Below are 144,179 nucleotides of genomic sequence, written 5' to 3'. Positions count from 1 at the left end.
TAATATATTGTTAAATAAGTAATTGATTATAATTTTTTATAAAACATGGAATGTGTAAAGTAATAACCTCCATCATCTTTAAATATGATATGAAAGTAAATATGTAAATACTTATGATCGAACAGAATTTGCCAATGACAAAAGGAAACTACATTTACCTAAAAATCCATTACTTTGTAATGTTTTAAAATACCAACTGACATTTTTGCTCTCGAAAAATATTAAAATTATTGTTTTGATTTGTGAAAGTGAGAATACACAGGTTTATCTAGTAAGGGATATAGTGGAAAGCAACTAATACTTTTGGACAATAGTAGTTTTAATAAATAAAGGCAATGGAGAAAAGTCTTCTTGTCTTAACAGACAGACTGGATTCTGCAAACAAACTGCACATTACATTTAGAATTGGGAGCAAGATATTTATTATACAGCCAATCTAGTGAAATACTAGTATAGAGCTTTGTGAGCTGAGACCTAAGGAGAAATCAAACTTTGTTTCCTTAACGAAGGTTTTAGGCTTAACATCCTCTGCCCCTTGCCTCTTTGAACATTCGAAATCTGCAGATGTCTCTTAACCAACAGTATAAGCCGTCAAAGAATTATATACAGTATTGTATACTGTAAAATACATTGTTCAACTGTGGTCAACACGTTTCGCATGAGTGCGGAAAAATATTACTCAAGTTTTTAAATTGTACATAAATTATTACAATTAAATTCAAGTGATAACACTTTGGTGTGCATTTCAGACAGGCTTACATAAACGTATTAACACATTCCATACCATGTGGGGCGTATATAACCCCTGCTGTACTTTCTGTTCAGGCCATTTGCAGTTCTCATTAAAAAACAAAGGATTCTTAAAAATGAATTGTAGGGTCGAATATAACTTCACATCACGCTTAAGCGTATATAATGCCTTTTTAAAATTTATAACTTTTTCCTGCTAGTTATAGCTTTGTAGTATTGAAAAAGTGTGAAGCATAAGTCTTAAAAGACTTTTTTTTTCAATTTTTAAAGTGTAGGTCGTATACTCTCCACGCGGCCTGAATGGAAAATCTTCGAAAATTGCCGTGGCACGGAACGTGTTAATTTCTTTGATAATTAGTATGTAATAGCTGTTCAATTCTTGTACCTTTGCCACTTATACCAAAGATATTGAGTCAAACTTAATACATATCCATTGTTCCTTTCTTGGGAACTTGGGCTAAGAAACTTTCAAATTATATAATATACCCTATTAGTCTTTAATAAAACATAATAATAGCTAATAACCTCTAGCTTGGTTAAAATAATAGTTATTAAATTTCACATTAAGTTCACAACTGCAGCAGCTCATTCTAGCTGTCAATGTAATTTTTGTTTTGTAATTATTAAAGAAGTGTTAATATAAATAATAAATCTCAAAAAAAATTAATTCAAGGCTAATGTTTCTTGTGATAGTAAATTTGTGCACTATAGAAAATATAAGCAATTTAATGCATATTTTTTTGGAACAATGAATTTGTACAAATGTAAATGCGTGCCAATAATTGGAGGTTTAATGTATTGTCTGCATATAATTTAGCATCATTTTGTTAATTGTTGTCCGCAGCAACAACAACAACAGGGTCTACAGCAACTTCTTGTAAGTTAAGAATATTAATAGAGCTTGTTGTTTTTAAATGTTGTGATTAACTCTTTGTTAATTTGTTTTTGTTTTAATATTTGGATTTTATTGATTCGTTAGTAATAGAGGCCTGTGCATTTTCTATTTTGCTTAGTTGACATTTATTGTGGACATTAGTCTACTATTCTATATTATTCTACAAAGTGGTGACATATGGTTAGCATAGATAATTATAAAAATAGTTTTCACATAATTCGGATAGAATTCTATCTTCATATGTACATATTTTTTGTCTTCTTTTTTTAATTTATATTTCATAAAGCAGTTAATAACCATTATACATTATCGTCGTTTCAATTGAAGGACGTCCATTGCGAGGTATAAGTCCTTTCACAAATTTTCATGGAACTTGTAGAAAGTGCTTGCATCCTGTAATTTTTAAAAATTTTAACATGAACCTCTGTCATGTGTTGTATGTGGACGTTATATGCTGCGTTAGGTTCTAGAATGGAGACCTATCTTTTCGGAAGTCTATGGGGGAGGCCAACAGTGGATATATTACAGCTGAATTGATGAACATGATATATCTCAGAATTATTTTTTTTACCCTTCCATCTGTGGGAAAATGAGATTTTGTTACTAGTATCTTCTTACCTACATGATTCTATAGTAATTATAAAAACTCGGCTAAGTACGCTCTTCCACAGTAAATACGGTCAATCCATAAATGGCAATGGCGAAAGGGATTTCTAAATAAACAAAAGAGGATTATAACTATATGATGATTTAAAAAATTCTAAGTTAGATGCTCGTTATCGAATGAAGATTCAAGTTAATGTTATGATACAAGAAATTGACGAAACGTGCGTTCATCTGATATTAAACAGTGGACATGACACAACTGAAATAATGTAACCTTTTAATATTTTTTGCAATACGTTTCTATCCCAGAAAACTGAGCTTTTATATGTTGGCAGTATTTTAATTCTTCCATAATATCGTAGTCCTAATAAATAAAAAAAATACGTATTGTTAAAGTTTATAATGTAACACTCTCGCAAACTGTATAAACGAGCTACATATTTGTCTTTCATTGTTAATAATTTAATAGCCGTAATGATGTTCGAAATGCTGCACACCTGCGCTATGTCACAATCGTCACACAGTAATCAATATTACACTTTTATAGGAATTACGTTTTGTTGTAACTCAGTCAAGTGTAATCATGGATAGGTTTTAAATTCATTCATTTAAAAAAAATGATTTGTGCTGGAGTTTTATCAGCTCTTCGTCATTTCAGTCGTAGTATGTCCACTGGTTAGGCATGGGGCTCCCTCATAGACTTAACAGGACCGAATAGAAGTGGTATTTGGCCTCTTCCGACTACTTTAACTAGTAGCCTGTCCATCTCGCAGATCCGTGGTCTCTACTCTAGAAGACCCCCTCTGCGGATTCACAAAGAGCCCTTATTAAATATAGATTTTATTGCAATAAAATGTCATCAAACGGTGCTCAGAGTTTATTTTTAAACTTATAATTTAACACGTTTGTCCCTCTGTATTTTTTAAAAAACTATATTGATTTACAAGTACTGCATTCTTGGAATTTCTATAAGGCCACAGATAGGTTTATGGATGTATATGTTATATATTGTTATCCTGGTATTGTTCAAAATTTGAGTTTTTCACACACTACGTATTTCGAATTACGTATTTATCAAACCATTTTACTCACAATGCTTTCTCTGTATAGTTCACAAAATGTACCCTTTCCAGTTGGGATTGAAACCGTAAATATAAATTGCAAGTCTTAACCTCTAAGCTACTGGAAGACTTTTGAGGTTTCACGAAAATTTAAAGTAAATTGTGAGCATCGGTACCTCAGCGGTAGAAGACTAAGACTTGCGATCGTAGTTCCCGGGTTTGAATTCCGGGATAAAATGTTGTATAATTTACAATTTTTGCATTAATTATATGGGATTGTCGCTGCTGAAACATAAAGTTTTCAGAGGATGGGGAGAAGCATTATTTGTGCGTATCAATACTGCGAAAGCAAAACCGCCTGTCAAGCGTGGCTATTATACAATAGTACATTCCATATAGATATCTTTGGGTAAGGCCTATGCCAGAGGTGTCTAACCTGCGGCTCTATTTACTTCTATTTCTTTCTGACTCTCGGTAGCAACCCCGAGTCTTTAGACGTGGCCTAGTTACATAGTCTAATAACCGTTGTGTGCGGGCGCAAGAACAGTTATCGTGGCGATCTTTGTGGGACCTATGCCTTGCAGTGGATGTCGACAGGCTGTCATGATGTCGTTGATTTAAAAAAAAAATATTATCTTTCCATATAATTTTCAAAATGTCTTAAATTTCTGGTAACAAATATGAAAGACTGAGTGCAAATTCTATATAGTATTTTATACTATTATTGATATGTTATCTAAAAATATAATTTCTTTAATAATAGTCAAAACATCGAACTTTTTAAATACCTATTTAATTGCGGTTTGCAAAAAAGTTAAAATTTATGAAAATGGCTCTGAATATCAAAGAGCTTGACTTCCCCTGGCTAGGCCCTGCAGTGGGGGTCTAGTGATTAAAGAGCTTTTCATAGTCAAGAAGTAAAATCTTGACTTGATTTCACCTGTCACTGTTGACAGATAATATTTTTAAAAAATAAGCAGCTTTTATTTGTAAGAACTTGTATATTCCATATGCAGTTGAAAAGAATATGGTAGAAATCAAGCGGTGTGCTGAAACAAGCAAAATTTTTAATAATGTCTATGTGAAAAAAAATGTCTAGGAACGAGTGAGAGTAAATGAGTTTATTTTCTATCTATCTAAAATATGCATTAGACAGACAGTTTACCTTACGATAGTGGTAGGAAATTGTAAATGGAAGGAGAGTTCGATATTCTTTATTGTTTTTTTTTCCTTTTATTTCTGTACTCTTCCATCATTCTTTTTGGGACAGGGACTTTGGTTTCTTTTTAATAATTTTTTCAAATAGTATTTCATTTTCGTGCTCTTCTGTCATTCCTCTTATGATCTTCCGTTAATTTTTCTTGCTTTCTACATTTCTTCTACCTTTCCCTGTTATTTCCATTTTCCTTTTCGTTCGGTAGCATTCTTTTGTCTTTCATTTTTGGTTTATTCTAGATTTTTACTTTTTAACAATTTTGTTTTATTTACTTATTTATTTATTATATCCAATATCCTATTTAGATGTTTGTAAAAATATGAAATAGGTTGAACAAAAATTTACTTTGATAAACATAACGTCGTAATTATACTTGCAAATAGGGAAAAACCTTATTAATTGTTTGTATTAAAAATGCACAGGTCGTATTTATAAATAGCATTGTAATGTTGCCATAAAAGTGACTAATAATAAATAATGGCCAGGAAACTATTAAGCATCTGTACACACTTGCAAATATTTGTTCTATCCGCACATGCATGCTCCACTTTATTTACTATTTCATACGAGTGATACACAAATCAATAGTTTTCTTGAATACATTTAAAAAAATTGTTTTTGAAATTACACGATAGTAATTTAAATCATTACCTAGTTTATAATTAATTTTAAAATGTGATTTTTTCGATTAAATTTCTTTCGTTGTAAAACAATTAGTACAAAATTATTTTATTATAAATTAATATATAATAGTTGTTAACAGAAAAAAAAAGAAAAATCAAAAGCATATTTTTCTAAAGTTATTTATTTTGGAAATTACGCAGTCGACTAAAGAGTTACTTTTTTGATTGGGGAAAAAGTTCCTTCATGTTCTATGTGGAAATTCGACACATGCTTTTTTCAAAATTTATTTACATTAAAGGCGTCATTGTGTTTGATTACTTTTTGCCATCTTGTAGGTAGAGCCAAGATGCCATTGCTGTAGAAATATTACTACTTCTGAAAAAAAAAAAACTCAATAATTAGTTTTGGTAGACTTCTGGTCGTGTTAATCTGACAGTGCTTATAAATCCTTAAAACACCGAAACAGGTTGAACCCTAAAGGTACTATGTCAAGGGCGGATGCATTATATCTAACCAAATTATTTAATTTGATTGGCTGGATATATGTGTTCTAGCGATATCATCATTAAAGACAACAACCATTTTATTAATTTAAACTTGCTTTAACCTTTTTTTTCTATTCTTTTAAATATAATCATTTTAAAACTATTAAAACTATCCAGTAATCTTACAAGAAAATATTTCAAGTTTATATATATGATCCAAGAAACTTCTTTCCCAGTGTAATTTGAATTTACTATGCCACTATATAAGGATTCTTCCTGCGCAATACGTTTGCATTCCGTTAGCAAAGATTTATACCTTTAGATAAATATCCTTTTGAATATCCGATTTCTGGTTAATTTATTATCTAAGTATTTTAGAAGTAATATAAAATATAAAGTAACAATCCGTTAATATGCTCAAACTTATTTTTATGCGGTATATAAAAATTTTGATCAAGTTAGAATATATTTGACGAAGTTATCAATAAACAAAAGTAGGTTCAATTGGCTGAGTTATTTCGATATTTGATATAATTTATTTCTTCGCCTTTATACCCGTGGTCTGTTAGTCCGAATTCTTTTTTGCTACTAAAATAGATGCCGATTAGATTCATCTTAGTTTTGTTTAACCTGTAGATAGAAGTTTACTTAAAGGGAAGCAAAGAGTGATTTTTTTTATCGGCTTCAGTCAAAGCATTAGACCTCTGTCTCGCTTGATGTTAAGTGGTGACGATGAACATGTTTGTCTTGAATAAACTAATTCATTCTTGACTTGGAGACCAAGTTATAGTTTACATTGCAGTATTTTAGGAACGGATGAGAAGGAAGGAAGGTGGTGTGTATAAGACAAGTAAGCCAAGAAATGTATATTTTGTGACGGAAAATAGACGACGATTGAAAGAAATTATGAAGAATATAAGGAGAGAAAGAAAAATAAAAATAGGAATGTGAAAAAATTATGTATCGCAATAAAAATACCCTGTAACTCCCTAGATAGAGGCGAAAAAGTATAAAAAAAGTTTCAGTTTACTAAAGACAGCGACTCCGGTACGTAGTTCCATGCCTTGGATGTTTAATATAATGAAAGTAGTGTTAAAACGCTTAGCGTGCGTGAATCCGACCTTATTATTCGTGTCTGATATGGGTAGGTGATAAATCGGTAAGGTTTTGAGTAATTTCGTTAAATAAAACTTTTTTTGCGCCGTTCTTATTTACCGCATAGAAACAGGTTTGAGTGCATTATGTACTTGTGTAATTTTCTTTAATAAATATATAATTAGCGATCGTTTTGAGGAATACATAGGTATTAGAATATTTGTAAATAAATTGATATCAGTTGATGTGGTGTATAACAAATGAAGGGAATTGCGTTGTGGTTAGCAACAGATCCACGCGTCAGCTGGGTTGCCACATGGCGTGGGCGGCGCAGGCGCACTGCTGGGCGCCGGAGGGCTGCTGTTCGCGCCCGGGGCTGGGCCACCGCCTCCTCCACACCTTCCTCCACCCGCACATAAGGTTACCACTATTTTATACACAGGATCATTGTTTATAGATGTAAAAGCTTTAAAGGCAGTAATATATGGTTCATTTGCTGCAAATTATCGTATGTATCCTTTCCAAAAACAATGGTTTCAGTGATAATAAATGAGGAAATCAAAATCAGAAAATTATTTCTTGACATAGGCTGTTACATGCAATTTTGAATCTTCAATCAGCATGAAATATCGGCACTGTTAGTCCTTCAGGAAGCCTGGTACGTAAGGCAATTCTGCTGAGAAAAGGTGGCGAGAAACTTAACAATTACTTTTTATAAATATAGTTTTACAATGAGTCCACGACATAAATGTAATTCCAAACATTAACATCAGTATTCTTGATTATAATAATAACCTTTTTTTAATATGTTTTTAATATTAGTTTTATGTCTCTCTAGTCGCAGATCTGAAATTGTTTGCTGAAATTAATATAATTATGTTCGTGTAACGATAATATAACAAAAAAGGTTTTCAAAATTCGAATTACAATTTTTTTTAAATCTTAAAACATAAATAATAGATCATATATATATATCATATATATCTATTATACTATGATATGATTATATATATATCATATATATATATATATGATTTATTATTTATATTTTAAGATATTCAAAAAAATTGTAATTCGAATTTTGAAAACCTTTTTTGTTATATTATCCGAGATATATAAATTCTATAACTCCTAGGATGAAATGAGATAGATTAAGGTTTCCCAAAAATGGTATAGTAGTATCCCCAGGGATCCACGAGACTCGACAGGGTCTAAGTTATTGGCATGATAAAAGGCACAATTCCTTATTGGGGATCTGCGAAACTACCTGCTTTCGACGGTAAAAACTTAATAGGTAGGTAACATTTCAGAAGTATAGCCAATGTTACGAGTTAAAAACTTGTATATTCCATACAAGGTACAGCATTTCGAGACTTCGCAACGGATGTAGAGATATGTAAAAGGACGAAAGACCACAATCAATTATCAATTCTTTTTCGGATACTATTAATTTATGGTTGTAACTCAAGTCAAATTTCAAAATTCGTACAAATCTTGACATTTTTATTGACTTAGAAGTATGGTAGAAATGCTGCTGCAGGGATTCACGAAAAGCAGCAAAATTTAGAAAGTGATCTATGAGTAAAAAAGTCAGGGAACTTCTGGGATAGATGAATCAAAATAGTGTATGACTATGATTTGTATTAAATAGTATAAATTCTTGGTTTCCAGGTAGAACTTCCTCCTCCCAGTGACATAAAGCCGCCTATCCTGCCGGGAGGGCCGGCTCCGCCCCCTCTTTTACCTGGGCAACCACCTCCCCGGGAAGATGACAGACTGGTAGCTTCTAGGGTAATGCAACAAGTATGTTTTTTTTTACTTTTTATCTTTCACTATAATTTTAATATATGTTTCTAGTATCTCAGGTCTTATCTGACTTTGAAAGACCAATTGAGGAGTGATTAAACAAAAAATAATAAATCCATGACTTTTCACAGAACCAAAAGAAGAAACTGCTTTAGTGCAGTTAAAAAAATATGAATTCTTATGATAACTGTAAAAACTTATTCAGCTGGTTTTATATTATTTTATTACGAAAATATTATGGTTTGTACCAAACTGTTTGGAAATATCATGTTTTGAAAAGGTAATGCATACTAGAAATTTATGAAATGTTTTTTTTGTCAACTGTGTTTTAATTATAAAATCGATGTAAATTAGTTTCTTGTTGTTAAAAAAGATCTTGGAAAACAAAATGTATCTTACCGAAGTGGTTGAAGGCTTACAGTTTTTTTTTTCATACCCCCTGTTTGATGTGGGACAAGGCAAGACAAGTTGATCAAGGCTTGTAGTTTTAACATTAATAAAATAATGAAGACGTGTTAACATTTCTAGCGGCGTTCAGTTTCACCCGTGGAACGGGAGCAGAAGTACCGGCCGAGGTCGCCTGAGCCGGAGCCACTCGACGCCAAGCGCCGCAAGGAAGAGAAGGTACTCGCTCATGTGAGTCTGTGCAGTGTATGTGTCGCTTAGTTACCCGTACACGTTACCACACCGCGCTCGGCTGTCGCTTCCATTTTCAAATTACATTTACACAGATAATATAAATTGTCAAATCATTTATTATCTATGAAAATAGTGCACATTTAAAATTAAAAAAAAATCTTTATTTGTATGACATTAACAGAGATTGGATATTAGTTTACATATTTATATACAGTTGACGTTTCTAGTTTTTTTTTTAAGAAAAAGACTTATGGTCAATAAATCTGGAGATATGTATTTTTACATGTCACAAAAATATGTAACTCTATACATACTTGCGTTACTTAGACTAAAAATGGTTCTTTTAATAATTAATATAACCTCGTAAATTTCGTAGTTGGTAAAAATATGTACCATAAATGTTTAACTCTCAGTCGCCCAACTTCATTGTAAGTAATGTAATGTATCAGTATCTTATATAATTCATACAATGCATTAATTAATTGCCACTGCTCACATACAAGTTTCCAGAGGATGGCCATCAGCATCCTCTGCGTACCATAATACAACAATGAGAAAGCCAACCCGTCTGCCAAGCGTGGCGAGTATGCTTTATCCCCCATAAATATTCTTGTAGAGGCCTATGCCTTGAAGTGATCTATGGGCTGAAGCGACGGCAATACTTAAATTATTTACACAAATTTAAGATATTCCTATGTATTTATTGATTACTTTTATTCTAAAAATACAATTTAACTATCTTAAAAATATTTGTGAGAGACCACATAAAAATAATACAAAATAATAATTTATCACGTAAGTGGTAGTGAAAAGCCTAGAATACAATTATACACGGAGGATTTCCATATTGTATTTACAAGGCACCGTGATTTGACGTGACCGCTATATCAAAATATATTTTAGAAAAAATCTCCAATTCTGCAACACATTATTTAATTACCATTTTATACATATTAAATATTAATTCAAAAGGCATATTAAAAATAAAATGATAAAAAAGGCATTGTATTCAATAAATAAATATTTAAATGAGAGAAATCCTTGAGAATTATGTAGTTTGATTAGTTTGTTTTCATTTAGGCTATATCTGACAGAAAGTGTATATAAATTAATATTGTTAAATTTTTGTTCAAAAAGTGTGTTATTATAGAGTTTCTTCATACTTCTTCTCCAAATAAAATAGATTTAAAAGTAATAGTTATTGATCCTGTCCAAGGTTGAATAAATTTATTTCATCTCTTTATCGTTTGTCTGTTAATACAATGAAGCGACAGCCACCCGCGTGAAGCTTTGCAAATGCTTTTCGAAAAAAAAAAATAGCTTGTAGCATCGCTGCATACAGTAACATTGCTAACATTAGTCCGTCTGTACACATATATTGTAACTGACACACACATTATACTTCTAGGATAGTGACGCCGAAAAGAGCGATCAGGACTTAGTTGTCGATGTTGCTAACGAGGTAAGTGACCTGGGAGAGCGGACACACGTAGCCAACGTGTCGAGTTATGTACATGATATCGTCCAAGGGGGGATATGAAATTTTGAAGTCTATTTATATTGTATATAAACAATATAAAGTAATTCTAAATAGATGAATAAAAATAAATTGTATATCTATTTAAAATAAAAAATAGTGAATAGGCTGTTACAATAATTTATTCGACGTATATATAAGTAGATAAGGAATGAAGGCAAGTGATTTGATGACAAATTAGTGACAATAAAGATGCGTTTACGTATTTACTTTTTGGTTACTTTTAATTGTATCTGAGTTAAACCAAATTTTATGATCAATTGATTGGACAGCCTTCCAAAATTTATTGTCATGACGCGTACACTAAACTTTTTGAAAAGAAAAAAAAACTTAATTAGTATAACTGACACACGTATCTACTGTATAGTTATTAGTGTGCTTATTAATGTCATAGAAACACACACTGAATTGAATAAATAGGAAGAAATTACAAGTTAAATAAAAAGCAGCATTAAAAACACAGCAAATAGATCAAACGTAAACAATCATCATAATGGCAGACGAAAAAAATCGTATGTAAACGCATTTTTACCTCCGTTTAACTTATGAGTAATGACTAAATTGTACATTTCCAGGTATTTACTTTGACGGTTGAATACACTTTAATGTTTTATTTACGTATTGTAGTAATATTTTTTTCTTTACTTAAGGATGGATAAAGCAACCTATGTAATGAACACTGAAACATGATAATTCGTCATTTATATCTATTAAACCTAATTATAATTCATACGTTAGCTCTATAGTAGTTAAAAGAAGAGTTTTATATGCGCGAATGAAAGAAGACGCACATAAGATATTTAAGAACAGACGTTTCGACGTTTGTCTCCATCCCGCTGCTCACATTCCATAGGTCACTAGCATTTTCATGAATGCAGCAGCTCAACTATTGTTTTTAAGGAATAAGATCAACGGCGTATCAGTTTAAAAATGAAGGTTTTAACAAATATTGGCTAACGTTTTCAGGAAGAGAGAGGGTCGCCGAGTGTACGTACAGAAGGCGGTGAAAGGACAGAGAATGGTCCTCGGCCTCCTTCAAGGTCAGGTTCCTCTTCGAGTCGTTCAACACCCAAGAGTTCTAAAGATGTAAGTTACTATTTAAATTGTTTATATGTAATGCGTATTAAATGTATCTTAACGTGTACAATACAGAATATTAAATAAATAAAATTAAAATCAGTAATGTATGAAAAAGATTACCTCTCGGAAAGTGTGGTTTACTGGGTAATTGGTTATAGGTACAAATTTTTTCAAGCGATATCCTAAAATAAAATTGTTTCAGAAATAATACATAACATAGTGCATAAAAAGCTAACAAAATATGGATTACTACATAGAAAAATTAATTATTGTTTACTATATCTCCCTGCAGACTTTATAGTGCTCAAAGTAGTAGTAGTGCCTAATGTATTATTGGGATACTTTTTCATTTTTTTTGTCGAATCTAAATACGTTAATCCCTTGGGGATTTATTTTTTTATTCATATGTAGTAGTGTATGTGTAGTAAATATAATTCATGTCTCAAGGAAATTTCTCAACTCATGTTAAAAATAACACACAATATCTGTTGAGTACAAACTCCCTTAATAGAGAGCGTATGAACCTCTATGGCTCACCATAAGCAGTGATAGCCCAGTGGTAGAGGACACTTTGTATTGTAGGTCACGGGTTCGATTCTCGGGACACAATTATACAATTCACACTTTATGTATTAATTATATAGGATTTCCACTGCTCAAAAACTAGTTTTCATTTTTAGATGATAAGCAGCAGCGTCTCCTGCTTACTATAATACCACACTGTAATCGCCAACCAGATATCTTTGGGGGAGGCCAATGCCTTGCTGGGGGATCAGAAATGAAGAGATTCAAGAACCAAGGTCACTAACGTAACTCGAAGAATTGTTTGTCTGAAGTGGCAGTGGCCGATGGCCGTTGAGGCCGAAGTTCTCAACAGTCGACATAGTTAACGGTTCTCATTTGCTGGGACGCGGATGCGGGTAGACTAATCATCGTAGCGATCTTCGGCTGAAAAGAAGAGCTCAGTACAAAATACATATTTTTTACCGTTATGTAAGCTGGAATTATGTCTGTATTGGAAGTGAGTACTTTATCAGTATGTTCAACAAGAAAATTTGTGTGGCCATTTCAGGAGAAGCCTGGAACTCCGGGAGCAAAAGGTCGAGCGCCTACGCCGACGGGCCGGTACGCATTCCCAGCGTACGCGGCTTATAGAGCACCTCACCCTTACGACAATTCACATACAAGAACTAACGGAATGCCGCCCGCTAAGCCGTGAGTATATTTTTAATAAAACTATAAATTGCTAGCATAGACATCATCATCAGGCTTCAAAGATTGCCATAATCACCGGTCTTGCGCTGCCCGCATCCAGCGACTCCGCGACGTTCACTACTTCATTGGTCCACCTAGTGGGGGGACTACCCATAGATATAGCAGTAACACAAACTAATTACTTTCCAAACAATGCAATAATAAGTCCCGTTATCAGTAATCATCATCATTTCAGCAGTGGGTTGTCCATTGATATAGACCTGAATGACATGGTCCGGTCAAGGAAAATATCCAGGTCAAGCAGTATGTGCCAAATTAAATGAAAGACACACTGTCATGACATGTATACAAAGAAATATCCAGAATGTGTTACAGAATCTAGTATGCATAGACTTGACTCTACTTGACACATGGCTCCTCCATAAATTTACAATAAGATCAGTTGTAAACGACCTGCATTCAGAGTCCACTTTGTGTGAGGACATCCAAGGTCCAAGGTCGCAGAAAAAGAAAAGGAATATATGATTAGGACTAAAATTGTATTTACCTTTTACAGAGCCTATTCTTACCATACGTGCGGCGGTCCACCACAACCAGTTCCATTTCCAGCCGATGCATTAGCGTCTCCGGGAGTTCCCCGGGGAGCTAGAGCGGCGGCCGCTTTGCCCCATGGAGAAGTTGTGTGCGCTGTGGCCTTATCACTCACGTCTGGTTCAAGAAGAGCCTATACAGGGGGAAAGGGCTGCGTCAAACTGTGGGACATCACTGAACCTTCGGCAGCATCAGAACCATTAGCACAGCTAGATTGTTTGGTTAATACAATAATTATCTTCTACTCCCATGCTACACATAAGCTTATTAATGTAACATTTATTTTGTTTGCTTATTGTTTTATGTTGGAATGTTTTTAGTGAACCTGGTTCAGTCTGGTTACACCATTGAATTAAAAAATAATGAATGTGATCATTATCTTGTCTTGTTTTAAAGTCAACTTCATTCTGAATTAAAAATAGTTCCATTCTAAATATTTATATGACTCTACACCAAAGAGGTAAATAATCTCTGAGGAGCTTGTTACAATATCTCATCAATCAATAACAATTTATTTTGTACATGTAGAGGTCTTTATGCAACATAAAAACATGTTTTAGTATTATTAACCACATTGAATCATTCAGCGACCATTTGTGTATACATGCACAAAAAGCCCAAATTTACATAGTTATGTATTATACCTAAATTTATATGATTTTAATGACTGTACACTCAAATCTCTTAATGACTATATAGTGCTCGAACTTTGTTTTACGTCTTCCATTTGTTAAGTTTTAATTTTCTTACTTATGACACAAATATTTATTCTTTCGGATAGGTCATTATACATAGTCTTATTTCAATCAATTTTCTTAATATAGTAATGGCTTCGAAATGTCGATTCTTTTGGTTATACTTGTAAGTGGTTGTTAATTTATATTTTATATTTATTATTACATATTAAAGACACTAATAAAGTTGACATTATTAGAAATATAACTGTTTTGTAAAAAAAAAACCGTTACGTATTTCATATAAGATTGGTAAACTCTGTGTCAGTATTAAGAACTGATAGTAATATAGTAATTGAATTATAATTATTCTTACTAATAGAATTGTATTAGATTTCGATTGATGAAGAAAAATCGTTGAATGATATCTTGATAAAGTATGTTGAGTTAATGTGCATACCATTAAATTGCCAACTAAAATCTTTCTTTCTTGGGTTTTATATTACAGCAAAGAGACAACTATATACGATCAGTGAAACTACTTCCGGATGGTAGGACGCTGATCGTAGGCGGTGAGGCTTCCAACCTGTCTATCTGGGATCTGGCGTCACCGTCTCCCCGCATGAGGGCGGAGCTTACCTCCTCAGCACCGGCGTGCTACGCTTTAGCTATTAGCCCCGATTCTAAGGTAACATAACGAGCTTAATTTATATGTAACTCATTTATCATAGATAATATTATCCTAATTATTAGTCAACAAACACGAAACCCTACATGTTGTAGGGTTAGGATGAAATACTTTTGGGTGATATTGATGAACTTGGCCATAAGTAAATATGTTTTCAATTATTAATACTAAAAAAGATCATTAGAGATATTTTCTTATTATGACGCTGTGACAGTTAGGAACAAGTCAATAGATAGCGCTATTTATTATTAAGATCAATAAAGTAATTTGAACCCTCTGGAAACTTGTTTGTGAGCAGTAGCAATCATATGTAATTAATCCACAAAGTTTGATTAATATATATGTATACCGGAAACCGAATCCTATCACCTACTATCACAATACAATATCAGTCCTCTACTGCTGGGCTACCACTGCTTAATCTATCTTTGCTTAATCTATCACTGCTTAATATATCATCATTACTGAAATTTTTTTTCTTACAGTTATGTTTTAGTTGCTGTTCAGATGGCAACATTGCTGTTTGGGATCTTCATAATCAAACATTAGTTAGACAATTTCAAGGTAAAGTACTTTATTTATTACATTATTATGTAACCTTATATGTTTCTTTGTTCACTATTGGTATCATAGCTCTTTACTACTAATTTAATTTTATAATTAATTGACTGGCGTTATAATATTGGTTAATGAATAAAAATTAACCCTTAAGATGGTGAGTGTAAACAAAATGTTTGGTTCAGTTTTTATTTTAAAAATTTCTTCTAGTACAATAATGTAATTGGGCGAGGTGTATGCTATATCACCTGTTAAACGCCTCGTGACTTTACAGTGCACTGGTAATTTTAGTGGAAATATGAATTGATATGAAGATCAAACATAACCGATGACTTTTGATCCAGTCCATAATTACAACAAGTGTACACATACACTTGTTGTCAAGTAAATATGAATAGTTCATATTGGTTTTTATTCCTATATTTAATTTGTATTTTTAAATGTTTTGTGATTTTTAGGAATATATTTAGTCTTCAACTTACTCGATTTTTAAGCTTTTCTAAGGAACGTATCTACCGTATAAAAAGTTTTGGATGTATATTTAACATTATAGATAATAGTTATCATAAATATGATAAATATTAAATATTTTTTGTATATATTGAGAAATTGTGTTTGACAGGGCACACGGACGGCGCGTCGTGTATAGACATAAGCGGAGACGGCACACGGCTGTGGACGGGTGGGCTGGATAGCACTGTGCGCTCGTGGGACGTGCGTGAAAGCCGCCAGCTGCATCAGCATGACTTCTCCAGCCAGATATTCTCACTTGGTTACTGCCCCACGGGTATGTCTGTTCATATTTTATTAGCATGATCGCTAATCATAACACCAACTAATATGGTTCAGGAGTATAGATGGCCATGGCGTGGTCTCACATCAGGCATCAATGGCAAGCTCACAGTTGCTCAACGAGCTCGGTTTCTTAACTAACGTTGAAGTAGTAGTGGCCAGGCTATATCATAGTATGCAGTAACAGATGGCCACTGGATTTTTAAAGTTCTGGAGGGGATATCATCGACCGGCAGCCTTCCACCTTGAAAGTGAATAGACCTTGTAAACATCAAAAGCTGCTTAATGTAGTCTGTTTCAAACCAGTCCTATTAAATATCTCTGGAATGCTCTTTGTCCAGCAGTGGACGTTTTACGATTGTAATGATTTTGAGGGATAAAAAATCAAATTATTTCTTTAATTATTTTCCAAAAAGACAATATACTGTCAAACATTATTTATCCGAGGCAGTTCAATAGAAAAAATTATGATGATGAAATACTGTATTCACACCTAGGGCTCGAAGATTTTTTTACTTAGTACAGCCTCGTGTGACACTCTTTAGCCGATACCAGCCAAAATAGTCTCTTTTACAACTTATTTCTTGGTGATGAGTAGGCAGTTAACCTTTTTCTTATCAGCTGATTGCCACTTGAGACCTTATGATATGTACCCTATTCAACATAATTTTCTGAGACAGATTTCCTTACCACTTTGTTTCAGTATTACGTTAGATGTTTTATTCTTGGCAATATTTCAATTTTTAATTTTAATTCTTGAGTAACCAAAAAAAAAGTGCCGAATTTGTTTAGACTTTCTCGAAATTTGTGCTTTGCACCAATTGTATTTAAGGAAATTAGGCGTTATTTTGCGAAGTCCATCCTAACTAAGAAAATGACCAATATTTTGCCACTTCCGCACATTTCCACACACATGTGTTACTTAATATTAGTCCTTTTCTTACTTTGTACCAATTGGTTACACATTTTTATTTACATAACGATATAAATGTACCCTGATCAGATAAGTTGTGTAATATTTGTCATTGTAATAGGATCGTGGCTGGCGGTGGGCATGGAGAATTCTCAAGTGGAAGTCCTGCACTGCGGGAAACCTGACCGCTACCAGCTGCTATTGCACGAGTCGTGTGTGCTTTCGTTGCGGTTCGCGGCGGCCGGCAAGTGGTTCGTGTCCACCGGGAAGGATAACCTACTCAACGCCTGGCGCACGCCTTATGGTGCCAGCATATTCCAGGTCAGTGACGTCACAGAACTATACTCAAACCAGGTATATGTAAGAGGCCTTGAGTTATTGATAACGAAACCAGCGAGCGGGGCGCAAAGAGCATCGGACAAACTGAACCAGAGGCAGACCCATTGAGATGGAGTTGCAATGTACGACATGGTTCTAGTCAAGATATCTGTAGTCGAGTAACAATCTCTACATGTAAGAGATTTCCACTTACATACTGTCTCAATGCAATTACTCGAGTCTTATTTAAAGATTTTAAATTTGTTAGGAATTTTCTTATTTCATTATTTCTACGAAATTCCACCCCCGAAGGAAATTCTGACTGATGTGTCACTGTGTTGTCAGTGATGACATACGGATCTGAGGCGTGGTCGTTTACGATGGGCCTCGTAAGAAGGCTCTTAGTCACCCATAGAACAATAGGCTATGTTCAGAGTTTAGTTGTAGAAGTACCAAGGTTGTAGCTAAAGAATTGCTGGTATGAAGTGACAATAGGAGACCTACGTTCGAGCAACCAATGGTTGTTGGCGACCACGAGCTGGTAGACGCGGCGTAGGAAGGCCCTCTACTAAGTTGTCCAACGACATAATTAAGGTCGCAGGAAGTCTCTGGATGCGGGCAGCGCAAGGCAGTGTATCGTATACATGCTTAGCGACAAGAATGCTATGGCTATGTTAACGGGAGAGTAAGAGGTTCCTGCACTATACTAGACATTCCTCTTAATATTGATTTTTTTTTTTGTTTTAGTCAAAAGAATCGTCATCGGTGCTTAGTTGTGATATATCGTCGGACGATAAGTTCATAGTGACGGGTTCGGGGGACAAGAAGGCAACAGTGTATGAGGTTATGTATTGAACTGAGGTGATAGTATCGTTAGGCAAAGACTATATCGACCCGCGGTCCAGTGCAAAGTGTGATTTGCTTCAGGTGTGACAGATTAAACTGTTATTCCCTAGAAAATGCAATTTAATATGTTTTCTTTATTGTAAATAATTGTTATATGTAGTGGAACTAAGCCCATCAGATGTTGGACTTTCTAATGTATATTAGTTATAAATAAAACATATCAATTGAAATGACTTTGTTTATTCAAATAATGTAATTTGTAAAACCTATTTTTTACAATTGGGATTTGATTTTTTGTTTGTAATTTTTCTATTAATTGTTAGTGCGTATGTCGAAAATATATCTATTTTCCTATTCAATTAATATACATTTAATCTGTCATACCTTAAATATGTCCAAGATAAAGTTGACTGTCAAATTAGATATTTTAAGTACAATTGTAATGTTGTTTGTATCGAATATTTTGGTTACTGTTTTGATTTTAAATTAACGCCACCTTGTAAAATTGTAATTTGCGCAGTCAGCTTGTTTCTCGGATAGATTATATGAATTTTATTGTAACAAATAGATCAATGTTGCACCGTTAAACATGAATAATTTTAGTGTTATTGTATATTTTTATATATCAAATGGAGGAAATTAATTTTATTTACTAAGTTGAATTTAGTTACATGACGGTCCATTTCTAAATGATATTTATTACGACTGCAGATCTATATCTAGGTCAGACTGAATTTTTACTCTTGAATAGTGTAATTTTCATATTGTTTACATTTATCATTTTGGAAGTGTTGCAACAAAACGACTATTTATACTGCCTGTATTGAACTTTGGATTTTATTTCGACTTGTATAATCTCAGTATAATAGAAAATAATTTAAATGATTTAATAATGCAATGCAAATTTATTTTATTACAATTAACACTGAGTATCCAACAGATCAACTATATCAGTGCTGGCCAAGCACTTTGATAACCCATACCATTATTTAAAATTTGTAATTTTTTGCCAGCCGCAAGTAAATGCGTATTCAAAAGGAACGCAAAAAAAACTGCAAAATGTATATTGAAATCTAATAGTACAAAAAATTTTTAAAACACGTATAGTTCGATGGATGTCTCACACTTACAAAAAATTCTTCAAACAGCCGCATGTGGTTCCCAAGCCGCAGGTTGGTTCTTCCCTGAACCATATCAAAAGGTCCGATCTCTTAACCTTTTATGTTCTTAAAACGTTGATCGACATTCAAAAAAAAAGTTTTTTTTACTAACTAAACTGAGTTTTCTTTTGCCTAAAAATAGATCCACGAAAACCTAACGAGACGCTTTCTTAGGAGCTTTTGTAAATTATTTATTGGTTATTTAGGGATTCGTCTAGTTTGTTCTATTCTTCTGTGCATTGACAGTGTATAAAATAAATTTGGTCTCGGATGGTTAGGGAATGGATTTCATCACTGAAGCTCTCTCTCTCTCTCAAGACTCCCCTGTCAAGGGCCATTACTCCCAAACAACCTAAAGACCATCTAACTAAGCGTATAGTAAAATATCAAAAGCAAAAGTAAGGCATAACTCATAGCTTTTGAGAAAGTCCTGGAGTATAATTAAAACAAGTAATTTTTGTGAAGCGCCTTCACCTTTCTTCCATCACCAATTCGGCGTAACTTTCTAGAAACTAACCTGCTGATTTCCGTCCACTTTTACTTTTAAATACGCATAATTTTTATCTGATTTCAAATATTATTAACTGATAATAAATTTATTTCATACTTATTCTTTCATCATCATTTCAGTCGTAGGACCTCTACTGCTGGACATAGGCCTGCCCATAGATTTCCAATTGGACCGGTTGAAAATGGTTTGCATTCAGCATAACACATAATATTCAATGCAAGAGACTTACATACACAACACTTATAAACTGATTGAAGTTTAAAGAATCGATATTGGTAGAAATATTACTTTAATTGAATGTAGGTCAGCTAACAATACCACCCGCAAGAATGATAAATATTCTCAAAGTGGCAGAAAGACAGCTAGTATTCAATAAAACCTTGTAAATATTTTCATTCCATCCCAAGATTGTCATCACAATTTGATCACTACAGTCTGTTCACGTTGAGAACACAGTAAATCATCAATGTTTGCAGACCTGGATATATTGCAAACCTATACTAAAAACATTCCTAACTCGCTGTGTTCAAAAATATGCCTTCAACTGGTCATTGTGAACTTGTCTTTCTAGTAAGGAACGCCGGACGATGATGATGAACTGTGTTCTTAATAGGAACAGATTGTAAGGCATAGGGGTCTATTCAAGAATATTTACGTCAATAAATTATTAATCAAGTGTTGTCAAAACTAATAGTAACTAAAAAAGCTGATTAAGGAGAAGGGATTCTACTGTGAAGGCACATATGCCCCTATGTGCCTCTACAGTTATTCAGTGCCTCAATGGAGATTTTTGGAAAAAATAAAAAGTTGCCTCAATAAAACAAATAATTTAAGGCGTGATAACTATAATGTAGGGATATCACAGCATACTTGTCATAAAGTGTTCAATAAGTTAACAAATGATATATTTGGGGGCCTTACCTAAGCAAATGTATTGTCGTTTCACTCACATAAGCAGGTACTTTGTTTATTTATTTCACCATCCTTTGCAGCTGATAATTCATACATAAAAGAATATAAATGTTAATGGATACACTACGCCAGTACCATTTACAATTCAATTTAAATTATGATAGTAAAGTTAAAAGAAGAAATAGTGAAGCTCATATGTGAACAAGTGTGTTGGTGTATGGAATGTGTTTCACTTACACATTTTTAATATGTATTTCAACTTAAAGCAACAATGCATCTGTGTACTTCATCACTTTTTATAATGAGTAAATGAACCTGATACATCTAATGATTCAAAATATGTGTTTTCTATTTTGAATGAAAACACTATATTTTTTAAAAAATTAGTTTGGAAAAAAAAATAGTTTTTATAAAATTACCTCTAGTAAATTTGGAAAATTAAATAATTCTAACAATAATAGATTCTGATCACTTCAGGCTGGCATTTATTTAGTCTTTTGGTGCTACACTGGTTTGTATAATTTAATTAAAATTAATTTTAGTTTGTCTGTAACACATTTTGTTGTAAAATTTGTGCCTGTACTTAATAGGTACAATTTAAAGCCCAAATGATCTGCAAATTGTGATATTTTTGTCTCCGATTTATGCAATTTACAATTTAATATTAATATGCTGTACCAGAATTGAATATGTGCAAACAAACAGTTGTTATTTTTCTGCAGAACAATTGTATTACTACCTTAAGTATATTTATTATTTCGGTGGGTATGTTTTTTATTATTTTATTATCCAAATCCTTTACAAAATGATACTACACTCTTAAACCTAATGCGGTAACTTTGCGTAACGACTCGAGCTGAGATTCCATAGGGAGCCTTTGAATTTAGTTACTTTAAATGTTCGGGTTAAGCGCCTACTGAAGTAGCAGTGGGAGGGGCACTTCGTTCGTGTAACCGATGGTTGTTGGGGCCGAAAGGTTCAGAGTGGCAATCAACGATCCGTCAGGCGCGGCGTCGGTAGACCCTCACTAGGTGGATTGAAGACAGTTAAACCGCGGGAAGCCGCTGAATGCTGGCTACGCAAGTGAATTGTAGTGGGCGTGTATTGCTGAAAAGAAGAAATGGCCTCTGTACCATAAACACCCATAAAAAAGCTCTTTTAGCGGTTACTTTTATCAATGTAAATGAAAAAGTCATTAAACCATTATTAAAATATGCACAATCCATACCAACATTTTGCTACTGAATATTATTTATAATGCCTACTATAAATTCGATTTTTGGGGTTGTGTAACTAACCATTATATATTTAAAAAAAAAAAGAAAAAATAATACATATTTAACAATTTAAATAGATTTTGAGTGATATTTCCTAGTTTATACAACAACACCTGAAGAGTTAAGTCAAATGCATATCAATAAAAATTCATGCCGGCAAGTACATGGGAAATCCAAAAACAAAAAAAAATTACGGAAACCGTCGTTACAAATAAACATATCTTTACAATTATTGTAATGATTAATACACACTAATCTGATAAGAAATGATATATAAAAATATTAGCGCTAAAATAATAAATAATATATATTCTTCGTGAGCGTTAAGTAGTTGTTATTGCATGAATATATGCATACACCAACAATAAAGTATTTGACCAGCTTATCTAGTGTCAACGGGCTGGTTTTCGCAACTCAAATACTCTTGTTAAATTAAGGCCCTAATAATAGCACAGATAGTATATTTGAATAACATATTCGACCATAAGCATTACTTTTTCTTGCTTCCTTGCAGTAAACGCGCCAAGTTAAGAAATACATAAAAGAGTTATTTTTATATGTTGTAATTGGAAGTTGGCTTAGCATCTTTTGGGGCTAATACTCTATAACGGTAACATTGATTACGGTATTGGTTAAAAAAAAAACTTTAAAGGATGCCAAAAATGTTTGTGTCGAAAAAATTGTATTAACGAAGTCATTTTTTACACACGTATTAAAAAAGGATGTAGGTGTTAGCACAGATATGTTATCTTCCGTTTTACAAGCAATAGAAAGTAAATGTATTCTTAAATACTTTCAATACCTACGTTTTTCTACCATTTTTCCTTATTTTTTATTGCAATTTAAGTTTTTATGTTTTAAAACCAGATCTTTGTGCAATACCTTTATAATGAAATCTAGCATTAAATAATTTAAACTTTTTTGTTCTAAGATATTTTAAGTCTTCGATAACTGGTTCAAGGCATAAAACAATTAAGAATTCTATTGTTTGGAGTATGCATGCTTGGGGACGAATGCTTACGTCAATTTGACACTAACGTTTGACATACTTTAGTTTACGTGACAGTTCTTGTAAGATTTGTTTATAACACTTTTAATATTGTTATAAAATAAGAATTAATGTTGTGAACATTTCAAAAATGTCTCAACCAAATCTGCTGGACATTGTGCCGGATGAGTTGTTTCAAACACATTCAATCACTGAAATTGATCAAGTACAGAAGAAGTTACAGTATGAAATTGAACGAAAACGCGAAGAACTACGAGCAATGGTGGGGTATGTTATCACAACGATTCAATACATGGAGTAACTCTTTAACTTTTAGTAATCGTCAAGCTTTACCTGTCTATACTAGACTGCACATTATCATTACAATAAACAGTTTTCCCGAGTGTCTATACATTTATTTTTAGTTAATACAAAATGTTTTCCGAGCTCCTACCATATGAATATGTCGTCTTCAAGTCTTCATATATTGATCATATTGTAATGGAATATGAAATGTGTAAATTAACAAGTTAATTTATGTCAACAAAAAATTAAAATAATCATCTTAATGTTACCTCAAAATGTTAGTTTGTGTATTTTTAATAAATAAATAAAAAATGCTGTATGTTGGCCTCGAAATATGAATATTTTTCATTAATTTTTCAGTGAAAGGTACAGGGATTTAATCCAAGCTGCAGACACAATAGAGGAAATGAAAGGGACAACATCAAGTACTTTAAATCATATTAATGAGATGATGGTAGCATGCAAAAGCCTTCACAAAACACATTTGACTGGCTTCAAAGTTCAAGAACCTCCAAGAATACAAAGGTATTTTTATGATTATTGAGTTGGTTTATAGTTAACAATTTAGTTATAATAGTAAATTCTTAAAAAACAAAACTTTAAAATTTTCTTTACCAAATGTTATCAAACACTTAAAAATATAACATTTTGTGATGTTCTGTGCTATATAGATTCCACAGCTTTCCTAAGTGTCACATTTCTCAACTTCAATGGAGTCTGAACATTGAGTCTCTTGAAGTCAAGCTTAGTGCAGTAGCTTGCTTAGGCTGCAAGGAAGATAAAATATTACTGTGATATTGTTACTTGTTTCTCTTGAGTATTTATTAATGATACGATACTGCCAGGATTGTGTTTTAGTTATTTATACAACATTGTTCTATTGATTGATGTTTTGGAGTAGAGGTGCAGATATTGAGTACATATTTATTTTGCAAAAAGGAGCTATCTGAGTTACTGGTTTGTTTTGGGTTTGGATTTACGGGTTTTGATATTGGACTTTGGATCTCCCGGACAAACCATTTTAAAGAAATCAATATTCTTACCATGGCCTCACAATGTATTTATGATAATATTTTATAATTCACAATAAACACAATAAATTAAAAAAATGGGAAATTCATAGTGTATTTACAAGGCACTGTGAAGAACTGACTATCAAAATTTAAACTCCAAAAATCTCTTAATTCATTTTTAATAAATGGAATCCAATCTTTTAATAAAATTTTACAGATCATTAATAAACCGTTTATTAAATTCAAAACAGATTTTAAAAATATTTTGTTTTCATTTAAGCTTTATCTGTCAGAAAGTATACATGTGTAAATCAGTTTTGTTGGAGACATGTTGTGGTAGAGTTTCTTCCTGCTTCTTCTCCACAACCATCAACACCTTGCAAGGCACAGTGGAGTCCTGTTTTAACTTTGAAGATTGATTAATTGAATTTTGTCTTTACCTTTCTGGTTTAAATCACTGGCTGTTTCAATAAAAATTTACTCATGAAATTGATTGAATTGTCAAACACCTGTAAATATATTTCACTGACAAAGTAAACTTATAAAACGAAGTTTTCCATTATGTACATTGCAAAACTTTACTAAAAATATGATAATATTTTAACTGTACACAAAATTTTTTGTTTGATTATATCTTGATTGATGTCTAGTAATAAGCGATAGGTATTTTAATTTCTCTTATGATGTGTATAAGTAAATAAAGATGTTTAGTATTTTTTATTATTCCTCATATTTTATTAAAATTTAAATCTTATTGAATTATTTACATTATTATTATAACTTACTTTTAAATACTTTAATAATGAATGTAAACTTTTAAACCACATGTATGATGCTTCATTCAGTATCTTGAAAGAAAACTCTGAAGCTGAAATAAATTAATGTTGATTTTTATAAATGTACATTAAAAAAAGGTAGTGTTTACTTTTGAATATATTTATATTTGCTGTAATTTGTTGCTGCAGTTTACAATTAAATACAAACCCAGTGCATGCTATTGCAGTACAAGTGAAACTGCTTATGGAAATACCTGAGAAAATATGGAAGTGTATTGAAGCAGATGATTTTGTGAAGGCATCACAATTGTTTATAATGGCGCGGCATGTCAATACGGGTAAATTTTTTTACTGCTCTACTACATGTTGTCAGGTGATAGATGCCTACTGCAAGGCATAGGCCTCTCCTAAAGATAGCTACAGTGGTCTTGCACTGCCCATATTCAGCAACTTCTCGCGATCTTACCTATGTACTCAGTTCACCTAGTAGGAGGGCAACCCACACTGCTAAAATTCCAAACTCACTTTCAACTTCAACTTTACATGTAATAATATAATAATAAAATACATTATATTTTATATTAGACATTATGTACACTACAGAAAAAAAAATGAAATAAAAAATAAAGTAAACTGAAAATTACAAATTTAATAATTGGAAGCAAATCAAATCAAAACCACACACTTTTTATTATTTTATTATAGAGCTTTCTTTCGAATGGTATATGATACCATAGTAGGATATGATATATTCTTGTTAGTTGAGCAGGCTTTAGGTATATTTGTGGCTATCTATTATTATCTTCATTATCATGTCAGTGTAGATGTCCAAAGATTGCTGTGATGAATAGGCTTCCCTTGATCAGGATTATATCATCAGTCTATCAGCGGCATCATCGGCTTACGCCGCGTCTACTGGCTCGTGGTCGCTATTAGTAAACCCTTTAGCCTTGGTTTATATCTATAATCATTTTTATAATAAAATTTCATAATAATGTTTTAAAATGTTATATTTAAATTTTTATAGGCTTACAATTACAGATAGGTGGAAAAAATCTTAAGCCTGGAATGCAATCACTGCAGAAAATAGTTCAACAGCAGTGGATTTCTATTGCAAACTTTAGTCAGACCATCATCAATGAGTGTAAACAGAAACTACAAGATGTTGATATTACTGTTCCGGTTAGTATTATCTAAAATAATGTAGTGCAGTACTCCTGTTATTATTTTTGTCTTAATGTGCATACTTACTTAATAAGCTAAATGGCATGAAAAACACTTTTGTATAAAATAAATCTCTGCATAGGTATGACAAGTGGGACAAAACTGTACCTGCTTCTCATAGATGGACTCCGAAATGAAGAGCCTTTCTTAATTTATTATTATATACGTTTTATGGTGAAATTAAAATTAAGTAAATAAAAAATTAAATCAATTAAAAAAAATATTGTTAATAAATTGTCAGTCATTTCAAACATAACAAATTAATTAATCAATATTAATATGTAAAAATTTATCTTATAAATATAGTGGATACCTAATACCTTACTCTATTGCAGGTGGCCTCTTCCTGTCTTGTAAGCCTTTATCTGCTGGACTCTCAGACTATGATAGAGCTCCTCAACACATTTATAGCCTTACACAGTGATAGCAGCCTAAAGTCTACATTACAGTTTGACCTGCCACAGATGCTAGAAGGCGATGTGAAAGCACAGATAAAAAAGAAGATTGTAAATGCTGTCAAAATTGTGTTGAAAACTGTTATTTTAGTTTACGCATGCTTTGTTGGTAAGTAGTTTGCAATTATTTTTTCTAGTTTTGGATATCAGCCAATATTAAATAAATATTAATCATTTCATGTTACAATTTAGTTTTATAACAATTTTAAATTCTGATGTACCTGCGTATTAAGGTTTGTACAACTTTGATAGTATTTATGAAATAGAACACCAAATATATATAATAATTAGAATAAGCAATGGCTGTTATCTGGGATTCCGCTACTATCATCATAAATGAGTAGCACCAAGAAAAAAGTAATGGACATAGTTCCAAGTTTTCCAAGTTGAATTGGTCGAGGGTAGGTCACATAGCAGGCAGAACTGATGGGTGCATAATTATAATTATTTGCGTCGTCATAAATTAACGACAAATCGAAATCGGAGAACAGTGTAGATAGTTGCTAATTCTAGAAAATATTTAGTGACATATTTGTTAATAGTTGTTAGTGGTAATATTTTTGCTTACAGGCTTTAACAAAAAATTCAATTTTTTTTTCAAAATCAGTCTATTGCAGTGAATTTTATCTGTTGCTCACAGAAATATCACAAAAGGAATGTAGGAAGTAATTAAAAAATCGAAGATTGTAGCAAAACCAATAGAAAAAACCTAATGCGAGGGCTTGAGTTTGTTATATATGGTATGCATATATAATAAAGTTTCACTACGTCTTGGACCTTCCTTTTTTCTTTTAAATCTAAAATTTAAAGTAGATAATCGAATAAATTTTCAGCAGATCAGCGTTCCGAGCCGGTGTTAGCTTATTATTTATAATGCTAAAGTAATTCACGATTTAAAAGTGCCTCTAAATGTCTGGTTGAATACAGATTATTTAAATTTATATAATTAAAAATTTGTGGCATGGATTTTTTAAATTAAAAGTCTGGGGTTGGCCAGTATCTACTTTAATATCTAGTGTCTGTTTGATGTTGATTTATGAGATACTCCGTGTAGTAAAACATAAATTAATCTTTGTGTTATAGATAATGAAGGAGGTGCCGTATTAGAAATGCTACAAGATTTATATAGGGTGGACTCTAAGCCGTTATTAGATTTAGTTAATTTCAGTGATCCGGCGTCTGTGAAACTGTTACCTCCTGTCATTTCTAACTATAAGTAAGTGTATATTTATTTATATTCGTACACAGACAGAGCATATACAAATAAATTAAACTAAACAATGACAGTCTCTTCCATACAGCCATTGGATGGACTTGGTTATTAAGGAAAAATAGAATAGGTGTTCACAAAGTATCATCACTATATTACAGATTATTTATATGTATTTCTTTTTTTATTTATAAAAGTGACTACATACTATCGCAATACATAAAGTACACCGTTTAAATGCATATATATATATATATGCATATATATGTATATGTATAGATGTATATATATACTTATATGTATATATAAGTTAAAGTTAGGTTAGCAATCACATTTCGATAGAAAACCATTAAATTACCTCAACCTTTAGGCTGGTGTAGTTCAAATGGTGCATATTGCTGTAGTAAGCAGCCTCTGAAGTTGAAAGTTTGACGCAAACCATGATATTTACATTTTACTTACATAAGAATACAGCTACTACTACTATAGGCGTCTGAATATAAGAAGAGGCAAAGAAACTTATATCACATGCGTGTAGCCTAAATAATAAATGATTAAGGAAATTGATTTTATGCTTAATCATCATATTACGAGTACGGCGTTCACTTCTGGATACATTTATAAGCGGCGTCTTGCGTTGCATGCTTGGTAATTTCTAAGTCCGTAAGCGATATTTTTTAGGTTATCTACAAATAAAGAATTACATGCGTTGGCTAAAACGGATATATCGCAGTCAGTTCAAAAATGGAGTGAATGGGTGAAATCATACATCGAGAGTAACGTACGGGTGTTGCTGCAGAATGTAACTAGGGTTAAAGTTCTGCATGAGATAAGAGAAGAGGCGTTTAAAATCGGTAAGTTTACTTTCCACTATTTCTACAGCGTGATCTCTGGGTTCCTTTGGCAAGCTCACAGTTGATGACCTAAATAACCCATGGCTATGCTCGGGATTTTTCTAGAACATCCGATCAGAAAAGAGAAGATCCGGAGAGGGATGAAATTCACGGACATCATTATCATGTCATTTGATGGACGCCCAATGTCCAATTTCTCGCGTTGCCCGCATCTAGCGACTTCCCGGAACCTTGACTATATCGTCAGTCAACCTAGTGAAGATCTGACCACGCCATGTCTACCGTCTTGTCGCCGGTTAAGAAAATTTTGGTCTTATCGGCCTTCGGATGCACGAACGATGTACCCCGCTCACTATCATTTCAGACGAGCAATTCTTCCTGCTACGTCGGTGGCCTTAGTTCTACCACAGATTACCTCATTAACCAGTAATCTCAGTAACGGACACAGCCCAGAAAATTGGCATTTTAAAGGGGCAGTGGGCAGGTCTCATAACGCGTAGAAAGGACGATAGCTGGATATTTAAGATTCCAGAGTGGAGATTATAGGCGGGCATGCGCAGTGAGTTTGCATGAAGATCACCTTAAATCTCGGGTAGGCAGTCACGAACATCGTAACTTGTCGCTTACACCACAACATGGACATTGTCAAAAGAATTGTAAGGTCAGGGTATAGGATTCATTCAGAAAATCTTATTATTTCCACTATTATCATCATCATTTCAGCCATAGGTAGTCCACTGATGGCCATAGGCCCATAGATATCTATTAATACCGGTTGGAAGCGATTTTAGCCGTTGTCTGTCCACCGTGTGAATGGAATTCTTCCGCGCGCTTGTCGGTCCGTAGCCTCAACCCCAGAACTTTAAGGCCCCAGTGGTTTCAATGCAGGAATGTAAAACAATTAAATAAGAAAAATATTTTCGCAGAGACTCCACCAAACTGGAGTGCGGTTTGCACATCTCTGGATATACCAGATGTCCACGTCTGGTGTCATTACTTCCAGCCGCTTCTAACTTCTAGAGTGAAAATGATCGTTGATAATCGCTGGCAAAAAGTGTATGACACGTTTAAGACGCAGATATTGGTTGACCTGAGTAAAGTGTCTTCGGAAAGCGAGTTGGAAAAGGAAGCGGACATCAATTGGTTCGTCTGGCGGGACCTTATTGGTGAAACAATTATTGAATCAAGAAATGAAGTTATTACAGTCATGAACTCGCTTATGAAAGGTAGGTTTTTCTTTGTTTTTATACATCGAAGGAGTTACGGGCGGGTTTGATTGAGTGAAGAATTCTTCAAACAAATCTAATATTTAAACAACGTGGTATACATTAGATTAGGATAATAATAGATATAAAATTAAAAAAAAATCCTTATTCGAACTTTTAACAAGATCGTCAATTTTTTTTTGACTATATTCTGCTTCACAGGCTATTAACAATACAGATTTTCTTATGTAGACTTTCTGTCTGAGATGTAGCTTAAAAGAAAACAAATGTATATAATCATCTGGTATCCTAGCAAGATCAGCAGAAGCAGTACAGTCTTTATAACGGTGATCGTTTTGCATAAAATAATTGACCTGGAAGAGATATTTAGTCCACGAACAATACGACATTGTTAAGTTACGATTTACTTTTTCTATTTATTGATTCAAGTTGTTTAGTAGATTATACGTTAAATCTACGTAGATATAGTACATAGTACAACGAATCATATAATATTCATCGCATATTCTAAAGCATCATCTTAAAAAAGACACAAAATCGTAATACTGGTGAGAATTACATTAAATCTTAATACTATAAATATGGTTTCTAAAACCAACCTAACCCATATACATGTTTTCGGTAAAAAAGCTGTTTGACCCGATTCAAAAATGTGACTTCGTTTATTTGTCTGGCTACAAAATTTCTGGCGGTCGATGGATTTATTTATTTATGGACTTCATTATTTTGACGCCCGCATGGCTTTAAAAGAATATCATACAGCGTATAGGAATTTTATCTTTTCCAGGTATGTCTAGACAGGATCGTGGTTTCACACCGAACATAGAGAAACTCTGCCAAGCTCTTGACGATGAACTACAGAAGCTTCTAGAAGATTTAAAGGTATACTTGTACAGGGAGAAAGCAAGCAGTGGTAGCAACAAACTTATCTTCACGAATGATGACGAAGAAGACAACCGACAGGTATACAGTGATAAGGAAGATATTGAACTGTATTTGAGAAATGTTTCCGACAGAAATATACAAAGGTGACGTAATGTTTATTGTTTAAAATAGATTAGAAATCAGATCGACTTTATTACTATGCTTTATAATATAGTGATAATTAAACTACTCGTAAACAATTGAAAGGGGCAAAAATTATTTTAAGATTTTTAGATTTATTTTAGACTTCCAAGAAGTGAGGGTATCTCTAACAGTTTGAATGCATACCATAGATTTCTATTTAAAACATTTTATCGCGTACACTTAATGATTGTTAAAACTATTGGAATTTGTTATCTCTGCTTAATAGCCCAATTTATAAAGTTAAGTAAGGTGATTTGTTATTGGTGTATAAAGGATGTTTAAAAGAACGAATATACAGCACGTTTGTCAGCAAAAAACTTTAGAGTTTATATACCTACTTCCAATCACCCTGTACAGAACTCTGAAGACAATGGATAACGTCAGGCTAATAACAAATTCAACATGTAGTTACCCGAGTTTCTAATGTTTTTTCTTACTATGTTATCAATTTTTTTTCTTATTTTTGAATATGTATGATTTCTGGATAGGGTGTATCATGCATTAATAGACCACAAATGATCATATCATTCCCTTTATAGCTTCACCTATAACCAATCATACTGTATATTCATAGTTGATTAATTTTAGTATGCTACAATACATAAAAGCATGCTTCGAAGAGCAAACCCTCCAATCGACAGAACTTCAAAGAAAGACCACAGCGGTGTACACAGCTCGATTCACTCAGGCGATAACCTACCTTATGACTAACTTACGCAAGTGTTATATTCCTGAAGATCATTATATCGATGAGGTGATTGTTGAGGAAAGCGCTATAAAGTCCTGGAACGATATCTGTGTTGTTTTGAAAGAGAGCTGTCACTTTTGTTGGAGCAAGTGGTTGGACATTGTTATGGAAAAAGTGCAGGGTTTGCTGAAATGCCTACCACAAGAGTTCACCTTAGAAGCCAACGTTGATTATTTGATGATGGTAAGTGGGTCCATACGGCCTCTTCTTGTTACATGATACTTTCATATCCCTCGTCGAAACTTATTGAAAGGATTTGCATTTCTTTAAAGAGATTAAAATTTTCTGAAAACTTCTTGGTAGTGTGTATCATAGACCTATGCGCTAAAATCTTTAAAAGATTTTTGTTCTCATTGCGACGACCGTTCAAATATCCGGCACGGAACGCCGGGAATAAAGGGATAAATTTTGCGAACGATCCAGTCGGGGCTGACGGCGCGATTTAGTTATTTACTATTTGAGCTTATTAGCTATTAATTGCTTATGATCAATATGTTTATAATCAAATTTTGATGCACCTTGTTATCTAAGGCATGTAAAACATTCACGATATAGATAAATTAGCAAATAAATAAATTAAGAAATTAATGGATTATGTATGGCTTGATTAATAAAACGTGTCCTAAAAAAAGGTGTGCTTTTCTGTCTATTGATTGCTGTTGTCTGACTATATTTGAAATATTATTTTTAATTGTGATATAATTTTTCCAATAGTTTTAAGAGATATAATACTATGTATAATATGATTTAAAGCACAGTTTTAAGTTATTGCAAAAGTCAAGTCAATTAAGCGGACTGAACTTTCTCATAGTCATTGTTTTTTTTCAGCAATGGGATGTAATACAAATACAAGAAAAGGATGACGAAGGTAACGCTATAGAGTCGACCATAAAAGTTCCAGCTTGTCCATCTCTCAAACTTCAAGAGTATCTGTACGCCGTCAGTAGAATCCTTGACGAAGTGGTCCCTCATACATTACCACATGAGATCCACAAGGAATTCATAGAAAAAGTTACATCTATCACTCTTGAACATTACAACACGGTTATTAGAGAGAAAGAGAGCGATATAAATCAGAGATGTGCGCTCCAATTATTAATGGATGTCAGACATTTGACAATGCTGATGGTGCCACGCGAGAATAAAAAATCCATGGAGTACTCGCAAGAAATTTGCGAGTTTTTGAGGCAGAAGATAGATCCATTTGACTATGACGTCTTCTATCCTTACATTCAGACAAATTTGAAGCGATCAGTACAGCGTGTACAGGTAAAACGATGAGAAATTTATGACTTAATATGATGTGTATATTCCTGTGGACTATTGATAATCCAGTCATCCATTCCTAGATCATTTGAAATTTTAAAAATTTCATCATCGTTATTATTTCAGCCGTTGGACGTCGTCTACTGAATTAAAAGCCTCCCAATTTCCAATAATATTAAAAATGGTCTTCATTCATCGTCGACCAATCTTAACAAGATCTATCTACCTTGTGAAACGTCCGCTTACAAAGTCGACTTGGGGCATATAGACGCTTCGCTTGCTGGTCATATGCCACTATGTGGCCTGACCTCTGCCACTTAATTAGCAAATGTGCTAAAGATAATTTTGTTTTACTTAGTAACATATTAACATCTTATTTTCCTGAATTAGTATAAAAAAGATAAAGTATCCACTCTTAATGTTCAGTGGATTAACCTAGACAAAAACATCTTCATAATCATTTCAGACGTAGGATTTCCACTGTTCGACATAGGCCACCCATGTCCGTAAAGGTTGAAAGTGGCCTGCATCCAGTTTACCTGCGTCGACATAAAAATGATCGTCTACCTTTTGATTGAACCTCACTCTGTATGTTATAAATTTTAAATTAATTCTTTTTTCAGACTCTTTTAGGCAGCTTGATCCAGCACCACGGTCAATTGACCGGAATAATCGGTACAAAACCGGTTTTATCGGGCGGTACCGGGGACAAGGCCGCATCACTACTCGCTTGCTCCGATGCGCATTGGTTCTCTCTTCTCCCAGTTGCCACTCCCGCGAACATTCATAAGAAACAAGAGAAATCGGTATGAATTATAACTTGTCTCTATAATCCTCTACCATGTAATGTTTCTGAATTATCATGTAATAAATCGAAGAAGTTTATTTTGAAAAATCTTGCAGGAATTGTATTATTAGTATGTAAAGGATATAGTTAAATTGGTCACAAAAAAAACTGTGTAAGGTGACCCAAAAAGCAGATTTCTCTCATATATGTATATTTTTATATATATGTATATTCATATACAGGTATATATTCATATATATAAATGTATATGTGTATATATAAATGAATATGTATATGTATGAATGATAATTAATATGGGAGTTTTCTGTTATCGTAACTACAATACTTAAGTTTTAATAGGACTATATACCTTCGTATGTTATTATAAAATAAATATTTATTACCTAAGTGTACGTCCTATGTTTAGTAGGACGAAAACTTATTTAGTGACTGTACATCTTATATATGATTGTTTTAACAGACCAAAGATTTCTACTTTACATCAACAAGGGGTATGAGAGATTTTAAATTATTCGACTGTTCAATATATTAACACACTGCCTGTATTGTGTTTGACTTTATTTAGATAGAATTGCTTGTAACGTCATTACTAATATTCATTTTAATTGTGGATATTAAGACAGATGAACTGTAAAAATGTTACCTATTTGTGATCGCATTTTCATAGATATAGACTTGAAAATGTGGTTTTATTTTGTTTGATATTACTTGCACAGATCTTTCATTAATATGTACTAAGGCCGCAACTAAATGATGCCCCGTTCCCTATTTACATAAATAATTTTTGTTTTTTTTTCATTAATCATTAATCGTATTATTTACGTAAATCATTACTCGTATTATTTACTTAGATCATTACTCGTATTATTTACTTAGATCATTACTTGTATTATTTACATAAATCATTACTAAGGTATATCATTGACGTTTATCATTACTTGTATTATAAATGGAATTCATTACTTCAAATATTGTCACAATCATAACTTTTATTATTTACGAAAATTATAAATTGTATTATTTACGAAAATCATAAATTGTATTATTTACTTAAATTATAACTTGTATCATTTCATGTAAATCATTACTTGTATTGTTTACAGAAACCATAATGAATTTAACTTAGCTTTTGATTAGCGCCATGTTATTACATCGTAATGATCTACTATGGAAACCTCTGTCTGATAGTAAAAATTTAAACCCTCTCTGGGTTAAAATTTTTATCCGTTACTTGTGACTGTACTTAGCGGCTTCGCTTTACGTTGTACAATCGCATTTTTAATGTGAATTCCAGCGAAGAAAATATCGTGGAATAAAAACCGACTTACATGTAGACATCGATTTTTAGTAAAAAATATTTGGAATAATATAAATGTAGTATGAATAATACATTAATAATAATATTATAAAAATAATATTAATGAAATTGTGTAAAAAAGTTTAAATTTTTTCTTTTCTAAATATATGGGAATTCTTACCTTTAATTTTTTATAGCCGTATTTGTATAATAAAATATAAACAAAAAAATAAATTCTTGGTACGGTTTTACTACAAGATTTTTGGTATCTTTTAATACCGTTATTATTGCCTGTATATACTTAACTATTATACTCTGAATGAACGTCTACAGACATTGAAAAAAAAAAGTACTTGGAAATAACGATTCCTTAATCACTTGCAGGTGAAAAAGAAACAAGTGGCAGCTAGTCCGAGCAAGAGTAAGTCGGACATATCAGAGCTGATGACCACGTCTCTGCCCATAAACTTCGCGAACGCAAGATCCGGTGCTGCTTCCTTCTTCACCTCCATGACATCGGACTGGTTCAGCGGTTCTTAAACCTCATAAAATTGTATATTAATATAATATATATACAATAATCTATTTATTAAGTAATATATGTGTCAATAAAGATTGTATTATTAACATACTTCATGTTTTGTTTCCAGAAATTTCCCGACCGTATTGACTTTGATTCCTGATAAATGCGTCCTTTGTGTATATTATTAAAATTGTCCACTTTCATCATTAACATATATATTATGAGCTCGGAGAGCCAGAAGGGATTACAATCTTTTACATTGTCACTTGTTGAAGGTGATCACAGCATCTGCCACTTATGATACTCGTGGGCATTATGTTATAAGAAACTGATGCAGAACAAAAATTAAAATCTAAGAGAACAAGTAGGAAAAGAAACTAAACCCGTAGTTATATTAAATGACTTTCAGGAGAGATACGATGTAATTATATAATACAATAACTGTTTTATTTTACCTATGGTATATTTATATACTTATAAAGAATAAAAATATGAGATTTTAATAGGGTGTCCGCTGCTTGGCATAGACCGCCTCCCTATAGATTTTTATTAAGATTGTTTTTTATTGTTGAAGTCTGTTAGTTCACCCCTATCTAAAATATCAGGAACTATTATTTCGTAATAATTTTTTAACATATACTTTATGGACTCTCTTCTCTCATGCTTCACAATTTCTTTTTTTCTATCTCCTTTCGCCCTTCACATAATCTTACATTCTCTTTCCGTTTAATCACAATCTTTTAATACGTCGCCTCTCTTCCTTCGCTATAATCTCTAAAATCGCAGTTTACTATTTTTTTCCTATTTTCATCTCTATTTTTATTTTTATAACATTCATAGCATTTTGTAGTATAACCGTCTACGTAATCTTGTGACAATATTTATAAAATACATGGGTCATTCTTTGTATTACATTACGTAGGCTATGGCGACACTCTTCACCCTTCTCTCCAAATTGGGGATATTAAGACTAGTTAGATCGGCTTGCTTTCATCGTCTTCCACCACTTACAGACGGTGAATGGAGGTAGATATTAACTTCGCTTGGTGCTTGCTTGCTTGGTGATGATGATGAAACTATCTCGTACAATGTTTTTGTTTCCTAGAGTGATAATACCGTTCATTGTGATATTTCATATTGTAACTCTGTGTTTCGTTCTGTTATAATTAAGTTAATAAAAAGATCTAAATTATGTTAACACTGAGTATAATTAAAATAATTGATGATAATTACTTCACCAGGTCTTTAGTATTCTTTGTGGACCTTTACACAGTTCGAAAAGATGTTTTATCTGAAACGTTCCAATAAGTGTAGAAATAAAAGAAATAGGTTAGTAAAATATTTTAATATTTACATACGCAACATAACTTTAAAATTAAACTTAAATGACTAAAAGACATAATTTACTTTTAACTATACTGTTGTTTCCTCTTTTTTAATTTCGGAAACTTTTCTGCCGAAAATTCCGAAGTCACTACCATCTCGTACTCCTCCGTAATATCCGTTGTAACCCTGGAAAGGACGATCATATCCGGGTCTGTACTGGTTGTATCCGGGCCGGTAACCGGGATACCCGGATGGGTAATTATAACCTGGTCTACCGTCGTAACCTGGCCTGTAGTAAGGGCGGTTACCTGAAAATTAATGCAAGATTTTTTTTTAAAACAAGTATGTAAGAATTTAGATCACTTTGTTAAAAACATTACCTAAACTTTTCAATTTATGAAGTCAACGGTTTCCGACCATAAAACAATAATATTTAGGTATATCTCATGTTTTATGATGTTTGGTTACCCTTAGGCAGAGCGACACATAAAGTGTTTAATCTAAAGTACTACAAAGGTCTAAGATTATTAATAAACACAAATGCGATAACGAAAAATCTAAATCCTTGGGTCAGCATGTCGTTGTGTACTTATTAATTAAGATACATCATTTACAGTTATATGCGTCTATATATGTAAACTAATCTCTCTATTATCATCGATAATTATACAAACATATACAGTACCCCTTACAACATGGTACTTTTATAAAGCCTCTTAATCTTACGCAATTTCATGGCCCACCTACTATATGTATTTCATCCCCTAATAGCGCAGACATTTACAACGTTATATTTCTGTGATTTGAAATGTTTAGTTATTTGTAAATAAAGCGAAATTTTAGTTAATACGAACTATAAGAAGTTATACCAAGCCCTAAAGTTATGACAATGACATAAAATTCAAATTTTTGAACATTATGTTAAAAAGAGATTTTTTGCACAGACAGCGGATAATTCAAAATATAATACTTTTAAAAAACTATGGAGGAGGCCTAAATATACGTCTGAAATGATGATAGGGAGACTTAATAATTAAATTCATACTTAAAGGAGAATGAACGCCTCTAGATCACCTTGCTTTGCTATGGAAGCATTAAGACTGAGTTTTTACCTGCGTAGTGCCTCAAAAACAAGCAAGCAATGGTGTGTAATAAAGTAAAGCAGTGAGCAGAGTGGATCAGCAATCCCCAGAAGAACGTGATAACAAAAAGTAAAAACTTTTAGCTTTTTTTTTGGCTTGTAACAGATGTCGAATTATGACATTTAGACGAACACTGCACTCCTTTTCGAGTCCTCGGCTCCGCATACAATGAAAATTACCTAATTTTCAATTGCCACGCATCGCTGTCAAGTTTGCATCTGTAGCTTCTACATTTGAAGCTACATAAGTAATTGCTCAATTGCTAAACTTGCTACTCATGCTCCGCGTGACTGTAAGAAACTCTTATAATATTATTCCCGCAGGTGTATCAATAGTTATATAATTCTTTCAACAGTTAGAACAGTCATCCGTTGATATGCAATTCAATTAGGTTGACCACCTAATGACCTTTTCACCTAATGAGGTGTAGAGAGGTTCTCTATCCTATATAGAAATTGTACTATCGGTTTTACAATAGATATTTAGGTATTTTAGGTATATTAGGTTATGACATATTTCTGAATTTTTATTTACATTATTATTTAACATAATTTTTTTTGTCAATTCTCATATTTCCTTTACACTATTATCCTGGTGTTCTATTTAATAAATTCAACCGCGAAATACTTCAGTATTTAAATATCTAACGTATAAGAATATTATTATTAATTAATTATTTTTATTAGTATTATTTAGTAAAGGAAGTGCAAACATTTGCGCATTCTTTGCTGACGACGAAGTTAAATTTGTGCCATTACAAAAAAATTACGAAGTATTTATGTTATTTTTCTTCTTCCTCAGTTACCAATCGATTATTTGTGATTATTTAAGTTGTTAAATACCAAATTACTTTTAAAAAAACTGAATTAAAGCATGTGCAGTTTAATTTGTGACTCTTCCATGTTAGAGAGCTGCAAGCTGAATTATTCACATAGTTTTACACTTACTGTCACTGAACAGTTTTTTTAGAAGAAGTAGTAATTGGTACACACCTCCATATGACTCGCTCACGTACGCCGGATATCCGCCATAACCGCCTAATAATGAACATAACACACAATGGTTTTCTTTATATTTTCAAAATGACCAGATCATTTGTGTTAGTACTTACATATTAATTTATTTTATTTAATTTATTTATTTTTGTACATTTTATAAACAACGCAGTGGTCGTATTGTTTCTGCGAATTATATACTACCTTTGTATGGATTGTAAAAGTTTTGTGTTTGTATTTCAACAGAGGTATGTCAATAGATACGAAAAAAGTTCCATAATGTATAAAGATAAAGAATTAACAAAAATAAAAAAATTAACTGAGAACATATTAAATAACTAATAATAAAATACTCGAAAATCCTATACATATACACTGTACTCGGCTATATATCGGATTTAAATAATTATACTTATTATCGTTTTAACTGATTTAACAAACTAGGAGTCATTGGATCAACTTCCCTTATTAAACGAAAAAAGTAAAATTGTTGTATTTGAAGATGTAATCAATAATTTAACCGAATAAAAGTAATGAATTGCAATCTTTGTTATGATGTCCTACAAATCAATGTCAAGCCGAAAATTTAGCGATAGGTAAAACGATAACTAATATCAGAAATTTCTAAAAAAAATCTATCGCGTACTTTGAAAATATCATTTAATAAAGTAACTGATAATTATGTGTCTAGTATTCTGTAAATGACACAAAAATTACACTGATTTTGAAAAAAAAAAATACTTGCAATACACTTTTGTAAAACCATATATACGAAATTATTAGTATAATACAACTTTCTGACCATACCGAAAGAAATAACGTGACATAGTATTTTTAGTTAATTTTTTGGAGTTAGTTATTTCGTACCACTATTTATTCTTGGTTGAAGTTGTAGCTGTTATCCCGGAGGTTTTTACAGCATCATCGGAGCTGAGTTTACCGAGCGGAAGGGTCCGTGAACTTTATAAAGTTTTAACTTTAAAACAACCAAAGCTAGACGGACGCGTATCAGTTGCATGAAGTGATTCGCACCTAGGAAATAGTTCTACTCGAGTAGAGCCGTGTAGTGTTGCTGTTGTGTGTATGCGGCTTGGGACGGCTGCGTGGACCACAAGCCAGTCAAGGAGGAATCCGGATCCAACCTCGACCCGTCAACGCTGTTCGCGTTTCGGGAGCGGCCGGCCGCTCCCTAAAAACTGATAACGTATCACTAGTAACCCTGCCTGTATCATCTGATTTCTGCGTGATGTTGATTTTATGGGAAACTGTGTATGACCTCACCTGAATTGCCTGGGTATCCTCCTGGATACCCTAATCCTGGGTTGCCGTAACCAGGATTATATCCACCGCCGTATCCTCCTCCTCCATATCCTCCTCCGTACCCTCCGCCGTAGCCAGGATTGTAACCTGAGTAGTTCGGGTATCCAGGTTTTAGTAGTCCATACCCGCCCGTACTACGTCTCTGGCCATCAGCGAAGTCACTGCTTGTGTCTGCCGATCCTTGAGCAGCGTTTACGATCAGCATGCATAATAATGAAAATACGCACTGAAAAGAAATAAAAGTTAGTTATTTAAAGAGAAATAATTTTTAGATCGTAGACAATGTTCGGTAGCATTTACAGGTGGAATAGCGTTAAAGGTGCTTAGTCTGAACCTTGTAACGGGCCGTTACATCATTTCATGATGAGGGCAGCGTTAGAGATTATAAAACCGGAGTAGTCAAGGTTAATTTTTTTAACAATTTTTGGGATTCGAAACCTAGGAGTTTGCGAAGTCTTAATCTGATATTCATTTGCCAAAGGAAAATAGATAAGATATAATACTACATTAAAACATAATGTTAGTGATGCTAGTCCTTTTAAAATGTTACTAATAAAATAATTTCTGAATTGAAATTTAATATCATAATAATAAACTTCAATTTGAAAATTATTTCATATGGTAACATAATAGAACTTTTATCATAATAGAATCTTACCCAGCTTAAATTAAGAATAAATCATCATTTTAACCATCGGACATTCATTGTTAGACATTGGCCTCTTTTATGGATTTCCACTAAGGCCAGTTGAAAGCTTATGAGCCAGCTTGTATCCAGGGTACTCTAACGGCCTTAGATAAGGTACTCCTTGTGGGTGGTCAATTTAAGTTACTGTTGCCGATCTGTCTTTACCCCAAAACCATAACCGCATTTTTGTGACGGTAGCAGAATGTATAAAATGGTTTGATTAGATGGAGGAAAGTGCTACGAAAAGTAAAATTTTTAGTGACGTATTTTGAAAAGTCATTGTGCCATTATTAAAGAATAAAACCGCAAACTCATAAGAGGTATCTGAAGGTCTTATCACAACTGTAGGGGCCGGAAAGCGAAATCCAAAAGCTGGGTTTTTTATTACATCATAATGTCCCAATAATTGCGGGTCATGGCAAGTGAGTTTAAGGCGGCGATGGTAAAGTCGGAATGAAGCTTAAAACATATTATTAGCAATTAAGGCGAAAAAGAATAAACGCCATGGCCTCTCATGGTGACATCTTTATTTTAAGGCAAGAGATGATGCATATAGTACATAAAGATATTGTTAAGTGACACGCTAAGAATATATTATGGTTTGTCTTTGTATTTTATACTATATATACTACAAATTAGTAAATTAGCTACGGTTTCCTCCAATTTAAAATCGCTGTATGTTAGCCGAAGTCACTGAGGCTCCGAGTCGCTACATGGAGTGGTCACCTTAACAATCTAGGAGTATAGAATAATAGTCACAATCAGAGCACTCAACTTTAGTTACTAATGGTCTAGGCGAACACTCGAAACGTCCTGAGAAGAATAGCAGAAGTAGCTGATTTGATATTAACGCGAATCAGATTGAAAACCCCCTATAAAGGCATTCTTCAATTTAAAGCTACAAGGTTTCTAACGCGGTCTGATCTGAGAGACGACAACAAACTAAGACAGGTTTCTTTGTTGACCCAATAGTTTGAATACCCTAAATAATACAATAGCACAACAATATTTATCTAACCTTTATAATCATTTGAAAAACTTTCAAGTTATCGTAAGGTTTTTTAAAAGTTTTTTTTTAATGAACTTTTTAAATTTGATACGATAGTTGAGAGACATTATATGGGAGCATATTGTAGTACCGTACTCAATAACCTAAATAGAGTTACTCCAGAATCTTAAGAACCCAGCGTTCATTTCGGCTTGCAAATGCTCTGAATTTTTATTGAAAAAAATATATAACACACGTCATCGTAAAGTTCGTATATACCATCTATTTTAAAACATTTAGATTCAATATGTTAAATACTTACGATTATGTATAATTGATTGGTCATAAAATATTGGATGATATTTAGATATCACGTTCATCTATTTCTCATTTTATTTTATGCCTACTCTCTGACGATCCTATTATAAAGTGTGTAATTTCAAAATATTTTCTATAATTCAAATATATTTGTCTTTTTCTACATAAGCTGGACGATATTTTATACGTTAAGTACTTAAACAAACGACGATGAGCGGATAGCGATGCTATAAGTTTTCTTCCTTTTTTACTTACATTAAGTTTTAATAGTCTGTACCTATTCTTATCTAATCACCTTTGGGTTTTGTCTAACACAACCTAGCTCATTTAACGCGATGCTATGCTTAATGTAAGCGGTCATTAAAAATTAATTATTTCTGTTGTTAATATAAATTGTTATTATTTTCATTCAAAATTATTTTTATTAGTTGTCGTTCCAACTCATAGACGCTTACTGCAAGGAATATGCCGCCTCCCCCAAACATATCTATGGGAAGATTGTACCATAATCGCTACGCTTAACAGACGGTTTGGCGATCGCAGTGTGGTGTGGCTGCCCATGCTCTGGAAACTTGTTTGTGAGCAGTGGCAATCATTTATATTTAATGCACAAAGTGAATTGTATAAGATTGTTTCGCATGAATCGATCCCGCGACCTACGATCTAAAGTCTCAGTCCTATACCTTTGGGCTACTACTGCTTAATTTAATAACGTAGTAATTAAATTTGTCTCTGTAAATATCAAATTGGTAATTATTTTTAATTAATAGCAGAGGAAATAACTTTATGAAAAAAAATCACACTCACCAAAGTTTTCATTGTATGTGTTTATCCACTAGTGTTCACAACGCGGTCTTGCTAGTGAGTCGATCTCTGGGGGCAATATGCATCGCCTTTATACTCAGGCAGTGCGGCAGGCTCCACGCGGTTTGTACGCGAATGCTGTGACGCATAATTACGCGACCAACGTAATTTTATTCTATCAGTCCGTTATTAGTATGACTATGTCTTTATTACTATTTTTGGGACACCTTAAAATATTTTTAAATTGTAATTGTAAAATATTATTTGTACAGTATCATTTGTACAAGCATTCTTGTCACTACTTTTTGTGGTTAATTCCCGAGATTTCAAAATATATAATTATTTTTTAAGTATTGTTTCAAGCAGTAGAGGTGGCAGTAGTGTTTTTTGATATAAAATTTGATATTAAATAATTTCAGCCTATTACAAAATTAATCATGCAATTTTATTTAACTTGTACCTGATAGCAGACAAATATCTAGATAATAAAGCTTACACTTAGATCTTTTAAAACACATGAAAAGGAAGTTTAATAATTGACATTGTCGTGTTAAGTGTCGATGGATTTGCATATAAACAAATATACGAACTTTTACTATCTTTATAATTAGAATTCAGATACAAAAAAAAAAGAAAAAATAAACCTTACAGTGGACGTCAAGGGGCTCACATGAGGATGAAGACATAGGACTGTCTCATGAAATGAACATTGGTGGGGTTCCTAAGAAAAACTATTTTTGTTTGACATTTCACATAATGTAACGCAGTTGTCCCTTTAGTTGGCAGCTGTATGAAGATGTTAATACCTTGCAGGGTGCAGTAAATTGGCTTAATTTGAACAAAATTGTATATTAACATTTTTACCTTTTTATTCTAATTATCTTTTAATAGAATAAGGATAATACTGGGTTTGTCTTGTTTAATGATTCTTTAACATCATTTCAACCGTAGGACAATCTATTGCTGAACGTAAGTTTTGCACTGATTTCTGTAAGGTCCGGTTAGATGCGGCCTGCGTTCAGCGCCTTCTGACGACCTTAACAAGGTCATCTGCCTGCTATGTGGGTGGATGTCCTTCTGTTAAATATATGCGGGTGTATATTTTTGAAAGCACTGTACAAAATATTTCTCATATTACGAAAAGATATTAGGGGAACAGGAAGATCGAGAGTATAACATAAAAATGGAAAAAGAAATGCATTTATATTTGAAAGTAAAACATGCAGAAGCTTCAAGTATTTCACCAAGTGCGATTATCTCCAGATCTATTGCTCGACTCTTAAGCCTATTAAATGAATACCCACAAACACGGCATATATATTTTCTTTAAAACATTACGAAAATATATTTATGTAGCAAGTTGTAATACTTTTGCTGAATTTATTTTCGACGATCACCCAAATTAACATAACGTAAAAAGTAGTTATAGTAATACCGAAACCTCTGTACCACGCCTTAGGTATGCGTGCGGAAAGACGGGGGGTGTATCGGCCGCTAGGGCCCATCAGTCCAACATCAATGCTTGTGACGACACTCGTGCTCTTTTTTACTTCACCGCCTCTCCCTGAGGCGTGGTGGTTTCGGTAACACTGTGATATCGTAATTATTTCAATTTGGACGACTCATTATCTTCGCCATATCCGCGAAGCAGAAGGTTAATGTTCCACTAACGCACTAACAATGGTCCCTAAGTAACATGTAATTGCTTTTTGATTTTGACAGAATAATAACATTAATTATGTGTACTTCTGCCACAGTTACAGTTCGAGGTATATCCCATACAGTCACAATTCAATAATTGATAACAATTATAATTCATAATAAGCAGTAGTAGCCCAGCGATCGCAAGCCTCAGTCCAGACTTGCGATCGTGGGCCGCGGGTTCGATTCCCGGAACACAGTCTTATGTAATTCACATTTTTCTCTCATTTTCATCTCAAGTAAGTTTCCAGAGGATGGGCAGCGGCATTTTACTGCGTACCATATAATATCACACTACTTTGAGTGAGGCTTGTGCCTTGCACTTGAAGTCTATCGGCTGAAAAGAAGAAAAAGAAACGATCATGTAATTGTAAAATTATTATTATTGGCATTGCTTCTTTTGCGTGTCGTCACTCATGGCTCGTCCATTGCTATCTGGTCCTCCTCCTAGTGGGATGAAGGACTCAGGGGAGCAGTCATATTCCTTTAATGTTGTATTCTAGACAATCGTCAAAGCTAACATAGGGAAATGATTACATAATACTGCTTGATATTAAAAAGCGTATCAATTGCTGTACATATTAAATCATTCACCACCAAGAGTAGTTAACTTGTATTATCAATTTTACTTGAAGTGATTCAGACTATTTGGCGTCTAAAACGGTTATACGTTATTTGTTGCGCCAAATAAACCTTGGAGGTCCGAGTTTGGGTTTTTCCCTTCGTTGCCATTAAATTGTCTACGTTAATGCCCACTGACTTACATATGTGGATTTTGAGGACGACTTTGCGTCATAACTGTTTACCTATGTTTAATTTGTTTTACGTTAACTTTGTTTTTTAGTTATGAAACACTAAAAGGAATTACTTGTAAACAATAATTAGCTTTTCTTAATCTTTCAACAGTTTTATTGCCGTGACATTCGTCTTTTATTTATATATTTTTTTATTTTTGGTAGTTTATAGAAAATTTAGTTCATTTATTTATCTATTGTTTAAGAAAGGCATACAGACTAATTACAATTTGGCAGTTTAGATTAGATAAAAATAAAACGAATTAAGTCCGCGAAAAACAAGCTTCAACAGATAAATAAGTTAAATAATTTAAAAAACTTTACACACTTATAATTTCAATTAGTTAGGTATACATAAACGTATTGTCTAAATTACAGTTCAGTAAAGGTTGTGGTCAGGGCACATCGCTGGTGCAATTGAAGGCCTTTGAAGACGAATGGTTCTCGAGGGGTGATCACAAGCCAGTAGAGGGGGGTGGACAAATGACCTTGTTCCGTGATAAGAAGTCGCTGGATGCGCTTCCTATCGGTTCTATTGGAAAGTTATGGTGAATTATATGTCCAGCAGTTTAAGTCCGAGTGGTATGTCTGAAGTGCTGATGATGACTAATTAAGCTAATTAAATAAAATCAGTTAAATAACTGTACGCAAATTAAAACTTCTTTATTTAATTTTAATAAGTTCACTCTTATTCAGTTTCAACAAGGGACTTAGCTCATTCAAGTCGTAGATATAGTTTATTTGCAGATGGTTGCACACGTGGAAAACTGTTTAAGATAATTTAACTTCGGCGCCTATTATTGCTGCAATACGGTTTTTGCTAATAAAGGAGCGTATAGCTCATTTGACACCAAAAAACTTTAGAGCTATCTCCAATCAACCTGTATAAAGTGATCATACTTAAACAGGTTTCATTATTTTTTTTTTATAAGGCTGCGACAAGCCAGCAAATTTTGGCAGTACAGAGTATGCAGACACTTATATTTAGTAATCAATTAAACCATAATTAATTTTAAAATATAGTAATAGACATGTGTAAACAGTTTTTCTTAATATCTTATTTATAATTTCTGAGAGTATTGATTTTTGAATAAAGTGTCATATACATTAATTGACAGCGATGAGCTATAGCTATACATTGTTCCCTATCAAGCATTTTTATTTCTAAAAAGCCTTAGATTCGTCTATTTTTCGCTCTTATAGTTCTACGCTACATCAGTAGCTTTTGTGATAATTTAAAGGCTGACACATCATGTCATATTGAACATAAATATATGTCAACAGTAGATAAAAATAATAATGTGGATAACAATAAGATTTTGTACACCATAACGAGCGGCGCCATACACGACGAGGCCAATAGAAGCAAGTATGGAATACTTAACTGTGTATTATGTATTGTCTGCGTACGATTTCAATCGACGGAACTGTATAAGCGTTATGTTTCTATTCCTTAGTACTTATAAATATCATCTTAAGTGATGAGTGATTTGTCGTTATATATTCTATAGTAGCTGTTGACTGTCTGACTAATCTAGGATGACAAAATACCTTCTTGGTGACTTTTGAATTTTGTTCCTAGCTGCATAAAGGTGTATTCTTACTATTCAGTACATCTAGGAGAGTCTTGATAAATCAACTTTATTATCCTGTGAGATGGAAAACACTGAAAAAAATTCATAAAACTATATAGTTTCTTTTTATTTTAAAGAAAAAGTATTCGTGAAATTTAATTTAAAAACCGTTCCTCTTAACATTTATAACGAGTCCCAATAATGTACATTTGGTAACTTATTGTAACGGCTGTCTCGTGTAAAATAGAGAGCTATTATCAGATAGTGTTTTGCAGATGTTTTGTTGTTAATACTAATATCATAAGACAAACTAACAAATTGAACATCCTTTACAAAAATTCTGGAGGTCTTCTTTTGTTCACGTGTGAAGAATAGTGTCAATAAAATAAACAATCCGATGTTTTGGAAAATGGAACTTTATTTTGGCCTTGATAGTTGATACTATTCGCAAGTTATTACAAAGAAGAATACTTCTTAAACTAAAAACTCTAGAATTTTCCACCACTCACAACACATTACGCTTCAAGACACTACGATTTCTAAGAGGATAATACAGAATCATGTTGTTATTGTGATTGGCCTGTTAACCGTGACATAACATCCATTAGTGTAGCACTATGTCTGAAGATAATAGACTTTATTCATAGGAATACTATAGCCTTCTTAATTCAAATTGTTCATTTTAAAATAGGTCAAGAATTTATTAGATTATCAAAACTTAACGAGCTATGGAGAAGACTTTGCCTAAGATTCTTATATAAGATTAAACCAGGAATGATGAACACAATCGATGTTTTATTACTTCTCAAAAATAAATCATTACAAGGTTCAAATGATAAAAATATCTATTGTTATTTCTTAAAGGGACAGTGCAGTACTTTGATTATCGGAACACCTTTTGAAGTGCGTTTAATTGTTATTGAAAGAACTTCTAAAAATACATAAAATGACAAAAATTCCTTCGTATTAGGTTAATTCACATGTGAAATTTTATTTATATTTAATCAACTATAGCATAGAGGTGCCATTTTGTTCGAAAACTTTTTTTCATCTTGTCCAAATTTTGAGACTACTGCTTAAAAAAACGCTGTATATGTTATCCCCACATTGCCTAAAGAATTTGGAAGAAGGTTAATCAGGTGGAAGGTGGATTCAGATATTTCAAGGTCAGAGCTATATGGTGGATGTATAATCACCTACTAGATAAACTTTATTTTTCTACAAGGTTTATTATCCTTTAAGTACCTCGTGTGCTCATGTGGTACAAACATATCCAGCTTTTTTGCATACCATGAATTTTCAAATGGGTCAAACTGTTGTGGTGTCAATTTTACATTTTTTACTTAAGTCATAATTATCGATGTGTCAAAGTATATATTTGTAACTGGGCGATCAGAGCGAGGTGCAGCTTTGACATCGAAATAGTTGAAAACGTTTAAATCAAACTTTACTGAGACTATTATGCAGTCTATAAACGTCACAATCTTTTTTTCGCTTTTTTCGCGGATCATTTTGACGTAAAGAAAAACAAATGAAAAACACTTCGAAACAATATATATAAAAATATATAACATATTTCCCTTTTTTTTAAATGCAATTTTTTAATGTTTTTTTTTTAAATTAGCCAGATACAAACGTCTTAGACATGTGTGAGAACAATGGAGATAGTTCTCTCTGCTTGGATAGCTCTTTCAACCGGTGGCTGTAGCGGCCGAAATGGTAGGTGACTGCAGTGGTACATACGTGAGTAGGCAGATAGGTCTACTAGATGGACCGACAAGCGCCAGACCGGTCATCTCGGAGATCTTTGGGGTACGACTATACCATGCAGCGTGCGTCTATCGGCTGAAAAGAAGAATAAGATGCAAATAGTTCAGCCAATGTCATTTTATTATCAATACATACTATCTGCGGAACTTTTTTGCACTATTTTACCCGATCTAATAATAAAAATAAATAATTCTTATCGAGTCTGTGACCTTATTTCAAAACATACAGATTAAATACTATACAACCGTTACTATTAATGTAAATAACTTCTAGAACTGCTACAAAATTTAAATATTTTCTGCGTCACATATCCATATTAGTTCCGATGTCCTTTGCTTCGGTTCCAACTTCTATCGTGGGCTGATTTTAAGTATATAAATTAGCGATAAGGAAAAGTAGGTTTAATTTTCGAATGTTTGCACAATATAGTTAAATTTTCGCTATGGTCGGTTCATTGTTAGTAAGTTATGTTTAATTCGTGATAAAATATTTCTAGGGAAAAGGTACTGTTTTTGAATATACAGGATGATTGGTTACAGGTGTAATAACTTTATGTATATCAAAATGCATTTTAATATTTTTTCTATTCGGATGCGTTAAGCTTCTAACAGCACAAAGTCTGCAGCGACGAAGTGTAAACAGTAATTATTAATTATTTTTTACATGTAGTTATCACAATTTTAAATGCACTTTTTCTTAATATATTATAATTATGTTATTTATTAATACTGGAACCACCGATTTTTAGGTAGGGAGTACCATACATTAAAGACAGCAAATGAGCAATAAGCAATTAATTCACTCTTTTAAAGATTTTGCATCTATGACTAATCATTCAAAATCTTTGTTGCCTTATTAATTGTTAGTTACTAGGTATCTAATATTAATTAATTAAATTTTTTATTTATAATTTTCATATGGATATATCTATGCGCTAAAAGTAAGATGCATGTAAACGCATTCTAACGTAGTTATGAAGATATGAGCTATGCGTTTTCTGTTACAAACTCTCGTCGGTTTTTAAAATAAAACAGGTCATAGGAAATGTCTGTTATCACTCGTATTAATAATCATAGAATGTTTATTGTCTCCAAATTTGTGAATGAATACAGTATTACTTCTGTAGCAATACTGACAAAATGCAGATTCTGTACGTCGTTTTCGTTGCAATGTTCTAAAATGTCTACCCGGCTGAACTCTCTCTACTATTCTCTCTCTACTACTATATATATAAATATATATATATATATATATATATATATATATATATATATATATATATTTTTTATTAAATTACAGTGTTATCCTTCTGTCACGCATTCGCATTGCCCATCTCTTACCTTGGTTTTAATATGTGTTTGTGTTGTTTGTTTTTGAGTTTGTTTATTATTGGTTATTCTACTAATTCTAAACTAGTGTGTACCTTTTATATTGTAGTAATTTTTAACAGCAGTAAGTGGTTTGTAATAAGTGGTTGGTAATTTAACAAAATAAAATAAATAGCAGATAAAGAAGACGTTTTGGTGACGACTGCGGTTTTCCGAGAGTTTGCTGATTTATCAAGGTGAATTATCAATGTCAAAATGACACGAAGGTTAGCTGGAATACCCCAAGGAGAGTGTGAGGTTGACCCAGTTAAAGCGGCAGTAGACTAAGTAATAAACTATGTGTATATTAAGATTGGACTGAAACTTGTTTTTAACATGTAATTTATATAAGTAAAATCACGATCGGCCATGGAGAGAGTTATGTTTAGGATTTCGCGACGAGATCGACAGATCGATCCGTTGACTAAATGAAGTAACCGAGATAGCTTAGCTGATTGGCAAATAGAAGAAGCAGTGGGAAGGCAGCTAAATGCGCAGATCGGCCGACACGCAGCGTAGGACTTCTGCCCACAAGGCAGATAGGTGATCTAGTGAACGTCGTCGGTAACACTAGATGCAGACTGCTTCTTATCAGTCTTATTGAAAACCTTTGGGGATAGCCTATGTCTAAAGAACTTAGAAGTTAAAAGTGGCGATGTTATATATTTTAATACAAAGTGTTTAGTAGGTAGGAATCGACGCTCAATCCGCGTTGTACGGTCGTCAGTCGGAATCATTTACTAGTGCTTAATACTACTTTCTATTGGAATAAAAAAGACCACTACCAGACCAGCAACACCAAGCGTTATTTTCGCAATGTCGTCTCGAATCCCTTGAAATCTTCTAGGAGCCAAAATTTTGGTAGTTAATTCTCTCGAAACCCTCTACGGATTCTGAGAGAATTAGGCGATCTACCAGTAGGGTTAATTTTGGTAGCTAGAGATCGAAGGAGTTCCTACTCAACCTCACGCCTTATCACTTCATACGTTATTAACGGATTGGAACATCTTTTAAAAAAATCAAAACATCGCATGAGTTTTACGAACTATTGTGACGTCGTGGTCACAGTTCGCTGAGCATGGACATTTTTATGTCTGCAATGACCTCCCCGTCAGTTACTCGTGTAGACGTAAAAGGAACAACGTTAATTAATTACCTATTCATATATTCACTACCGGAAACCGTTCAAAAATTCGGGTAATTTATTTATTTATTTATAGTTTCTTATACATCAAAATAATAATAAAAAGCTTCTTATGATATATATGATGTAGTACAAAAAGAAAGATGTATAAGAAATAAGTGTTAAATAATTTATGCAGTGGAGGTTCATATAGATTATTTGATTTATATCATCTCAACTTTATGATTACAAGAGTAATAGATACGTCGGCAAAATACTCACAAAAAACATGGTATATAAATTCAGTAGTCATGGTATATAAGTTCATTATTTCAGAGGCTATGTGATTTGTGATACCTTCCTAAACCACTTGAAAATCTTTCGATGAAAAGTTTGTTTTAAAATGTAATAAATGTACAGACTAATAGTTAGCGGCTAATGTAAGCATCGAACTAATACTTGAATAGAAGGACTCTAGTAAAAGATACTAAAAAACACTAATTAAAAAGCGTACATGACTTTGTTTTACTCGAAGCACACAAGGTATATGTACCCACTTTGTTTTAAGTTCTATTCATTTGTTATAATATTACCGAAACTGCTGTACCGCGCCTTAGGTATACGCGCGATGAGACAAGGGGGAGTATCGGCCGTTCCATTCGCGCGCTCATGTACTTTTTTCCACAGCTTTCACCTTGCCACGCACTCTTTCTAATATCTTTTTAGCAATATGAAACATGATTCTCAGATTTCAAAAATGAACATATAAATACAGTAGCGTGGTCACCATAGTTTAAATTAGCTTACGACAATAGAGTTGTTTTCAGATCAAAAGTTATATTAAACTAACGAAACTCGGACGAACTCGACTTTAATGGAACAATTCGAAGTTGTAAATTAATGTTTTTATAGTGAAAATGAAATATTATTACATTTGAGCGCGTATTTGGTAGATAAAATTTTGAATATAGTATTTTTTAACATCGAGTTGTTTGTTAGTTTATGTACGGTTAAATATTATTTTTTCTTAACATAGATTGCATTTAGATTATTAAAAGACGAGCTGACCGAACCTCGACTTGGGTGGTTGCTATTACCTGACTATAATTATAGAATAACATTAACGTTTTTCTATGATCTTCACACGGTCATTTGACACCTTGTAGTTGGGCGTTTCCTTAAGGCGTTAATTAACATGAATATATCTGAATTATTACTAATTGACATTGCTTTAATTTAATGTGTTTAAATTTATATATATCTCCATTTTCCGTTGCTGTATTCATAGTGCTTATGCACTAAACAACAGCTCATATTACGTTACCTAAGTTAAGAAGCATAAGCGTATCTAAGTGTAATATGAGGAGATTAGCATGTTATTAAACGCTTGGTAACGATGCAAGCTGACAAACAGAGTCTGCTAAAAATCACACAAGAATTCCTTTGTTCCTGAGAATATATTATGTGATTTCAACACTATGTTTATTATCAACAAAATTTATTTTTACGGACTTAGCAGTTATAATAGAAACAAAAAAGAATCTCTGATATCACTACTTATCGATTGAAACTAAACTATTTTGAAGAAAATCGTGTCTTTTTAGATTTTATTGTTGTCAAAGATCAGTTAGAGATTTAGAATTCAGATATATAATTTACTCCAGCGTTATATGGGAAAAAAATATTGTGTAATATTTCCCACACATAAATGATTTAGATATATTTAACCTTCTATGTAGCCTAACGAAATTATGTAAGAAATGTTTAATTGTCCTAGCCGTGCTCAAGAATTGCATGTACATGCATGTACTGAGATATATTTTTAATAAATTTAAGACAAATTATCACGAAATGTAACTGTACCGACCTCCTTGACGGTATCTTTCTAACCTCTTCGGTGTCATCATCTAAATATAATGATAGATAAAACAAGGTGTAAGCTTTCTTAGAGCCAGGTCCGTCCAAGTCGTCACTTTATAATACTAATACATCATTTATTGATTAGGAGGCTGTATATAATTATGTGTGATAGCAACAAGTCACTATTTTAAATAATAATAATAAGCGAAAATTCTTAATGTAACGTTAGCAGGATTACATCACTTATTAACATTAAAATAAATCTACCACTTATTTGGATGATAAATGTCTCAGACCTAAGAATAACAGGTGAAGGAAACTCAGCGGGTAAAAAATAAAAAAAATACGTCAAGTTATACATTTAAGATACGTTGATGGGGTCTGATGGCGAATACTTTATCCCCAAGAGATAATATATATATTTATAATAAAGTCACAATGTAGGTAACTCAGCATATTTTAAATTTTAGCAATAGAAGATTTGAAAACATTATCTGGGATACTTTGGTAAAACGTATACTTGGTGTGATAAGCCCAGCGTAGGACGTTCACTCACGGGCAGTAAGACGACATTGTCAAGGTCGTCGGAAGACGCTGAATGCAAGCCACTTCCAACTTCTCCTTTTATAAACAAATAAAAAAATTAAGAAGAATGACGGAAAATAATAGACGTAAAAATTGTAGAATTTTGGATAAAAGACGAAGGAAGCAAGGCCATGTATGTAAGGAAAGTATGAAAGGAATGAAAGAATTTTTGAAGGTTGAAAGGTGAGTATAAAAATTATTTAAAACCATTTGAAAAGTTATAATGTAAATAAAAGCTCTCTCCACTCATGACAGACGTTGAACGAAAGGCTCCAAACACGATGCTAAAAAAAACAGTCTTGATGGAAATATTTGTTAGAATTCTTTGTCCAACTGTGGTTGACATATGGCTGAAAACATGATAATAATAATGATCGAAAGCAACGGTCAATATTTTAATTACTTTACATTTTAAACCAATCGTCCAAAGACGTAGTGTTTACGTGGCGGACTTTATTAGTTTCATACAAAACGTAGGCGCCCTACGCAACATCAAATCATTTAATGAGGGATAGGGGGCAATTACTGAAAGCCTTTAATGTAGCCGTTAAAGAATGCTCTCGTAGAAAATGGATAAATTAGTATCATTTGAAATTATTAAAATTTATTTCGTGTGGTCCGAAATTTGCTCGTCATTATCTTTATTATTACCTAGACTAAACGATTTAGTTTTATCTGTGTGTACAGGCCAAAAATTTGTTAAATAACAAATAACATTAGATTTTAATGATGTAACCTTATAAATAGTGGCATTTAAAATATTCTCTATTTTTCCCTGATGACGGTTTTTAAAAGGAACGTATTCTAGATTCGTTGTCGCTTAAACCCATAGACGCCCACTGCAAGGCATGGTCTTCCTCCAAAGATATCTATGAGGGGATATATCATGATCGCCACACTTGGCAGGCGGGTTGACGTTGTACGCAGAGGACGTTGCTGGTTATTCTCTGGAAACTTATTTGTGGGCAGTGGCAATTCTATATAACTACTGCTAACAGGATACAAACTCAAAGTGTGTATCACGGGAATGGAAGCTGCGACCTTCGCCGCCCATCGCAAGTCTCAGTCCTCTTCTTCTTGGCTATCACTGTCCTTGCTTCACCACATATTTATTATTGAAAAAAACTTATAGATATTGCTGTACTTTGGCTGTGTCCTGTTTAGGAATATAAATAAAAATATTATAAATGTCGTATGCGTATTGAATAAATAATAAAATAAATTATCTATTTATTTTTTTTATTATTTTTCTTCTTTCGGTTGGTGATAGTTTCATCAGGTTTGAGATGCCATAGGTTTAAAAGGGCCTAACCTGAATCTTTTAAAAGTAACTGCAATAATATAATCCACCAGGAATCTTGATTTAAACTGTTAAAATATTTACATTATCAGATTAGGATGCCGGTGTTAATTAATGGCTTATTACATTTATTGCATTTATTTGGATGTGGTTGATTATCTCCGAATAATTAATTTGAGTAAACAGATTATGTTGCGTTTGTTATCAGGAATTTTTTTCAATCAATTGCATGCGTATTTAATGTAAAATCATAAGTGGAAATTTTGTTTGATGGCTTCAAAGGGATTTCACTGAACCGCTCCTATACGCAAATTAAGTTTGAGCAAAGTATATAACTTGAAAGGTTGTAGTCTACTCTCCGAAATTGCCATTCTCATATCTGTCTAATGCTACTGCTGGATATAGGCCATATCCTCAATAGATTTTTAATAAGACCAGATGGTAGCGGCTTAAATCCAGCGTCTTCCGACGACCATAATAAGTTCTGTTCACCATCTGGGTAGACGTCTTAAGTTCCGCTTGCCGGTTTCTAGTTTTCACTTCAGAACCTGTATACCTTAGCGGCATTCAGTTCTGCGCGCGCGGCCTAGCAATTGCCACTTCAATTTGTCAATCCGCTGGGAAATATCGATTATATCACCTGTCACAATCCGAAAGAACAGAATCAAAATAGACCAATTAAATCCAACGAATTGCAGTGAATTAGAATTATCAATTCGCAAATGTCGCGATTAAAGTGGCACGAAGTCGTTGCGTGCAATTTAAAAGCGACTACAGTTTAAGCAAATATTTGTCCATTACGCAATACTTTTGTAAAACAATAAAAGGGAACGATCGGCGTTACGCTTCGACTTCCCGGCGGCAAATTAAGTCTCCAACTTTTAAGTGGCATTAGCTATTCCTACGGGACATTAAATTAATGTATTCAAATATTAACGTATAATTCGTTGAATGGAAATGGTCTGTAATGCTGCCCAAAGTTGGAGCCTTTAAGTGTCCTTAGACATTGTTGGACAGGCAGTGCGATGGTGAGTGCCGTCGTAAAAGAGTCAGTGAATTTTTTTTATCGGTGTTATGTCTTTTCTATAGTCTTTCCTATGTTTATTATCTAAGCATTTCTTTCTGTACATATTTTATGACGCGTTATTTGTATGCCTAAATTGCAAAAACTTGTATTAAATAGTAGTGATAGACACAGAAAGTGTATCCAAAAAACTAAATCTTTTCTTTTTTTTTTCGTCCCTCTACGAGCAGTGGTAGCCCAGCGTAGGTCGCGGGTTCGATTCTTGCGATACAGTCATATATATAATTAACACTTTGTGCATTAATTATATATGATAGCCTCTGCTCGCAAACAAATTTCCAGAGGACTGGCAGGAGCGTCCTCTTTTTTTTATGACCATCGCTATTGGGGGCCTCTCGTACCCCTAGTCACATAGTTTTTTATTTTCTTTCTCTTCTTTCGTACTTTATTGTCTCTTTCGGTCTATTATCTATCTTTCATGCTACAGTTGTTCTATCTTTCTCTTTTGCTCTGTTCAATCTTTCATTCTTTCCTCTTTTGTTATTACATTTTTCAATTAACATTTTTTTTATTGTACATTTTTATTTTAAATTATTATTACTTATCCTATAATTATTCTCTATCACAGTTTTATGTATCACTTTGGTTCTATTTTAACTTTTTTTTTTATCTATTTTCTATTTATTTATTGTGTTTGCGTTTTGTTCCTTTCAATGGCACATTTTGCAATTGTTTTGCAGAGGGGTATGAATGAGTTTTTATCTATTCCGCTTATCAGGGAGGCTATTGATTCCTCCCTGATTTTTACGCCAGACCGGCACTCGAATTCGAGCCGGAGTCCCCCGAATGTGGGAGCGTCCTCTGCTTACTACAGTACCACAGTGCGATCGCCAACCCGCCTGCCAATCGAGCCAATAATGTTGCAGCTCCATAGATATCTTTGGAGGAGGCATATGCCTTGCAGCGGGCGTCTATGGACTGAAACGATCTCTCTATGTATGCTTTTCATAAATTTCGCTACATTTTATTTTTGCGAAACCATCTTACTTTTAAAACGATGACTCAAAATTTTGTGACGTTCTATGAATAAGACTTTAACAGGTAGCATGTATTATTTCGTTTTTAATTTAAATAGCATAACATTAAGAATTAAAAGAAAACATGTTTTATTCAGCTAACAGAAAATTTCAGTTAAAGTAAAACTCGTTTTTATACTTCCTCGATAATCGTAAACTTTAAACACTGTAAAAAAGGCCATCTGCATGTACTAAACTATTCGCTATAGGTATAAAACCTTAAAATTTTGAAAATGTATGGTCCACTTGCAGATAATCAATGTATGGTACACCATGTTTCACATTAATGGTTTCAGAAATAATAAATAACGTAACGACGTAATGTGTTAAGAAAAAGCGTTGTCAAAAAATTCAGATTACTACGTATGTCTCTATATCTCTTGTTAATCCTGTCACATTCCAATAGAGTGAGTCTATTTCAGAGAGATCACATTATGGGAAACATGCGTAAAAGCTATTTGTTTTTAAATGATCTGTAGTTAAAATAACCCCTTTACAGTCTTATATGTATAACCAATCATCCTGTATAATAGGGTAATCGTATAGACACGTTATCTGCAAACTAATGCGGGAGCGAAACCTATGAAATCTGAGCCGGAAATAAATGAACATTAAATACTCTGGGATTATCGAAAAAGTCAGGCATTGTCTTAGTAAACGTTAAAAAAATTAAAAAGTTTAGTTCTTGTTCAGGATTTGTTAAAATGGTACGCGAGAAAACACAAATCTTTCGACTGATGAGATAAATTTAACGTGAAAAAATCAAATCAAAGAACCTAGCAACAACCATATTAATTATTTATGTTTCGTAGTCTGGAACCGAGATGTTAAAACTAGTATAATTCTTTATTTTAAATATAAAAAAACCGTTTATCTTTTAGAGCAGACTATAGCTACATTAATATGAACTCCTAATCGTCATAAATAGAAGCGTTGCTGGATTTTCTTCCGCTAGTTCTCCCAGCGCCAAGGTTTTTTGAAATGGCATTAATTCTAGCAAGTCAATAGCAACCGACTGAGTCGTGAATCGAGTTGGAATCCTTAACGTGCGGTGACAACCTATGCCGAGGTCTCCTATCGGAGGACTCTCCGCCGTGTCCACGCCAAAGAGACGTATGGTCCGAAATATTACATGTGATGTAACTGCCCGGATAGATATCCCCGAGGGATCCCTCGAGCTGGCAAAGTTAAGTTAAACGAAGTTCAAGCTAAGCGCCTCTCGCACTGACACCTCATGCGCGTCTATCACTTTAAACGCTAATAAAGTAACAGTGTTAATCAAGATAAAACTACGACAGAGCAAACTCACCTTGAAACCAGTTAATAATCCAAGAAATAAAAATAAGAAGAGGCTCGCTTCCTTCTAAAATTCAATCAGCTGTATTTAAAAAAAAATTTTTTTGGGTAATCCTTTGCAAAACCTTGCTAAATATTAGGTCTAAAGTATCACTAACTAACACGCAATAGTGACTATATGTAAAGAATATTCACGTTGTTGTTAAATAGATAAAAAATATATTAAATAAAAAAATCATTGACATTACTTAGCGATTTTATAATCTCCAGTATTAATATTTGTAGATTAACTTAACTCTCACAGCTAACAAAGACGCTTTATCAGTTTAAACAGGAATAAGTAATCTTTTAATATCTTACAGATTTACGAGCATTTAGTGTAATATTACTTTGTACATAAAGTAGATCCTGTAGATTGTGTACAGCCAGGAGCTACTGGCCTATTGTACCACAATATAAGAAATAAATTTAAGTAAAGTATTTCAGACTTAATACAGGTTGATTGAAACTAAAGTTTTATACTTTTTACAGGTGTAAAAGGTTTAAAACTTTTTGTTAAGTAATAACCTATGTATTTACTTTTTTAAAGCTTCCACACCTATGACTACGAAATTTTGCAATAAGGCGAAAATTATTATAAATGAAATGACTTCAGTTAACCGATAGATGAATTTTTGATGTTTAACATAAAGAGTTGTTATTTATACACATTTATAAAACGTTACTAGACTTTTAATATTGTTTTTACATCCATAATATAAAGATAATAATACTGATTAGAAGATAGGTATAAAATCTACATTTTAAGTAAACTTGGCTAATTGCAGTGAATCATTGTAATCTTAAATATTTAATGGAATCAGGCGTTACCTTGCAACCTTGGACAATAATTAGCCACTTCCGCACATGCAGTGGTAGTCGTGCAACAAAGTGCACCGCCCGCCAGCCCGCTGATAAATGCGTATGCGGCAAACAATGCGAATTACACAACTGCCACCGTTAAACCTCTCAACACGTGTTTCATCCCTCCATGGGGCATCTTCAGGAGTTATGTTACACCGATTAGTGCCAAACACAGAGTGTTTGCCGCATACGCAATTATCAGCGGGCTGGCGGGCGATGCACTTTGTTGCACCACTACCACGAGGTGGCTAAATATTGGTCCTTTTCTTACTTCATTGTAATCTGTTTGATCGAATCCTTGAGAAAATATTGTCGACGCTGGAATTTCTTAAGCTCCTCACAGTTTCCAAATAATTTATTGTATTCTCATTAAGTTCTAGAGAATATCTTCTACGACAATGATAAAAAGCTACCCCAATTATTGTCATTGTTGTGATCGTTCCTATTGATACTAAAGTAATAGTCCAAGGATTCCAAAAATTAAAATTTGCAATTGTATTCGGATCATCGGTGGAGTTTTCTGGTAAAGTGGAAATATTATTATCGTCATTATAGTCACCAGATCCTTCAAGTAATTCTTCTCCACTGCTGAGTTTGTTAATAATATCATCAAATTTAAGTAAGTTGTCTGAAAGTAGAGATTCTGATTTTTCTATTTCATCACCGTCCCATAGTAAATCGTCGCGTTGATTTTCTTGAGTCTTTTTAATTATGTGCCTAAAGGAATTTACTAGAACAATTTCGTCAACCTGACTTCGTCCTTCGAGATTGAGCTGAAACATTTTAAACTAAAATTAGTATAATATTTTAAAATACTAATATTTAATTGTGAATATTTGCGGATAAGGAATTTGAAGTGATAGTGGGCAGGCACATACGTGTAGAATAGATGCCCGTTTGGTCTTTAAGGTGGTTTGGCCGATCGGTGGTACCCACAAGGTGGCCGAGAACCTTCGTAAGGTCAGTAAACGCTGACTTCAGGCAGTCTCCAACCGGTCCTATTGGAAATCTAAGGAAAGACTTATGTCCAGCATTGGACGTACAACGACTGATATTATGATGATGATTTAAATAAAAAAATATGATAAGTTGTCGTTATTTCTTATTAAAGAATGGTGAAAATTTAGAACTAAATCCTTTATTTTTACAAAATTTTTATTTTACTAACACACTCGAAATTATTGCCTTTAAGTTTATTAATAATCTAGTTATGCCCGTTACTTTGTCTGACAATTATATAGTTTATTTAGTTTTTGTTTTGGTTAGAGAATTTTTCAAAAATTTAAGTTGGCTTAGTTACTCCTTATTACATGTGTTATCTGTCAGTATAAGTCCAAACAAAATCGGTCCAGTAATTTCAGAGATTAGCCGGAACAAAACGACAGAAAGACAAAAATTTAAAATGTAATTTTGTTATTTTCCACATACGTATATTCATAAGCATTTAGTAAAACCAGTTATTTTAATATTGCAAACTTATATTCCAATTTTATTTATTAGTATATATAACAAAAAATAATAGGTTCTTGGCAAATCTAGATTTTCAAACAAAAAGATTAAAGAAGAAAAAAATTTAAATAATGTTTTGACTTACATGTCCAATAATACCTTTGTCGATCGCGATTCGTAAGATATTCCAACCAGAGGAAAAGTTATCGCTGGATATGCCGTATTGGTAGCGCACAATAGGTGTGTTCATTTCATCAAACACCGTTGCATTCAATCCGCTATCCGAGTATTTTAACTGTAGATACGCGTTTATTTCTATAATACTACCAGAGAGTAAAATCATCGAGAAGGACGAACCACAGCTATGATTCATAGATATAATCCCATCGTAAGTTTTTATGTTGTTGGAATACATATCTGGAATCCTGATTAATTCCCATCTTGTTTTATTTTTGCACGTTTTATCATCAAAATCCAAAATGAAATCATCATTAAATGAATAATTCACGCCAATTATTTCTTGACCGAGCACCGTTGTGATTACAGTTGTTAATGCAACTAAATTCAACATGTGTACAGGGCAGCTTTCTGTTCAATGCAAAACATTTATTATTGTTAATACCTGCTTTTGCTGTTTTTGCTATATCAGTACACTAAAATGTTTTATTAATTGCTTTGAAATGTTTAAATCTTATCTCCTTTGCTTGAAAGATCTACGATACCTATATCTAAACCGCAGAACACCTTTGATGCATTTGTTATGTCATATTTCATAAATGATATCAAAGCATCAGCTAGACTGGTTGATTGGTTGTATTTGTCCTTGTATCATACATTGGCGATTTTTTAATTTTTCTTTGCTACGTTAAAAATAACAATACATGTGCTTATTTACCATTGAAATGATATTTCATCCGTGGAATGCTGGACATAGGCCTCTCCCATAAATTTTCATTAGGAACAATGGGAAGCAGCCTGCATCCAATGTCGTTTTTAACAAGATCATTTGTCTACCTTCTAAGTGGGTGTTCCTTCTGTTCACTAAGTTCACTCCAGAAACTTAAGGTCCAAGCGGCCTTGTGTTCCCGGCATTATGTGGCCACTTTAGCTTGACAATTAGGACTATGTTGGTTACTTGTGTTCTTCTAAGTGTCTCCTCAATCCTAGTTTTACCTCTAAGAGAGATCCCTGGCTCACTCCATTGCTCATTGAGTGAATTAAATCTTAACCGGTAGCCCATAGATAGTAGCTGTAGACCTTCATCTTGATTAATATTAAACGAGAAAATACTTCGTACTTTGGATTCGCCGATTGACCTGTTTTTCAAAGACAGACTTGCGTTGTTTGACTATTGGCCCTAGTTACACGTGTACTTATGTACACCATATTCTTTTCTATGGTGTCGTAATTAGTGACTTGAACTATCTCCACATGTTACGCAGTATTTTGTGATGGAAAACCTAGCTAATCATCGCATTGTTAAAAACCTTACATATTATTTTTACTTAGGTGCACCTCTAAGAAAGCTGTGGTTTATGCTCTGGTACTAAATAAAAAGTTTAAAAGTTTTCTGTTTAAAGTCCTCTTTTATGATATAGATTTCTCTTTCGGAAGGAAGCTATTATGAAAACACATTATATTCATTGTTACGAAATATCTTGTACAAGTCAAAATTAGTTAGTTGCTTACTATGATTAATAGAATACTAATGATGTAGAGAATATCGTGTTGTTGGATTAAGTTAGTCCTTCGAGGTGCTTTCATCATCCGAGGAGGACACCTACACGAAGTGGACATTAATGAGGGATATTTGCGAAAAAATTCAGTTGCCTCTTCACAGTTCTTTCTTTGTAGGAAAGCTATATTAGTGGGTAGAATTTCCATATAAGCTTTGTCCTACCCCGAGAGGGCAGTGCGTCTTGTGCCTATCGGGAAAATTTTCTCTTCTCCAAACTTTAAAATGGTAGGCTCTTTTGAACTTTGTGATATTGTGAGTGCATATAATTAAAATAATAAAACACATCAAAGTGATGTGGATATCACAAATCTTTGACCACAGAATTAGAAATATGTTTAGTTATCTTTGGAGCGGAAAATGTCGTTATTGTTTTGAATGCTCACATTCCAAAAACCACAGTTCGAAAATTATTTTTTTGCAGTATAGATACTGCAAAAAAATATTACGGTATTATTTTTTTAACTCTTATTTATACGAGGTTAAAAATATAAAAATAATAATACTTTTATCCGTAATACAAATTTTAAGTTTTTTATAATATCAGAACCAACATGATAATGAGTCATCTTTTAGGCAGGTAATTATTATTAGATTTTAGCATTGTATTTGTACATGTGTGTACTCATAAATACATAATGCGATTACAAGGAAAATGGGACATGTTCAAATATTCTCTACCTTGGATGTATCGAAAGTATGTGAAACGATCCACAGTATTGTTTTTTTTTAAGTATATGCTTCTATACGGCTAAATGACGAGATAAAGTAATAACGAAATGAAAAGGAGTCAGATGCGATAACGGTTCTGGTGCACCTTCTTAGTGGAATGAGAGGAGGAGACTTATTTGTTTTTGACACGATGTTGATTCAGGATCGGCTTTGCCTGGCCTTAAAATATAGGTATGGTAATAATATCATCGTCAGATTACCATCTCGGAACGATGACAAGAATATTAACCTGAACGCCCTAACCCTATTATAGGCTAGTAGGAATAAAATTAAATAGGCCGAATATTATTAAAAATACGATGTACTTTTTGTTTTTTTAGTTTTTATTCTTCTATTTTAGTGACGCCTTTTACGTCTGGATCAGAATCATCGAACTCGTCTTCGCCCATCGGATCATCCCATTCTTCTCCGGAACCATCGATTTCATCACCGCTGCCTTCACTATCGAATAATAAATCCGTCGGTTCATGAAGGTTTTCTGTAAGTGCATTATGTGATTCGAAAACTTGATAAATGCTTGAAGTTTTATCGTTATTCTGTCGGTTATTTGCGGAGCTTGTGACGTATCGGAACGAGTCCACTAAAACAATTTCATTGTCTTGACTGTGTCCAACTAGATTTATCTAGAAAAAAACAAAAAAACAAACTTGAATTTGCTTTCAATTGATAAGATTTTTATTAAAAAGTATTAGTAGAAAACGTTCATTACTTAATACATGTATTCTGATTAGTTTGTTTAAATGTCAGTTGTTAATGATTTCAAATCGATTGCATTGTTTTTTTACCAGCACTCAATTACTTTTATCTAATCGTGGAAAACCCCTGTTTCTATACATTTGTCAAGTTTTGTTTTATCCTATATTCATAACGTTTATAGAACAATAGAACTGAAAGGTTAAATAAGAGATGAGCTGATCCATATAAAAATGAAAGTAACGGATATAGCCCAGTTATTTGAAGTAGCAGTGGCCAGGTAACGTAGCGCGCAATCTCGATTGCCGGATCGGGGCCGTAAGCCCACAAACCGGCAATCTCTGCGTGACCTTGTTTAAGTCATCTGGTAGACTGCTTCTAAGGTCTTATTGTTAATATATGCGATTAAAGGGATATATCCAGAAATTAATACAAGTAAAAACTAATGCTTGTTTACAAATTTGTCACAAATAGATCATGTAACCGTATTTATAAGCAAAGAAACGACGGATAAATTAACTAAAGAAGGTATTGGGAGTAAAGGTACTTGGACAAATCTTTGAGAAATTTAATTGAGTTTGGAAGGAATATGTGACAAATATTAAAAGTGTCATACTTACATATCCAGTAACATTTGTGTTAATTGGTATAGACAGCACGTTCCAACCATACTTGAACAAATTATTTCTTTTGTTGTGGACGTACGACAATTTTGCATTACCCTTTTCATCATATACTTTTGCTTCTAATCCACTATTTACCTCGATTACTTGAACGAAGACATCTAGTTCTAGAACGCTATTATTAATGAAAACGATAGGAAATGATGATGTGCAACTTGCATTTGTAGATTTAATTCCTTTACGACTTTTACTAGGCGACGGTGCAACTCCTAAAGTCGTATAGTCAACGAGCTTCCAACTTTCGTTACTGATACATGATTTACTGTCGAAAGTTCTTTCAAAGTCCACATCGAAGGAATAGTAAACACCAATCATATCCTGAGATAACACCAAAGAGAGTACAACTCCGACAATTGCCAGGCCCAACATGTCATTTCAAGTGACTCCGATGAAAGTACGATAAACACTGATACTATCAAAAACTGTTTCATACGTTTTAGACAAATATATCGTAGTTTCATTGACGAGGTAAAAGTTCTATTAGACATAATTAATCAGCATGTTAATGGATAATTGAAATCTTATCAAAAGAAAGTAAGGGTATTGACAATTATTAGCCATGTTTTAATCCTAACCTTGGTATTTTAAATTTTTTTATTAAATTAATGTATAACAATAATAACAATTACTTTTTAAAGCAAGAATTTATTTAAGTTTTAATTTGAAATGAAATAATTTTTTGTTATGGTAATTGGCCAGTAACTGTAATCCTCGCAAACTTTGTGAAATTATTCGGTTTGTTGAGTTATTTGATAAAAATAATACACAAAGAAATTTTTTTCTGCCATATATAGGATTTATAAGTAAAAATACTAAATGAGTACAGTTAAAGTGACGTGGGTATGTCCCCAACTGTGGACCGACGGCACAGTTAAGGTTTCAAGAAATCACTGAATGCGGGTCAGGGCTAGATCGGTCATCGCGGCGATATTAGGGGGAGGCCTACCCCTTACAGAGTGAAGAAAAGAAAAGTAAAGTTCACTTTACCTAATATTTGATGCGCTGAAATATGCATGCAACTCAATAACAATAAAAAAATTCATTGATATATTTTTGCGCTAACCATAGACGCAAAACTGCAGTGAGCAAATAAAAAAGAACGCTTTAGTTACGTAATAAATGCAATAAAAATATCCATCAATGTGTACATAGCACAGCTCGTTTTAGTTATTTTAAAATTTATTGTAGAATACATAATATTATAGAAAAAGTCTTTCATGAATTATACATTAATGTGTTTAAAGCGAAAATATATGTCTGTAAAAAATTCTTATATTTTGATAATTTCCTATGGGCCGCTCTTCTTAGATCAAGACACGTCTAAAAGTCTCATTGCCATATGTTTTAAATATTTCGTTGACGTCGTTTCAACCAATAGTCGCCCACTGTATGGCTCCAAAGATATCTATGAGGGCATGTACCATAATCGCTAAAAAACGAAAACAGCAGGCGGGTTGGCGATCGCAGTGGGGTACGCAGTACGTTGCTACCGACCATCGGGAACTTGTTTGTGAGAATTGAACTTCGACTTACGATCGCAAGTCCCAGTTCTCCACTGATGGGCTATCTCTGGTCAATGATATTTTAAGATGTAGGATGCCATAATAAGAGAACACAATTTCATTCTACTAACTTTCAAATTGGGCCTTTATGGTATTTTACTCATTGTTGATGAGATTATTTCACAAATGAAAAGGAATATTTCATTTTGTGGAAAAAGAGAGTCACTTGCTTATGCTAAAGCATTCCTTTTGGGGAAAAATGGGGCAATAGGTATAATTTTTTTTAATTACCCATTTGAATTTAATAGAACGGGGTCGATTCTTTTTGCCTTAGTAATAACGAATAATATATTAAAGATATATGCTAAACAAGCTTCTTTACATATTTTTTAGCAATATATATTTGAGAGATATTCATAAATGAATCCATCATAGTCAGTGTAGTAATTGAGTATTAAATATAACTTTAAAATCTTGAACCTGTTATAACAAGCGGATAATAAGTATTAAGATTTGGTAAAGTATTTCGAAAATTGACGGAACCCACTTCGTTTTTATAGATTAAAATTGAATAGGTAAGTAAGTGGTCAATTATAAAACCGGTTATATAGTTTAATAGAATCAGGCGTTATTTTGCGGAAGTCCATCCTAAATAAGAAAAAGACCAATATATAGCCACTTCCGCACAAATGCGCATGCCGATTAATGCCAAACACAAAGTTTGACACTAATCGGCATGCGCATTTATCACTGGGCTGGCGGGCGGTACACTTTATTGCACGACTACTGCTGCACAGCGGAAGTAGCTATATATTGGTACTTTTCTTACTGGTTATATAGATTCGCCAAAAGTAATTTTAAAAATATTCGTGCTAATTTAATATTCTATTTTGTAGAGATCAATATTTGATCTACTAATTTACATAGAGACTTTTCAAGATTCTGGAGTATAACATGTTATTCCTTATTTTACTCTCTTAGCCTTGAGAGTGTATGCGGCTTGTGTCCACATTCTAGTATAACCGCTTATATATTATCACACTTTCAAAGGAAATTCATTGTCCAGCCATGCATTTGATCAGACATGTAAATAGTTTTTAAATATTGATAACACTCCTAATGCAACTCGCTATCAATACAGTTCTGTTTCATATAGTCCGTGATTTGACGATTATATTATTGATTTTGATATAACTAATTTTCCTTTACAATAATTTTGAACAATGATTGAATTTTGGTTTATGTTGTACAATTGATATATATATATATATATATATATATATATATATATATATATACATATATATATATATATATACATATATATATATATATATATACATATATATATACATATATATATATACATATATATATAATTCATATTTATCAAAGTAATATGCGTATGACTTTTTATAGGCGGCCAGCAATTGATCCTTAAAACAGGGTGGACCGTTAAGAACTTTTAGTAATTTTTTATTTCTACAAATACATAAATTTGCACGAACTGGTTCCAACAAGATGGCGCGACATCCCATACATACAACGTTTCTTTAGCATTTCTTAACCTGTAGCATTTGGAAATCTGATATCACGACGAGGGAACATTCAGGGTTCTCTGCCGAACCCAGATCTCACGACAGCTACGATTATGCTAATAAACCGAAGAATGCAACAATCGCTAACAATTGCCTATCCCATGAGCGATATGCCATAAATCTCCGTATTAGATATGATGGTATTTTTAAAATTTGCAATTTCCATGAATTTACTATAATATAAATATACAAAATCTTTCTTAAGCTTTGTTTTTTGCATTTTTAAAGTTTGCCCAACTTGTATAATTTCACATGGCCCAACCTTTGTAATGTCATGTATTTCTACCCACAAATAATGCAATTCCAATGTAGTAGTTTTGTTATAAAGAAGGTGTAGTTCTGAACTAATAAGGCTCCCTAATTTAAACCTTAAACAGATGAGCAAACGTGATGTTAATTTTATATTTTGAAATCTATATATGCAAAAAATTTATAATGTTCTCTCAACTGTGGATTAATAAGTCCCTTCGTGTGAAGAAAGACAGAAAGAAATTGTAATATAAGAGAAAGTGAAGGATAAAAGGAAAAAGTGAAATATATATATATAAATTGAAAAAAAAAATTACTTGAGTTGTAATTTCCTTGCCCCACACATATAGCAGGATTGGCAGGGGGAAACAAAACGTCCTAAAAAGGGGAGCCATTTATACCAAAAAACCACCTACTCGCTGCTTAGATTAAGTTAAAATAATAACTGGACTTTCTATACCTACTTGCTTACTTTTTATGCCTTGAAAAAAAGCAAAGGATAGGATAGCATGGAGAAATTGGAATAAATTCTGTCAATACGTTTCAAGATGGACACGACCTTTATAAATAAAGAAACGACTGACAAGCCATTCTTTATTTCGTTCTGATATAAAAAAAACATTGCAAATACATTATAACAGTCTTGTAATAATCAAGATACGTACTTTACCTATATTGTTATTACGTCAATAGCAACTGAAAATGGTTATCAATGTTGTCTGATATTTTGTTACATGTGTGTTATTTAATATACTATTGTTTGATATTTTATAGAATTTCATTTATACCAAATAATGTATTTAGGTTTGTTACTGTTTGTTACTATATTCACTTAGATGATATTTAAACTTGAAAAGGTAAAAAATATTATTATATTGTTTAATCGTAATTATTATTACAAAATTATTTTCTTTCATTTTTTGCAATATACTAATACGCCATCTATTATTAAAATAAAAACTTAAATTTTCTTCAAAATTGATATGTTATTTTTGGATAGATGGCGTTAACACAAAATTAAATATATTATTTACTAAATTCAAACACGAAAATATTGCTTTTGCTAATTATTTGGCTAACCAAGTTAGTTGTGAATTCATATTATACAGTATACACTGAATTTACATTATTTATGTGCCACTACATGATATGCTTAATGACTTAGCGGAGTTAAATATATTAGTACCACGGAATCTACATGTATGTATAATTAACTTTGCCGTCAAGAAGTTGTGGTTGAAATGAAGTAATCACCGTCTTCCGTATTTCGTAATTTTTCACATTAATTTAGTCCCAGTTCATTTCCCGACTCAGTTTTTTACTTCCAGTTTCTATGCTATGTTATAGTTCTACCAAAACCGCTGTACTGTGCCTTAAGTACAAGAAGTATCTGCTGCTTAATTCCGCAAGTCCGCCGTTAACTCTCAAGGTTCATGCTCTTTATTCCTCAGCTCCCCCCTCGCCGCCCTTTGTTAATGCACGGTACAGTGGTTCCGGTAGCACTATAGTCCAGAGACAACGTTGATCACATTACGTGATTAGGTCTATCAGAAAATTCAGCTTAAAATTCGTAGTGCAAAGTTACTTGTCGTGGATTATAATCATTATGTCTATCATATAAGTCCGAAATTCTAGTACAATGTGTATAATAGAATTAATTCAAAATTTTGCTACAATGTATTTTTGTATTGTAACAAGTTTTGCAAATTACTTCGTGTTTTAGAATTCCGTGCAGAACTATGTAATTGTGGATATGTATTATGATTTTTCTAAGGTATAAATCCAGTTCTTTACATAAAGAATGATTGGTTATACTTGAACATGCTTCAAGGCGTTGGATAATTGTTAGTAGTTTTGAACATTTGCTGTGAATAGAAAATAGCACACTTCGGGCATGATGTGTTCGTCTTCAGTTTATTTTAATGTTTATTAGATACATAATTTTACAACATAAAAAATAAATAAAAGTACCATTTAAATTCTTTCCTTTATTTTTTAACGGTATGAAACATTTCTATTTAAAAAGTTAGTATATTTAACTCAACGTCAACAAGGGATAAGTTAAAAAAAAAATTGAATTTAAATTTCACTTGAAATATCAGTATGTTTTTTATAATTATGTACACCTTCAACTGCCCTTTCTTTCATGTTTCTCATCTACATCTAAAGGATGTCTGGTAGAGATGGCTTAGGGCGATAAGACCGCCTGTTGAAAAAGCTACCTGCCGCCATATCAAAACTTGTTAATAGTACAATAAACAGTAGTATTAACTACTTAATACCGCTTCAGTAAGTTATTTTGTTTTGGATGTGAATTTATTATTATAATTCTCCATCATCACCGTGTCAGCGTGTCCTCGAAGATCGCTACAATTACCGGTCTTGTACTACCTTCATTCAGCGACTTCCCAAAGCCTTAACCGTCATCGGTTCACTTAATGGGGGACCTAATAACACCACATTATTGTTTTTAGAACGTTGTAGTAAATAATAAAGATCCTGTTTATGTTAATAAATATTAAATATATATCCATTCATAAAAATTCGTAACTTTTAAATAAATAGACATGCGTTATGTACTTTCAATTGTTACTATGGCGATATTTTTATTTAAGTATCTTTCAAAAAATAAAAAATGACATACAACAGATTTGAATGAAGGTCTAAAACTATCATTAAAATAGGAAAGATATTTTTTATTGTGCACTTATAAAATAAATGTGTGCAGTTGATAATTTATTGAGCTACAGAAACTCCTCTGCAGGTCATAGGATTCCCCTATAGATTATCAATAGGACCGGTTAGAACAATCTTAACGATTGAATTACAATTGCAATGGCAATTAATAATTGAAAATGTACACGTGACAACTGGGGTTTCTTCTGCACAGTACTGTTTATTACGTATTTAATTTGTTGACCCCTTTTTGAATTTATATTGAGTTTTATGTTATAATACAATTATATGAATCCCTAAAAGTTAATTTTATTTTAAAGAAAAATATTTTTTCTTCATATTATTGAGGTATTAAAAGTGAATTTTCTAAAAGTCATTTTAACTATATATGTTATAAATAGCATTTCAAAGAAATCGCTTTATTATTTGATAATGTAAAACAGACCCTTTTAAGCCCCCATATCACTGATATATATCGGCATCTAAAGATTACGATCAATAGATTAAACTTTTATCATCTGATAATGGAAAGGTTCCCCAATTTATATTTAATTCGATAGAAGGATGTTTGTGAAATGTATTAACACACTTCAATACACTATAGCACTTATAACAGCATCATAATTACACAAGAATTTTAAAACCATAACTAATATCATAAACATGAAATCATTTTAAGATTTTATAAGTTTCAAGCAAAATGTAATTTTGGAATATTATAATATTCCTTGAATTATTTATTCTTCCAAAAATTGAATTATCAACGTAACTTCGAATAATATGTATATTTAAATTATTTGCACAAAGTTAATTACTAGTAAAGGTACTTTTACTTTTCGGAAGATGATGGATATACACCGCTTCCAACCGATCTCATTGGAAATCTTTGGGTGAGGCCAATGACCAGCAGTGGATGAGACGTTCTTTGCTTAAAAAAACTTAGTTGATATTTTATTACAAAATTTTAAACAAAATATGTACTTCTAATGAAGAAGGGAATATTAAACGAAACAATTATTTTTGTTACTGGAATTTTTTTAATTCTTTAGGGCAAAATTGTATACCGTCGTACAATATTTCAATGAAATGATCTTTACCAAACCTCTTTTTTTTCTTTAGAAACCCTAACGTCATCGTCTCAGCCCATAGACGTCCACTGCGAGGCATCGGCCATCCTTAATGATATACTGTAATCGCCAAGCTTGGCAGATGAATTGGCAATTGCAGTATGGTAGCATCATTCAATTATTTTTATTTATCTACAAAGCAATCCTATACAATTAAAACACAAAGTGTGCATTATGTAAGATTGTACCCGGGGAATCGAACCTGCAACCTAGGGTCGCAAGGCTCTACTAAAGTTGGTATAACATTATCGTTGTTATTTATGTTTATATTCTTAAAAAATAAATGCTTGTGTTTTAAATAAAACTGACGTATTCCTTTTTATAATTTTTAAATTAAATAAGTTGGGAATTTATCGCATATTGCTGTAGCTATATCCAGTATGCCTTCGAGCCCTGGGCAAAACGATGGGATTAGGTATATCCCCATAATCTCCAAACGATTCATACTCTTGGGCTATTTTCTTTTTGGATATCCTTTTACCTAGCACGTAAAAAAACGTGCTGAAAATCACTAATAGTATTAGTAGTAGGAGGACTAACAAAATTATTTTCAAAGGATTCCAAAAGCCGGGATCATTGTCAGATATCGATGTCTCCGTTGTTGCGATTTGAGTTGTTGTTTCAGCATTTTCACTTGTGGTAGATAGCATATCAATGATGCCCGTTGTAAATTCAGAAGTTGAAAATGTAGAAATGGTACTTTTTTCTCTATCCTCTTCATTTGTAGTTATTTCTGAAAATTATTGCTAGTATTAACATAGCTTTAAAAGTTAAGTAAATATAATTCTCTTGTGAAAGAAGACGGATGAACTGTTAAAGTGAATGCTAATGCTATGCTATAGGATAAAAGTTAAAAGTTTGAGATAAGTCGGAAAATTTACCATCTTTAAACAGGCAGACAGAATTTGCGAAGGGTAAAACCCACCATGGGCCAAGGTTTGCAGCGCTAACGGAACTTTCTCTTTTGTAAGTTGTTATCGTAAAGGAATATACTAAAGGAACATAGATGAATTTCGCTACGCAAAGTTAAGGTTAGCTTTAAAAATATTTAGGACACTGAAACATTGGTTGTTAGGTTAACAAGTTAATATTTCAGTAAAGTTGTATATATAGTCACATGATTTTATACATGATGTCTCATAAGTTACTTGAAATGACAAACTAGCTGAATGTACATGAAAAGGCTCATATTTATATATTACCTGATGCTATGGTTGTGTCTGTGCCCGTGACAAAACTTAATGTAGTCTTTGTTTCAGCATTAGTGCCATCTGTTATTGTAGAGAACTCACTAGGTTCTGAGGAAGTTACGTTTTGTGTTGTTATTAATTCGTCATCTGTTACTTGTTGTGTTGTTATACTTTCGGAGTCAGTAACACCGTTTGTGGTTATAGTAATAAGTTCTGGTAACGTAGTTTCCTGATCTGTGCCGTACTTCGTTGTGCTCTCCGACTCAGTTGTTTCTTTATAAGTACTGCTTTGAGTATTAGTAGTGTCAGTTCTTGTTGTCGATCCACTGGTGTTCTCTTCTATAGTTGTACTAATTTCACCACTCTCACCATTATCTGATGATGTGATTAAATCCGTTACTGATTTATCTGTAGTAACAATAGGTGAATTTTCCGATGCAGCTTCAGTACTTGTTATAATTTGTGTAGTTGTTTCAAAACTTGGTTCTAACGTCGTCGTAGAAGATGTTAAAGTTGTTTCATTGGTTGTACTAATAATTTCAGATTTCGTTGTGAAAATTGCATTAGGAGTAGTAAGTTCCGTGTCTGATGTCGCATCTTTGGTAGAACTCCATTGATTTGTCGCTGTTTGAGTTGTAAATTCAGAAACTGTTGTGCTTTCTGAAATTGTAGAGTTTTGAGACGACATTGTTATTTCAGTTGTCCAACTCGTTTCTTCAGTGTTAGTATGAATAGAGCTAGATGCCGATTCTGTGTTCATATCAGTTTGTGTGATTTCAGTTTCCGTAAATTTTGATTCTGTTGTGTTTTCAGTAAATATTGGATTTTGCGTTGTTGCGGAATTAGTAGTATTTAGTGTCGTCGTTACTGTATTTGTACTCCAATAAACTGTTGTTTCTTGATCAGAAAATGTACTAGTCATATCACTAGGCGATGTGTAATCAGTATTAATAACACTTTGTGAGGTAGTTGATTCTGAATTTGAGATTTCAGTGTTATCGGTAATTACGGTAACGGTGTTCTCTTGTGCCGTGCTCGTTATTGTAGAGGTATAGTCTAAATCGCTGGTCGTTCCGCCTAGTTCAGTTGTTCCTTCTGTGTAAGTAATATCTTGTGTGTTTGTTTCTGTACCAATTTCGCTAGTTATTGTTGTAGTTTCAGTAGTAACGTTCAAAGTGGTAGAGTTTAAAGTGGTACTTATTACTGTACTCTCGGGGTATACTGTAGTAGTGATAATATTTGCAGTACTTACATCCAGCGTTTGTGTACTTGTTTCTAGGCTGGTAACTTCTTGTGATGTTGTTTTTTCTGTGGAATTATACATTTCGGTTACTTCTTGTTCTGAAGTGGTTTTTGTTTTAATATCATCCGTCTGCATAGTTATGGTGACCGAAGTTGTAGGAAAATAGTTTGTTACGGTTGTTATGTTAACATCATCAGGGTTTGTCATCAATGACTCGTTTGTTGTTTGGTTACTTGTAGAAAGAGACGATTTTTCTGTATTAGTTACCTGCTCCGTAATTGTTACATCTGGGTATGTAACTTTAGGTGTAGTTAAACTTTCTGTTGTATAGATCTCAGGTATTGTTGATTCACTGGCAGTTAGATTGGTGGTTATTATAGTTTCGTTGTCAGTTTTATCTGTAGTGGTGGTAGTCATTTCAGAAGCAGTCTGCGTCGAGTCTGTAGTTGGTAAGGACGAAACTATATCTGTTACTTCAGAAAAAGTAGACATAGTAGTCGTCATTTCATTTTCTGGAAGAGTTGAGTTATTTGATACAGTTAACGTTGTAATATCAGTATTTGACTCTGTTGTTGTTGTAAGGTTTTGGTATATAACACAATGTTCCGGATCTAGTGTAGGAGGTATATAGCGAAATGAATCAATTAAGACTGTGGATAGATGTTCTGATATACCTAGAAATGAAATCTGAAATTTTAAATTAAAATTTGTTAAACAAAGAATGTAATAAATTCTAAATCTTTTTATCTAAGTTAAATGAGCATGTAAATTAATAATATATAAACTTACAAAACCGTCATATGTTCCAAGTCCAGTTAGGGTGACTTTTAATAAATGCCAACCGTCTACATAGTTGGGATCCATTGAATATAACATTGTATTGCCTACGGTCGCGTTGTTACCCCCTGGTACGATTTCATTTACCACAAGTGATAATTGATCCCTTTGAGATCTGGACATCATGTAGACGTTTGCCTCAACTGTGCCACCGGATGTCATAGGAAATATAAACGAAGAGGTGCAGCTTAATTCATTATCGGGGGATATAAACGTTTTACTGTTTGGATCAGGGCTGTCGATAGAAAGAGTTTGATAATATCCGATTTGCCATGTCATCATATTCGCACAAACGCCTTCATCATCAGTGAAAAGATTTTCGTAACCATATTCGAAATTATACGTAACGCAATCTTCACCAAACGCAATTGTACTTCCAATAATAATGAAAACTATGCACTTGAATCTCATTCTTTTACATTTAAAATGAATCTTCGCACTTGTTATCAGTCTGATTAAATATTAATCTTGGAATAAAGTTTAAATCAAAGTAAAAACTCTTAAGATTAGTATAATAAATGCTAATCGTCATATCACACGCACATATGGTTAATCAGTCGATTCAAAATTGCTTCCTTTTTCACTTTTCTCTATCTAAAAAATCGTATTGGTCGTATGATTTTCTTAAAATATATTCTATACATTTGTACGTGTACGCTAACAAGTTTACTTTATTGTTTCGAGTTAACGAATAGTTGTGTCGCAAAGACGGTTATACGCAAAGGGAGTTTAATTGACGAGGTGATTAAATTATCGGCGTTTCGTTATGATCTAGATAACGTTATCGATGTGAGAATTTGATCGATCGTTGATAATCTATTGGGGCGGTGTTTTGTCCATTACAAACGGTAGATCGTATCGCGATTTCAATCTTGAGATTTCTTTAAGGAGATTATTTCTTAGTTTACATGTTGCAGTAGCTAAGTGTTGTATGTTATCAGCCTTCCTCTAGATGTTACCGAGTATATCTGCATATTTGTGTAATAGTGGTAGCCATCTATACATTGATACGTTTTGAAGAGGATACCACGGTAATTACCTATTTTTGTTTATTTGTATTTTTATTTCAGAAGTTTTGACAAGATATTTAGTAGTAATAAGCGCTATATTTGATAGATATTCAAACTTGTAGTTAGATTAATATTATCTACCATCTAAAACATTGAAAATTTATTTTATCAAAATGTATATGAACATGTAAAATATAAGGTGTTTGAAATTATTAGATTATTATTATTATCAAGCTAATTGTATTAAGGATATTAAAGTGCTCACAAAAAACCCGTCCATGTTTGTTATGGGCTCTTCGCAAATAAGGGCGCGTTTGGAAGCTAGTTTTTAGTTGAAGGGAGCCATTATAGAAAAGCCCAAGCTCATTTTAGCCTTTACAAAATCAGGCTTCTCTAGTATTCCTTTATTGACATACATAAGTGGTTACCAGCTGTGTTGTCAACGAGTAAATTATTACACGTAGATAATAACATAAAAATATATCATAATAGATTGATTCCCCACATTGATAAGTCATTATCTTACCTTCTTATTGCTGCAACTATGTATTTTGCAGATCACACAATCTAAAAATTGTTAAGTTGAAGGAATATCATAATGGCATTGTTGTCTGAAGTAGCATCGCTCATGCCACTAATAGACGTTGGGACCGAAAGGTTCTCGAGCGGTGACTACGTGCAAGTGGTCTCAGAGTGGTTAGGCACCCAACTAGATGGATCAAAAGATCGCAAAAAATATCTGGATGCGGGCATCGCTAGACCGTTCTTAGTGGCAATCTTTGGGGGAAGCATACCCCTTGCAATGTGTGTCTATAGGCTATTATGATGATATTAATGATAACTGTTGTTAGCAACGTAAATATTTTTCTTTTCTTCTGACCCATTCGTATCTACTTTATGTTGTGGCAACGAAACGAACGACTGCTACCTCTGTGGTTTTTACGCGCTGTGGCAATTCGGTAAATTTAAACATCGGTCAGCGAAATACTGAAAAACTAATTGTGCAATTACTCATTACAAAGCCCTGAATTTGATAATTGTTAAAGAATAAATTATTTCATGTTATCGAGTATATATATATGTGTATATCAATAAAGAACGGCCATAGGTAGGAAATTGATTCATTATTAACTATCCGGCCAACTTATAAGAGTACTGTGTTTCATAGAGTTTGTAGATGATTGATGATACGAAGATGTTTTGTAACAATATTCACAGGCTTCAGCGGCGACTACTTCGTTAAATAAAAAAAAAAAATTCTTCGCATAGATAATCGGTGTCAAAACTAATAGAGTTTTTAAATTTGAACATATTTGCACGCGGCGCATGAGGAAGGAAAAAGAGGGGAGAGAAGACGAGAAGTCTGTCTACAATCTTCTAAATTATTTACGCCTGTTAAGAGCGCACCTCATATCTGGAACGAGATTCCAAAACAGCATTGATAGAATCTTTTAAATTTTAGTTACGAAAGGAAAAGGAGTCTCGTCGATGAAGGTGAATGCCAACGCTTTATGAGGGCGGCTCCTCAAAATCTGTTACGCGGGTTGTAAGTCCACAGCACCGGGTCTTCTCTTCTCCCTGCAGCGAAATGGACCCGGCACTCGCACGGTGATCCGTGGAATGTAAAGAATTTAAAACTTTTAATTAATATTTTTGACAATTTCAGCGACGATCATGAAAATTGAGAAGTACTTTAATTTTTGACGTCAAAGTTTTTTTCCCATGATAAAGGTTTAAATGGTGGCCCCATTATTAAAACTCTTTGTTACATGTCTACTATCTCCTGGACTATTCAACCGAACGATATGAAAATTTGTAGGTATATTTATTTTTTCACGTAGAAAATTTAAATTGTTACTCCTGCGCCGATTTTACGATTAATACACTGTTAAAACATAGGTATAGATACATATATGCTTATATGACATACATGTTTCCTTAATATAAATAGCCAGTAAATATAAAATAATGCCTATTTAAAAATATTTGAAATATAATTTGTATAGTTAGTTTCATTATACAAAATATTTAAAAAGTTTAAATATACGTGAAAAACCGATAGGTAAATGACATTTTATTGCAATAATTAATTACAAAGAGTAGTAGGTTATAATTGACAGGATCACGACTGCCGGGTTTACCAAGAAAATAATAATTTTTATAATAACAAAAATTCCTGGTATTAAACTTACAAAATTCTTGTACGAGATAGTAAATATTGTATTTATAATAACAGAGACTATAATTGTTTAGAGAGAAATCACTCTTTTTTAATTTTTCGAATAGCTGAAAAAAAAATAATCTTCTTTTCACAATTTTCTATATGCACGAGGATTTTGAATCAGAAAATCTGCTAAGGGCAGGGTAAGACGTTTACTCTTAAAGTGGACGAATGCCCCTGAAAAGGTTATTGAAAAACTGGACGCAGGCCGCCTCAAGATAGTGCTATTGGAAATTTATATGGGAGTCTTACGTCCAGCTGTGGACATCTTACACTGCAATAATAATGATGAGGATGACGGCTTTGTTCATTATAAATATATAATAATTGGGTTTAATGTGATAGCGCATTAACGGCTGAAGACGCTTAAGCTCTGTTTACAAGTAAACAAGTTAAAGTGAGTTCCGATAGAACTGGTTGTAAGCCAACTTCAGTCTAGCGTTTTTCGTAGACCTTAATAATAAAGTTTTCATCCTGTCAAAAGATTAACGGCAAAGTTGTGAGGCGATATCTACGTAATAATTAGTCATAAGTTTGTTACGTATTTTTTGTCATTTCGGCAATTTTAATAGAGCTCCTAGAGAGAGATAAAAAAATCTCAAAAGAGCAGTTAATAGTTATTTATTAAATAGGAGGTATAAAATGGCGACTTAGGTTGAGGACATAATATGAACTGTAGATGAAGTAAAGCTTAAGATTATTTTTTTCTTTCAACTGGTAGACATAAATATATGTAGCTGATAATCAAAAAAATTTCTTTGTGCCCGATGGTCACTGTTTCTCTATAGGTATTTAAAAAGTCTGTGGATGTGAGGGGTTAATCTGCAGATGGCGCTTAGCCTGAAACACTTTTCAGATAGCAAAACTCATGTTTTCCCTCTGGACCGTAGGCTCAGGCCTTTACACACCACTTTATAATCATAATGAGCATTGATTATGTGTCAGTAAATCTGACATAAGTGTTATTCGTAATAATACCTTATTTTGTCTGGCGCCATTTATCATTCGTTAATTATCATAAGCTGTGTTCATTTAAGGAGTTAAAATAGCTGTTATGAACGCCTACAAGAATTTCATGTTAAAAATAATTTTACTGTGTTATCAAGTTTTTTCACAGAAAAGATGTACCAGTGTGATAATTATAATAATCTTGATTCTACTATTCTTTTAAGCCAATAATAAATCGGTCTTACACTGATTCTATCCAGCGACTTCCGGCGATCTAAACTATGTCGGCTCGTGATCGCCACTCGAGAACATTTCGGCCCCAACGGCCACCGGTTGCTTGAGCGATGTGTCCCCTCAGCCACTTCAGACAAGCAATTATTCGATCTACGTCGGTGACCTTGGTTTTCCCGCAGTTTTCCTCATTTCTGATTCGATCTGGCAGCGAAACTCATAACATAGCCCTCTCCGATGCTGCCAAGTGACCTCGAGCCTTCATATAAGGTCCATCGTAAGTGACCATTGCGGTATTTTGGACGATAAGAAGCTGAACCTGTCCCAGGTATATACAATCGTTAACAACTTCGAGCGTAACACTTCCGATAACTGCTTGTATACGTACGACAGTAGTAACTTAGATTATCATCAAATAATTTAAAAATCATATTTCTATTTAAATTTCAACTGACATATGGATGTAATTTTTAAACATAGACACTTTTATGTTTGCACAATGCAAATTCAATTTAATGTATCTCTCTAATAATTAATTTGTTAATTTATACAAAATTTATTATTATTAATAACTAACTGTTATATTATCTGTACGTAGTGGCACATAGTGCTCGATTATTATAATATGCTATTGGAAATTAATTTTAAACAATAACAGTTTATTGCTATTATTGGAATTATGATGTATGGTTGGAGGTTGCAGGTTCAATCTCGACAGGCGCACGTTTAGTCTGAATTTACAACCTGACCAAACCGGAAAAATTCAAAAAATTTGTAGTCTCCTTTATTAGCTCTGGACCCAAATCATCTTCAAAATTTTAGTCGTTAGATGTCTACTACTGGACATAGGCATACTCCGTAGATTTTTAACGGAATCGATTGGTAGCGGCCTGTAAAATCCATTTTTCGACCATCTTAACAGGATCGGGGCCTCAAAGTATATTCTAAATCAGAGTTCCTCAAACTTTTTTGTCGTATGCCTGCCATGTTTTTCCGTGTTGGGTAGACCCCCTACATATCTGATATTGAAACCGGTGTCAATTAAACTTAAAGCCTACTTTATAGTTAATTAAATAAGTGCATAAATTATTCAGAATTGAATATTGATTTTTATAAACGTTTCCTATATTACTAGGTGATGCGGCCACAAATTGCGGCACAATTAAAATTCTATATAATACAATACATGATATACTAAACTATACCATGTAGTAAAATTTATAATTTTTTCAATACATACATACACATTCTTTCAAAATTTAAAATTGTGCTTAAAATTATATGATATACATTTTATATTTATGCATAGTATAGTTTACTGGAGATGGCAACAGATAAATTAAAGACGAGCAGTGGTAGACTAGTGGTGGACTAAGATATGCAAACGCAGGTCGCGGGATTCATTACTGGGATACAATTTTATACAATTCACACTTTGTGCGTTAATAATATAGGATTGCCACTAATTAGAAACGAGTTTCAGTGGATGTGCTGCAGCGTCCTCTGCGTACCAAAGTACAACACTGCGAACGGCAACCGGCTTACGATTATTTATCCCCACATAGATATCTTCGTGGGACGCCTATGCCTTGCAGTGGGTATCTGTGGGCTGAAATGACGATGAAACGAATGATTTATCGTCATTTCAGCCCACATTGAAACGAATAGTTACACGATTGCAATTAGAATTTTAGGATTCGAGAACATTAAGAGTAAAGAGAGTAATCCTCAATGAAATAAACCGCACAATCGTTTCATATATAACGCTGATACGAATGCTATTGACAGAATTACGTAGCTATTTAAACGCCTGCGGGTATAATATCATGAAGCGTTAACGCAGTCGCGCGGCGTGTGAGTGGCTTGTTGTGGCGACGTTTGTTAATGCGTGTCCTGTTGCACTTCAGGCCATACTAGTGGTTACATCATCAATCTGAATTCTATACTGATTAAACACTAATCGTTGTTATTATCACTTCTTTGTTACAACGAATGTGTGAATAACATATACCAAAATATTAGCTTTTTCTGTGGTTAATAGATGGCGCTGATACCGCGCTTGTTAAACATTCATTATTATTTAAGAATAGATAACAGTGTACTAAAAATGAATAATAATAAATTGGTTGTAGAACATATTTAAATGTGAGATACAAAAGTCAAAACACAAAACTGGGAATTAATAATTTAATAAATAATCTGTGATACTTTGCGAATGGAGAAGAAGGAGGAAAGGCGATAACTGAATGACAATATTTCTTATGGAGTGAATGATATTATGATGGATGAAAGAAAGAAAAAGCATGAAAAGTACTATATGACTATTGTTATTTTTGATTACTAAATGGAAATTAATCAATAACTTCATTCTGTTTATGGTATGAACACGTTGTAAATTTATCTTCTAGTAAATCAAAGAAATTTGTTAAACACAGGTTCTGCCAAAAGGAATAATGCTCTTTTACAGAGCGTGTTTAGAATGAAGGTGTTTGGAAATGAACTATTTTAATTTCATCGAACATTGTTTAATACAATCATGCAAATATTGTATTAAACAATTACAAACCCCACTGAGTTTCTTTTTAGTTATTCTCTGAAGATTATAGTTGATTGTAATGTGATGTCATATTATGAAGGCGTTTTGACTTTGATTTTGAATATGTTTTATTATTTTTTTTAGTGATTATTTGAAGATGTAATTTACTGATATATTTCTATTGAAAATATATTTTTTTAAACAATTTCCATTTTCGTTGTTAAACAGGCATTGAGATTTTTTTAATTATTATTTTCAATAAAATACTCAAATAACTATATTCTTATCTATTTTTTGTGTTAATTATAATCTATGCTATTTTTTATATCTAAGAGATTTATGTGTTTAACGAACGTCTAAGTAGTCAATTTTGTTTTGCAATAGACCTTTGTGCCTAAAAGTTGGAAAAGCTATTTTCAATGTTTTAAGGAAGAACAAACCAGAGCTTATAACAAATAGTAAGAGCGCTTGAGTAGTTACGGATATTATGTGAAACTAAATTTCTATTTGCATACATAGGAATGAGGAGATCCGTAGAACAACCAAGATCACTGGTGAAGCACCAAGAATTGCTCGTTTGAAGTGGCAGTGGGGCACATCCCTCGAGTAACCCATGGCAAGACATGGAAAGATTCTTAAGAAATTGGGATCTATATAAAGTGAGCACTTTGGAATATATAGTATGTTTTTCCACTGGTACAGGTAAATTACTTCTGATAGTCTGCTAGAACAGATAGAAAACAAAAATTAAATTTATCGTATATTAATCGGAATCTTAAAAATATGTTTTGGATCCAGTTTACTTACTATACATAGATTGATAGCTGTACATTTTCAAAGCTTTTATACTTATAAACAATCATTATGTATTATTATTATTTTTTAGTTTTTTTATTAATTTTCGCACCGAATTATAATCTTAATCAATTTGTTTGATATCAGTAGCGTCATTTAAATTATATGAAAAAAAAAACAGGAAAAGGGTACTTAAGAAATGTTAATCTCATATTGACGGTCTTTAATATAAGCAGAAGTAATAAATTATACATCAACGAAATCGAATAGATAATGAAATCAAACTCAGAAATCTGATATTATCGTTTTAATCTTCACTTACATAAATAATTAAAAAGAAGTAAAAATTAAATTATTCGAGAAACGATTGAGTTTGATTTTCAAATATATTTATTGCTACTAAAACAATGTATTGTGCTATACTTTTTAAGATTTTGTTGATATGTTTTGACGTACGTCAACTTTAAACGGGGATCTTTTTGTTAAAGTTATACGGTTCTGCTAGCATATTTGTCACTCTTGGAACAGTAATAGTCCTCGGAAGATTTTCAAACTCATCATAAAGATATTGGTCATTTTCTTTTTGTCCCATTCTTTTACCTAGTTCGTAAAAGAATATAGCTATTATAACCAACACTATAAACGATATTATTACAACAAGTGAGATAGTTAAGGGAGTCCAAAAGCCAGTGTCGGGGTTTTCGACAATAGGACTTTCCGTTGGAGTTATGGAATCAGTGGTTCCTTGTCCTGGGTTTGTGTTTGAAATAGGGGTTGTTGTTTCTAGATTTCCAGGATTAGTATTTGAATCTGTTTCGTCTTTAGTTGACTGGTCCATTCCAACGGTAGTACTAAGTTTTGTAGTCATTTCCGAGTTGTCTTCAAGTGTTGGAGTTACGGTTTCCGTCTCAGTTTTTGTAATTGCCGTGGTAGTCGATTCAGGTGTATTATATTCATTATTTGTTGATTGCGTTATTGCTTGTCCTGGGGTTGTGGTTGAAAAAGGGGTTGTTGTTTCCAGATTTCCAGGATTAGTATTTGAATCTGTTTCGTCTTTAGTTGACTGGTCCATTCCAACGGTAGTACTTAGTTTTGTAGTCATTTCCGAGTTGTCTTCAAGTGTTGGAGTTACCGTTTCCGTCTCAGTTTTTGTAATTGCCGTGGTAGTCGATTCAGATGTATTATATTCATTATTTGTTGATTGCGTTGTTACTTGTCCTAGAGTTGTGTTTGGAATATGGGTTGTTGTTTCCAGATTTCCAGGATTAGTATTTGAATCTGTTTCGTCTTTAGTTGACTGGTCCATTCCAATGGTAGTACTAAGTTTTGTAGTCGTCTCCGAGTTCTCTTCAAGTGTTGGAGTTACCGTTTCCGTCTCAGTTTTTGTAATTGCCGAGGTTGTTGGTTCAGGTGTATTATATTCATTATTTGTTGATTGCGTTGTTGCTTCCGAACTATTTTCTGCATTCTGGGTAGATGTGACTATAACCGTGTAATCCGTTGATATAGCAGTTGTCTCTGTGGTTTGTTCCAAAGTAGTAGTGGTCATGGAATCAGTAATTTCTGTCTGTGTGGTATAATCTAAGTCATTTGTAGCCTCTGAATCAGTATTGACTACAGAATCGGTAATTTCAGTCTGTATGGTTTGATCGAAGTCAGTGGTGGCCACAGAATCAGTAGTTTCAGTCTGTGTGGTGGAGCTGATATCAGTAACAGTAAATATTTCTTGTTCAGTTGTGTAGGTTGACTGTGTGACGGTTTCTTGGGTTGTAGATATAAAATCAGTAATTTCGTATTGTGTAACTGTAGTGGAATCAGTTATATTCAAAGTTGATATATCTGGAGAATTTGTGGAAATTACTTCTGTGGTCGTTTCAGTATTGATAACTGATGACATTGTTGTACTCATTGTATCAGTTACTTGTGTTGTACCAGTATTAACATTTTGGTCTGTTGTAAGTTCTTGTGTTGTTTGTGTAATTGTTACTTCGTTTGTAATCTCAGGCGTAGAATTGCCTGGGTCCGTAGTCCGTAGTCCGTCCGTATCAGTACTGGGTGTATTAGTTGGTGAATCACTGGAAGCATAGGAAGAGGTATGATCTGAACTTGACCACGTTGTTGTATCCGTATCCGTCTCATTAGGCGTATACATAGTCGTTTCCCATGTTGACGAAACTGTGCTTATTATTTCCTGTGGTGGTGTGGAAGGTCCCCAATCTGTCACATTTAACTGAGTAGATGTCTCAGTACTTATTTCCATTTGCGATGTTGTTAATGGGGTGTCAGAACTTTCCATTTGATTGGTACTTGAATTGAACCCATCTGTAGTTGTTGTTTCGTATATAGTTGAAATAGTGTTTGCTTCGGTAGTAATATCAGAGGGTTGTGTCGTATCAGTTTCAACTTCTTGTGTCGTTAATGTTGCATTTTCTTCGGAGTCTGTTGTGATAGCAGTGGCAGTTGTTTGTGTATCAGTTGTTATATTCTGTTCAGTAGTCCACATTACTGTGTTAGTACTTGGAGCTTCAGATGAAGATACTGTGTTTGTAACGGTTGTCGTTTCTTGGCTAGTTAAACTAGACATTGTGATTGATTCAGTTCCATTGGGAAAAGTACCATCTTCCGTTGTTATAGGAAATTCGGTAGATTGTGTGGCAGTTGGAGGGGAAGGAACTAAGGTAGTTATAACTGTAGGAACTACTATAGTAGTAGTAGTAGTAGGATCTGCCGTTGAATCGGGAGAAGTAAGATCAACAGGCGTTGTGGTTATATCGTTAATTTCACTATATATGACACATAAATCAGCATCATAATGCGGTGGTATATAGCGAAAGGAATCCACGAAGACTATGGATCCACTTGCTGCCATCCCAATAAGAGAAACCTGAAATAAAAAAAAAATAGCACATTTGATATGACCGATATCATTTTTGTTATGGCAATTACACTATGCTATGTTTATATTTTGTATCGATGACGTGGAAGATATTATCGCTAAATATTAATGAAGGTAAGGTGCGACGTTTTCAATAATACGTTTTATATGGCATATAACTATAATATGAATGACATGATTATTTATGTCTAAAGTTATGATATATTTTTTATGTTCTAATTGTAGTTTTGTTTCATAAATTTAATTTCAATAACTTATCTAATAAAAGGAAAGTAAGAATAACTATTATAATATTTTTATTAAGAAGTAGCAGAAACTTATGTGTATTGTACACGTAAGTTTCTTCTACTTTAATTTTCAGCACATAGATATAGCAGATAGATATTTTATAACGTGTATTATTTAATCGTTTCAAGTATTGAATTGTATATTGTCGTAAATATATAGTATAATAGGATAGATAAGAAGCGGCCTGCATCAAGTGTTTTTGGCGACCTTTAGAAGTAATAATAAAAAAGAAATCTAGCTCAACTAGACAAAAAGTGGCGGTCTTGAGGGTATTGAATAGGAGGTCTCCTAAATATGATTTATGACGTAGTGTTATGTCGTTTCACAGCATAATTTTTTAAAAACATGTCAACCCTTGATTGCGGCTTATATTTGAATGCTTTGTATATTGTTTCAGTTATTCAAATATGTATTGCTTAAATTTGGTTACAAATATGTTTTTAATTATTTTAAGATGAAGGAATGTGATTTAGTTACTTATGTTTAATTATTTAGCAAGCGATGTTTGGTTCTATTGTACCTTGTTACACTTATCCGTCTTTATATTGTCAAACAAATATCTGTAACCTTCGGCGATTAAACTTCTATAAGGACATTGTATCCAATTGAAGTTTTATGAAGTAGAATAAAACTGGGGTTATAAATGCTTATTTTTAATTTATCTTTATAACTATAATAATTTTGATAACTGTAATAGAAAACATATCTATGTCGTATAATTTTATTACGAATGTCGGCGAATAGGTGTATTGGAATTTTCCAGAACCCTGTCTTTTGAAATAAATTATTTGTTTATTGTATTAATATTTAGGTAATTAACGATAGACGAATAGGTATAAATGTTCTTCACTTTTCTATGTTGATAGCATTCTATGTCGTACATTTACTGATGTCGGATCTGAAAATCACGGTTCTTTGGCAATAGAAGCAATTGTTTGTATCATTATCATCAATACCGACATCATTTGAGCCGTAGGTAGTTCACTGCTGAAAGTAGACCTTCTCCATTTCTATTAAGACCGGCTAGAAGCTCACAGCCTCCCGCGATTTTACACTTTGTAATGTTTTGCTTTCTCAAGAGACAAGTCTAACCAAGGTTCTAATTTTTTTCTATTGTTAATTACCTTAACTGTCCTTTAGGAATTATGGACATTTGTTTTTTTTTAGAATCGTGTCTTCTTCCCACTGGCAAAAGTGATAGGTTTATTTTTAAAAAAATATACCGATGGGCTCCTTCATCTATTTGGACTCCTACATCTAGTCGGAATTAAATCTCATTATATTTGAAAATGTAATATTTGTGGAATACAAAGCTCTGACTTCGGGCAGTGGAGAGAACTATGCTCGAGTTTTCTCTCTCGGAAATAGCCCAGCAAATTGGTAACTTAAAATGGCAGTGGCCAAATAGAGCACAGAACTAATGGCCGCTGGGCATTAAGCAGAACTTTACGAGTGGAGACCGCGGACCGGCCAGAGCAGCATAGGATGATAATTCACAAGGTGGACATGACCTTGTTATCGTCGGATAACGCTAAATACAGTCCCTGCCCTAACGTTTTCATTAAAAATTGATGTCTTACGTCTGTAATGATAATGATGATTTACAAGATCCTAACTGTGCGCATAATCGATAATAATTGTTACTTACATAACCAACAAATGTCCCGGATCCTGTCAAGTTAACTCGTAACGTATGCCACCCGGTCACGAAGTTTGGACTTGCGGCGGATATCATTTGGTTTCCGAGGGCAGCATCAACACCACCTTCCACCACTTCACTGACAATAACAGTTATCTGGTCGCTTTGAGAATTTGGATCCATGTATAAATTCACGTCAACAACGCCACGGGCCGTCATTGGGAAGGTAAACGATGAGACGCAACTTAGTTGATTATTAGGTGATACAAAAACGGTGCTAAGGCGATGCGGGCTATCCACGGGGATTGACGAGTAGTTACCTAAATTCCACATCAACCTTCCCCTACAGACACCAATTTCGTTCGAAAACGATCCATAGAAATCATCTTCGAATGAATACGGCACGCAACCTTCACCTACAATTGTTACTATTAAACTCAACAATAGAACTGCTACCAAACAATTGTCAGCCATTTTGGAAATGACACGCGTCTTGTGTGGCACTTCCTATTCGTAATGAGTAATTATTAATTTATGTGTTTACTGTGTCTTATATCTGTAAATAGTATTGAATATCGCTGGGATAAGATAAAATACGTAGAATCTGAATGTTGATAATAATTTCAGTTGCGCTAAGGCTTCGACCGGCTAAGAATTCCCTTATGCTATGTAATTATTACTGCGAATAATGTACTCATTCTTCGATTAGATAAGTATTTATGCGAACGGTTTTTAGAGCTTTAAAGTTTATTAGTAAATTTATCTTTTACGTCGAACAAAGGATTGCTTTATTGTTTTCTGCATAAATAATTAGAATATAAGTATTATGGTCAAATTATCTTTATTACATTTTTTTTTAAATTTCTTAATTTATCTTTTATACTAACTCTGATGAACCATACACCCAGTTCATTTCATAACGGTGCTAGATAAAATTTTTATACAATACTTTGTGCAATACCACATCTACGATCACTGTCTCAGTTTGGTGGGGTCCACTGCGGGACATAGGCCTAGATTTTCAAAAGGATCGGTTGGAAGCATCCTGCAACTAGCGTCTTATATATATATTATATATAATATATATATAAGACGCTGGATATAGACGACCACGGTTAGTATAGCAATGGGCTTACTGATCCGTATGTCAACTGGATAACTCACAAACTCTGTGCTCTGTGCGGTATAGTCTGCTCACGGCAACCTTAAGTGGCCAACCGGACTGACGTTAAAAAATCTATGCACTTTATGAAAATTCCTATCCGTGGGTCGTCAGTGAGAAAAAATTTCGTTCGATCTTTATTTTTACTCTAGAGGACAAAAATATATTGCTAAGATTCCAATTATTGAGCACGGTTCCATGTTTTGCAAGCTTTCTATGTTCAAGTAAATGATATATAATATAGTAAATCTGATGAGTCGTAGTGTCTATGAGAGAAAAAATTAAAGAAGTTAAGGTATTTTCGTGTTTCTATTTGATAGCTCGAAAAGTTACCGAGTAAAGGTGGGGACATTTGATTATTCGCGACGTGTATTTAAACTTTTATGAACACAATCTGTTTTAAACAAACTTTATTCTTTAAGTGGTTATTATATTAATTGTTGTTTTTGAATAGATGGATCACAATGTATATCCAAAAGACAATACCGACTTTCCCAGTACCATACACAATGTACCATACACCAGAAGTAAAAATAAATTTTGTTTAGCTATTACTTGACTCCATCGAGTTACTTAATTTTTTATAATATGGAATCCCAAGTAATGTTAAAAAGCACCCATTGTTAGATTTAAGAATATAAGCGCAGCGAGTGTTACTACTTCGTAAAGGACCTCATAGAAGATTGAACACTGAGAATAATATGTTCACTTCTAGTCTATTTCAATGTGTCAAATATTTAATTTTATATTGGTTTAAAAATTATTGTTTCCAAATAGACACAACTTGACGTTAATAAGATATGTAATCAAACCTTTTTTAAATAAAAAACTTTTTATGCGCTACCTTAATAAATTATCACATATCATCATCGAAATATCAACAACACAGGTCATATCTTTTAAATAAATCATTTATTTTGTCGGTATTGATATACCATTTATCAATGGCTGATCATTTATTATCATTTTCTTTATCTTAAGGACGTAAACATTTTTACATTCCAGTTTTTGGTTGTTATATTCAGGCGTTAGAAAAATGTATGCTTATCTAAATATTAGAGGGACCGGAAAGTGATGTCGTTCTGTCAACAAATTTACCGAAAAACCGATTGATTTTTACCGCTCCGGCATTGAAAATTTGTATACTAGATAGCAGAAGGTTGTTGATAACGACAGTGAATATGTTGTTGATTAGAAATAAAAACTTGTTAAAAATGTAGTCATGTGAATTTAATTTAAGAAAGCGTCATTACTTTACCGGTCCTTGTCTTACAACCATATGGGTTAGAGACTAAAAATATAGTAAGTGCATTGCTTTTGCCGCGTGGAAGCCAGCTAAAGAACGTATTCTACGAAATTCTACTCAGAAAGAGACATCGAGGGGTGTCCATTTAAAAAGTATTTTTTTTAAATAATGCCTTATTTTACGACAAGCGTAGCAGGTATGGGAATGTAGGTATTGTAAATGAAAAAATAGGTTAGATTATTCTTTCTATGGATATCGTCACATATATAATGTTAATGCTGATTACACTGTAATAATGATAATGGTAAGTATTATTATCTATAAAAATTATACATGCTATTTTGAATCTTATTAGAGAGATACATTGGTATCGATGTAATAATAGCATTATAAATTAAATCACTGGATATGACCGCTTCCAGCCGGTCCAATTAAGAATCTATGGGGAAGGCCTATGTCCAGTAGTAGACGTTCTACTGCTGATATGATGACGATAATTTATTTTTATTTTATTGTATCTTTATTATTATTATCGTGTAATGCGGCAATTATTTAGCAATACGCGAGGCGTTTAAAATTTGTTGTTAAAGCAACCTGGAAGAAAGAAGGGAAGTAAAGTCGAAAAAGCCTAGCGTAGCTCACACGTCTATATAAATTCAGAGCACTTCTCAAACCCGAACCTATAGACTGTAACAATATTAACGGAATTTTAACACATAATATATCTTTTGCAAAATCACGTTTTGCCACCGTGTAAAGATTTCCACTACGATTCTTGTTGTTTGTACGGAAAAATAAAATAAAACGTTGTTATATACCATTGAATTACAATTAATCAAACATAATATACATTTTAGTAATGATATACAATAGCAAACACTACAACAATCTAAATATGATGTTATTTTTTTAAAATCTCTGCTTCATGATAAGCGTTGTGATAATCATAACTTTTCAGATTAAGATAAAACCCAATTGAACAATAAGTATACTCGTGCCTCTTAGTCATTCACACGCACTCACACACGTTTACAGACACTCACACATAGTTATTTCATTGTTTTTCGGCTGAGCATATTTTATTGTATAATTCGTAGCACAGCGGTAAAGAAAAGAGACTTCCTATAGTTGATCACGTGTTCGATTCTGGTAATAGTCTTATCTTACCTTGTGCACTATTTATATAGGATCGCCACTGTTCATTAGCAAGTTTCCAGAGGGTGAGCAGCAACGTCCTGTGCCTACTATAACAACATACTGCAATCGCCTAACACCTGCCATGATTGGCGATTATGGTATATCTTCCCATAGATATCTTGTTAGATGCCTATGCCTTGCAGTAGCCGTCTATGTGCTAAAACGAATAAAAAAGCATTACGATGGTAATGTTTTCTAAAGTGTTATTATATATACCGCCGATATTTGAGGCAGAGAAAAGTAGAAAGTGAAATAATGGAACCGCACTAAAATGTTTGCAATTACAAACTTTAAGGAATAATTATACCTATGTAAGAATTGTATCTGTCTCATGTCATCTTGTTTGACACGTGGCTCGGCTTCAAAAAGCCGTTGCAACGGACAACGTACAACGAGAAACACACACTCCCGCAATACGATGCGTTTACAAAGTCGCCACAACAAACGGCGTGCCATTCGATACGCCGTGCGACCGCCGAAACATTTGATGATTTCCGATTTGATTTCTGCGAGTAATAAGCCGATTTTGTCAATACATGCATTCTGTATGGAACATTCATGCGGTTTGCTTCCTCACATAGCAGTGTTTTATTTTAGTTAGGAATTTTAGAAAACCCCCCAAATCCTAAAATTTTTTTTTAAACTTTTATAATTTAATTATAAATCTTTTCTAAATATTTAAATATTCTTTGCACATACTACCTTACTGCGGAAAATGCTATTTGGTATTTGGCTATTTATAATATATAATTTTCCGTTGTTATTCCAATTACTTAACGATACCTAATCCTCGTTTTCTTCTATCTATACAAAGTAACTGTTTACATACGTAAAACCCTTACCTCTTTAAAGGTGATGAAAATGTATAATTTAATTCTTAGAAAAAAGCTGTAAACCTTTTACAAGAATTTTCAATCAACCTATACATAGTTATCACTCTGAAATATATTGCACTAATTTATTTATCCTAATGGAATGCGACAGGCAATTAACTTCTGTCAAGATAAAGTCTGTAGGGACAGATAGTAAACATTAAATCATTTATTTATATAGCACTACGAATTTTGAAAATGCTTTTACTTACTACATTATCATTATGTTATTTTTTATTTATAAAACCATTGATTTTTGGATAGGGTTTACTGTACATGAATTGACAGATAATAGGCTTCACATTCTCACCTTTAAAGCCAAATACGTTACTACATAAACGTCATCTGTGGTAACTCTCAAAATTAATATATAGTGTGCTATTTAGAAATGAAGACTTTTTAGAGTAAGTTAAGTTATAAATTAAATTTTTCGTCATCGGCATGGTTGACGGTAAACGCGATACCTTGGAGGCGTGACATAACGTCTTTACAAAAATGGAGCGGGCAAATTCCAGTAGAGTTTAAAGTTCCCTTGAGAATATAAAGTGCTTTTAAGAGGCTGCTAAAAAACCTTTCGTTTATCGTGATTTATAATATAACATTGATATTTCTTAATATTTGGTATTTCAACCATGAGAGGCTAAAAGTCAAGTGAATGTAACATACGGTGTTCAAAGTTACAATATAAATACATATTTTACATGACTTGTACATATGTATGTAACAAGATTTTTTAATATTGTAAAAATGGTTTTATTGAATGTTATGTACAGTATAAAGGATAGTACAATAACAACAGTGCGTACGTATATTTTTTATTATTGGCTCTTTTAAGCCCTATTTTATATTATTATCTTTTTTTTATTTTCATGCCCATCTTTCGCCTTTCTTAATGTCGTTCATCTCTTTCTCTAATTTTCCTCACATTATCTTTCATTTCTTTCCTTCCATGCATTGCCTCACTTCCTTTGTTTTCCCTCTACAATGTTACCATTTACGTTTATTATTTTAATCATTTGTTTAACAATTTATTTATTTTCTTACCAGTAGCTCTTAACAGAAATGTAAATTAAGTGCAATATAGATAATATTGCACTTAATTTACATTTCTGTTTGATCACTTTTGTTAATTATTTTCATTATTGTTCTTCCTTATTTAATTTATTTATTGCTTTTGATTGTTTTTCCTATAATCTTTTTGCAGAACTTTAAAAGGGACTAGCGACACTCTTCTTTATTTACCGGCGTGTTCCTCTCCTCTATTCTCTCTACTAACCGAGAGTGGTATTCTGTTCTTACCTCGCCAAATATGGAACAACCGGTGATCAGGTGCACCAAGGATCATAGATGCATGAAAGACTCTTTCTTAATTTGAACCTATGCAGGTAATTGGATAATTCCCTGTAACACACTACGTAAATTCAAGAATACTATATACATTTGTATAAATACCGCAATGTGACCTGACCTGTCTTATGTTAAATACAATGTATGTACTGGTGGAGAAATTGAATTTAATAAAATTAATAAATTTATAATAAGATCTGTATGTCTTTTAATTTCCTATATGTCGCAGTTTGAGCCTATAGACGCCCACTGCGAGGCGTAGGCCTCCCCCTAAGATGTCTATGGGGGATATATCATTGTTGTCACGCTGGGCTAGTGGGTTGCAGATCGCAGTGGGGTATTATGTTTCGCAGAAAACGCTGCTGTCCTTCCTCGGGAAAATTACATTCCGTGAATGGAACCCATGACCTACGATCGCAAGTCTCCGTCCTTACCGCAGGGCTACCACTGTCCCTTTTTCCTATATTTTGTAAATGATTTAATTCCGTCTATATCTTTTTAAACTAAACGTAATTAATTTATATATTTATGTTTTGGAAACTCCTAGATAAAAATATTGGTGTGATTTTCGCTACTTCACATTGCTCTACTAGGACAACATAAATATTGATACTTTATAAGTTTCATACGATAAGCTAATAATCGCTCAACGAGATACGGAGAGAGCTGTGCTTTGTAATTAATTAGGAGATCTTATCAAGCGTAGTGTAGGACTTTCACTCACGAGATGGACTAACGACGTTATTAAAGTCGTCGGACAGAGTTAGGTACAGGTCGCTTCCCAGCAATCCTATTGGAAACATGCGAGATACTAGTGGACGTACAGTTGAGATGATGATGATGATGAAGTGTTTAGAATTCAATATATATTAGGGATGTATAAGATGTTATACAAAATTAAAGATTTTTGGCAAATATAAATATGTATATAAAAGATATAAGACAAGAACGCTTTTGACAAGTCGCGCAATAAAAAAACTACCACGCGCTGTTATAATGGCTTTTCACTAGATAGTGTAACCAATTTCCTTTCGGAAAAGGACGGGAGCAACAAAAGGAGATGCGACGTTGACTTGACGGCCTTTGTTGTCATAAGCTGGTGTTCAGCGAGAAATAAAAACCCTCCACTTTTCTTTATCAAAATAGTTAATTACTGCAGTCATTTAAAATACAAAGGAATAATTTTAATTCAGGACGGATTACAATTATTATATTTTCTTTGTAGGAAAATGGAAATTTCTGGTTTTGAAAATCTTTTGTTTTGTTACATTTGTAATAGTTACTACTTGTTTTATGTACAAGGTTTAATTATTAGTAACTTCTAAACTATATTCAATAATAATTTTTAAGTTTCATTAAAAAGAGATTAATTTTTATATATCAATAATTTTAAAATAATCACTTTTATCTTTTGTTTAAAAGTACTGTATTAGAAGTGACAAAGCTTTCACTTTTCACATAAACATTTTTTCGTTGAGACGGTTTTTTCCTTTTAATTAATTATTTCTTAATTTTCTTTCTTAATTCCTTTTAATTAATTTTAATTGTCTTATGTATAAAATATTTTATAACTAGTATTGCATGCTATAATATTTATTATTTGTGACATTTTATTAAGTAGTTTCGGAACGTTTTATTAACAAAATTATTTTTGACTTTAATTTTTATATTTTATTAATTTGAAAATTAGTATCATTAATCTTATTTTAAGGGTACTGTATTTAGAATGCCAAAATTTTTAATTTAGCATTTACATTTTTGTGTAGGAGATTGTTTATGTGTTTTATTTTAATAACATTACGTAATAAAATATTTTATTGTATTACATGTTATAATATTTACTGCTTCTTTTGAATTGTAAATATCACATATTAAGTTATTTTGAATCCTTTCTGAACGTATACAAAATATTTTTCTTTTAATATAAAAACGGGTCATTTCGTTTTGATAGGTTAGGAAAGAAAATATTTTTAAATTTCGTTGTGTTTTAGGAATAAAAAAAAAACTGTTTTTTGGACTATTTTAGTTAATAATTGTTGTGATTCTGTTGTATCATTTATATGATACATTTATTACTTTATTTACAAAGAATATATAATACAGGTTTATGGGACCAGAACCTTTAGTTCTGAAGAAGAGACCACGGACCGGCAAGCTCAGAGGAGGACAACGACCGACAAGGTGGACAGATAACTTGATAAGGTCGTCGGAAGAAGTTGTGCGGTTTCAACCGGTCCTATTATAATGCTTAAGTAATGATTATGACGAAAGTGGAGAGAGAAGACGTTAAAAATCGAAACACTCTCTGCTGATCAACAAAATTATAATTCATCAGCATTCTATAAAAATGTATAAATGTTTATTGAAATTTACTCGAATAATTATTCTTTATTCTAGCTCAGCAAATTGGCAAATTGAAGTGGCAGCGGACGTGCCCACATTGCGCAGAACACATAGCTGAAAGTTGCTGGATTCACACCGCTTTCAACGAGTCCTATTGAAAATCTTTAGAGGAGGCTGATGTCTAACTGTGAACGTCTTAAGGTAATAACGATTTAAGATAAAATGGAAAAAGACATTGAAAAGTGAGACTCAATCTGAGCTGAGCCACAACTTGTTAAATTGTGAACTCTTTGTATAAATCTGTATATACATGGAAAGATACTCGAATAATTTGGATTTTAGTCATCAAAGACCAGCGAATTGGCGAGTTGATGTGACCGTGAGCGGGTAAGATAGAGCGCAGAACAACAGTAGATGGCTGCAGGAGCCTTAAGGTGTGACCTGGAGCATAAGTCCCTGCAGTGGAGACCACGGACGTCCAGCAACAAGGTGTTCTTCTATGCTGTGTTACATCACGATCTTGTGAAACACATTGGAAGAGGTTGGATACAGGCCGCTTCCTGCTGATCTTATCGGAAATCTATATGGGAGGGCTATATTCACCAGTAACAATATACAGCTTAAATTATGAAGGTTAAAGATATCTACACAACTATACTTTAGTCTATATAGTGTTAAATCTAATTATTAGAAAACTTAAAATAACACAATGAAGTAAAAAGATTTATTACATTTATCTTAAACTGTGTGAGCCAGGCCGTACATTCGAATTTACATAAGCTCTTTTAGAGACGACACGAAACACGGCACTCCGGGGGCGCGTTTGTGCTCTAAGTGAATATGGGAAGGATAAATGTTATTACAGTTTGAAAGGAACTCCAAGATTTTTTAAAATATTGAGGAATGATTGTAGGAGCAACCAATATTTATTGAAACGAAAAAAAAACACTCTAAATTATGTATCAATTAACGATATGTACGACATAGTTCAGCGGTTTGGCAAGTTGAAGTAACAATAGCTGGGTTATATAGCCCGTAGAACAAGTGACTGCTGGGGCCTTAAGGTTCTGGAGTGAAGAACAAAGGAAGGCAAGCGAAGTGCAGAACGTCCGCCTGGTGGACAGAAGATCTCGTTAAAGTCGTTGAAAGATGCTGAATGCAGTTCGCTTCCTACTGGCCCTACTAGATGTTTATATAGACGTCCACTTCTGGGAATCCACATCCTAGGAATGATCTTATGATTACGAACAAATATCAGTTTGTAAAATAAGCAATAATCCTTCAATTTTACCTCACGGTTACACCGACGCATATAAATAGATAGATTCTTCATCAAACTCTTGTTTTCAATATTATTTCATAAAGTAGTAGAAAGATAACATAATAATAGTTTATACGAATTTGTTAAAACGTTAGACTCGCGATAGACTTGAAAAGAATCGTCAAATAAAATATGTTAGCACAGCATGATTCGGTTGAATTTATTTGCACATCATTGAGGCTTTGGAGATATTTGTTATTGTATGATAATGCTGATGTCTATGTAATGTTTGTACTACAGAAGAGAGCTGTTTGTATAATACTATAATACGGGTACTTTCTGAGAATAGTTTCGACAAAATAAGATTATGACTGAATACATAGACGATTTGATGTCTTTGTCCCTATGTAATTTTGATAGTAATATTAATATAAATAATTACAAAAATAGCGATGTTCATAAGGTTAATAGAAATAAAAAATCGCTTGTTTTACTTTTCTCTAGAATACGAAAAAATTGTAGCTTTTTGTGCGATATGTAATCATCATCATTACAGCTGCAGAACGTCTCCTCTCGATCCCATGTTTCCACCAGAGAATTCCCGTAGGATCGGTTAAAAGTTGCCTGCATTTAGCATCTTAAAAAGATTCATATATACATACATATATACATTAATATATTCTAATATTAAAAACATTAAAAGACATAGTGTTTTACTTTAAAAAAACATTACCATTAAATAAATTTATGCTGAATTCAGATCATAGTCCATACCTATCAGGCTATTCCTATTCCGCTGATAGCAAACTTCGTGATTAAAAAAAAATAACCGTCGGTTTAGTTCAGGCGGACGGAACGGATTGCCAGTATTTGATTAATATTTTTTACCAACGTTACAGTTTGTGTGAACGCTCGCTGCATCTGTGTTAATTAATTACCAGAAGCGGATATTCGAATCCGAATAGAATATAACGTTAAAATATAAACTTGTACAACATTACGAACCGGTATCGAATATCAAAAATTCTGTCTATTCGAGCTTTCATTTTATATTGAATGATATATGTTTTAGTAAAATATTTTCTCGTACTCGTTCATGGCGTATGGAAAAAAACATTGGATAGTAATAAAAAAAATCTGTTTAAAATAGGTATATTCATTTTGTTTTCGTTTATTCAGAAGGCTTACAGCTAGCTCTATTTATGTAAGACTCATTTTGTGAAAAAATTTGTAAAACAAAAGTTCTACAACGAAAATACCACAAAAGCCTTATTTATCATAAAAGCAGACACTGATTGGATACTCATGATGAAGACGTATGAAAAATATATGACAAGGAGTAAATTCTTACCCTCTACTCCCTAAAACGCATTGGACCTGACACCAGCTCGAGAAATTGGAGACAGAATGAACTAAGAATGCCATTTACAAAAATTTACAAGCAAGATAATGTATACACGAATAGTTTGATTGGTTAATTGAGTTAAAAGGTGTTAAATTCAAACAAAATTTACAAATATAGTATATAGTTTTCGGGCTACACGTGTAAGATTTTAGATTCTACAAAAGTTGTTACATGATGTTCATCTAGTAAACTCTCTTTATTAATTGGGTGCATCCAATATTGACGCTGCTATTGTTGCTCTTGATTCAACAGCTATTTTAATAATATCAACTGCATTTTTTACATATGAGTGAGAATAACTATATTTATTCAAACGAATCAAACTTCCGGAGGAATTCCATCCCCACCATATTACTTCGGATTGACGAAGTGGCAATAAACAAAGTTAACCTTTGTTGCCAAGGGTGGATATTAGAGTAGCATAAACAGATCTTAGTAAGAAAATTTGGTTTTTATTATATATTTTTTCGCGAAATTGTTGACTGTATGAAAACAAAGTTCTGAATCAAAAACCATTTATTAATAGTCCTAATATTTTTCCACCGAGTGGAATTCCGTGTTACATGTGAAAATATTTCCTTAATATGTTGTGATTGGCTGCAGTAGCTCCCACGAATGGTAATAAAATTTATCCGCTCCAAAATAAACGTTTAGAAATTGCGCGGAGCCTCTGGGAGCGTGTCTGCCGCCTTGAACCGATAGCGCTCACCGAAATTGGAAGGATTCGTTTCTTTACTTCTTTTGTTTAAGACAACCGCCTCTAAAATAATTCGACGCTGTTCAAATCATTCACATTTATTGCATTAACAGATAATCGATCTTTATATTTTTATCGAATCTGTTGTCTTTAACGTCTATCAATTTACCGAAAAAAATTGAGAATAGTTGGGGAAATGAATGTTCTCTTCATAAATGTTTTATTAATTATTCTTCTATTTAATTTATAAAGCCTCCCGCCTAAGCGATCCGTGGCCACGGCAGTCTCATAATTAGATAATTAAAATAATACAAAGCGGCCCGAGTCGGGGATCCTTAAACCAAGGTCTAGCATAAGCGCCCTCAGCGCTGCGCGAGCTCTAGGAATAAAAAAATATTATTATTTTTATTCTAATTTTAAAAAGTTACTAGCAAGTAAAAATTCAAAAACATTAATTGTTAAAAATTAGCTATGACAATATAGTTGTATGAGAAACTCATTAAGAAATATATTAAATAATACGGACGTTCTCCAACTACACGTCAAATCATATGTTAAATAGAAATCAGCCCAAAAACACGTCAAGCCGTGAGGTGGATCCGAATCATCTACGTAACACTACGATAACATTTCCGTGCGTGTAAACCAATGAAAACTGATATTTTACTCCTATGTAAAAGTACTTTTACCTTATAATGTAATCAATAAGAGAAGTTGTGTATTTTCTAGAGTCCGTCTGTCCGTCTGACCCATTGTGTCTTTAGTTTAAATGTATCGTGTAAGTGAATCGGTAATATTATTTATTTTTGTAGTAAAGACCTTGTTTTTAATATTCGGTTTTTCTTCGTTTCAGCTCATAGACGTCCACTGCAAGGAATAGACCTCCTCTAGAGAAATATATGCGAGGGAATACCATGTCGCCGATGCGTTGTCGTTCGCAGTGTTGTGTTATATTACGCAGAGAACACTGCTGTCAATTCTCTGGAAACTTGTTTTGTGAGTAGTGGAAATCCTATACAATTGTATAGGATGCACAAAAAGGTGAATTATATATGATAGGATACGAATACGCGACTTACGTAAGCCTTAGTCTTCTACCGCTGGGCTACCACTACTTCGTTATTTCTTACCATTTAATGCTCGTTTGCCAGAGAAAAATATCACTGTGATAGCAGAGAAAGACTGGCTGACCATAGGCACATTAAGAAGAATCATAAAAAAATAGAGGTTGCCTACATTCAAAGATTTCATCAATCACTAGATGAAAATCAAAATGAATCTACAGGTAGACTTAATAATATTTTTATTAACTTGATTATATACTTTATAAAGTTTTTAAATTTGGACATATTTGTACGCGGCGGATGAAGAGGGAAAAAGTGGGGAGAGAGGGCGAGAAGCCTCTCTACAATCATCTAAAATATTTAGGCCTATTAAGAGCGCACCTCATATCTTGAACGAGATTCCAAAACAGCATTGATAGAATTATTTTATTATTAGAAAATTTAAATTTTGGTTACGCTATGAGGGCGGCTCCTCAAAATCTGTTACGCGGGTTGTAAGTCCCCAGCACCGGGTCTTCCCCTCTCCCTGTAACGAAATGGACCCGGCATTCGCACGGTGATTCCGTGGAATGTAAAGAATTTAAAACTTTTAATAAATATTTTTGACAATTTCAGCGACTATCATGAAAATTGAGAAGTACTTTATTTTTTGACGTCAAAGATTTTTTCCCATGAAAAAGGTTTAAATGGTGGCCCCATTATTGAAACTCTTTGTTACATGTCTACTATCTCCTGGACTATTCAACCGAACGCTATGAAAATTTGTAGGTATATTAATTTTTCACGTAGAAAATTTAAAATGTTGCCCCTGCGCCGATTTTACGATTAAGATTGAAAATGGTGATAAAAGTATGTATTTTATAGTGTATCTTACACTGTTAAAGCATAAGCATAGATACATATATGCTTATATGACATACATGTTTCCTTAATATAAATAGCCAGTAAATATAAAATAATGCCTATTTAAAAATGTTTGAAATATAATTTGTATAGTTATTATACAAAATATTTAAAAAGTTTAAATATACGTAAAAACCGATAGGTAAATGACATTTGATTGCAATAATGAATTACAAAGAGTAGTAGGTTATAATTGATAGGATCACGACTGCCGGGTTTACCAAGAAAATTATAATTTTTATAATAACAAAAATTCCTGGTATTAAACTTACAAAATTCTTGTACGAGATAGTAAATATTGTATTTATAATAACAGAGACTATAATTGTTTAGAGAGAAATCACTCTTTTTTAATTTTTCGAATAGCTGAAAAAAAAATAATCTTCTTTTCACAATTTTCTATATGCACGAGGATTTTGAATCAGAAAATCTGCTAAGGGCAGCGTAAGACGTTTACTCTTAAAGTGGACGAATGCCCCTGAAAAGGTTATTGAAAAACTGGACGCAGGCCGCCTCAAGATAGTGCTATTGGAAATTTATATGGGAGTCTTACGTCCAGCTGTGGACATCTTACACTGCAATAATAATGATGAGGATGACGGCATTTTGTTCATTATAAATATACAATAATTGGGTTTAATGTGATAGCGCATTAACGGCTGAAGACGCTTAAGCTCTGTTTACAAGTAAACAAGTTAAAGTGAGTTCCGATAGAACTGGTTGTAAGCCAACTTCAGTCCAGCGTTTTCCGTAGACCTTAATAATAAAGTTTTTTTCCTGTCAAAAGAATAACGGCAAAGTTGTGAGGCGATATTTACGTAATAATTATTCATAAGTTTTTGACGTATTTTTTGTCATTTCGGCAATTTTAATAGAGCTCCTAGAGAGAGATAAAAAAATCTCAAAAGAGCAGTTAATAGTTATTTATTAAATAGGAGGTATAAAATGGCGACTTAGGTTGAGGACATAATATGAACTGTAGATGAAGTAAAGCTTAAGATTATTTTTTTCTTTCAACTAGTAGACATAAATATATGTAGCTGATAATCAAAAAAATTTCTTTGTGCCCGATGGTCACTGTTTCTCTATAGGTATTTAAAAAGTCTGTGGATGTGAGGGGTTAATCTGCAGATGGCGCTTAGCCTGAAACACTTTTCAGATAGCAAAACTCATGTTTTCCCTCTGGACCGTAGGCTCAGAACTTTACACACCACTTTATAATCATAATGAGCATTGATTATGTGTCAGTAAATCTGACATAAGTGTTATTCGTAATAATACCTTATTCTGTCTGGCGCCATTTATCATTCGTTAATTATCATAAGCTGTGTTCATTTAAGGAGTTAAAATAGCTGTTATGAACGCCTACAAGAATTTCATGTTAAAAATCATTTTACTGTGTTATCAAGTTTTTTCACAGAAAAGATGTACCAGTGTGATAATTATAATAATCTTGATTCTACTATTCTTTTAAGCCAATAATAAATCGGTCTTACACTGATTCTATCCAGCGACTTCCGGCGATCTAAACTATGTCGGCTCGTGATCGCCACCCGAGAACATTTCGGCCCCAACGGCCACCGGTTGCATGAGCGATGTGTCCCCCCAGCCACTTCAGACAAGCAATTATTCGATCTACGTCGGTGACCGTGGTTTTCCTGCAGTTTTCCTCATTTCTGATTCGATCTGGCAGCGAAACTCATAACATAGCCCTCTCCGATGCTGCCAAGTGACCTCGAGCCTTCATATAAGGTCCATGGTAAGTGACCATTGCGGTATTTTGGACGATAAGAAGCTGAACCTGCCCCAGGTATATACAATCGTTAACAACTTCGAGCGTAACACTTCCGATAACTGCTTGTATACGTACGACAGTAGTAACTTAGATTATCATCAAATAATTTAAAAATCATATTTCTAATTTAATTTCAACTTACATATGGACGTAATTTTTAAATATAGACTTTTTTATGCTTGCACAATGCAAATTCAATTTAATGTATCTCTCTAATAATTAATTTGTTAATTTATACAAAATTTATTATTATTAATAACTAACTGTTATATTATCTGTACGTAGTGGCACATAGTGCTCGATTATGATAATATGCTATTGGAAATTAATTTTAAACAATAACAGTTTATTGCTTTTATCGGAATTATGATGTATGGTTGGAGGTTGCAGGTTCAATCTCGTTAGGCGCACGTTTCGTCTGAATTTACAACCTGACCAAACCTGAAAAATTCAAAAGATTTGTAGTCTCCTTAAATTAGCTCTGGACCCTAATCATCTTCAAAATTTTAGTCGTTAGGTGTCTACTACTGGACATAGGCATACTTCGTAGATTTTCAACGGAATCGATTGGCAGCGGCCTGTAAAAATCATTTTTCGACCATATTACTACTCATAGTATATTCTAAATCAGAGTTGCCATGTTTTTCCGTGTTGGGTTGACCCCCTACTTATCCGATATTGATTTCCTGTAAATTTCTAACTGTAGTAAAGTAAAAACACATGTTAATTTATACATTTATTAATTGAATTTAAATAAAAACTACTCAAAATAAAATTTTGGATCTGTTATATAAAATAAACGTAACATTAAATAAACATAAAATAAACTATAAATAAAATAACATAAGCAATAAGTCAATATTTTTAGTGAGAAGGATGAACCTGTTGCTTTAATAATAAATTATCAACATTTGGCATCAATTTTGTAAGGGTTAATCCTAAATCTCCTCGGCTAATGATGTCCAGTCTGTTTCTTTTTTTTTCGTTAGGAGATTGGTAACAGCGCTAAACCCCCTTTCCACTAGATATGACGATGGAAAGGAAATTAAAAATTTCCTCGCTATATTTCATAATACGGGATAAGTAATGGGTATGTTGTTTTGCAGCCAGAATTGCTGATATCCGTTTTTAAACTGAACCTTAAGTTCTTCGTTTGTACTTAGTTCAGTCAGTTCCTCTTGTATTATGACATTCGTTTCTTCTATGTCACCATATGGTTTAATTATCCACGGTGATATTGCCATAGTTAAAATATATAATGTTAAACATAAGTTGAAACGTCGTCTTCCTTTGGTTAAATTGGAGAACTGAGAAATTTCGCCCCGTCCAATATTTTGCTTCATTAGTTTAATTCTCGCAAGAAACGCTGATAAGATGGACTTTGTTTTATTCAAATTTAAACTGTCACCTTGTAATTGCAAATTAACCATATTAAATTTTGTAAACAAATCTGTTAAATAGGCGATGTCTGTTTTCCTCTTCATTAAATCTTCTTTTAAAATGTTATCTTTAGTGTTCACAAATTCTAAAATAGTCTCAAAAAGTTCTTACGAAGAGCAGTTCTTCGTAGATTTCTTGATTCATATTAAAACGAACATATGCCAATAATAATGCTGCATTATTAGGTAAAGTTGACTCGTCCAGTTGTATAGAGAAATGGGTTGCTTGCAAATAATTACATAAGAAGCTTTTAATATCAGAACTTATTTCATCAATACGTCTTTCAACAGTATTGTTGCTTAAGGGAATTCTTTTAATGATATCAGATGCAGGTTTGTGTAAAACAGTTTTTAAAACCTCTTCAACCGCTGACAAAATTAATTTCTCTCCGATAGTATGCGGTTTTCCGAACTTTGCTATAAGTAACGAGATATTGTAAGACGCCTGCAAACCATCATCATTTCTTTGTAACGTCGAAGCGAACATTCTGTCCAGTGTAGGTATCTTCTGTAGTTTATCTTTAAGTGTTTGAAAGTATTTCAAATCTTTCTCTGTTTTAGCAGGGTGGCATCTTCTCAGAGGATCTTGCAGTTTTGATGGTTTCATAGCGTCATTGCCCAAAACTTTGTTGCATATAAGGAACATAGGCAATTGTTTGTCCGGCAATGATGGAATAAAGATAAATTTCAAATAATCAACATTGTACTGTCTACATTTCTTTTTAGATTCGGACATGGTATCAGTCATCTGTGGGCAAAATTAAATTATTTAAGAAAATCCAGCAGCTGTATATTAAAAATATTTTTTGATTTTTCCGAAAACATTCCATAATTCGAACATCTTCTTGCAACAATTAGCTAGAATTACGGAGATTGCACTGTAATTATAATACCGATTGCTAAAACTTTCAAAAAGAAACTATTGAGGAGTACTCGCGTAATTTTGCATGATTGAATATTAAATTACTAATAACTAGTCATGATTGGCGTAATTTATCTATCTTTGCTGACTACGAGTAGAAAACTAAAATTTAATAAAAAATAATGTACTTACTTTTCTCCAGCACTCTCAAACAAAATAACTCTGACTCACTATAATTTGTGTGATATACTATCTTTTTATATTTTTTTAAATATTTTCTTATCACTTTCCTTTTCAAGATTCAGGAAACTAATAAACGTATTTGTCCCACATTCGTAGTGACGTAGGCGTAGAGTGACGAATTAAACAAGTCAGTGCAAGGTAGCGAAGCTCTGAGATTGCGACTCTCAGGTTTTTATAAGTTTAAATGTATTGCGACCACAAAGCGAATACCAACATCCAACAACTTACACAATTTTATAAACATATGTAATAATTTTTTTACTTCATAGATACGTACTTTTATAAATAGTGTAAATGTTTTGATATTATAAGATAGTATGATGTAAATATATAGGTACTATCAGTGTTTGTGTTGAGATCCACTATCGTGGACTCCATTTACATTTCATGGCCTCCCAAATTTTTTTTCGCTGACGTAGACCCCTTGCAGGTTGTCATAGACCCCTAGAAGTCGATATAGACCACTTTGGGAATCTCTGTTCTATATACTCATATAAGATTGCCACTAATTAGAAATTTTATATAATTCACACTTTGTGCGTTAATAATATAGGATTGCCACTAATTAGAAACGAGTTTCAGTGGATGTGCTGCAGCGTCCTCTGCGTACCAAAGTACAACACTGCGAACGGCTTACGATTATTTATCCCCACATAGATATCTTCGTGGGACGCCTATACCTTGCAGTGGGTATCTGTGGGCTGAAATGACGATAAATCATTCGTTTTATCGTCATTTCAGAAATTGAAACGAATAGTTACACGATTGCAATTAGAATTTTAGGATTCGAGAACATTAAGAGTAGAGAGAGTAATCCTAAATGAAATAAACCGCAAAATCGTTTCATACAGAACGCTGATACGAATGCTATTGACAGAATTACGTAGCTATTTAAACGCCTGCGGGTATAATATCATGAAGCGTTAACGCAGTCGCGCGGCGTGTGAGTGGCTTGTTGTGGCGACGTTTGTTAATGCGTGTCCTGTTGCACTTCAGGCCATACTAGTGGTTACATCATCAATCTGAATTCTATACTGATTAAACACTAATCGTTGTTATTATCACTTCTTTGTTACAACGAATGTGTGAATATCATATACCAAAATATTAGCTTTTTCTGTGGTTAATAGATGGCGCTGATACCGCGCTTGTTAAACATTCATTATTATTTAAGAATAGATAACAGTGTACTAAAAATGAATAATAATAAATTGGTCGTAGAATAAATTAAATGTGAGATACAAAAGTCAAAACACAAAACTGGGAAATAATAATGTAATAAATAATCTGTGATACTTTGGGAATGGAGGAGAAGGAGGAAAGGCGATGACTGAATGACAATATGGCTTATGTAGTGAATGATATTATGATGGATGAAAGAAAGAGAAAGCATGAAAAGTACTATATGACAATTGTTATTTTTGAATAATTAATGGAAATTAATTATTAACTTCTTTCTGTTTATGGTATGAAAACGTGGTAAATTTATCTTCTAGTAAATTGAAGAAATTTGTTAAACACAAGCACTGCCAAAAGGAATAATGCTCTTTTACAGAGCGTGTTTAGAATGAAGGTGTTTGGAATTAAACTATTTCAATTTCATCGAACATTGTTAAATACGAGTACAATCATCCAAATATTGTATTAAACAGTTACAAACCCCACCGAGTTTCTCTTTAGTTCTTCTCCGAAGATTATAGTTGATTGTAATGATGTCATATTATAAAGCCGTTTTAACTTTTATTTTGAATATGTTTAATTATTTAATTTTTTTAACGATAATTTGAAGATGTAACTTACTAATATTTTTTTATTGAAAATATAATTTTTTTTGGAGTAATTTCCATTATCGTTGTTAAATAAGTATTGAGATTTTTTTAATTACTATTTTCAGTATAATACTCAAATACCTACATTCTTATCTATTTTTTGTGTTAATTTTAATCTACATTATTTTTGTATCGAAGAGATGTATGTGTTTAACGAACTTCTAAGTAGTCAATTTTGTTTTGCAATAGACCTTTGTGCCTAAAAGCTACAAAAGCTATTATTAATGTTTTAAGGAAGAACAAACCAGACCTTAAAACAAATAGAGAGAGCGCTTGAGTAGTTACGGATATAATGTGAAACTGAATTTCTATATGCATACATAGGAATGAGGAGATCCGTAGAACAACCAAGATCACTGGTGAAGCACCAAGAATTGCTCGTTTGAAGTGGCAGTGTGGCACATCCCTCGAGTAACCCATGGCAAGACATGGAAAGATTCTTAAGAAATTGGGACGTATATAAAGTGAGCACTTTGAAATAGATGGTATACTTTTCCACTGGTATGTGACAGGTCAATTACTTCTGATAGTCTACTAGAACAGATAGTAAACAAAAATCAAATTTAACGTAAGTATGGTAATCGAAATCTTAAAAAATATATTTTGGATCGGGTGTACTATACATAAATTGATAGCTATATATTTTCAAAGCTTATATACTTATAACCAATCATTATGTATTATTATTATTTCTAAGTTTTTTTTTACTATATCTCGCACCGGATTATAATCTTAATCAATTTGTTTGATGTTGATGATTGATCAGTAGCGTCATTTAAATTATGTGAAAAAAATATAACAGGGAAAGTGTACTTAAGAAAAGTTAATCTCGTATCGACGGTCTTAAATATAACCAGAAGTAATAAAATATACATTAACGAAATCGAATAGACAATGAAATTACACAATGTATTGTGGTATACTATTTAAGATTTTGTCGATATGTTTGGACGTACGTCAACTTTAAACGGGGATCTTTTTGTTAGTTATACGGTTCTGCTAGCATGTTTGTCACTCTTGGAACAGTAATAGTGCATGAAAAATTTTCTAACTCATCATAAAGATATTGGTCGTTTGTTTCGTTCCATTTTTTTAGCTAGTTCGTAAAAGAATATAGCTATTATAACCAACAAAATAAACGATATTATTACAACAAGTGAGATAGTTAAGGGAGTCCAAAAGCCAGTGTCGGGGTTTTCGACAATAGGACTTTCCGTTGGAGTTATGGAACCAGTGGTTCCTTGTCCTGGGTTTGTGTTTGTAATAGGGGTTGTTGTTTCCAGATTTCCAGGATTAGTATTTGAATCTGTTTCGTCTTTAGTTGACTGGTCCATTCTAATGGTAGTACTAAGTTTTGTAGTCGTTTCCGAGTTGTCTTCAAGTGTTGGAGTTACCGTTTCCGTCTCAGTGTTTGTAATTGCCGTGGTTGTTGATTCAGGTGTATTATATTCATTATTTGTTGATTGCGTTGTTGCTTGTCCTAGGGTTGTGTTTGAAATAGGGGTTGTTGTTTCCAGATTTCCAGGATTAGTATTTGAACCTGTTTCGTCTTTAGTTGACTGGTCCATTCCAACGGTAGTACTAAGTTTTGTAGTCATTTCCGAGTTGTCTTCAAGTGTTGGAGTTACCGTTTCCGTCTCAGTGTTTGTAATTGCCGTGGTTGTTGATTCAGGTGTATTATATTCATTATTTGTTGATTGCGTTGTTGCTTCCGAACTATTTTCTGCATTCTGGGTAGATGTGACTATAACTGTGTAATCCGATGATATAGTAGTAGTCTCTGTGGTTTTTTCCAAAGTAGTAGTAGTCATGGAATCAGTAATTTCTGTCTGTGTGGTATGATCTAAGTCATCTGTAGCCTCTGAATCAGTATTGACTACAGAATCAGTAATTTCAGTCTGTATGGTTTGATTGAAGTCAGTGGTGGCCACAGAATCAGTAGTTTCAGTCTGTGTAGTTTGAGCTAATTCAGTAGTGGTGAGGAAATCAGTATTTTCAGTCTGTGTGGTAGAGCTGATATCAGTAACAGTAAATATTTCTTGGTCAGTTGTGTAGGTTGACTGTGTGACCGTTTCTTGGGTTGTAGATATAAAATCAGTAACTTCGTATTGTGTCACTGTAGTGGAATCAGTTATATTCAAAGTTGATATATCTGGAGAATTTGTGGAAATAACTTCTGTGGTCGTTTCAGTATTAATAACTGATGACATCGTTGTACTCATTGTATCAGTTACTTGTGTTGTACTAGTATTATCATTTTGGTTTGTTGTAAGTTCTTGTGTTATTTGTGTAACTGTTACTACGTCTGTAATCTCAGATGTAGAATTGCCTGGGTCCGTAGTTTCAAAAACAATTGTCGCATCAGTACTAGGTGTATTAGTTGGTGGATCACTGGAAGCATAGGACGAGGTGTAATCTGAACTTGACCACGTTGTTGTATCCGTATCCGTTTCATTAGGCGTATGAATTGTCGTTTCCCCTGTTGACGAAACTGTGCTTATTATTTCCTGTGGTGGTGTAGATGGTCCCCAATCTGTCACGTTTAACTGAGTAGATGTCTCAGTACTTATTTCCATTTGCGATGTTGTTAATGGGGTGTCAGAACTTTCCATTTGAGTGGTACTTGAATTGAACCCATCTGTAGTTGTTGTTTCGTATCCAGTTGAATTAGTGTTTTCTTCGGAAGTAATTTCAGAGGGCTGAGTCGTATCAGTTTCAACTTCTTGTGTCGTTAATGTTGCATTTTCTTCGAAGTCTGTTGTAATAGCAGTGGTAGCTGTTTGTGTATCAGTTGTTATATTCTGTTCAGTAGTCCACATTACTGTGTTAGTACTTGGAGCTTCCGATGAAGATACTGTGTTTGTAACGGTTGTCGTTTCTTGGCTAGTTAAACTAGACATTGTGATTGATTCAGTTCCATTAGGAAAAGTACCATCTTCTGTTGTTATAGGAAATTCGGTAGATTGTGTGGCATTTGGAGGGGAAGGAACTAAGGTAGTTATAACTGTAGGAACTACTATAGTAGTAGTAGTAGTAGGATCTGCCGTTGAATCGGGAGAAGTAAGATCAACAGGCGTTGTGGTTATATTGTTAATTTCACTATATATAACACATAAATCAGCATCATAATGCGGTGGTATGTAGCGAAAGGAATCCACGAAGACTATGGATCTACTTGCTGCCATCCCAATAAGAGAAACCTGAAATAAAGAAAAATACCACATTTGATTTGACCGATATCATTTTTGTTAAGGCAATTACACTACGCTATGTTTATATTTTGTATCGATGACGTGGAAGATATTATCGCTAATTATTATTAATGAAAGTAAGGTGCGACGTTTTCAATAATACGTTTTATATGGCATATAACTATAATATGAATGACATGATTATTTATGCCTAAAGTTATGATATATTTTTCATGTTCCCGTTGTAGATTTGTTTCAGAAATTTAATTTCAATAACTTATCTAATAAAAGGAAAGTAAGAATAACTATTGATAATATTTTTATTAAGAAGCAGCAGAAACTTATATGTATTGTACACGTAAGTTTCTTCTACTTTAATTTTCAGCACATTTATAGATAGATATTTTATAACGTGTATTATTTAATCGTTTCAAGTATTGAATTGTATATTGTCGTAAATGTAGTAAATGAGTCATCACCGACGAATTCTTTTCGAAAGCATTTTTTTTCTCATTTGGATATCGTTAACATATTTAGCACTAGCAGTGCCATTACCCCATTACAGGTAAATTATTTCGTGTTCTACGAAAACTAAATAACTTTAATAACTATTGTAAGATACGAAATCACTTAGAGTCAGTCGAGCTGACGGCAAATTTTAATAATTATCATCATCACCATTTCAACTATACGACGTGCACTGTTGGGCATAGGCTTCTATCGTAGATTTTTAATAGGATAGGTAAGAAGCGGCCTCCATCCAGTGTTTTTGGGCAACCTAAAAAAGTGATAATAAAAAAGAAATCTAGCTCTAATAGTAGACAAAAAGTGGCGGTCTTAATGGTATTGAATAGGAGGTCTCCAAATTATGATTTATGACGTAGTATTATTTCGTTTCACAGCATAATTTTATAGAACATTACTATATATTTCTAATTATTAATAGCATAATTTGTTAATCTTTGATTGCAGCTTACATTTCAATGCTTTGTATATTGTTTCAGTTATTCAAATATGTATTGCTTAAGTTTTGTTACAAATATGTTTTTAATTATTTTCAGATGAAGTAATGTGGTTTAGTTACTTATGTTTAACTATCTAGCAAACGATGTTTGGTTCTATTGTACCTTGTTACACTTATTCGTCTTTATATTGTCAAACAAATATCTGTAACCTTCGGCGATTAAACTTCTCTAAGGACATTGTATCCAATTGAAGTTTTCTGCAGTAGAATAAAACTCGGGTTATAAATGGTTATTTTTAATTTATCTTTATAACTATAATAATTTTGATAACTGTAATAGAAAACGTATCTATGTCGTATAATTTTATTACGAATGTCGGCGAATAGGTGTATTGGAATTTTACAGAACCTTGTTTTTTGAAATAAATTAATTGTTTGTTGTATTAATATTTAGGTAATTAACTATAGACGTAAAGGTATAAATGTTCTTCACTTTTCTATGTTGATAGCATTCTATGGTACGACATATTTACTGATGTCGGATCTGAAAATCCTGGTCCTTTGGCAATAGAAGCAATTGTTTGTATTATTATCATCAATACCGACATCATTTGAGCCGTAGGTAGTTCACTGCTGAATGGAGACCTTCTCCATTTCTATTAAGACAGGTTAGAAGCTCACAGTCTCCGTTTTTACACTTTAAAATGTGTTTTGATTTCCCAGGAGACAAGTCTAACCAAGGTTCAAATTTTTTTCTATTTTTAATTACCTTAACTATCCTTAAGGAATAATAGACATTTGTTCTTTTTTAGGATCGTGTCTTCTTCCCACTGGCAAAAGTGATAGGTTTATTTAAAAAAAAATATACGATGGGCTCTTACATCTATTTGCTAGTCGGAATTAAATCTCATAATATTTGAAACTGTAATATTTGTGTAAGTTTGTTTCATTGTTGCATTGGCGCTGTACTTCTTGGCATTTACATCTTAACCAAGTTTACGGTGCACTAAATGCCTTTATTCTAGATCAATAGTATGAATTTCGTATATAGGTTAGTTGCAACGAATCTTCGTCTTTGTGAGAAAGCATTATGGGATATGTAATACAAAGCAAGTAATGTAAACTAAGATATGTGATCACTTTAAATTACTACAAAACACCTTAATCACCCCAAGACGTCCACTTTTAATCTTAGGTATCCCAATAAGAAAGATATTCTCGTTTAATATACGTCATTGCCATTACACGACAATTTACGTAATACTCGTGTGAGTTACTAGAGATTTTCAGGGATTGTAACTTACGGAAATGAAACGTAGGCTCTGACTTCGGGCAGTGGAGAGAACTATGCTCGAGTTTTTTCTCTCGGAAATAGCCCAGCAAATTGGTAAGTTAAAGTGGCAGTGGCCAAATAGCGCACAGAACAAATGGCCGCTGGGCATTAAGCAGAACTTTACGAGTGGAGACCGCGGACCGGCCAGAGCAGCATAGGATGATAATTCATAAGGTGGACATGACCTTGTTATCGTCGGATAACGCTAAATACAGTCCCTGCCCTAACGTTTTCATTAAAAATTGATGTCTTACGTCTGTAATGATAATGATGATTTACAAGATCCTAACTGTGCGCATAATCGATAATAATTGTTACTTACATAACCAACAAATGTCCCGGATCCTGTCAAGTTAACTCGTAACGTATGCCACCCGGTCACGAAGTTTGGACTTGCGGCGGATATCATTTGGTTTCCGACGGCAGCATCAACACCACCTTCCACCACTTCACTGACAATAACAGTTATCTGGTCGCTTTGAGAATTTGGATCCATGTATAAATTCACGTCAACAACGCCACGGGCCGTCATTGGGAAGGTAAACGATGAGACGCAACTAAGTTGATTAGTAGGTGATATAAACACGGTGCTAAGGCGATGCGGGCTGTCCACGGGGATTGACGAGTAGTTACCTAAATTCCACATCAGCCTTCCCCTACAGATACCAATTTCGTTCGAAAACGATCCATAGAAATCATCTTCGAATGAAAACGTCACGCAACCTTCACCTACAACTGTTACTATTAAAGTCAACAATAGAACTGCTACCAAACAACTGTCAACCATTTTGGAAATGACACGCGTCTTGTGTGGCACTTCCTATTCGTAATGAGTAATTATTAATTTATGTGTTTACTGTGTCTTATATCTGTAAATAGTATTGAATATCGCTGGGATAAGATAAAATACCTAGAATCTGAATGTTGATAATAATTTCAGTTGCGCTAAGGCTTCGACCGGCTAAGAATTCCCTTATTCTATGTAATTATTACTGCGAATAATGTACTCATTCTTCGATTAGATAAGTATTTATGCTAGCGGTTTTTAGAGCTTTAAAATTTATTAGCTAACTTATCTCTTACGTCGAACAAAGGATTGCTTTATTGTTTTCTGCAGAAATAATTTGAAAATAAGTATTATGGTCCAAATATCTTTATTGTATTTTTTTTAATTTATTACCAATTCTGATGAACTATACGCCCAGTTCATTTCATAACGGTGCTAGATAAAATTTTTATACAATACTTTGTGCAATACCACATTTACGATCACTGTCTCAGTTTGGTGGGGTCCACTGCGGGACATAGGCCTAGATTTTCAAAAGGATTGGTTGAAAGCATCCTGCAACCAGCGTCTTATATATGTTATATATAATATATATAAGACGCTGGTTATAGACGACCACGGCTAGTATAGCAATGGGCTTACTGATCCGTGTGTCAACTGGATAACTTACAAACTCTGTGCTCTATGCGCTGCATGTGCTCACGGCCCGTTGAGCGATTGTGAGCTTGTCAATGAAGTTAAGAGTGGTACTCAACAATGGTAACACACATTGATCGCAGACTTTTGTTTTCTAATCTACTGAACGATGTTGAACGAGAAGATGTTTCATGCTATTTCGAACGCTGCCCAGTCAAATTGATTCATTATATAACTTTATTTAGAGTCCGGATTTCCTTCATTTTTCATTTGTTGTCGATGGTTCAATTAAAGATCGTGAGATGAATAATTCACAATTTTTGCATAAAATAAATTATTAAGAAAGACAAAGTATGGAGCGTATATGGCTTGAATTGCTCTTAAACAATTTTATGGTCAAATTTGCTGGCGCCATCAACTGTGATATTACTTGGTTAATAAAATGTACATTTTCAAGTTTAAAGATGTACGTGGTTGTAGTATTTTTCAAGTGGTTTTGTAATACTATAAAATAAGTATGATAGTTTCGCTTTGTTGTAAAGAAGTCGTGACGTCACTTGTAGGAGTAAAATCTACCATGGTCAGATAATATGGTGTCTTCAATTATTAGATTCGGATAGTTAATCTTCGTGCTCTTCGTTTTAAACAAATGTCGATCATATGGAGATCTAAAATTTCTAATAACATCAGTAGGAAGCGGCCTGTTTCCTGAATCTTCTGATGACATTGACTAGGTCATCTGGCCGCCTAGTGGGACGTGTCATGTTCCGCTTACTCGTCGTCGAGATTTCCACTACAAACGATTCTTGTTGTTTATACAAAAAATAAAATAAGACGTTGTTATATACCATTGAATAACAATTAATCGCTCATAATATATATTTTAGTAATGATATACAATAGCAAACACTACAACAATCTAAATATGATGTTATTTTTTTTTAAATCTTCATAATAAGCGATCACGGGTTCGATTCTGTTAATAGTCTTATATATAATTCACACTTTGTGCATTATTTATATAGGATTGCCACTGTTCACGTCCTGTGTCTACTATAACAACACACTGCAATCGCCCAACGCCTGCCAGAGTTGGCGATTATGGTATATCTTCCCATAGATATCTTGTTAGATGTCTATGCCTTGCAGTAGCCGTCTATACGCTTAAATGAATAAAAAAGCATTACTATGGTAATGTGTTTTAAAGTGTTATTATATATACCGCCGATATTTGAGGCAGAGAAAAGTAGAAAGTGAAATAATGAAACCGCACCAAAATGTTTGTAATTACAAACTTTAATGAATAATTATACCTATGTAAGAATTGTATCTGTCTCACGTCATCTTGTTTGACACGTGGCTCGGCTTCAAAAAGCCGTTGCAACGGACAACGTACAACGAGAAACACACACTCCCGCAATACGATGCGTTTACAAAGTCGCCACAACAAACGGCGTGCCATTCGATACGCCGTGCGACCGCCGAAACATTTGATGATTTCCGATTTGATTTCTGCGAGTAATAAGCCGATTTTGTCAATACATGCATTCTGTATGGAACATTCATGCGGTTTGCTTCCTCACATAGCAGTGTTTTATTTTAGTTAGGAATTTTAGAAAACCCCCCAAATCCTAACATTTTTTTTTAAACTTTTATAATTTAATTATAAATCTTTTCTAAATATTTAAACTTTCTTTGCACATAGTACCTTACTGCGGAAAATGCTATTTGGTTCAAATTTATTTTGTACCAAGTATTGTTGTACAAAGTTTAATAAATAATTTTCCGTTGTTATTCCAATTACTTAACGATACCTAATCCTCGTTTTCTTCTATCTATACAAAGTAACTGTTTACATACGTAAAACCTTTACCTCTTTAAAGGTGATGAATATGTATAATTTAATTCTTAGAAAAAAGCTGTAAACCTTTTACAAGAATTTTCAATCAACCTATACATAGTTATCACTCTGAAATATATTGCACTAATTTATTTATCCTAATGGAATGCGACAGGCAATTAACTTCTGTCAAGATAAAGTCTGTAGGGACAGATAGTAAACATTAAATCATTTATTTATATAGCACTACGAATTTTGAAAATGCTTTTACTTACTACATTATCATTATGTTATTTTTTATTTATAAAACCATTGATTTTTGGATAGGGTTTACTATACATGAATTGACAGATAATAAGCTTCACATTCTCACCTTTAAAGCCAAATACGTTACTACATAAACGTCATCTGTGGTAACTCTCAAAATTAATATATAGTGTGCTATTTAGAAATGAAGACTTTTTAGAGTAAGTTAAGTTTTAAATTAAATTTTTCGTCATCGGCGTTGTTGGCGGTAAAGGCGATACCTTGGAGGCGTGACATAACGTCTTTACAAAAATGGAGCGGGCAAATTCCAGTAGAGTTTAAAGTTCCCTTGAGAATATAAAGTGCTTTTAAGAGGCTGCTAAAAAACCTTTCGTTTATCGTGATTTATAATATAACATTGATATTTCTTAATATTTGGTATTTCAACCATGAGAGGCTAAAAGTCAAGTGAATGTAACATACGGTGTTCAAAGTTACAGTATAAATACATATTTTACATGACTTGTACATATGTATATAACAAGATTTTTTTAATATTGTAGAAATAGTTTTATTGAGTGCTATGTACAGTTTAAAATATTAACAATAATGGTTAACAGTACAGTAAAAACAGTGCGTACGTATATTTTTTATTATACTAAGCCCTGTTTTATGTTATTTTTATTTTTTATTTTCATGCCCATCTTTCGCCTTTCTTAATGTCGTTCATCTCTTTCTCTAATTTTCCTCACATTTTCTTTCATTTCTTTCCTTCCATGCATTGCCTCACTTCCTTTGTTTTCCCTCTACAATGTTACCATTTACGTTTATTGTTTTTATCATTTGTTTAACAATTTATTTATTTTCTTACCAGTAGCTCTTAACAGAAATGTAAATTAAGTATAATATAGATAATATTGCACTTAATTTACATTTCTGTTTGATCACTTTAGTTAATTATTTTCATTATTGTTCTTCCTTATTTTATTTATTTATTGCTTTTGATTGTTTTTCCTATAATCTTTTTGCAGAACTTTAAAAGGGACTAGCGACACTCTTCTTTATTTACATGCGTGTTCCCCTCCTCTATTCCCTCTACTAACCGAGAGTGGTATTCTGTTCTTACCTCGCCAAATATGGAACAACCGGTGATCAGGTGCACCAAGGATCATAGATGCAGAAAAGCTCTTTCTTAATTTGAACCTATGCAGGTAATTGGATAATTCCCTGTACCACACTGCGTAAATTCAAGAATACTATATACTGGTGGAGAAATTGAATTTAATAAAATTAATAAATTTATAATAAGATCTATATGTCTTTTAATTTCCTATATGTTGTAGTTTCAGCCTATAGACGCCCACTGCGAGGCGTAGGCCTCCCCCAAAGATGTCTATGGGGGATATATCATTGTTGTCACGCTGGGCTAGTGGGTTGCAGATCGCAGTGGGGTATTATGTTTCGCAGAAAACGCTGCTGTCCTTCCTCGGGAAAATTACATTCCGAGAATGGAACCCATGACCTACGATCGCAAGTCTCCGTCCTTACCGCAGGGCTACCACTGCTCCTTTTTCCTATATTTTGTAAATGATTTAATTCCGTCTATATCTTTTTAAACTAAACGTAATTAATTTATATATTTATGTTTTGGAAACTCCTAGATAAAAATATTGGTGTGATTTTCGCTACTTCACATTGCTCTACTAGGACAACATAAATATTGATACTTTATAAGTTTCATACGATAAGCTAATAATCGATCAACGAGATACGGAGAGAGCTGTGCTTAGTAATTATTTAGGAGATCTTATCAAGCGTAGTGTAGGACGTTCACTCACGAGATGGACTAACGACGTTATTAAAGTCGTCGGACAGAGTTAGGTACAGGTCGCTTCCTAGCAATCCTATTGGAAACATGCGAGATACTAGTGGACGTACGGTTGAGATGATGATGATGATGAAGTGTTTAGAATTCAATATATATTAGGGATGTATAAGATATACAAAATTAAAGATTTTTGGCAAATATAAATATACATATAAAAGATATTAGACAAGAACGCTTTTGACAAGTCGCGCAATAAAAAAACGACCACGCGCTGTTATAATGGCTTTTCACTAGATAGTGTAACCAATTTCCTTTCAGAAAAGGACGGGAGCAACAAAAGGAGATGCGACGTTGACTTGACGGCCTTTGTTGTCATAAGCTGGTGTTCAGTGAGAAATAAAAACACTCCGCTTTTCTTTATCAAAATAGTTAATCACTGCAGTCATTTAAAATACAAAGGAATAATTTTAATTCAGGGCGGATTACAATTATTATATTTTCTTTGTTGGAAAATGGAAATTTCTGGTTTTGAAAATCTTTTGTTTTGCTACATTTTTAATAGTTACTACTTGTTTTATGTACAAGGTTTAATTATTAGTAACTTCTAAACAATATTCAATTATAATTTTAAAGTTTCATTAAAAAGGGATTAATTTTTATATTTGAATAATTTTAAAATAACCTCTATTATCTTTTGTTTAAAAGTACTGTGTTAGAAGTGACAAAGCTTTCACTTTTCACATATACATTTTTTCGTTGAGACGGTTTTTTCGTTTTAATTTTAATTTTCTTATGTATAAAATATTTTATAACTAGTGTTACATGCTATAATATTCATTGTTTGTGACATTTTATTAAGTAGTTTCGAAACGTTTTATTCAAAAAAATATTTTTGACTTTAATTTTCATATTTTATTACCTACAAAATAAATAATTTTTTTTAAGGGTACTGTATTAAGAATGTCAAAATATTTACTTCTAGCATATACATTTTTGTTTAGATGATTGTTTATGTGTTTTGTTTTAATAACATTACGTAATAAAATATTTTATTGTATTACATGTTACAATATTTACTGTTTCTTTTGCATTGTGAATATTTAGTAATTTTGAATCCTTTCTAAACGTATACAAATTATTTGGATTGGAGACCACGGACGTCCAGCAACAAGGTGTTTTTCTACGCTGTGCTACATCGCGATCTTGTGAAACATATTGGAAGAGGTTAGATACAGGCCGCTTCCTGCTGATCTTATCGGAAATCTATATGGGAGGGCTATATTCACCACTTAACATATACAGCTTAAATTATGAAGGTTAAAGATATCTACACAACTATAAGTTAGAATATATAGTGTTAAATCTAATTATAATAAAACTTAAAATAACACAATGAAGTGAAAAGATTTATTACATTTATCTTAAACTGTGTGAGCCAGGCCGTACATTCGAATTTACATAAGCTCTTTTAGAGACGACACGCAACACGGCACCCCGGGGGCGCGTTTGTGCTGTAAGTGAATATGGGAAGGATAAATGTTATTACAGTTTGAAAGGAACTTCAAGATTTTTTAAAATATTGAGAAACTATTGTAGGAGCAACCAATATTTATTGAAACGAAAAAAAAAAACTCTAAATTATGTATCAATTAACGATATGTACGACATAGTTCAGCGGTTTGGCAAGTTGAAGTAACAATAGCTGGGTTATATAGCCCGTAGAACAAGTGACTGCTGGGGCCTTAAGGTCCTGGAGTGAAGAACAAAGGAAGGCAAGCGAAGTGCAGAACGTCCGCCTGGTGGACAGAAGATCTCGTTAAAGTCGTTGAAAGATGCTGAATGCAGTTCGCTTCCTACTGGCCCTACTAGATGTTTATATAGACGTCCACTTCTGGGAATCCACATCCTAGGAATGATCTTATGATTACGAACAAATATCAGTTTGTAAAATAAGCAATAATCCTTCAATTTTACCTCACGGTTACACCGACGCATATAAATAGATAGATTCTTCATCAAACTCTTGTTTTCAATATTATTTCATAAAGTAGTAGAAAGATAACATAATGATCGTTTATACGAATTTGTAAAAACGTTAGACTCGCGATAGACTTGAAAAGAATCGTCAAATAAAATATGTTAGCACAGCATGATTCGGTTGTATTTATTTGCACATCATTGAGTCTTTGGAGATATTTGTTATTGTATGATAATGCTGATGTCTATGTAATGTTTGTACTATAGAAGAGAGCTGTTGGTATAATACTATAATACGGGTACTTTCTGAGAATAGTTTTGACAAAATAAGATTATGACTGAATACATAGACGATTTGATGTCTTTGTCCCTCTGTAATTTTGATAGTAATATTAATATAAATAATCACAAAAATAGCGATGTTCATAAGGTTAATAGAAATAAAAATTCGCTTGTTTCACCTTTCTCTAGAATACGAAAAAATTGTAGCTTTTTTGCGCGATATGTAATCATCATCATTACAGATGCAGAACGTCTCCTCTCGATCCCATGTTTCCACCAGAGAATTCCCGTAGGATCGGTTAAAAGTGGCCTGCATTTAGCATCTTAAAAAGATTCATATATATATACATACATTAATATATTCTAATATTAAATACATTAAAAGACCTAGTGTTTTACTTTTAAAAAACATTACTATTAAATAAATTTATGCTGAATTCAGATCATAATCCATACCTATCAGGCTATTCCTATTCCGCTGATAGCATAAATTCGTGAATTAAAAAAAATAACCGTTGGTTTAGTTCAGGCGGACGGTACGGATTGCCAGTATTTGATTAATATTTTTTACCAACGTTACAGTTTGTGTGAACGCTCGCTGCATCTGTGTTAATTAATTACCAGAAGCGGATATTCGAATCCGAATAGAATATAACGTTAAAATATAAACTTGTACAACATTACGAACTGGCATCGCATATCAAAAATTCTGTCTATTCGAGCTTTCATTTTATATTGAATGATATATGTTTTAGTAAAATATTTTCTCGTACTCGTTCATGGCGTATGGAAAAAAAACATTGGATAGTAATAAAAAAAATCTGTTTAAAATAGGTATATTCATTTTATTTTCGTTTATTCAGAAGGCTTACAGCTAGCTCTATTTATGTAAGACTCATTTTGTGAAAAAATTTGTAAAACAAAAGTTCTACAACGAAAATACCACAAAAGCCTTATTTATCATAAAAGCAGATACTGATTGGATACTCATGATAAAGACGTATGAAAGAAAAATATATGACAAATAAATTACCCTCCACTCCCTAAAACGCATTGGACCTGACACCAGCTCGAGAAATTGGAGACAGAATGAACTAATAATGCCATTTACAAAATTTTACAAGCAAGATAATGTATACACGAATAGTTTGATTGGTTAATTGAGTTAAAAGGTGTTAAATTCAAAAAAAATTTACAAAAATTCTAACTGTATATAGTTTTTCGGGCTACACGTGTAAGATTTCAGATTCTACTAACGTGGTTACATGATGTTCATCAATTAAACTCTCTTTATTAAATGGGTGCATCCAATGTTGACGCTACTATTGTTGCTCTTGATTCGACTGCTATTTTAATCATATCAACTGCATTTTTTACATACGAGTGAGGATAACTATATTTATTCAAACGAATCAAACTTCCGGAGGAATTCCATCCCCACCATATTACTTCGGATTGTCGAAGTGGCAATAAACAATGTGAATCTTTATTGCCAAGGGTGGATATTATAGTAGCATAAACAGATCTTAGTCTAAATAAAATTATGCGGCCGGAAAATTTGGTTTTTATTATATATTTTTTCGTGAAATTGTTGACTGTATGAAAACAAAGTTCTGAATCAAAAACCATTTATTAATAGTCCTAATATTTTTCCACCGAGTGGAATTCCGTGTTACATGTGAAAATATTTCCTTAATATGTTGTGATTGGCTGCAGTAGCTCCCACGAATGGTAATAAAATTTATCCGCTCCAAAATAAACGTCTAGAAATTGCGCGGAGCCTCTGGGAGCGTGTCTGCCGCCTTGAACCGATAGCGCTCACCGAAATTGGAAGGATTCGTTTCTTTACTTCTTTTGTTTAAGACAACCGCCACTTAAATAATTCGACGCTGTTCAAATCATTCACATTTATTGCATTAACAGATACTCGATCTTTATATTTTTATCGAATCCGATGTCTTTAACGTCTATCAATTTACCGAAAAAAATTGAGAATATTTGGGGAAATGGATGTTCTCCTCATAAATGTTTTATTAATTATTCTTCTATTTAATTTATAAAGCCTCCCGCCTAAGCGATTCGTGGCCACGGCAGTCTCATAATTAGATAATTAAAATAATACAAAGCGGCCCGAGTCGGGGATCCTTAAACCAAGGTCTAGCATAAGCGCCCTCAGCGCTGCGCGAGCTCTAGGAATAAAAAAAATATTATTATTTTTATTCTAATTTTAAAAAGTTACAAGCAAGTAAAAATTCAAAAACATTAATTGTTAAAAATTAGCTATGACAATATAGTTGTATGAGAAACTCATTAAGTATTAAATAATACGGACGTTCTCCAACTACACGTCAAATCATATGTTAAATAGAAATCAGCCCAAAAACACGTCAAGCCGTGAGGTGGATCCGAATCATCTACGTAACACTACGATAACATTTCCGTGCGTGTAAACCAATGAAAACTGATATTTTACTCCTATGTAAAAGTACTTTTACCTTATAATGTAATCAATAAGAGAAGTTGTGTATTTTCTAGAGTCCGTCTGTCCGTCTGACCCATTGTGTCTTTAGTTTAAATGTATCGTGTAAGTGAATCGGTAATATTATTTATTTTTGTAGTAAAGACCTTGTTTTTAATATTCGGTTTTTCTTCGTTTCAGCTCATAGACGTCCACTGCAAGGAATAGACCTCCTCTAGAGAAATATATGCGAGGGAATACCATGTCGCCGATGCGTTGTCGTTCGCAGTGTTGTGTTATATTACGCAGAGAACACTGCTGCCAATTCTCTGGAAACTTGTTTTGTGAGTAGTGGAAATCCTATGCAATTAATGCACAAAAAGGTGAATTTTATATGATAGGATACGAATACGCGACTTACAATCGTAACCCTTAGTCTTCTACCGCTGGGCTACCACTACTTCGTTATTTCTTACCATTTAATGCTCGTTTGCCAGAGAAAAGTATCACTGTGATAGCAGGGAAAGACTGGCTGACCATAGGCCCTTTAAGGAGATAAAAAAAGAATAAAAAAATAAGGCATGCCTACATTCAAAGATTAGACTATATCAAAAATACTTAGGTCATAATGTATCCAATAAAATTCACAATACATATATACTAATTGCTATTTAAATTTTTGTACAAGATTTTAAACGTATTTTTATTAATTACATGTTATTTAATATCATGTTTTATTATATTTATTATTGTTATTGTATTATATATTTAATTATATAATCTGCCCGGCGAATAAAGATTTTTCTTGGTAATATAATGCCAAAAGACAAACAAGAAGCATTCATTCACATTCTAATTTAATGAACGTAGAGGTGATGCAAAATTTAGTGCAAAGTACTATATCGTGCAACGCTATTACAATCTGGACGTATCACTGTGAACTTTCTTTTTTAAGCATTATTCATTTATTTATTTTATTATTATGAGCATCTTGTTACGGATGCCAGGTGAGTTCAATGTGATAGAAAAGAGAATCAGGTTAAGCTGATGTCTAATAGTATCCTTTAACTTAATTCTACGGACCATAACGCCTCCTAATCTGAGTAGGCCTCAACGTAGTTTTTGCTATAGATATTATAAGAGATAACCTTTAAGCGACAGTTTAGACAACAGCTACAATTTTCTTAACAGCGGACTTTTTTGTAGTTACCTTTATAATATCGATAGCTTGGCTCAACGTTCAAAGGACTATATTGCAGCCAACGAAGACCACTTCAAATAAGCTGTATTTATTTTTAAAGGTTTTGTGTTAATGTAGTAAACTAAAACATTGTAAAGGTAATAAATGTTCGTACAATAAAAAAAGTTGTATTTTTTGTGACAATGTTTATGGCTATACAACCAGAAATATCAAAAGAATAATATAGAATGTAGAGTTTTTATATATATATATATATGCATATTCATATGTATATATATGTACATAGGAAAAATTTAGTAAGGTTATAATTTGAAGAGGCTTATATAAAAATAATAAGTTAGGTTTGATATTTTACCTGTATTTTGCTGTGTATATCAAAGGTGCCATGGGAAATGGTAATATTTCTATCAATTCCACATTTGTCTGGAAGTTGTGTCGTGTCTCGCGGGTGTCGTACATCGTTTTACCGTAAAAGCAGCTCATGTAAAAACGACGCGAGTTTCCCATTTCTTTATTTATAGTAGAAACATCATGGCGGTCGTCTTTATAAGCCAAGTTATTGACCAATCTGTTGGCGATTTTATTGAATAACTGTTTCTCGTTACAGTTAAGGAGGGAGGGATATTCTGTATAAAGTAAATTTTCAATAATTAAAAATATGACAAAAGATTTACAAATATGAAATATTAAATTTACCTGGCTTCTTCTATTTTGATTATGTTGTAATTTAGTTTTTCAAAATAAATAATAAAGTCATTTAAACTTTAAAATATTTTTGATATAAACCTACATACATTTTTTTTGTGGAATGAATCTAAAAAGCGGAACATTGAATATTAAAAGAATGTTTTTGGTTGTTCAAGAATATCAAAATATTGTTTCACTTACTGCTCGGCTACTAAAACTTTACCTCTACAAAACAGCGCAATATGAAAATTTGTAAGTATAATAGAAAGATCATTTGCAACAAGAGATGGCTTGTGTACTAAATATTTACAACTTTATTAACAATTTCTTAGGGTAAAACTTTCGCCGAATATATGTATCTGGTTTACGGTTTTATAGTTGTTTTAATGTTGAAAATTAAATACAACAAGTGCTATAGTATTTCGTTGTATTAAAACTGATCTTTTTCTGAAAGACTTTAGAGTTAAACTGTACTATATGATATGATATGAGAAATCGCTCCTTCGCCCCTATCTAGGGAGAGGCAGAAATAAAATACTACTGTAAATTACTTCTTCATATGACAGTACAGTTTTATCATTTGTAGTTTTTCCTCCTTTTTATCTACTTTTAACTTTTGCTATAAAGCAGTGAATGTATAGATCATTTTCTATTAATTAATGTATACTAAAATTCTATGGTTTCAGTATTTATATATAATGTAGTGATAATATAACAAAAACCAACGTTTTCAGAATTTGGATTATTATATATTAAAATGAAATATTGTTTCCTATATATTTGTTCCAACAGACTTCGCGATGTTAAAAGTTATTGATCTATCGCATTTCAACAGAATAAATAAATTAATGTAGCTTTAACTGTTAAAAGTTTCAATACTTCTTGCTTACAAATGAGCTATAAATTCGTCCCTTTAAAACTTGAACACCTATAATCAATCAACCTGTATCTGAAGTTTTAATATAAAAACACGAAACTACTTCCACTAACAAAAACGAATGAATAGAGTAGACATTGCGACGTTATATTTTAAATTTTAATAGTCATTTTAACTCTAAGTGTGCCGAACAATTTTTTGTTGAATAAAGACCTCTCCGTTAGTGAGCATTAAGTAGCACTGTGGACCGGCGCGCCGGGTTTTCGCAGGCTTAGAATTAATTACGCTATTTGCCCTCAGCAGACATGCTAATTGCGCAAGTTCTCCATTCATTTAGTTTTCTAATGGCTGGTAGTTTTTATTAAACAACATTTTCTATTGTATCAAAGTTATATTCGGTTTATCGTATTCAAGGGACACATAACTGGTTCGATTTCTCTCAAGTATTTCTGAAATCAATACTTATTTATTAATATTATCATTTACTTAGGATCATTAACATACACAATAATAAAAATACTTAAAAAATGGCGGCTGCCATTCTATTAACACAAGTAGGAAAAATAAGCACGTAACTCTTAGTTTTTGTTCACATAAGGTTGATTTATTCTATGTAGGTACACATTTAGGTTTATAGGCATTTAGAGTTGTCGAGTTCAGGTTCATCATAATCACCATATTAGCTGATAGATACCTACTGCAAGGTATAGACCTCCCAACAAATATCGCTACGATTACCAGAACTTGACTATGCGAGTTGAGGTCATCAAGTCAGATTTCAAGTCTTTGATGTCTGGTTTTGTACTAGACCTACCACACAAATAGCGTTATTATAAAATAATTTATATTAAATTCGATAAAAATAACAATTGGTGGCCGTAGGAACCGAAAGGTTCTCGAGTGACTCCGAGCTGGTGGACGCGGCGCGGGTAGGTTTTCTAGCAGGTGGCCCGACAATATATTTACGATCACTGGAAGTCGCTGAAAGCATGCTATTCTAGATCGTAGTCATCGTGCCGATCTTTGGGGGAGGCCTATGCATTACAGTGAGTGTATATTGGCTAAAAAGAGGAATAATAGGTTTGAAAGATATATCTACTGATAATACCTGAATAATAAATTAGAATTAGAATATTACATTTTTAAACAACCAAATCACGACTAAGAAATTAACGTGGTTAATTTTATTCCAAATCATAGATAATTGTAACAGAAAGACTTGAGTAGCAAACGGCGACGTTGAGAACCTAAAACTTTGAAATTAAGCGAATCACACATTAATTTAAAGAGCTTACGACTGTTTGTAAATCATCGCGCTATCTCCTCTCGGTGGGATAAACTTAAGCAATATTTAACAGATAAGTTTTATATAAGTAATTAAATCCTAACCCACTATCTGTAACTGACTAAAAAGTTTATATTCGCTTTATTTGTTTCGTTACTATAGTTGCTATGGCGGTTATCAAATATTATTTTTAAAGAGTTTATTTAAAAACTAAAGAGTATGTGATGTTATAACGTAAAGACACTTTCACAGCGTTTCATTTCGTATACATACATTTGTAATAATGGCATTGTTTTCTTTTGTCTTTCAAATATCTAAACAAATTAATTATTTTTTTGTCTTTCTGAGAATGAAAAAAAGTTACATTAAATATTTATTATATTTATACACACTAATGGTAAGATGTAGCACTCTTTTACTGTGATTTATAAATAAAACCTGTATCTACTTGTCTTTCAATAAATAACGATAATTATCATTATTGTATCGTTGTTATTCCTGAGTAGTGATAGCCAAGTGGAAAAGGACTTGCGATCGTAGGTCGCGGGTTCGGTTCCCGCGAAGCAGTATTATATATAATTAACACTTTTTGCATTAATTATATGATAGCCTCTGCTCGTAAACAAATTTCCAGAGGATAGGCAGAAGCGTCCCCTGCGTATCATAATACCTCATTACGATCGATAACGCGTCTGCCATGTGTATTTTCTTTCAAAGATGTCCTTGGGAGAGGTCTAAGTCTTGCAGTGGGCATCTACTTGCTGAAACAATGATGATAGCGACGACGACATTCTTTTGCTTTACGGTCCTGTAGAATATCTTTGATGGAAGTCTTTGTCTAACAAAGGACGCACTTGGGATGAAATGATGACGATGAAGTCTTCAAGGTTAGTTTCACAGTGTAATGCTGCTAATATCGATATTATTTTTTCACTTAATAAGTAAATTTTTTGTTCAATCTATTAGATGTTTTGGGTTTATATTTGGAATGGTTCTGCGAAGAATCACTAGATGACGCTGATCTTAAACGCAAAAGATGGCTGAATAGCGATATAGAGCTTGATTCGTGAAACCATTTATGGTCTTAACAGGTAATATTGATTAAGACCTTTGAAAAAATATGACACTGCATAGCAATGAACAGGGTGATTGGTGTAACAGCTTTAAAAGAGTGAATATGTTTATATACATACTTTATATATATAAATTGGGCTTTTCTGGCCTACTTCTCTGGACTCATTCAACAGTGATTTAAAGAGAAAAATACCGTGAACACCTAAATAAATAGGTTACAAAAGTACACTTGGAAAATCATAAAGTGAGTAGTATTGAATATAAATATGAAATGGAGAATAATGAACTCTTTTCGATTAAATTTAATATTATAATATTATCAAAACTCGTGTATAAAATATCATATTATAAATTAATGTTTGTTGTTCGGTTTTTCTTTATTTCTGTATATATTTTTTGGGGAGGATGGTTGTTGTTACCCTATAAGCAAGTGCGGTTTCTCTAGCTTAGAGGAACCAGGGTGCAGAGGTCACCTGAAACTTTTTTTAAGGTGGCTAAACTCGTGGACTTTTTAAGGAGTCTTAGCTGGACGTGCTATTTTTATAGGCCGCCGATAGCTTAGACGGACGCTCCGTCAAGTGACCAGACTGCACGGGTCCTGTGTGGGAATCGGCTCGCATGTGACAACTCAAACCAATAATGACGTTTTATACGCCTGTCAAACGATAGTGTGAGGCAATCAACTACTAGCACCTTCAGTAGACACTGTCCGAAGACACAATGAACTAACATGAACAATGAAAAATTACGAAATGAATCAAACCATAAAATTACTTAAAATGTGGGAATACTTTTGTTTACATTTAAATTGAAATTTATTTTCTTATTACGCTTTTTTACTCAAAGCTGAACTCATTTTCTGTAAATGACATGATATTATATATATCTCTTGCTAATGGAAATTTCTGTTGTAATTTTTGTTATTAACACACGTTACTAATATAACTGATAAAATAAAACTTATCATCTATTGATGCAATATAATACAATAAAATATCGTGATAATAATGAAATTTTTGATTAAAATCACATATTTAGTTTAAAATTGGTTTAACGACTACGCATGGTCTGACATTGTATCGCCGCGCGGGCACGGTGTGCGGAGGGGTTTTAAGGAAATTTAATTAACTTTCACCCCAAGTTAATAATAAAACCCGACGGACCTTCGCAATTTACGACGGCAATACAAAGTATTAATAGCCTTATACAGAAAGGAAATTCTTTATGTGCACATGCAAGATTAAGTTTCATATACAATGTATGTATAAACATATATTCTTTATTAGGCATATATCGTACCAAATTTTGAACACGAATAATGATTTAGAATATTTTTTCATCGCTGCATACACAAACTGTTATTGAAATTTATTCCATTGCATAATTAAAAACAACCACAACTATTATACTTAATGCTTAAAAAGTGAAAACTTTCTTAATTATCCTATGTACGTAATCGTAGGTATTGAATGCATGCGTAATCCTTAACATTAGAAAATGTTTTTTTTTTCCTAATCGAAATGTAGCACTGAGGTAAACCCCATAACTGTTCCGTTTGGAATACTTATATATAGAAAATTTTATGGTTATTTAGACATCCGCCAGAAAAGTGGCATAAAGTGTTCTTCCACAGCGACCTTTGTCAAAACATATTTTCAGCTGCTACAGCGTTTTTCAAGGCGAGTTGCATGTCAAATGAGACAATTGTTCATAAGAAGTCAACTTTTGAAGCGTGCCTTCGGTCAGGGCCTGTGGGTTAATAACTGTTGAACGTTAACTGTGCGTATAGTGTTAAATATGCGTATTTTGAATTTATTGATATATATAATACAATACATAAATACCACACACACATATATATATATATATATATATATATGTATATATATATATATATATATATATATATATATATATATATATATAACCATAAAATTGCGAATTTTGCAAACCTTCGTACTATAATATCTGCATTAAATTATAATTGAACAACAGATATTAACGCCTACCTTCGTTCAAAGAGAAAAGTGTTGATTCTTTACATGATAAAATCTTAGCACCCAAAAAAACATAAATCTATCTATCTATAGTAAAAAATAAAGATGGATGTCGTATTAGCCATTCATATTTAAAAGTAGTACAGTATCTTTATTTAAAAGAAACCAAAGAAATTGAAAATCAATTAGATAAACATAACATAGCCCTTAGACCCATTTTATTGGTTAGTATTTTAGATGAAAATTATTTATTGATTTGTAACCAATAGTAATTGAAATGTAAGTACGTAGGCCACATAGCTCGCAAATCTTACGACCATTGGAGCCTTGAGGTTCTGGAGGGGACCGCGGATCGGTAAGCGCAGCGCAGTACTCGGAAAATACTAGATGATTCCAACCGGTCTTATTGCGAATCTGTGTGTAGTGTTTTAACCAGCAGTGGGCTTCTTATGCCTGAAATGATGACGACGAAAGGTATCTATGGGGTATATATCATAATCTTCAAGCTAGGCAAGCAGGTTACTGATCGACGGAGAAGTTGCCGCTCATCCTCTACAAACTTGTTTGTAAGCAGTGGCAATTTTACATACTTAATGTACAAATTGAATTATAAAGAAAACTGTATCCCAGGAATCGAACTTGCGATCTACGATTGCAAGTCTTTACCTCTGGGCTAACTGTACTCTTTATGGTGGTAATGGCATAACGGTTATTACAATTAATTGACCCACCATGTCAAATAACACTACTTCCAAACTACCATGGCTTAAAAACAGCAATGTGCGTAGCACTATAGTGGTATGTGTAGCTAAAATAGCTCGAGCTATATTTATTAGAGTAATAATATTAGACTATTGTTAGTTAGTCCTGATGTTGCCTTATCTAACTATTACAGGTTTAAGGGAATTTAATTAACATTTACCCTCAGAGAATATAAAGCGAGTGGAGCTTGTTCGTTGTTTATGATCATTATGGAAACAGATATCAAATTTCGACTGTAGGAAAGATAATGCGCGGTAAAGGTTATATTTATTAAAATAGCAAATAATCAAACTTTTTTCTATTTTTTACTGTTGTGGAGGCTTTATTTAACTTAAACAAGACAAAAAACAACTTTTTTATATGACATTTATTATTATTATAGTGTGTTAGTTTAATATAATAATATAAATGTCTCCATTTAGATATAACAAAATATTTTACAATATATTGGTACGAAAATAAGAAAAAAACAATGAACAGTCAAATAAAAATTACAGATTCCAAATTTAAAAGGACTGTTTTATTTATAATTATAATTGTATTTATGGCAAGTCTAAGTACAGAACATACGTTAATTGTTATGAACCACGTTCTTAATAACAATATTTCAAGGACAGGAAGAGGAGAGAGAATGTGCGAATTGAAATAATTCATGCTGGCCTAGTGTCAGTTGACATACATTATATCTTTAGTCAAGTGATGTTACTACGTGGTTCTACACAATCTTTCACCATCTTTTCATTTAGAACCCCATTTGATAGATATATATACACACACACACACACCCATATATATATATATTAGTAACCTTATATATATATATATATAAGGTTACTAAAGACTTTTATAATTAAATGTTTTACATTATTTTCAAACTAGCCAGTTTTAATAACTTTCAGCGTTACCAACATATACTCAGCCGAAGAAACCGTATTTTCCCCAATGTCACATATAATATAAAACGTAAGTCTGGTAATTCAAACAAAGAATGACTGATAATAATTTAATCATAAATGTGTGATAAGTAGATTTTTCATACATCCTTTAATATTTGTGAAATGTTGTTCGTTGTAGATCTCCATTGCTTCTATAAAATAAGGATTATTTATTATTATTTTTTAATTTCGTATTGTGAAAGACGTAATCATATCATGCCTTTTTTGTTTTGTTTGACGCAGGATGTTTGACAATTAATGTAATTTACTTTGAGGTTAATAAAGGAAAAAGAGTTGGTTTTACTATTTTCAATAAAGAAAATAAAAAATATAGAACATTTGTAATTGTTATATTTAAATACGAAGTGGCTTAAAGAAAAGAAATATAAATTAAAATTTGTTTATATACAGGTGATTCAATAAAATTTATTTTTATATAATATCATCTAAATAAAAACCATATTGATTTTTGCATTCTAAGTGAGTGCGGAAATTTTCAAATGCTAATCGGCGAAGAATCCGCGAGATCGCCGACATCTCTGCGCTGATTTTTTCTTTCAGTTGACGCAACGTATTTAGGTTATGGATATAGATACGACTTTATAAATAACCATATAAAATTCGTCTGCTTGGGATAGATCCAAAAGATGACCATGGGATGTGGCTTGGAAATCAGCTATTCTGGAAACTTTTCTTTGATCAAGGATTTGATGAAAGCGAAAAAAAGGGTATGCATCTAAAATATGTTTTATGATTGTAACTCACGAATTCTAGTAGCACCGGTGCCAAGAACTCCTAGTACATTTTCACATACTCAGCAGAATTAATATTATCCAAAAGGCCGCGAGAATCTTTGAAAAAGTAGGGCCTAAAAGGTCCTTACGAGAACGAATTGGCCCCTAATGTTTAGGATTTTCGCTGTTCCAATACCTGCAATTCTGTTTGTTAACATGTCTGTTTAGGTGGAAATGGGCTTATTACTAAATAAAATTGTTTCGACATACAAATTTAATTGATTTGGTCAAGATAAAGTTCCTGTACTATCTGCATTGTATACGGATGTAATTTTAAATGTTATATTTAAATACGGCGTAATAATGTACGAGATAGTCTTTATTCAGCCGAACGTTTGCGGGTTGATAAATCGGGATTGCGTCGAAAAGAAGCGAAAACTTGCTGCACGTTCTCTTTGCTCTGAGAAGTTCGCGGGCCGCTGGTTTGCTTTATATTTGCAGTACATCCTGTCTCTTCGCACTTGTTCACCCATTTATTTATTAAAAGAGCACTCGGATAATGACTTAAGTTATGTAAATCCTATTTAACGGAAATTATATTGCTAACATTATATATATTCAATTATTCTAACAGTAATGAGTAAACTGTTTAATAAAGTTGTTTCAAACAATAATCGCGTTAAGGCCCCGTGAAGCAATTCATTGCGACTAAATATCCGAGAAACGATCTGGCGGCGCGGCTTGTATTTGCTTGAGATTAAAATGTTAATAACTTCTGGGCCCACTCTGTATAAGTTAACACGTCTGCGTTTACAGACCAGGGAAAAATAAATAAATAGAGTCCTTACTGAAACACTTGGTTCTGTCTTCTCCATTGCATTATGAAGTCAAACTTCCAAACACTAGTAAAATAACGTCTTATAATTTTTTTCCGATAAAGCGCCTGTCAAGGTTTATTAGCAATTATAAAAGAAACAATCAAAGTCAGTGATGCTACATCAAAGTGACAGTAGTAACACATTTCATGCTTCAAACTAGAGATTAATTTAAATGTATGCAAACATCCGTCTCAGCTTGGATGCAGTTTAATCTGATATCAAATGAAAGCTCCAACTGTGCAATTAATTAACGCTGTGGATTCAAGTAGCTATCGTAAACATTAAACAACTCTACGTGAGTAGCAAATAAAACAATAAATAATATTATACATACAACAAATTTATTCAATGAAAATTAATTAGTTCCACTATTAATAATTTTTGAATTAATAAATATTTCTAACGTAGATGTTTGTATAAAACACATTCAAAATATTTCGTAAATAATATTAAAAAAGATAATCTTTTGTAATAATCCACAGAAAGGTTAGCATTACAAATGAAGCAAAGTTTGTAACCCCTTTCTGGTTTTATACTCGTATCTTTTATACTTTTATGATAAACGTGTACGTTCACGCTCCATATTGTGGCCACTACGGGCTCAATACTTTTATGTAAAAATCGTTCTAGGGTGAATTCAAATTCGGACATAATCAGTGATGTGGTCGCTGCAATTGTGTAAGGGTCGTATAAATAGTAAATATTCTTTGTACATATGTGCATTGTACACCTTCTTCTACCAATTTTCGCTATATTTCATCAAAGGAGAATAAGATACGCGCCCAGACGTTAACTCACCTCTGCCAGTTAATCTTGTATAAGTGTACTGTTTGCTTCCTTGCTTATTTACTTAAAAATAATATAATAAGTTTATCAAAAAATAGTATAAAATACTATTCCACCGTAATTAATTTATACTCAATAAGACAGTTTGAGAATGAACTGTTCTAGCTACTGAAATAATAGTGAATATGATAAAAAAAACATCGGAGATTCTTGTGCGCTCTTCTCTTATCAGGACAGACTTAGACTTATGGGAAACTGTCCTCTGGTTTGGTGCAATGAAATCAGTATAGTAGATGTTAACTTGTACAGTGTTGTTACACAAACCCACAATCAAATAGAACAGCTTGATATTTACAAGTAGTTTGCGCGAAGGAGTAATGTGAAAAATGTTCAGTTTCGCGTTTAGGAACAATTAATATTAAGGGGACTTATATTATATATTATAGATTCGCCAAACACGCCCCTTGGATATAATTAAATTACAGTTTTGTACGAAAAATAAACAATTAAGGAGTTTAATAATAGGTAAATCTTATCAGTCTTAACTTGCAAATTCATCTTACTTTTATACAATGGTTATAAAGTTTTAATGTAGAAACCAATAGAATTATAGAATTCTTAGTTTAATGGAGTCGGAAGATTTTCTGACATAAAACTAGACAAAAATTCTTTACCAACATTACTTTAAAACACGCAATATTTTAGACTTTAAGACTCTATAATCAAAATATCGATCGGATATCAAACAGTTACCCATTCACGAGCGGAGAAATTACTTAACTACTCTATTATTTTGATTTAGTTTAGCCTGTATCTGAGAAAATGTTTGATGAGAAATTTGTACATCTATTTTAAACTTTATTAAAAGGTCTATTGTTGTGGACTCTCTTTCTGTTTCTTCTCCACAACTGCAAGACCTTGCGAAGCAGAGTAAAATAAAAAATAAAACAGTTTAAAATAAATATATAATAGGTTGTCGATCAATTTGAGTTCTGTTAAGTTCTAATGTTGAACAAACGAATTTTATCTTAGCTTATCTTTCTTAGTTATGTCTAACACTTCGCCTACCTAATCTTATCTTGCAAATAATCAACTACTTCACACTCAAACCAAGGGAGAAATCTACGGTGGTCACTTTCTTCGTTCTTCTTTTCTTGTCTAAAGCTTTCTGTTGTTTTGTTCTTTCTGTAAAGTCGTCATAACTTTCTAGTACTAATTATGTATGTAGCATATGTACATATATCAGTGTATTTTATATAAATATTATATTCTCCTATTTAAATATATATTAATTAGTAATTATTTATGTAGTTATAATTAGTATAGTATTTATATAAATAGCATATATTTCTATAACTAATTAACTTTTATATAACTTTTGGACACCTGCTCATTAATTATCTCTGCACCATCTTAGTTTGACTGGCAGAGAATACTCAAAGGCATTAAGTCCGTTATTACAAATATTGTAAAAAGGGTGAATAAATACTTAGGCGGAAAATGCTTATACAGGTAACTCCAGTGATAAGCAAAAGTAAAGAAAAAAGTTTTGTATTTCAAAACTTCGGATATCAACAAACATCATAATAATTTAACAGGTTTTAAAAGCATAGTTAACACGTATTTGTCGAACAACTAAACGTGTTACGTATTAATGATCCTTTGATAAAAGCGGGTAATTCGCTGTTGGAGATAGTTTGTGTAATAGTGAATTCCCTCGTGCCAAGCAGAGCGCACCTGCAGGCTCTCGGCGTTTCGCGTCTCTGAAAGGTATCTCATTAAAATGTGCTTCCTTTTCAACATATACGGAGCGGAGAGAAATTGATATATTATACTGAAACCTAATTTTGATTAAAAGAGTAACACATTTCATATTTTATTCCTTTGAAATTACGGCACCGATCGCGGGTATGTTCTGCCGCATAAGATCGCCATTGGCACGAGTTGGCTTAATATCTTTTCTACTAAGTTTTCACAAATTTAGGCGGGTTTGATGTATAAAGATCATACTTAATATTCAGAGCAGTGGTAGCAAAGCGGTAGAGTACTGAGACCTGCGATAGTATGTCGTAGGTTCGATTTCCGGGACGCATTCTTATGCAGTTCACACTTTGTACCTTAATTATAAAAGAATGCTATTATTTAAAAACAAGTTTCAAGAAGATGGTGAATATCACCATCCTTCTATGCCAAGTGTAGCGATTATGGTATATATCTACTCGTAGATATCTTTAGGAGAAGCTTACGTCTTGCAGTGGGCGTCCATGGGCCGAGGCGTCGACGACGAGTTACACCAAAAAGCTTTCAATAAAAATTTCTTAAAAACTCTTCAAAAGTTATCACTTATGATGCTTTTAAAAAATATAATTGGGATTGAGAAAGGTACAAGGTATCAATATCATTAATAAATGTAGTGTGTAATTGTTTTCATGAATGTTTGACATATATGTATATATATACACATATGTATATATATACATGAACACATATACATACATACATGTTTATACACATATATACAAATATATACGTTTATATTTCATCGACTATAGGCGAGGCATTTGCCTCTGTCTCGCCCGATGTTAAGTAATAAGTATTAAATAGATTTTCTTCTACTCCGTAAAAGTTCACTCTTGTCAGAGTGGTCGTGGTTTTAGCGCGGTCAGTTCTGGGCCGCCGCTGTACTCGCTATATGTGTATGAAAATTTATTTTATGTCCATAAAAACATTGTCGATTTTCCCAGGAAGTGTGTCATAGGTAATGTAAACACCTAAAGCAAAACAAATGATGTTCACATAAGACAGTTTGATCTTTCGTTTTTTGGTTCTTTTCTGGACCGGACTCGTACTGTTACCCAAATGGCATTTGTAAAGGTGGCAGGACACAGAGGGCGACGATTCCGAGACCTTTTTTAAACTACCGAAGTTCGGGTGCTCCCGGGGCATACTTCATCGAGTTAGTTATTCATTCTATGGTCAATGTACGTTTATATAATTAGACACCAGAGAGTTCCTATCACCAGACTTGAAAAAAAAAACAAAGAACATTTTAGTGTCATATGTACTATATTGTATAATACTTCATAGAAGATAGCATACCTTGGGATCGTGCCTTCAAACTTTTAATTAAATCTTATTCTTAAAATAAAATATGTATGTATAGTCCCGTTGAGTTTCTTACGTCTGTTATTCACAGGTCTAAGGCATCAATCATTCGAACAGTTGATAAACCCATCTTGAGGTCAATAAGAGTAATAATCGAAATTGAATTTAATAATTTACGATTTTTCCAATAAATATGAACAATGTACAATGAAAAGAAAAAACAATACACTAAAGTGTAAAAATTTTATACAAAGTAACAAGGGAAATAAAAATGACGTTTATATGTTTTCTGCCTTTTGTTTCCAAGTCAATTAAAAGAATCCTTACATAGGAGAAAACCGCGCATGATTTCTCAGTACAGAAAATAAGAAGGCCTTATTCAGTTTTGATTGATGTTCTTAAGTTTCATAACTTGTATATCAGTAGATGAAATTATATTTTAATTATGTGATGAATTTCATAGACGAGAATAACATTTCACTATCAGTGATACCATAAATAAAATTTTATTTAAAACATTGATCATTATTTTTGCGAAACATAGGACGTTTAGATTTTTACATCATGATCGGTTATAGGCGTAAAAGCTACAAAGGAATGAATGTATAGCTCCTTTGCAGTGAAATAATATATGGTACACCCTGTCCAACAATAAATAAAAAATAAATAATGTACGTTTGAATACCAAATAACGTAATGATTATATAGTAAAACTATTACAGATGTCTACATATTAAAATTAACAATTGCTTACTATCTGTCCTTGAAGATTTTTTACTGCAACAAATTAATGACTTACTGCATTACAATTGTGAAAATAAATTAATGTATCATATTTTAGAATGACAACTTTATACAGGGTGAGTGGAAGTTTTACTCGTACTTTCAACTTTTTAAGCACTTATATCTATAATAAATAACTCTATGTAGCCATCTATCTTTTCTGCAGACGTAGCTCTTACGAAACGAACACCTTTGTCTTGTAGAGGCATACCCCGAGGAAATTTTGAATTACTAGGCTAGTAAATCAGTATATTACGAGTAATATGACTGGGAGAGATCGCCTTGAGCGATAAGATCACCTGCTGTACCTCTATATAAAATGTTTTTTTTATTTATTATCTATTATATTTTGGTACTCTGCTCTATAGATGTATTACTGCACTCGGCCCTCATGCTTGCCGGGCATCCTTCCTCTGGACGTGCAGGTCCATGAAGCAGCCCATTTATTTGAAATAAAGATTTGGAGATTCTCTCGGCACGTGGTGGGGGACCGGGAACTGGAGTTGCCGGCAAACTTTTTGAAGCTACCACACCCGTCTGAACAAATCGGTGTGGAGTTCTCCTGCCTGGAGGAAAGCGAGGAGGCTCCTCAACTTGCCACCGTGGCTGCCGATCGCGTAATTTATACCGACGGCAGCCGCAAACAGGATAAGGTGGGTGTTCTGCGTTATGCGGGAAGCCACACAGCTGTAAAGTAAATAGCTCAAGTTGGGCAGTTTCTGCACTGTATACCAGGCAGAGCTGCTGGCTTTAGCGGAAGCGACAGCGTACGCGGCCAGCGTGAGCGTAAGTGCCTCGCGGTCCGTCCTCCAGACAGTCGCAAGATCAGACACCCTCCATCCCTTAGCTTTTTTTTCTTGCAACAATGTTAATGTTTCCATTAAGTATACCGACTATAGCGTGATTATTTATTTCTACACGAAACTTTTTTTAGAGAGTCTTTCATATATTATTGTATTTTTTACGGGTAAATAAACATAACAATGTTCTGTTTCATTTACAATATAAATATGTAATATCCGTTCCTCGGTCGACGTATGCCGTTTCATGGTAGTCCACTCAATTCATTATCTTCCATCTGCGTATTGTGTATAATTGATACACTAATTGATTGGACATATCTCAACAGGATTACAATGTAGCCATTTATATCAATAATAAGTGAAATTGCTTTGGTTCTATTTTTATTATCTACTACTACTACTCCTATTAATTGTGATATCTGAAAATGTTATTCCTTGTGTAATTTTTAATGTAACTTGGAAAGTACATAATATAAGCTTGAATATTGTAGTCCCAAGCGTAGTAATAAGAGACCAGAGACCACATATTGTGTACCTTTGTAAGACTATCATTGAGAATACCGTACACTATGCCCATGAAAATCGCCAATCCTAGTGTGGTATAGTAATCGGTGACCAAACATTATGTTACGCATTTGTAAGGCTATAAATGATCATATTATTTGTGCTGAAAGATTAATATTCTTGTCTGATTAAGAGTTCGGAGACCAAAAACAATGTTACAACTTTATAAGACTACAATTGAGATTTCCATATACTGTATGCTTGAAGGATGCCACCACACGCGTAGTAAAAGAGAACGGAGACTAGAAATAGTGTAATATCTTTGTAAGACTAAAAAAGACTCCCATAAACTGTGCGCTCGAAGATTGCCAATTATTCGTTAAGTTAAAAAAAATTGGAGACTAAACATTGTGTTTTGCCTTTGTAAAACTGTAAACGAGACTATCGTATTCTGTGCACTTGAAGATTATCATCACAAGTGGAGTAAAAGAGACCGAAAACCAAAAGTTTATTATTAGGTAGTCTATTAATGAGACTCACGTGAACTTTGCACTTGAAGATTACTATCCTGCATTCAGTTAAAGAGACCGGGTTTAAGCCGAGTTAAATAGACAGATTATAAATGAGAGTCTTGTACACTATGAGTTTGAAGATTCCTAATCCTCGTGTTGTAAAAGAGATCGAAATTTAAATATTGTGTTAGGCCCTTGTACTACTATCGATGAGACTACCGTATACTGTGCATTTTTTTGCACAGTATCGGTCAGGTGATTAAATATGACTGTGAACGAAAACTTGAAAATGAGAAAAACACTGAATAGTTTATCAGCAAAAAGCAAAATGCTTGTTTGTATTTAAAATTTTGCACTGAGAATATAATTTCTTTTAAAATTAATAAGTGTAAGGTAGCAGGACTCGAATCGACAGATTCTTTTTTGTAAACGTTACTACCTCTTCATTAATCATAGGACGTGATAAATGATCTTCGAAACTAATTAAAAAAAGTATAATTTTAAATTAATAGTACTGGATCATAGTTTCAGTACATTTATAGTCTAACGATGCATATTTTCAAAAAGGGAACACAAATTCTCTATTAAAATCACATCATCAATAGTATAACAACGTCACAGATAAATAACTAGAAAGATAACACGTTAAATCATTGTTTATTAACCATACAAATTCTATAAACAAATGAATAATAATTTATTAAAGTGTAAAATACAATTCACAGTGTATAGAAAAGCAGGTTATTTTTATTTATTTTCACACAATCATAGTCTTATAAGTATTGTCCGCTAGAGTACACAGTGGTGCAGAAATAACCCGTAGACAGGTGTATAAAAGTGAAGAAATTAAACCACACCTATTATTATATTACGAATAAACACATTATTAAATTAATTATCAATCAGGTAGTAAGTCTGTGCACGAACACACTGGAGTGCTGTTGCAGTGCACAACCACAAAAGCCAAAGATGCCCAGGAATTTCCTTAAAAAAAATGTAATTTAAAAAAAATATATGTACAAACGTATGCATATGTGAACACTATGTTATCCAACTTGATTTATTACTTTTGAAAACATTGATTTTTGAATAAAATGTGGCATTATTATATATTATATATTGATACTTAAATAGGCTATACGTTCATCTCTTTAAAGCCTTTACACCTATAACCTATCACTCTGTATACCGACATCAGTTATTTTTTAGATTATTAAATAATATAAAATTTCCATAATAATATAGACACGAAATTAAAGAATGAAATTACAAAATACAATACTTTAAGTGAATAGAAATCTCACTTGAAATTCATGTCGCACCATTCAAAGAATAAATCTGAATGAAAAAGATTGTGAAACCAGTTCAGTTAAGACTGCCTTTTCCGTGGAGAATTTTAAGTAGAAGGAGTGCTTGGAAAAAGGAACACGGTACGAGCGAGCGCAAATGAAATGCTAATTGGTGCCTAAGTGTAACAATCACTACGCAAATGTGAAAACGCTCTTATAACAAAAACATCAAACAATATTACGCAACCTACCTTAAAGCTTTAAATACATTTAATGATAGAGATTATATATAAGTGGTTTAGTACAGATTATACTTTCGTTTTGTCAAATAAAAAATAACTATATTTGATTTCATTTATTCATTAATGTGACACAAAGTGAAGGTTAGAAATTATATGCGAGATCATAATTACTGCCTGTAGATAGTGATTCACCGCGTCCTTGAATATGTCGTGCCTCCTAGTGAGGGGCTATCCTATCCATTGCCACTCCTGCAAAGCAATTTTTCGAGCTATGTCGGTGACTTTGGTTCTTCTCCGGTTCCCTTAATTTCCGATTTTATATCACAGCGAAACTTTAAGAATAATCCTTTCAATGCTCTTTAAGTGACTTTAAGCCTTCTTAATGTCAATATAACAAATTAAGGTTACAAAGTGACGGTAGAACCAAAATATACAAACTATGATTGCTTTGAGTTCAACGACGAACTTTTTTGTGTATTAAATATAATTTAGTAACAATATTATTGCTAGCAAATTATAGTAGTATAGTGCGAGAAATTCTTGAAAGCCAATTTAAAAACCATTAAAATACAATTACGTATATGTAATTATTGAGTACATAAATAAATTTAAAATTGAAAATAATAGTACAAACTATTTATGTGCATTAAATTTAAATATTAAAAATTGAAAACATTTATTTTTTAAGCTTTTTTTTTTTTTTTTTTAGTAACACATGTCAAGTAATGATTATTTAGCAGTTGCAAAGAAAGGCAGATTACTACCTGGCTGAACTTAATTGCCAGTCCGACCCGGTCCGCGTAGCACGAACGATACAAAATTTTAACGGTCGCGCATAATAGTCTAGTTTGTGTTTATTATAATTTAAGAGGAAGGACTTTGTCCCGCCGTGGATGTTCCTATGGCTCAAATGCAAATAATGATTTTAAATAAGAAAAGGAACAATATTTAGCCACTTCCGCACATGCAGTAGTAGAGTACTAGACCTTCAGGCTCTGTGTTTGGCACTAATCGGTGTAACATAACTCCTGAAGATGCCCCGTGGAGGGTTGAAACACGTGTTGAGTAATTTGGCGGTGGTGGTTGTGTGATTCGCATTGTTTGCCGCATACGCATTTATCAGCGGGCTGGCGGGCGGTGTACATAGTTGCACGACTACTACTGCATGTGCGGAAATGGCTAAATATTGGTCCTTTTCTTACTTAGGGTGGACTTCCGCAAGGTAACGCCTGATTGCATTAAATATTTAACGATTTTAAAATCATTATCCTAATATACACATTTAATTTAAATCCTAGTCTCAGTGCTTAATTTTCTAATTTTAACCACGGAATACTAAAATCTGTTCAAATGGGCTAAAAAATACTAACACTGTATAATATTTTATCAGGATATTAATATCTGAACAAAGTTTAGGCCGTATCTATTTCAGTTTGGTTAATACAAGATTTTGGCAAGACTATCGCTTATCTACGACTTGCATATAAATTTTGTAAAACTTTTGATATGGTTATTTGAAATGTATGTGGACAGGCCATATGGCGCTCAGAATAGACGACCGCCTCTTATACCCATCACACAAATTAATTTTTATCACGGGCACGGGAATTGAGAGGATCGGTAGACGAACGAAAAAAACGCAGATAGCTCAGCGTGGTAATAGCTTCAAGTTTTAGTAGGTCGGTCACAGCGCACATTGTAGATGGCCGGCGGAATCTTCAGATTCTAGAGTAATGATAACAGATAGTCTACCAACTAGATAAAAAGATGACCTTGTCGAGTTCCTCGAAAAATGCTATAAACAGGTTGCTTCCAATCAATCTTACTGTAAAGGTCTGGAGAAAGCTTATATCTAGCAGTAAACATCCTATGGCTTAAATGATGATAATAGTGATTGATATTGCTGAGACTCGATGATGATTGAAATGTCCTAGAAAACCGAAAACGGAACCAATGAGGTTCTATGGGATACATGTTACGATTCAAGTTTCGAATCAGAAGAGAAAATTCGTACGTCATAGGTTAAGTCTGTTGTAAATCGGAACGGATTATGCTTACAATTAAAACACTGATTATGTGAGAAACTTAAGCTGTGTAACTTTGGCCTTTAGTCTTCCCTAACTTAGCTTAGAACTTATTATAAGTTAGCAGCTGGTATAAACTGCTTGCTCGGCACACAGATATAAAAGATAAATGTCGGAGCTGGCAAGTTGCATGTAAATATTTCAAGGGGTCAGCGCTTTAAAGCAATTTGTTCGGAGGTTGTAATACACGG

At 33.0% G+C, this 144,179-nt stretch overlaps 7 protein-coding genes and 1 long non-coding RNA gene across 21 annotated transcripts in view; 3 read left to right on the top strand and 5 right to left on the bottom strand.

Annotated features, from left to right (window-relative positions):
• LOC137923313 (protein groucho-like) overlaps positions 1-19,435 on the top strand; it is a 21,434-nt gene extending 1,999 nt beyond the window's left edge. For 3 of the 14 annotated variants that reach the window (XM_068766521.1, XM_068766525.1, XM_068766518.1), the window contains exons 6-18: positions 1,595-1,627; positions 7,018-7,152; positions 8,404-8,535; positions 9,067-9,189; positions 10,586-10,639; positions 11,681-11,800; positions 12,867-13,009; positions 13,566-13,821; positions 14,783-14,962; positions 15,448-15,526; positions 16,143-16,307; positions 17,347-17,546; positions 18,291-19,435. In XM_068766521.1, the coding sequence (XP_068622622.1) occupies positions 1,595-1,627; positions 7,018-7,152; positions 8,404-8,535; positions 9,067-9,189; positions 10,586-10,639; positions 11,681-11,800; positions 12,867-13,009; positions 13,566-13,821; positions 14,783-14,962; positions 15,448-15,526; positions 16,143-16,307; positions 17,347-17,546; positions 18,291-18,398 (1,728 nt within the window). In that variant the 3' untranslated portion in view covers positions 18,399-19,435. The remainder of the gene's footprint in view (positions 1-1,594; positions 1,628-7,017; positions 7,153-8,403; positions 8,536-9,066; positions 9,190-10,585; positions 10,640-11,680; positions 11,801-12,866; positions 13,010-13,565; positions 13,822-14,782; positions 14,963-15,447; positions 15,527-16,142; positions 16,308-17,346; positions 17,547-18,290) is intronic. The other 11 variants (XM_068766528.1, XM_068766529.1, XM_068766524.1 and 8 more) reach the window with 7 other exon arrangements.
• Positions 19,436-23,316: 3,881 nt separating this feature from the next.
• On the top strand, positions 23,317-36,097 carry Cog1 (conserved oligomeric Golgi complex subunit 1). Its single transcript, XM_068766442.1, has 13 exons — positions 23,317-23,525; positions 23,904-24,068; positions 25,522-25,670; positions 26,360-26,514; positions 26,892-27,120; positions 28,095-28,227; positions 28,903-29,075; positions 30,002-30,301; positions 31,089-31,329; positions 31,958-32,300; positions 32,946-33,386; positions 34,007-34,189; positions 35,873-36,097. The coding sequence occupies exons 1-13, from the start codon at positions 23,389-23,391 to the stop codon at positions 36,026-36,028; spliced, it is 2,805 nt and encodes a 934-aa protein (XP_068622543.1). The 5' UTR covers positions 23,317-23,388; the 3' UTR covers positions 36,029-36,097.
• A 1,243-nt stretch (positions 36,098-37,340) lies between these two features.
• On the bottom strand, positions 37,341-43,660 carry LOC137923394 (keratin-associated protein 19-2-like). Its single transcript, XM_068766637.1, has 4 exons — positions 43,596-43,660; positions 40,756-41,020; positions 39,421-39,516; positions 37,341-37,645 (listed from the first exon to the last, which is right to left on the bottom strand). The coding sequence occupies exons 1-4, from the start codon at positions 43,605-43,607 to the stop codon at positions 37,425-37,427; spliced, it is 594 nt and encodes a 197-aa protein (XP_068622738.1). The 5' UTR covers positions 43,608-43,660; the 3' UTR covers positions 37,341-37,424.
• A 27,978-nt stretch (positions 43,661-71,638) lies between these two features.
• LOC137923500 (mucin-22-like) lies at positions 71,639-88,741 on the bottom strand. Its single transcript, XM_068766760.1, has 6 exons — positions 88,253-88,741; positions 85,353-86,304; positions 78,097-78,103; positions 75,632-76,130; positions 73,612-75,529; positions 71,639-73,142 (listed from the first exon to the last, which is right to left on the bottom strand). The coding sequence occupies exons 1-6, from the start codon at positions 88,715-88,717 to the stop codon at positions 72,760-72,762; spliced, it is 4,224 nt and encodes a 1,407-aa protein (XP_068622861.1). The 5' UTR covers positions 88,718-88,741; the 3' UTR covers positions 71,639-72,759.
• Positions 76,606-83,278, top strand: LOC137923483 (uncharacterized). Its single transcript, XR_011107558.1, has 3 exons — positions 76,606-76,710; positions 78,152-78,311; positions 83,145-83,278. It is a non-coding gene; the product is annotated as an uncharacterized lncRNA (long non-coding RNA).
• LOC137923482 (mucin-22-like) lies at positions 83,752-85,443 on the bottom strand. Its single transcript, XM_068766742.1, has one exon. It carries the CDS (start codon positions 85,327-85,329, stop codon positions 83,884-83,886), a length of 1,446 nt encoding a protein of 481 aa, XP_068622843.1. The 5' UTR covers positions 85,330-85,443; the 3' UTR covers positions 83,752-83,883.
• Positions 88,742-105,071: 16,330 nt separating the features above from the next.
• Positions 105,072-105,710, bottom strand: LOC137923499 (zinc finger BED domain-containing protein 5-like). Its single transcript, XM_068766759.1, has one exon. It carries the CDS (start codon positions 105,708-105,710, stop codon positions 105,072-105,074), a length of 639 nt encoding a protein of 212 aa, XP_068622860.1.
• Positions 105,711-108,963: 3,253 nt separating this feature from the next.
• Positions 108,964-114,183, bottom strand: LOC137923498 (mucin-2-like). The gene is made up of 2 exons (XM_068766758.1): positions 113,719-114,183; positions 108,964-111,108 (listed from the first exon to the last, which is right to left on the bottom strand). The coding sequence occupies exons 1-2, from the start codon at positions 114,181-114,183 to the stop codon at positions 108,964-108,966; spliced, it is 2,610 nt and encodes an 869-aa protein (XP_068622859.1).
• Positions 114,184-144,179: the final 29,996 nt, after the last annotated feature.

The sequence above is a fragment of the Battus philenor genome, unplaced genomic scaffold (genome assembly GCF_028537555.1).
Source record: "Battus philenor isolate CCGP_79_NKW_IND1 unplaced genomic scaffold, ilBatPhil1.0.hap1 SCAF_21, whole genome shotgun sequence".
Lineage (NCBI taxonomy): Eukaryota > Metazoa > Arthropoda > Insecta > Lepidoptera > Papilionidae > Battus > Battus philenor.
This window is presented reverse-complemented; position numbering and strand designations above follow the sequence as displayed.

Bases quoted from the DNA above. Each gene is read 5' to 3' on its own strand.
- Cog1 (XM_068766442.1), top strand. From the start codon at position 23,389: ATGTCTCAACCAAATCTGCTGGACATTGTGCCGGATGAGTTGTTTCAA. The intron at 32,301-32,945 runs GTAAGTGGGTCC...GTTTTTTTTCAG, and splicing joins ACGTTGATTATTTGATGATG to CAATGGGATGTAATACAAAT. The intron at 33,387-34,006 runs GTAAAACGATGA...TTCTTTTTTCAG, and splicing joins GATCAGTACAGCGTGTACAG to ACTCTTTTAGGCAGCTTGAT.
- LOC137923394 (XM_068766637.1), bottom strand. The intron at 39,517-40,755 runs GTGAGGTCATAC...GTTCATTATTAG, and splicing joins AGGATACCCAGGCAATTCAG to GCGGTTATGGCGGATATCCG. The intron at 37,646-39,420 runs GTAAAACTATGT...ATTAATTTTCAG, and splicing joins ACTGTTCAGTGACAGTAAGT to GTAACCGCCCTTACTACAGG.
- LOC137923482 (XM_068766742.1), bottom strand. From the start codon at position 85,329: ATGAGTACAACAATGTCATCAGTTATCAATACTGAAACGACCACAGAA.
- LOC137923500 (XM_068766760.1), bottom strand. From the start codon at position 88,717: ATGGCTGACAATTGTTTGGTAGCAGTTCTATTGTTGAGTTTAATAGTA. The intron at 86,305-88,252 runs GTAAGTAACAAT...TTTTTATTTCAG, and splicing joins CCGGGACATTTGTTGGTTAT to GTTTCTCTTATTGGGATGGC. The intron at 73,143-73,611 runs GTAATATATAAA...AATAATTTTCAG, and splicing joins AGACACAACCATAGCATCAG to AAATAACTACAAATGAAGAG.
- LOC137923499 (XM_068766759.1), bottom strand. From the start codon at position 105,710: ATGTCCGAATCTAAAAAGAAATGTAGACAGTACAATGTTGATTATTTG.
- LOC137923498 (XM_068766758.1), bottom strand. From the start codon at position 114,183: ATGGTTGACAGTTGTTTGGTAGCAGTTCTATTGTTGACTTTAATAGTA. The intron at 111,109-113,718 runs GTAAGTAACAAT...TCTTTATTTCAG, and splicing joins CCGGGACATTTGTTGGTTAT to GTTTCTCTTATTGGGATGGC.